At 35.4% G+C, this 144179-nt stretch overlaps 1 protein-coding gene across 7 annotated transcripts; it reads right to left on the bottom strand.

Annotated features, from left to right (window-relative positions):
* Positions 1 to 29883: 29883 nt before the first annotated feature.
* On the bottom strand, positions 29884 to 121846 carry LOC142977849 (uncharacterized). Of its 7 annotated transcripts, none has more exons than XR_012959727.1 (7): positions 121368 to 121845; positions 76017 to 76055; positions 58646 to 58679; positions 33002 to 34407; positions 32427 to 32546; positions 31786 to 31840; positions 29884 to 31654 (listed from the first exon to the last, which is right to left on the bottom strand). XR_012959727.1 is itself a non-coding variant. In XM_076121954.1 (6 exons), the coding sequence occupies exons 4-6, from the start codon at positions 34377 to 34379 to the stop codon at positions 31603 to 31605; spliced, it is 1485 nt and encodes a 494-aa protein (XP_075978069.1). In that variant the 5' UTR covers positions 34380 to 34407; positions 58646 to 58679; positions 76017 to 76055; positions 121368 to 121846; the 3' UTR covers positions 29884 to 31602. The 7 variants fall into 7 exon arrangements, 3 of the variants coding, with proteins under 3 accessions (XP_075978069.1, XP_075978068.1, XP_075978070.1); XR_012959729.1 differs by lacking the exon at positions 121368 to 121845 and adding an exon at positions 84351 to 84367; XR_012959730.1 differs by lacking the exon at positions 121368 to 121845 and adding an exon at positions 84261 to 84281.
* Positions 121847 to 144179: the final 22333 nt, after the last annotated feature.

Here is a 144179-nt window from a genome sequence, read left to right as displayed (position 1 = left end):
TGATCAGTGATAATAAATTTGCAATACTTGGCCTTGTTGAGAATGGTTTTAGATAGCGTGTTTTTAATGCTGATTACTAGGCTTCGTGTACGATTCCCGGTTCGGACAAATTGTTATGGGCCTTCTAATTTATTTAAGGATATTCTCAATATTCGCTTAGTTTCGCATAGCATTCGAATATGTCGTATACATACGTCATACAGGTTGCACTTGCACCTTCGGGTATAGATAACAGGTGTAATTATATAAACAATTCGTGCTTTTATATAAGTTACACAGTAGTCAAAAGTAAAAATATTTGTTCTGTGTTCTATTCAAGGAAAAGCAAAATAACTAAACAAACTTTATTTCTTGCTACATTTATACCACTGTGCAGTTTGTTTATTAATTTAATTATAAAAATGTCAGTCAGTAAATGAATGTACATTATAGAGCATATTTGTGAAGAAGACAGTGGACGGTATTCCGAGTATTTTTGTACCGAGACCACCGTTTTGTAATGAAACAGTAGAATAGTGCTTTAAAAAACTGCCAAGAGTTATTGAAGTTGATTGTAAATAGTTGAAATTATTTTGTTACAAACAAGAATATTTACAGATAAAATTAACTTATATGAATGTTAAATGAACACAATTTTTAAGAAACTTTTGTCTTCATTACGTATTCTCCGAAAATATTTTTTCAGTTTTAATTTTCACATCGTCTTGGGAAGTTAGACATACCTAACATGATTTAAAATTATAGGAAAGCCAATATTTTGAATTTCAATAATAGTAGTTACCTGCCTTCTAATTCCGTTTTTAAAGTTATTATATTTTTAACAAACTTTTATGCATACGGATTTAAGCCGACAAAAAGACGTAAAACTTATTCTCTACGAAATAATATGACTATTAGTTTTTACCGGACGCAATGAAAGTTGTATCAGTAAAATACATTGGTTGTATGAATGTGGAGAGGATCAATCTAGGATTGTAGGACAGATTTGGATATTTCACCATGACACGATGACTTGACGAATTCGATGCGTTGTGCGTTCCGCTATTGATGACATTTCTGTGAAGGCAATAATTCAATTTTAGCGGAATCGGCAGCGTTTGTAATATTTTTAGACTGACTGCGAAAAAGAAAAAGGTTATCAAATCTTCTACCATTTTTTTAGTTTTTCATATCATAATTTTATGTTTTGTTACTTTAAATAGATTTATTAGATTTCTTTTTTAACTATAAGAGCCCTGCCTCATCAGGACGCCATGAAATGTCACCATGCCACACCGTAGCCACGTGAGTTAGGTGACATACATTTCAATATTAATTGCTTGGATACGTAGCCAGCGATGCCGCCATGGCGTCCTAGTGAGGCAGGGCGCTAAATACAATTTCATTTCCCAAAATATAGTATTACCAAAGAAAATATTTTGTATATCCCGAAAATGATTGCCTTTTTTCATGTTTCACGTATAACTTTATTAAAGCTCTATGTATAAAAATATCAACAAACGCAAATAGGTATTTGAAGTAAAAAAGATTTTCATTGTTCAAATAAAAATACAATTTTAATATTGGATGCAGATATTTTTTTGAATTGTGCAGTCAAATTACATTTTGAAATAAAATGGTTTTATTTATAAGTTTATGCAACATGAATACATAATAGTATAGTGGAAAGTAAAATTCGTTTATTTGTTTGTAGGTATTATATACATTATATTAATATAGTTCTTTCATAAATTGTAATATATATTTATTTATTGATAAAGTCCCAAATGATTCAAGTAAGCAGTTGTTTTTTTATATTAATTTTATTAATCAAATATTTTAGTCCTTAAATGAGTACCACTATACATATCCGTTAAGGTTCGTACACAAGTCGCGTCGCTGACATTCGCCCCGCGACTGGATTCGCATGGCGGTAGACGTTTGAAGACAAAAAACATTGAATATCGGACATTTTCGTAACCTTATGTACAAACAACCTAAGACATATACTATCCAGTTTCCTAAACATATATTGCCCTTACAAGCTAAACAAACAGAGTACATAATCACCGACAGTAACTAACAAGTTACGTATGTTTATCAAAATATTTGTTTTCTAAACCTAATCGGTAGTCGGCGGTTACCCATTCAAATCCTATTGAACAATATGAAGGTTCTTTGTGTTAGTTTAGAACAGTTAACTAATAGCCTTAGGTAATGTACTCCGTATTGTTAATAGACAAATCGCCCCGTAGTATAAGTTATTGGCCAATGTGTACTGCGACCACGTACAGAGCAAATTTTCAATATGGCTCCGAGCGCAATTTATACTGCTTCAATGTTTTTGCTGTTTGTTCTAACTAAACTATTTAAGTATATTTCGTGTAGTGCTAGAGCAAGTTAAGTATTGATAATATTTGAAAAATATTGCCACTGTTTTTAATGCCAATTTGCCTGTAATGATTTATAAGTAGTCATGATTTCTAATGATGCTATCTATTATCCATCGCTGAAGGTTGCGTCGCGATTAAGTTGATGAATAACTGTCAATATAATAACTTGCGGTTCGTAAATGTAAAATTTAATTTTACAATAGGCAATAAGTAAATTTTATAATACCTTACTTTTGCAGTACTGATCAAAATTTATGATAAAGTAGCATTAGTGAAATACATTTTTAAATCGAACCAATATTTTCAAAGATAAGTGTACTCCAGTGAACCATAACTTGAGTTTCTTACTTTTCTTGTAGCTAAAGGTTATTCCCAAAATACTTATGCACATTACTGGCTAACCTTTCGAGCAGAGTGGGTGTAATTGAAAAAAAATATACAATTAATTAAGGTTAAACTAGACAGTTGCTATTGTGGAGGCGTTGTAGACTTTTATTAATTTAAGAAAGAAAATTCTGTATTTTTCAGCATCTTCGCATCGCAATGCTTTAGTACCATCAAGTGGCATGGTCTTTCTAGCTACATTTTATTAACCCTAAATTGCGAACAGTAACAGAAACATTTCTATCACAATAAAATTATAATAATATTTTGGTATACTATTTTATGGACTCAAGGCCTAACCCCTCCCTCATTACGGAAGGAGACTCTTGCCCAACAGTGAGACAATAATGGGTTAAAAAAAAACTATTTTATTAGAGACACACACAATTGTTTAGGATTGAAAACATCCAGTAGAGCAGTAGTTAGAGTAGTAGTCTGGGGCCCCGGTGCATAAAAAAAACTAGAGCCTTCTAAACCGAAAATACAAGACACAATAAAAAAAAAGATCGGTTGTTCAGGGACCGGGGACCCACGGAGCTCGGGGGCCCAATTGCGCCACAACACTCAAAACATGACTAAATAGAAACTAAACAAACGCAAACATTTTATCGTCCCCATCACGAGTTTGAACTCAATACCCATATAAATATATGTCCACGACTATACATAATAATATATGTATTGCATTAACATTTAATCCTATTTACTCTGTTAACATTGTGAACAAATCAGTTCGCAATGTGGTCTAAATATAAAATCTAACAATGGTACAAATACGATAGGATTAGTTTAGTCTGATGTGAACGTCTGCGGTCATTTAACATACCCTTTGTTTCAAATTAATTGAATATTGTATTTTAATACAATATAAATATAATTATCAATTCTATCTATCTATCGTATGGTTAGTGTGACCACTAACTACACCTAGTGTCAAAGTTTTTAAAGCCCGAAAGGCTTTTAACATGGCTTAACCACTGCTATCTTAATAGATTACACATCACAGCAGCCGGGACCGACTTTTTACGTGCCCTCCGAAGCACGGAGACGCACAGTTTAAATTCCACTATGCGGTCACCTACCTAAAGAACTTAATGCGCGAAAAGAACTAAGTAAGTTCGTAAAATCCAATATAAATAATTTAATAACGTAAAATAATTTATGTATATAATTTTGTATGTTTTAACTTTATCATATTTACCCATTCAATGTAAAAAAAACTCGTATTTGAATATACTAGATTTTGCGAAAACCTTATTAGATCACAATAATATTTACAACAGTAAGAGTTTAATTCGTACATGCAAGATGATATTCTGTAAATATTTATATATATTATGTTTAATTTAAGCCAAATATTAACTTCAGAGTTATTAAGCTTTATAAATAGAGCGATAGCTCCATTTTATATTTGTTTTTAATAATCTCGCACACATTAATCCTTTGGAGCTTTGTTTAATAAATTTTGTATTTCAGACAATATTATTATACTATTTTTGTACTGAGACATTGTCTGGAAATAATTAATAATTCTTAATGGATCCTAATAGTCACTAGTAGGTACGTAAAATTTTCAATATAATCGAGTTTATGCCGATCAAATGTGAAACACTCGATATGAATAACCACATTCGTTTTTTCGATTACCATTAGAGGCGCTGTGGTCACATACTGGCCTATCATCACTACATAGTATAAAACAAAGTCGCCCATTTTGTCTGTAGTCCCTTCGTATGCATAAAACTTTAAAACTGCGCAACGGATTTTGATGCGGTTTTCACTAATAGAAAGAGTATTTTCTCCGACAGGTTTTTATATATAATTGAAATACATTGAAAGTATATTAGCTGGGTTATAGCGATTTATGTCCAAGAAGTCAGAAAAAAAATCTAATTGAAGATTGCATTTGTGCGTGCGCCGCTTATACCGTTGGATACAAGTAAGAACAATGTATAGCAAAAACATTGGTCTTTATTAGTTCTACAAAAAAGTCCACGATGACATATATCCAGCTTTTTTATTTAAGTCACAAAAACTACTTTTCTGTATTAAAAAAACATTTAATTCGTTGGGTGATGTTTAACTGGTGATATAACCAATAATACATATATCCTTATCAAAATAAGTAAGTTCATCATCACGAGCATTTAATTTAGATTATTTTTGCAGTTTACAGTGTGTTATTTAGACATATAGTTTAGGAGATATCACGATATTAGTATTGCGGCACGGTACGGGCCGGCCGCGGCGGCGGGGGCAGCGTCCCTAATAATAGTTAGATGTATATAACAAAAGTAGGTAAGTACATAAAAAAAAAAACAAAAAATATAAAAAAACGATACATAAAAAATAAATAATATTAAAAAGTAGGTACTACGACTTTGATCTATACATATAAGACAAAAAAAAATCTGTACATTACTTAAATATTTTTTCCAAAAACTGATAGGGGGGGCGATCAAAGAAGAGTCACAGAAACCAAAAAACATTTTAATATTTTAAATGCGGTTAAGGGAAAGAGAAGTTATTGTGAATTGAAAATTAGTATCCAATATGTGTTGGTGCGTTGACTGTATTTGTCGAAGTAGCGGGATACACGCAAACGAAGTTGCGCGGGTCAGCTAGTTGATAATAATTCGCTTTTCATTTCACGGTGAGACAGCTAGTAGCGCAGTTCTTTACAGTTAACTGTCGAGTATCGAGAGTTTGACATTATTATGTAAGTCCGGTAGGAGCGCTAAACAGATATTCGTGTAAAATTTCTTGATAGTTAGCCGGTTGTCGGTATTCGATAGTGGTCGAGAATCGAGCTACTGTAGCGCAATTCTCTACAGTAGGTACTGTCGACTATCGAGAGTTTGATATTTAAAATTTACTGCCAAAAGAGTTCTTTCGGAACTTGGTAGAGGCGCTAAGCAGATATTTGTGTAAAATTTCTCGATAGTTAGCCGGTTGTCGGTAGTTGATAGAAACGTATCGTAGAGAATCGAGCTACAAACGCTCATACAAAGATGTACAATTCCTTGAATTGAATCTGACCTTTGGTTCACCTCTTCATCAAAGACATCACAACTAAATATAAATCGTAACTGTATTTATAATATTTACGACGAGTGTTAATCATGTTGAGTCGCGGGTGGCCACCCGTTCACATGCCGTAATTAATTTGACGTCCATATTGTTTGCCGGCCCATATAAATTATATCATATGTATTTATGTGTTTCGTTGAAATGATCTTTTGTGTTGAAATTTTGTCGGGTTGTGTTTGGTCTGCGGTGATGTCAAAGGGATTTGTTACGTGTTTTTTGTTGTAAGGTTACTATTTGGTAGAATTAATTTTAAATTGTGTTAAAAGAAGTAAAATTAGGATTTGGCTTTGTGCAGACTATTTTTATCAGTGTAGAGTTTGATTAAAATACTGGGAATTTATCCGGCCGATCCGAATGTATAAAAATCTTAAATGCCAGTATTCTGGACTATAAATAAAAACTATAAATATATAACTATAAATCCTCAACTCACTACTTGCTTGATCAACATTTTACCTTTTTTCCTTTAGCCGACAATTATTCAGGGAAAACGAAAAAGAAAATGCATCTTAACGAAAAAGTCTTCGACTCTATAGTTCAAAAAATTATAAAGTTCAATGCCTCTCCTCTTAAACTACCATAAAATATAATAATAATTTTGATGTGTATTGATATTGTTTGTAAGTCAACAATAACAGGTAGCGATATCAAAGGGCATGCACTTGCAGGACAGAGGCGTAACGTCAGTGGGAGCAGTTCGAAGCGTGTGGCCGCCCGCCCAGTCGTGTGGAAGCGCACGCGTCACCAGCCCACACTAAAGGTGAACACACACTCGTACTCAAGCGATATTCATGCACCGACCACCGAGTACCTGCTACTAACTATCAACAAAATAAATATGTCAAAGACTGATCGGCGCCCCTAGTGTGTTGCGCGAGAACTATCTTCTTCAAGAAATAATAGAAAATCAAGCTACTGATGCAGCGACAGTAATGAAGTGAGGGTTTGAAAGTTCTTGATAGAAAGATAGCTGTAATATACCTACAATCTTACATGTCATAAAAATGGCATACTCACAAACTTAATTAGCTTAATTATGTTCCCAAAATCAACCGGATAATCTTGACACTAGGATTTCTTCTACATTGAGGAAAAAAATAGGCAAAATCTGATAGTATTAATTACGAAAAAATCCTAACATATCTGCCACATAAATCATGTGAATTCGCCCGTAGAATACATACACATGGGACTAGGTGGCCTCATCCGCTTATTAATATTCTATCTATAATATTCCGAAGTGGCCATTAAGGGCTGATATGATGGACTCATCATTATAATTTCCGGTACATAATGAAGCGTTAACTTTATCATCACTAATGAGCAATATTTTCTTCAACAAATAATAAAAAATAGGAACATCCATGACCTCTTTAAACAGAAGCATATTAACAATTTCAACACGAATTTTGAAACTGAAAAGTCGGAGATGATATGCATCTAATATGTTACGCGCTTTAGGACAAATTTATCACTTGGCAAAGGGTAAAAAGTAAAAAAAAGGTCGTGGTATGACAGGACAGCTTTAATATATTGCGTAGCTGGTGTATCCGGCCGCCACGTGTGCGGCGCGCGCGCCGATTCCTTCACGGCTTATTACCACGGGAAATTAGTGCTGCAACCGTTAGCCCACCACCCAGTACTGCGACAGAAAATAGAACTGTGATTGATATACCTCATTTATTTCGCTGAAAGCAAATTTTGTTAATTTATACACAGTTGTAAATGGACTACGTTTGCTGTTTTGATGAGCGTGATTATGCTTTGAGTTTCAACGTAGTTTATAATATGTTGGGCTGAATGAATATGAACATTAATTTGTTTTTAGTAGACTAGTTGTGAGTTATTTTAGAAATTATGAGGCGAAACATAGCTAAAGATTAAACCTATGATTACTATTTTTAGACGTATTGTTGTTATACTAGAGCAAAGAGGACAATGAGGTCTAGTTCATTGTACACGAATACGGGTAAAAATGAAATGGGAAAGATAATAATAAAATATACGGCTACTCATTGCTATTATTTTCTTGGAACTCGACAATTCGGCGAAAGCTGCAACGTTGTATCACAATGTAGGTTATACAGTGACTGAGAATCGGGTGTATTGAAACGTTTATTCGAGAGTCGGGAGCACTATTATTCTGTAGAGAAACTTTGAAATCTAGGCGAGTAAGCCTCTACATAAATTCTAATTGTTGTGGCAATAAATAAGCAAATAACCGAAATAGAACGAGCTATATTATTTCACTCGCGTTAATCTTTGTTAAATCAAGATAAATAATACAAATTGCAATTATTACTTATGTTTACATTTACGAAAAGGGTACAAGAGTTAGAAGCCTTTAATGCATTGATCAATACAAAAAAGTAACTTGATTAAAATTCATTCAGTAGCTTGTACGTCGTGCATTTTTAATCCTCTGCTTTTCCAATTTGCTTTTGTATCCCCCTTTAGATAATTACCTATACACTTAGATGAGTATAAGGTGAATGGCAAAAAAACTTGCCCACCGCCGGCGAACGATCGGCGTAATGAAACTTGTTTCCTACTTTGTGTAACTCACTTTAGGGAAACTCAAAAGCAAATTATGTTAGGTTAGAATAGATAGTGATGGATAGTTCGATACTAAGAACAGAGAAAATAGAGTGACGAAGGTGAATGAATACGTGGAAATAAAGTGCTGTTTTGTATAGAGTCCATTTTGTAAATAAAGACAGAGAAGATAGGTACGTAGATTTTTTATTTATTCGCATCGTTAGTGGCGAACCCAGTGTGAAAGTTGGTCAAAATGCCTGAAAGGCCTTTGACATGGTTTGACATCTGTTGTCTTCATTGACAACAACCGGGACCGACTTTTAATGTGCCACTCTAGTAAGGTAACGCTCAGTTCATATACCACTATCGGTCACCCATCTATGGAATGACCGCGCCTAGGGTTGCTTAACCTGCTGTTGACCGGTAAACGCAACTGGCTATGGGTGAATCTAAAAGATACATATTGAGCTCTGATGAAATAATTACATAGGTAATTATAGTCGATAATTTGAGTGGAAATGGTAAACGGTTGAAATAATTCGTGCTGTATTATTTACTGTTCAAATGAATGCGATATTATGAATATAACATATCAGTGAACATTACTTTACAATTTCAATTTTATGCGTATTATTTTATGGACGGATAGGTTGAGAATATAAGGGGTTACCAATTTTTTTATTTACAATAAATGTTTGTTAATGCTGCTGGATGGATTGCACTGGAATAAGTATTTGCCGCGAGCGGTGCCGCAGGGGTCAGCTAGTCGTTACGTATGCTTAGAATTGACATACATAAAACCTTAATATTATTTCTGAAAATATTTTCTATTGTTTCTGTGATCCTAGAGTCAGACAGGCGGCAATGATGGTACATACATCTGGAAATTCTCAGTACAAACGTTTAGTGATGTTTCCAACAAATTGAAGCCTACACGTGTAAAACTCGTGCCTGCTGAAATGAGAATATATTTATACAGTCTGTACCCTCGAGGAAAACAGCCATGATGTTTTGAAATATATATTTTGCGAGAGAAAAAAAGTATAGTGACTAGGTACTGCGGTGGTCGGTAGTCTGTCCGAATATAGATCATGTGGTTTCGGGTTCGATTCCTAGGTCGAGCAAAGTACTATTGGTCTTTTCTAATTTAAATATAATGTTTAGAATAATATACTTTGGTATCGTGCCAGGTAAATGGCTATAGACTCGCCCCTATTATATGGTAAGGCCCAAGGTTCACGAAGTGTTCCGACGACGTCATTGGGTTTGAAGGCTCATTGAAGCGATATTTAGGTATAAAGCCGTGGCGTACGGTGAGAAGTTATCTTCTTCCTACATTCATTAAGTGTACCGAAGAAAGCTGCTGGGATTTTTATAGTGAACTCGCGAACTTTAAAATTCGTCTACCAAATTCTAATTCAACTAATGCTATATTATATACAATTTGAGTCTTATTCTTTTTTTCCCAGAAATGTTATAAAGCTAAAACGTTGCAACTTTTCTAAGTCTAATATAAAACATGTCAAGGCGATATTTTCTTCAGAAGCTTCAAGCAAAAAGACTCAAGTAACAGACACTGGAAAGTATCCAATCGTAAGTTATGTTGGGTGAAACGAGGTCGGGTGGCAGGCTTGTTAATTTCACGTCTAGCTGGGAATGAGGACGCGCGACATACGACCTGCAGGCTAGTATCGCTACGATGTTCTTCAGTCCTTTGAAACATTTGTTAAATGCTACGTGTTATATACTTTATATTCTATTTTTCTTCGTCTTCTGTGCTGATCTTACTAATAGTTTAGCCCAAATTATTTTTATTATGCGTAGTATTGAGTGTACAGACGAGATTTCCGCTGCGAATATTTGACTCTACAGTATCGCATATAATAACACACACTAGGCGACTAGCAGACCCTGGAAGAGTTAACAGGTACGCTGTTCGGATACATGCGACACTTGCCACAATTAATTGTCGCGTTACAATACGTATTTCGTGTTTGAAATAAATATATGTGGCCGTATTTTTCAGCTGACTATATTTGACCCAGGTACCTTATTAAAAGATTAGTTCCTATCAAAATTTACTAAAAGTGCTAATGTTGTCGTTTTCTATTATTGCTGACTTCGACGGTTGTCTCGTCAAATGCTCCATTTGCGGCCGTTTTATGTGGTCTTGGATAAAACGAAACGGATGTAACGCGAGTATCATAATTTTATTTTTTAAACCGTTTATAAAATGCTGGCTGTATTTTTTGGGCTTTCGATATTAGCATATTGATCAGTCTAAATGTCGTTCAAATGCCATGTTTACCATTGTAAAGTTAATTAAGCCATTGTCACACCCACGGCTGTACGGTTATAAAACCTACGCTAAATTGTAATCTAATCAGAATTATGTTGTTCGTGGCTGTCAGTTATTGAAAACCATTTATGTTATTAGATAACGCTGCCCACCAGATTATCTTCGTTGACTAGGTAGATCTAAACGGCTTGAATGTCAAAGGATCTTCATTTTATTGAAGTTAAATCCTTAGCAAACACATCTATAGATAGGTATTCGACAGGTAAACGATAGTTCGAATAGGATTTTCTAGAAAAACGGGGGCTTATCGGAACTTCAACTAATATATGTTCTCTGAACTAATTAAGCTACATAGAAGCCGTATAAATATATTAGTCGTATCCATTAAATTCGGTAGTGGGGTGCCCGGGCCTAAACCTTATCTGACTTGTTGTTCTAAATAACTGTAGCTTTTCTCAGAAATACAAATGTTCCTCTCCTGACCCCTAGGGCTCTGAAGTTTGGAGTCAGAATGGCTGTTACTCAGTCGTTTGTTTGCCGCGGCGGCGGCGGCGGCCTCGTAATACCGGAGCCGCAACACAGATGTTGCACGTTTGCTTCGCAGGAATCCTGCCTTGTAGAGATCTTTGGGAACACGTGAGCGCCGGATCTCATAACACGCCCGCAACAAACTTGTCCACACGATTGTTGCATACGAAAATGATTCGTATGGTGTGCGTACTAGCACACAACAGCGGTATTATAAAAGTTTTCACGACGTACATACATGGAGCAAGTTGTCACGTAGGGCAAGTATCGTTGCGGGATTGTCGCACTTATTGTCAGTGCTGTAGGGCGTTTTGATTAAGGGCTCGTACTTCGCAAAGAGCAGAGTAATATTGGTGTAGGTGTAACAGCCGCCGGCACTATTATGGGGGGTCAATAGCTGTATCCGTCCGCGATCGATGCCGGAAGCCGCTCGCCAGTACCTAGCGGAAGTAGCGATGCCTGTCGGCGGGCGAATTTATTTTTTGACTGACAATGGGGAGCGAACGGTTTGTCGTGTATCAGGCTAAAACAATTTGGAAAGTTGCGCGGCAACACTTTTTCCCCTTTTATTTTGACTTATTAATTAGGGTTAATCCGCTTTCGTGTGACGAGTGTTAATTACAGCTGTGACATCACGCTATTAAAATACACACAGCGTGTTGAATTTCAGGAGTTGTTGACATTGAGTGGCGTGCGATGAACTCTGTTATATTGTGTCCAATGTGAAACTCGTATTTATAACTTCAATTCCAAATATTATCGCTCTTATTAATCAGTATGTAAACCTATATATTACCAAATATTTTTTAATAAATGGCAACATTTACTTAACAGTAATCCATAATAACTAAAAGCTTTTAAAACTTTGGAGTAACAGTCAATATTGGCTGTAAGTTAAATATTTTTTAACGTTAATGAAATAGGTATTACGAACCTATTATAAATCTGAAAGCTAATAACGATAATGGGAAAGAAACATTATTTCTAACATTAATAGAATTTTATTTTTGCTAGTAGGGAATATTAAATAACCAGGTGCAAAAACTTGTGTGTCATGTCACGGCCTGATACTTGAGATAAATACTGAAACGATTTTTGTTTACACTTTGGGTCGCAGTCAATGCCCATGTCCATTTTTATAAAAACAAAATAGACGTCAAGTTAGTTTAAAATAAACTAACTAACTACGATAGAAAAAAATCTCATTAGGCGTGTTTGACTGCCGATACAAAAGATCAGTCATTTCCCAAAGGACCTATAACGCTTACTTAGGTATCTTATCATTGCAACGCAAGGGGCAAAGGGGGGCACAGCATGTTTGTTTTCCAAATCGATTGATCTAATCCAGGGGTTCCCAACCTTTTCTTAGTCCGGGACCACTTTTATATTATTCTTGTTAGCAGGGACCAGTATGTAAGTATATTAACAATAAAGTGCAATAATCATCCTGTAAATTTAAAATTTTAAATTCATTCGCGGACAATATTTTGACTTCCACGGACCACTGATTGGGAACCATTGATCTAATCTATGTGGTCACGTGACGGTGTGGTGTAGTTGGCATCTAGCGAGTGACTGTTAACATTAGAGAGTCACCCCTATTGCTTGAGGCTGTTCTTGAAGCAAGGATAGCCGCCTTTTGGGGGCTTTTGTTTAGACTTTGGTATACCTGCCAGAAGCGTAATTTATTTTCAAATATATTACAGTTTGTTTTCGCATCCAGCCATAAAGTGAATGGATAAAATCTAATCAATTAGATGTTTCAACAGGCGTTAAAACATATGCCACCAAAAACATTCTGTATAAACCTCAAGTCTCGCCGTAAAAAGTTGTGAGATCTACATAATACCAAGTCGATTAATCTATTTCGTCTCTACTTAAAGGACCTTCTGTCTTAAGTTATTACATAAGTTATTATCATGCCAATATTAAAAATATTTAACGTTTAAAACAACTAACCGACCTGGCCATCGCATGATTTGTATGTATTACACTACACAGCACGACGAGTAGTTAATGCTCCTGAAATTTTAATGGCGAATTTGTGTTTTTATGCGATGACCAAGTCGATCTATTTGTTTTAAACGTTAAATATTTTTAATATTGGCATGATAATAACTTATGTAATAACTTAAGACAGAAGGTCCTTTAAGTAGAGACGAAATAGATTAATCGACTTGGTATTATGTAGATCTCACAACTTTTTACGGCGAGACTTGAGGTTTATACAGAATGTTTTTGGTGGCATCTCACTTCTTTTTGTAGAACGAACATAAGTCCAATGCGATGGAAAGACGTTTTTTCTTACAATTCAACATATTTTCCTATGGGAATGTTGTTTAGTTTCATGGGCTAAACACCCTTACCCACCCTATATCCCCTCCCGTTATGCCTCATATAGTATGTACCTATCTACACCTATTATTTATTTAATATTTTCTACAGTAATAATGAAGTAATAATGATTCATTAACTGCAAATGTAACCTTGTAATCTTATACATTTATATGGGATTACAAAGTTATTGTTGCAGTTGGTGTATTTAGAAAACTGGACCGAAATTAGAAAATATTGAATTTTTCCCAAGATTAAGACACTAAACCCTATTTGTATTCTAAATTTTAAGCTTCTAAGTCTGCTAGAAGTACCTTAGACTTTTGATGATCGGTGAGTCAGTGAGTCAGTGAATCAGTGAGTGACAAAATTCAAAATTTTAACAAGTTGTCATTCTTAAACTACTTGATCAAATTGACTGAAATTTTAAATATACCGTGTTTATACAATGACTGATTAGTTGCTGAAAATTCAGGCTTCTTGTTTTATCCACAACGACATTATAGGGGGGTCGAAAATAGCCCGAATTGCTTCGAGAAAAGATGGTACGGCCGTGCCGCTTTTTTTTTGCTCGACTTGCGGGGGCACTTCCGTGCCCCCAGATGTAGGTACGATTGAAGTAAGCGCAACAAAATTGGGCGAAACTAACGACAAAAATTGCAAATCGAAACTTAATTTCGAAATTAATTTGTATACACATAAAAAATCAAAACTTGATGGTCATAATTAGGAATTGAATATCCAAGAAAAAAAATTCTACAGTAGTAATTATTACTTTCAAATTAAACTAGTTGCATTAATATTCTAAATATCAAACTCATAAACAGATTTACGCCAGTTTGTCAGTTCAGAGGTCTATTTACTCACACGTTACTCCATTAGAGGGTATTTTCTTAAAGCCGACTGTGGCCGACTGAACAAACAGTCGTCGTTATGTCGGGACGTCGCACTTGCTAATGGTGAACTCACTACTTGATATCGTATTTATTTGCAAGCTAAGTGCTGAGTGCGGTTTAAATGTAGGCACAGATGTTATTGTTTGTGAAGATTGATCTGTCGTGATGAATATTCTTGCTAAGTGTGGATTTCATAATGTGCTCGTTTTGTTTTCAGTAATTAAGGCCAATGATTTAGTAATTAGTGTGCAAGGATGCTATATGCTCTACTACAGAGTTTGGAGATTAAAACTGTATTACACAAGTAGTGATTACGCTAAACGAGTATTTCTGATTTGACTCAACTATTAAATAAACTATTAAATAGAGCAGTGATAGCCGAGTGGTCTAAGTTCACACCTCCCACGCCAGTGGTAGCAGGTTTGAATCCGAGGCAACACACCAATGACTTTTCGAAGTTATGTGTGTATTAGAAATAATTATCACATGCTCCAACGGTGAAAGAAAACATCGTGAGGAAACCTTGCATGCCTAAAATTTGTTTAATACATTTATTGAGGGCATGCAAAGTCCCCAACCCGCATTTGGCCAGCGTGGTGGACTTAAGGCCTACCCCTCCCTCATTACGGGAGGAGACCCCTGCCCAGCAGTGGGACAGTAATGGATTAAATTTATTATTATTATTTAATATTAAATAAAACTGGCAATACTATAACGTTCGTGGTGTATTCCTTTTTTTATTTTACGTTTCATATAGACGTAGATAAAGTGGGTACTATCCTTTGATATCCTTTGAAGTCTTTTAACTCACTTCTTTGCCGAAATTGTGTGTAAAAATGTAAAAGTGACCAAAAGTTGAGAGTTTTTATGGTCCCCATATTTCGTTATTCACTTCTGTTGCCTCGTAACAATTGGATAAAAAAGTAACTTGAGCAGAAAATGTCCTTACGGCCGGCCCTTCACTTGCAACTTTTCAAACTCGACGACACTCGACGCGAAGTACGTTACACCGCCAGAATATTAAAACCTTTGTAGCTTTTTTCATGCATAGGTATTAAAGACTCTTAAAAACACAGTTCTTTGCCGCTACTCATCAAAACTGGGCGTTCAAAGAAAAGTGACTTAATTTTCTTTGCCTTACAATACCGTACGTGCGCATTCAAAAATCAACCTTCTCAGTTAATACGCAAAGCAGATTTTTGGTATAATACATGTGGAACATAAGTTTTCTGATATATAAGTCGTCTTGGTGCTAAGTGACGGAAAATGAGGTGCGACATTTGGTTGGAGAAGAGTCTGACGATACAGGCCGTCGTTTGACCCAAATTTCGGCACTCGGCGTCCACTTTGGTGTTTTAATTCAAATTCAAATTCAAATTCAAATTCAAAATTATTTATTGCAACAAACATGGTTCAGGGTTCTTATTTATAATACAGTTTCACATATCTGGCCGTCACACGGCATGCAATATTTAATAACATTTTACATGTATTAGGTATATACCTAATTCTATTCGACATAATAATTAATATCTTATTATATATATTATATTAAAATAACAAACTGTAAATTAGGAAAACAAAATTATATTCTTAAAACTATTTAGATAAATATTCTGCTATACTATAGTAACATTTAGTGGTTAAATATTCTCTTAATTTATTCTTAAAAATTTTTATTACACTAATATCTTTGAGATCTTTTGGTAAATTATTATAAATATGAGGTGCCATGCAGAACACACTTTTATGCATTAGGGCTGTCCGCGATGGTCTTATACACAATCGTTCATTGTCACGGCGGCTGCGATCACTGACGTCTGATAATTTCATAAATAAATGTGGATTGGTCTTGACAAACATAGCAACTTCAAATATGTAAAGTGATGGCAAGGTTAATATTTTATATTTTTGAAAATATGGTCTGCATGAATCCGTCGATTTTAATCCAAAAGTAGCCCTTATGCATCTTTTTTGAGATCTGAATATTATCTCTCTGTGGGTTGAGTTTCCCCAGAAGAGTATTCCATACCTAAGAATGGAACCGACAATGCCATGATACGCCGTTAGTCTTGCATCTATATCTAACACCGGACATGTTTTATGTAACATATACGCAGATTTACTTAGTCGCTTACTTAGTTCCTCTAAATGTGGCTTCCAATCTAGTCTTTTATCAATTGTTAAGCCTAAAAATTTGCTAGTATCAACCTGTTCTATTATTTTATTATTGTGTTGAATATTAAGATCACCACATGTATTTATACGCTGATTGAAAAAAGTTAATTTAGTTTTATCTATGTTTATTCTTAAATTATTATTATTTAACCAATTTATTATGGACCTAATTGTAGTATTTATTTCTTGTTGATAATCTTGCCTATTTTTACATTTTATAATGACGGTGCTGTCATCGGCAAATAGTGTCATAGGGTTGTCGGTTACTTCTGGTAAATCATTAATATATAATATAAATAAAAGTGGTCCTAGGACACTGCCCTGAGGCACGCCATACAGTGTCGTTCTAGTTTCCGATTTATAATATTCTTCTTTTTTTGTTTTTATATTTATTCTACTTATTTCTACATACTGTTTGCGGTTTCTTAAATATGATTCGATTAATTGCAAAACGTTACCCCGGATACCATAGGCGTTAAGCTTAGCAATTAAGATATTATGATCCACATAATCGAAAGCCTGCGTCATATCGCAGTATAACGCACATACTGGCACTCTATTATCTACACTTGTTATAACGTCATTTAGAAAATCATATATTGCCATATTAATTGTTTTATTTTTTCGAAAGCCCTTTTGGTCTTTAGATAATATATTACATTTTTCTACGTAGCTATAGATTTGATCATTAATGTACTTTTCGAATATCTTTGAGAATATTGGGATGAGTGCAATAGGTCTATATGACTGCAAAAGTTCTTTATCATTTTTTTTATGAAGTGGTTTAACAATGGCAGTTTTCAGATTCTCCGGATAGATAACGAAGAATTAAGAACCCAATTTTGCACTAGCCTGGTAATGGTATTTAGCAGAACCATTAATCATATAACTCGGTCGTATGTGGATCGTGGGTTTTAAATAAATAATGAGTTCTAAATGACTGCTGGGACCGGGAGCGGTAGCTTGCCGTAATATATTGTTGAATCCTGTGCGAGACGCTGTTTTCTCGAAATGTCCTGTATTTATTGAGCTAGTTTCTTTTAAAGATATTTATGGATGCTGTAGGACGTTTAGGGAATTTAATAAAGACGGACTTTTTCAGCTGTAAAACAAATAACATCTGTTTTGTTACTTCTGAAATGGTGATTGTATGAGATCTAGTACGTTTTTGTTTTTCAGTCGCTATTTTATTAAGTCCGCCTTTGGAATAAATTGACCATAAATAAAACATTAAATTTTAAAGATGAGTATTTTTGTGTAATTAGATACAAAACCTCCAACCCGCACTTGGTGAACTCAGGGACCTAATACTTCCCTGGGAGGAGACCCTTGCTCAGCTGTGAGACAGAAATGCTTGAAAAAAAAACATGCAAATTGTCTCGGAACACTCATAAAAGATAATTTGCTTCGTAATTAATGGGAGAGGTCTTCCAATAATATTAAACAAGAAATAATGAATTAAAACAACATAATAATTAATAATGGTGTCCACCGAATTCCCTGAGTTATTGTAAAAATAAAGGACCTTGTTATTACAATGAAGTAGGTACCCATTCACCCTTATTTTCACTGTAAGCATTCCATATAACATTGGGTCTGTATATTTAATACGAATACTAATATATTCCACATTTGGCCAAATATTTTAGATAAATATTAGTATTGTCTGGAAAACAAGGCTATTATTGAAGACTAGAATAGTTTTTATCTATATTACATACATATGTATAAAGTAAACGTTTTCCATTTTCATGAGTTAACTCTTCTACAAGCAGCGATAGCCGAGTGGTTTTAGTTGGCACCTCCCATGCAAGTGGTTTGAGGTTCGAACCCGAGGCAACACATCAATGACTTTTCGAAGTTGTATGTGTATTAGAAATAATTGTCACTTGCTTTAACCATGAAGGAAAACATAATGGGGAAACCTTGCATGCCTAAAATGTATTTAAGACATTAATTGAGGGTATGCAAAGTCCCCAACCCGCACTTGGCCAGCCTTGGTCGATTCAGACCCCTTGCCCTGCAGTGGGACAGCAATGAGTTAAAAAAAAAACTCTTCTACCGATTTTGATTTAAAATGGGCTTAAGGCCAAACCTTACCCTGTTTCTTCCTAGGAATAGATCTTTGCCCAGCGATGGAACTGCAATGTGTTATATTTTTTACTAGCTGACCCGTGCGGCTCCGCTCGCGTGAATTTCGTACTGTTGCTTATTCGTTTGAGCAAGCGAATTGCGAATTGCGAAGCGCTCGATACACCTACACATAAAAATGCTAACAACTCTTTTGTCATCTAATGGTTATTTACGAAAGGGACCCGAAGGGCACAGAATGTGACACAGGCTCAGGTAGGCCTGATTTCCTCTGGTTACCTTCTTTTCCGCTCTCGTCTGTATCCGTACCAGTTTACAGTGTAAAATATAATACCTTATTATAGACTGACCATTGCTTACCCGTCTGGATTCAGAATATTATTATAGCTACAGACAGACCTATCTGCGCCGGAGCTCTTCACACGCATAATAATGTATACTTGCGATGATACGTCCGAAACCGCGTAACCCGTAATTATTTTTTATATATAATCCGTTGTTTATTTTTTAAAACTTACCACATAGTCTGTTTCATAGCTATCCAATTTATTTCCAAAATGCAACCAATTAATTTGGTTATGTGTTTCGAACAACAACGCCATCTGTTAGTTGCGACGAACAACGACAACAAACGAAATTACTCGATTTGCCATAGATCTAGGATATCCCGACCGCAGCGGACCCACGTAAACCAACATTTTTGAGTAATATATCATACAACATTTATGTTTTAAAATCTTATAAATGTATAGCATGTTTCAAAGGTATTTTTTTTACAATAAAGCCATTAAAATAAATAAATTAGAAAAAACATGCTTTGTTGCGGACTATAACGCCATCTATTGGTTGGTGCGAACAACAGGTATCGATACGGCGGGCGCCGCGTTAACTTTATATGCGAATGTTGTGAAATGGATTGTAAAGCCATCTATGGTCTCTATAGGGAAACGCAGGTTCAAACGATTTTTACGTATTTTTTTCAATTTTCTAAAAATCTTTGAAATTTTATGCTATAAAAAGTATCCTAGAAATTGCTCCACTACTTATTCTATGCATATACCAAATTTCAGTGCATTCTATTCGGTAGTTTTTACGTGATAGCGACACATACAGACGGAGGACAGACAGACAGATAGACAGACAGACAGACAGACAGAAAAGAAAATTATAAATTGCAGATTCGGTATCAGTATCCGTTACTAAACATCCCCCATTGGTTTTTTTTTAAATATATTCAATGTACAGAATTGACCTCTCTACAGATTTATTATAAGTATAGATTTTATCGTAATATTGACCATATTTGATTCCAAGGAACATAAACTTAACAAACAGCATGATGATATAATAATAATTGAACTTACTGGAATATTTAGCCAGTAAAACCCTTTAAACACATTTGTAAAAACAAGTTTAATCATAAAAATGATATCACGATGTATTTCCGTAATTTATCTCAAGCAACATTATATTTGTATGTGACGCGTTATTAATTACGCCTTGCTTCAAGACCATACTTCAATGCCCAGCTCTTCTATACACAGAAAACACGGTCTTATCATATAAAGTATAAAGCTTAGATTTGTTTGTTGATTTACACTGTATAAAGAACGAATATCTTTTAAGAAATCTAGACGGGGAGAATGCCTGAAGGGCGTACTTATACCTAGACACGCGATCGAAAACATTAATGAGACAGCCAGCTGTATTTTTCATTTGTAGAAAAAGACTATAAAATCTATAAAATTCTTACCTATAAAACCTTATACGGAGTTATTGATAGCGCGGTTATCGGATTGACAAAAAACAGAATGTTCAGATTCGATCAAGTCAAATGGCCCGAAATTGCCTCTCGATTTACATTACGGCGCTGAATATGAGTTGATTGCTTAGTGAACGACAAATACATTACTATAAGAATATATTACGTTTTTTTGACGACGACTATTCTCGTAAGTTATTGGTTTCATATATTCCTCGTAAAGTGTGCTTAGCGACAGCTTAATAAAGTCACAGATCACTACGAAAATTCAAGTACAAAAACAAAAAAATATTAAACCTAGGATCAAGAATACCAGTCTAGGAAAAAAGGCATTGCGGTATCGATATTTGAAATGTTAAACTTTCTAACGAGTATGTAAAATACCTGTTTCCTTTCTGCACGGGCCGGCCGGTTAGCCTTTTCCGAATAAAACCTCCACAACTATTTCGGAGCTTACACTTTTTATTGCAAATTGTAGAGTTTGAGTAATACTGGCCGAATTTAAAAGGACACGAGCGATCCCTGGGGCGAGAATGTTCCGTATAAAAATAAACTACCGTTCTATCTAGATACGTTTCCCTCGAAGCAAAAGTTAAAGCTCTAACATACTGCTGTAATATTTGGCTTTCCCGTCCTTGTGTGATCTCGGTGACATTTTCTTTTGTAAGTTTTTATTCGTGCTAATGATATGCTAACGTATGCTATTCTATTATCGAATGCTTCGTCGAAATTGTCGTAGTTAGTGGCACACTGTTATTTGCTTCGTCCATTAGGAGGTGGCCACTAAACGAGTACTGCGCGTCACAATTGCGTCCCAAAGTGAAGCTTTGAAGCAGCCCTGCTGCTTATTGTTTAACAGGTTTTTGTTCTTCAAATTCACGCTCTATAAAAAGTGTAAAGTGTAGTTACTAAGTAAGTTTCACTTAGTCTTCTCCATTATTAAATTAGATTAAACTATTTTAAGGAAAACAATAATAGTAGTCACTGAAGTTTCTCAAACTATAAACTTGAGAGTTATTTCGAGGGCGGCTTATTGTAGGGATACATTGAGTGGCACAGTTTTGTAGAACGTCACGAATACGTTGGAAAAATGTAAAATGTAAGTGTCGCTCCACGTTCCTCGGCAGGCTTCCATCGTGCCTCAGAGCTGGTATTTGATCTGGCACCCGGCCAGCAATATGCCTAGCGACCGAAAAACTATGCATCCAGCTATCGAATTTTTATAACCTAGATAAGTTTCTGTAAATATTTTCGTACCGTCAGCGGGCCGACTTAATCTCAAGTTTGTGACTTGGAATTATTCAGAGGTCTTAACTTTGAAGCTTTTATTATCCAAAGGGTTTACGGGGTACACAACTTTGATCATAATATCTACAAGTCAAATGACCGAGTTTCCTAATCCTCGAGTATTATGTTCGCACATAATATTTTTATGTGAAAAGGATAGAAATTGTAATCAAATAAGTTTGGGCCGATAAAGTTTTGTTGGTTAATCATTTGATAGGAAAATAATCCAAGATCTGAAGTGTGATCAGTTTTTATTTGTTTAAGTTGAACAAGGATCGTTATGTTAGTTGGAACGAAAATAAGAGTTTACTTCTAAAGAAAAAAACATGCTACCATATTATTTCAATCACTTGTTATGACTAGACTGTCCTAGTTTTAATTAGTCTAGCCTCTTGAAATTTATTCCAGGCAAAGATATTCGTGCAAAGTATTTATAAACGCGTCCAAAATAGCAGACAGTAATTATTCATCTCGTGAAAGTTTGTGCCATTCGAAATGTTTTCCGACCCCATGGTTAGCACTTTAACTGGATACTGTAAAATACTCGTATATCAAAGTAATGTGACAGATCGCGTACTTGGAACAATAAGTATGTCCTGCGGCTTGGTAATCTGTAGCAGGTGATACTGATTATACTCGTAACTTGTACCTACACATATTCGCTCATGATACGTTCATATTGCGAGACAGTTTTATATGAATTGCTTCTACTCGTAAGGTCTTGAAGCGATATTACAAACTTCTGTTACTATTACCGCTTATTTGTCATGTTGTCTCATTTACTTATACGATATGACATCGCTACTTCGGGGAAGAAAGGGCGTAAAAGCCACTATTGGCCAAAATGAGTTAATAATGCAACTTTGTTTAGTTTTCGACGCTCTATCGATCTGTATATTTAAAATTTCAATATTCCAAAAAAAATGGCTTTTACCCCCATGATTTTTTTCTCACCAAAACCATTTTTATTAAAAAAAATTGACGTATATGACATTATTTAATTATTTCAAATTAATAAGGGCGTATCACCATAGTGTGAAAGAATATTTGGTCGTAAATACAATATTTATTACGTATAAATTAACTAAAATTGATAAAATAGTATAAAATAATGGTATGTTTGTAATTTATTCTACTAGGTAGGTATTGGTGTATTAAATAAATAAATTTAGTTAAGATGCAAATCAGTTTTTTTCATTCATAAATGAAATCAAATTGACAATAATTAGTAATCTTCTTTTTTTTCTATTTCCTTTTCTGTTTTTTGTTTCGTTTTCTTACTTTTTATTAGATGATAGTAATTATTTATCACAGTTAACTTAAAATTTAAATTAATGAAAATAATCAAAGTTCAATTCAATTAAATCTTTTCTTTTGTTTCACTATTCATGAATCGTGTGCATTTAACTTAACACGTAGGTAACCTAATTCGTTATAATAAATTTTGTAATATAGAACTATGATAAATAAATCAGATAATAATAATTATTATGCTAATATTTTGAGCTTCTATGCACCTTAATTTCGATATTCACCACATTAAATCTTACAAAATTATAATAATAATTGTAGGTTTACTCACGATAATTGTTATAAGTGGTGCAGTCATTACGACATTTTCACTGTCTAAAGATGGTTTATACGACACGATGTTTGTTAGCATTATAGATATTTGTGGATTTACGTCCTATAGTACGTATTTATAGACGGTGTAAAAGCCATTTTTATTAAAATTTTGGGTCGTAAATCCATCCTATCTTCTAAACCATAAGGTCTACTTAAAATTAAGCTTCTTGATATTAAAGAGCACTTAAATGCAAGTAAATATCACCAATTCATTCGAATTTAACTTTATTGGAAAAAAAGTTATTTTCCAAAATTAAAAAAAAAAAACGTTTTTTCGCTCCCCTGTAAAGTTGCTATTTTGGCTTTTACGCCCTTTCTTCCCCGAAGTAGCGACATGAGACAGAACTGTAAAAATTTACAAAATTTATACATAAAATGCAGGCTCACCGTTAGAACCTATGATAGCTGACCCGCGCAGCTCTGCTCACGAATTTTCTTTGCATTTTTTTTCTATTAAAACCTTTTACGTGTCTAAAAGACAATTTCTCAAAAACTATAATTCGAATTGGTTGAGCCGTTCTTGAGGTTTGCGCTAAGCAACATATTTGGTCATTCATTTTTATATATACAATAGTTTGTTAATAACTGTAAAAATTAGGTTTCTTGAATGTATTTTAAACACAGCCTACATTAAAATTTGTGAGTATAATAGGCTTAAGGTTATAAAAACATAAAGTTCTTTTGACCTACATGCTATTATACATTTTCTAAATATAAGTTGTAGATAGCGTCTCGATAATAGAGTCGCAAGTGGTTCGTGATTGCCTCTCCGGTTAGACTTGAAGCTGACCTCGATATACTTAGAACGAAGGCTGGGATTAAGATAAGAACTTAATATAACAATACAAAACATATTATATATTTATACAATTTTAACTGATTCATTGTTTTTTATTATCCTGAAATCCTGGCTGAAATATAGCTAATTTACTGAGGAACTTGGTAGTGAAAGTAGTTATTTTGTTAGGTGCCGAATATTAAATTAAAAAATCATGTTGGGTATAGGTATTAACTGATTATACCATTCGGGTTTTCTACCTCATAAACTAATTTTGGTCACATTATTCCATCATGTGTAATTCTTAAAGGCTGACTCTTACCTACTTACCGAATCAACATTCAATGCTTCTGTATTATTCATCTATTTTCATAATACGCTAAAGAATTCAATCAGTATAATAAAGTATCGTAGTGCCATTGTATGAACGTAAGGCAAATATACACAGTCCATACATACACCCTTACATGACTCTCTGTGGTCGCAATTTGCTTTGCTACGAAGGAACAGACCGTAAACTCATGCGATGTGATAGAACAATTTATTGTTGCTATTTCGGTCTCCAATCTCGACTGTTTATCGCAAGTAATCTACTTTTGCATTAACTTGAAGTAAAAAGAAAAACTTGTAAGCATTATTACAGTTCTTTTAGACAGGTGTTTATTGCTAGAGTGTAGGCCTAGTTTTTCTGGCAATCAAATTGAGCTTGATTTTTTTCTTGGATTATACGAAGATTTTTATGAAATACCATGTATAAATGTGAACTGACTGAAAATAAAAAGTTTGTAGATCAATGCTAGTGGCGTTTATCGTGTCCACCGAACCCCATGGGAAGTAATTATGATTATGTATTAAGCATGTTATTTGTGCACGGCTATGTAAGATATGAAATTGGAGTTTAAGAGGGTAATATGCCCTCGATATCCATTCCAAATATGTGCATTATGTACCAAATAAAAAAGGCTATAATATGTTCCTTTACCACTGATATGCACAATCTAAAATATTTTTTAAAGGCAATGGAAAATAGTAGCGCACAAAAATCTGTCACAAAGAATTGTACAACAAGACTACTGACATAAAAAAATATAGCCTGAAGAATCGTTCGTGTGGGACTCTTATCTCTTGAAGCTTGAATAGAAGTAACTCAACAAAACTTTATTCACTTCTAACTTCTAATACAATAAATACGAAGTTAAATATTTGTATAGAATCTAGTACATATGGATAATATTATAATGCAACGGGTCTTAAACGCGATTGAGAATACTGTTACGAATACTTATTTGTTTACCCGACGTTTCGAACAAATTGTATAGACCATAGTCAACAAATAAGGAATCGTAACCTTTAATTTTCAATCGCATTTAAGACGCATTGCATTATAATAATATTATGTGTACAAGTAGCGAGAGTTTACAAAAAGTTAAAAGTAGATTTTATTATCTATGTGTTTTATCATCAATGATTGATTGATAAGTGTGTATTAACTTCAAGCAAGGGAGCAAATAAATACTTGTACTCTATTTAAACTGTGAGAAATATAAAATAAAAACAGCCACTGTATTTCGGATACTTCACTGAAAGTACAGGAATTAAAATAAATGTCCATGTTAAGCGGTAAAGCAATTCGGACGTAGTAATTTATTGTCGAAATTCAAGCTGTCTGCAGCTGCACTACTGTCCGAGGCTCTTTGTGGCTCAATTAAAATTTCATATGAAAGCTTTTCAACTTAGCTCCTGTTTCCCTCTTGTTCAATCGTTCAAACACCATTTTGTTACTGTTTTTACTGAATATTTTCAGTAATTAGATATAGTTAAGCTGGTATAAGCTTACATTTAATTATTTCTTTACCTTGTTTAACGTAAAATAGAAATTCATGCAGCATTTTAGAGACCTTTGTGCTGTAATTTGTACTATACGAGAATTATTTTTGCACGCTAGAACGTATCAACCGGTTAGACACAAGGATCGCTTATTAAATCTTTCGAAGGCAGTCAGAGTCCAGTCCAGTTAAAAACCATCCCATTTATAATCAAAAGTTGAAATATGTAAAGTGATTTCTAAACGCTGTATTAAAGGAACCATATTAGCACTGACACGGTACAAGTAAAAGATATATCATTTGCAACAAAAAAGTAGAATCTCCATAAACGAATAAATTGCTCGATTTTCCGCGAATTTATTGCAAATGATATTAAAATTGAATACTCGGTTGTAGGTATATAATTTGATTATCCCTTGTTGACTGTATGTTGAACGGTAAATAAACAGTCGGAAGTCCAATTAGATTCCTTTGATGTGCCTAACACAGAATAAAATGGTTCCAAATTCAGTCGTCGTGAACAATTTTCATTAGCTTACATTACGTGACTGCATTATTAAGAGGGAGAATAACATGCCCTGTTGTTCCCTTCTTTGAACTAAAAACTTTTCCATTATGTTCCACAAGATTGTGTATTCATGACCACGAGTTGAAAGTGCGATTTTTTTATTAATTTATGTTTTAAAAATGCGAGGTTTTCACGTCGGAGTTGAATCTAAATTTAGAAAATACCTTTACAGTTTACTGAAATGTTTTACGTTTTCGGATTTTTATTTTCTTCTTTTGTATTTTGTAAAACCAGTAAAGGTTGCTTACTAAACGCGAGTATTTTATATAGACTGTGCGGGACCACTTTTATTTTGACAATAAAAAATAAATGTTGGTATAGAAGTGTTTTGTATATTATATAAGCTTAGTTTTGCTATCTACGGATAGACCTTCTAGAAACAAAGTGACACTAAATAGCTAATGCAACTTATTAAAATAAAGTAAACTTATTCGTAATAAAACCGACCATGAGACACGTGAACTTTACTTGCAAAAATGTCAGAATATTTGAACATATTGTGAACAGTGTGTGTATTTTTTGAGTGTCAGGAGCTCGATACACGTCGAGATAATTCATGCATAGCACGAGGGTACACACGAACACAGTTTTGTGTCGTCAGCAAAACTCTTACGGACAGTGTTTGCGCAGAATGCATAAGGAGTTTTGAAACCAGCAGACGTTCGTATTTTAAATCGATTTAGTTTTTTTTTGTGGTCTGCACCAATATTGGCAAAACAACTTTGGAATCAGTCCAGTGTACGTCTGTGTTCTTGGTTCAGACAAATAAAGTGGTGAATATTTGAAAGACAATCTCTGAGTTTGACGTTATTTTCTAGGTTTATTCTTTTTAACAAAACGAGAAAGATTTCATAAATTTAATATCAGTCAAACAATTTAAAGTTAGTGTTCTGCAATATCATACAAAAATAATTGTCTTTTATACAGCGATAGTCTAGCTACATTCACTCACAAAGCAAAAAAAGTAAGCACCGAACATCCAGCCAGTGATCGTAACAAATTGGAAACTCGCATCAACTCGCAAACATTGTTATTGCTACTTTGATGTTAGTGTTAAAAACTAATTTGGCGGAGGGCGCGGGGCCGAGCTATCGCAAGGCAGATAATGTTTACTTAAGCCCAACTTACACCGCCAGATAGGCACTATCTCGCCGGATTCACGAACAAAAACACGACCAACGCCGTTTATTGTTACAACCCAGTTTGTTATACGTAGTTATTACCCTACTATGAGAAGGACGCTGGACGATGATACTGTCCTTCAATGATCCCTCAAGTGTGAGTGAAAGGTTTGATACAAATTAGAACATTAGAACGAGATAGAAAATCCGTGTAGGAAGAAGACGCTCCTCCTGTATAAGGTTGCGTTATATCTTCGCTATATTAATTTTGTGTTGCGGTTGTTGCGCCTAAGTGGAGCAGTTTAATGTTAATGCTCCATTATATTTAAGGTTATTTAGTACTTGCTCTTTCATGTTTAGGAGATTAGTGAGTGAATAAATGTTAGTAGGCCGCCTACTGAACACTGCCCATTAACATTATGCTATACAAGTATCTATACACTGCACAAACCGGTTCTGTCTACTGTACTACTTTATTTTCGATAAATAACTTAAAACACTTATGTAATTTGTGCACAACCAAACAAAATTCAGATATTCAGTCACTAGATACCACGAATATTTGCGTCGAAACTAGCTACTCTAATTTGTAATTACAGATAATATTATAAATATACCGCAAATTATTCGCAAACTTTTTTTCTACCTACAAATCTATACAACCGCAACGGCATTCAATAAAACAAACAAGAGAAGTGTGCAACATATCCGTGACAGACAATTATTAGTGCTAACAAACGCTACGCACTGCAAATAGATTTCCGTAGATCCATCAAGGCAGACGATATGGAATGTCAATAAATACACTATACCATTCATATCATACAGGTTTTGTTTGTCTCTAATTTATTGAGCCGTCGCATCGCTATTCGTTCGGCGATCATACAAACAACCCAACACACATGTAATGCTACCCATCCATGTGGTATGCTCAAATCCCTGCACGCTATATTGATATTAATTGGACGTCACAGAAACCGCTCGGACGGGAATGAAGAACAAATTAATAAAGCCTGTTCACGATTGTAGGAATTCCCTTTGTGATTTTGGAATACGCGTCTCTAATAAATCCGAATCACGATAGACATGGAGACCATTTTTATGGATAAGCCCTTTTCATATTTTATGAGTCATGTGATTACGTTGAGTATTTTTGTTAGATGTTTAACTTTTTGTATTTCGAAATATGCGGGCATTATTCAGATCAATAAACGTAGGTATACAATCGTTATAATTCAAAGTTAACTCAGCAGATACTCAATTTGGTATCCATAGTTTCTTATAAGTACTTACCTAGAACAATTTGGTTTCAAATTCCAAACCGAGTAGTCTGCGTAGTTTAATCAATTATTTCCAGCAATTTACTATGAACTGTAACAGAATTTATTACCTTTTGTGTTAGAGATAATTAAATTAACAAGAATAACTTAGCCTTTTTTTACAAGTTAAGTATTAGAATATTAGAAATAGCAGAACCATAGTCAATGGATTCTTAATATAACACCGATGAAATTGAAGTCCTTGTCGATTATGACTGGAATATATAATTTACATTCAAGTGCTTTAGGAATTATTTTAGTTATTAACGATCCGTACCTCGTCTATTAATTAATTTTACTAGAAACTTCGGTGACATCGAATTCGTTCAGGTGCCATACTTCAGACTTAAAATAACTTTGAGAATTAATTCACATTTAAAGGTCGGTTCCTATAGCTACTACCGTTGAAAGCTTTTAAATAAACCATCGTTTTATTTTCCAAGCAGCTGTATACTGCTTGTACGAACAAAGAGTATGATGTGTGCTCTGTTTTTTATTTTTATTGGCAATTAAACAATTAACCCGTCGAGAGGCACAAAGGAGTCGAGCCTCCCCACTGTGCGGGGCGAAATTTTATACTCATTGAAGGCGTATTGTGGTGAATGGTGAATTTTAGGGTTTGTTCCCGTGATGAAAGCTCTCGGACTCGTGAATAAGCAATCCCCATAATACATCATAAAAATAAGGAAGTCTCACAACGGGACGCGAGGTACTGAACGTATAGGTAAATTAGGTCGTGTTTGAGAGAGTCGTGACGGCATATGTAATGTACCTACGTGTTTTGCAAATGTTCATGCGCTTCCATACGAAACAAACATGTTGTCTAATGCATCTAAATCGCTACGTTCGAGGAAGGGGCACATGAAAAATAAAAAATATTTACTTTTTGTAATTTATTTAATAAAAATCTCTTTTGACTTGAACACGATCACTAAATTACAGACAATTAAAGAAATATTATTTCATGTAACATTGAGATTATTTTACGTCGTATCAGTCGAGCTTAGAATAATAATAGTTACAAGACAGACTCCTTCACTGACTGATCAAAAGAAAATTTACATTATCACTACATTATGTACACCGTCTATAGAAACTGATGAAAGATAAATAAAACTTAATGACAAAAGCGTTTCAAACGTCGCTTACATTTCCTCTTAAAATTGTAACATTTAAATGTCGGGCAATTTTGGTATAAATTTTCCAAAAGCAAAACACAGGAAGAGATGTTTAACAAACCAATTCGTTTAAAAATGTTCCCATAATACAAAATTACGATAAATTACCGACAACATCTGGCGTGGGGTGAAAGCGGTTGGATTTTATTTATGTTTGTAAATCAGCACGCATAGTCATTCCCGTATGTCAAATCTGTGCCGGTAAAGCCGGTGCTCCATTTGAGAGTGCCTCGAGCCAAGCGAGTGGCTCGAATACAAACGATGCCCTGCCTTCAGTCCACCTCATGTAATGGATCACTGACTTTAAGCCAACGTAATGTTGTTTGAACACTACTTACATGTTATTTATGAATCTGTTACCGCGAGGACACGTGCTGATTTAAGAAGCCGTTTATATTATTATATTAAGTGAGATAAAAACATTGACATTCGTATAAATTGCGGCTATTAAATTTCTTATTACAAGATCACTCAACTGTACGATAAATGCATATAAAATAATATCAAAGCATTACGACTGTGACTGTATACAATTGATATCTATTTACATAAATTATAAACCAAATAGTGCACCATGTTTTTCGCATGTATTTACATAATATACAACTATTTACTAACAATTATTAACAATTATTTTACCGAATGAGAGTAACTTTTATTTTTATAAATAAAAATGTACATTTTCTTTTTGCAAGAAAAATAAATATATTGGACCTTGAATTTTTGTAGCTCGGGTATAACGAAACTTTGTTTAATAGTACATGATGATAGTAATATTATTATTTGTAAAGAAAACGTGAGAGATGTTACATTATAATTTAAGCACCATATTGTGGCCAAAATGTGTAGCAATTTGAGTAAATTCTACTTATTTCAATACATTTATCTAATATTCCAGATATATAAAAGTTCAACGACAAACATCGGATCGGTAGACAAAACTGAAGAACTTCAGCTAACATGGCAGCTTCATTATCATGTACAAAATCTGATTCAACTGTATCAGCCTTTTCATGTACCTATTAACTACTAAAAATTGATAAGTAACAACAACGTAGTCATTACGTTTCTATGAAACGATCGTTATAACAATACAAATAATTAATTTAGGCTTTTCTATCACTTCAACGTATACTGTCCTCGTTTCTCCTACAGTAATAATTCAATGTCTGTTCACTATATTTACACTAGATACACCTGGACAGTTTGTCTTTGAGACTCGCTGAGGTGTCGACAACTTAATGGTATCCATTGTTGGAGTAAAACGGAATGTTTCTTCTTAAAACGTTTCATGTAACACGATAGATCTACGCGACGAAAGTCTCCCTGTCGTATCAAGTCACTAGTTTCGTGTTTATCGTTGTCCTCTCATGTTGAGGAGTCCCTCCGAGGAGTTGGAGGCGGGGATGGAGAGGGGGACGGACCCCTCAGCTCTGTGCTAGGGAATCCAGCGGCACCACCAGTTTTCCGTTGGAGTAGCTGCAACAAAAGAAAACGATCCCGTTATACGAAATGTTGCTAACTGCCTTTTGGTTAATTAATGTTATGACTACTACGTATTTAAGATGAAGTAAAAGAATGAACGAGTTAGTAATAGAAGTATTATTAACCTGTATGGAATAGTAGTCGTTCTGGATTTAGCTCTGCTTGGCCTACACGCGTCATCTGCAACCAAGACATTAAATGTGAGCGGTTTTAAATAGCGAACTCTTCTTTATAACGAACGTTTGTCTTGGAGGATTAAACGGAAACTTTCCGCTTGTTTCATAGTTTATATCGTATCGACGAGGTTTAATTAAGTGGTAGCGCACGCTATTGTCTCGGCTCTTGCGGAACAATACTTATCTTAAGTCGAAGTTAGCAGAAGTAATATCTGCGATACCTTAATGAGGGAACTTTGTATCGACTTTGTTAATCGTTTCTGACCCGGCCGATTCTATCTGTTTTACCTTTATCATTTTAAGTAGTTTTGTTTGTTTAAATTACATTGTTTAGTGTTGTATTGTGCTGTGTATGATTGTGAAATGAAAACAAAAATAAAAAAAAATTGGTCTCATGAATTTTCTCTGTGAGAAACGAATTTTTGTAATGGACGCGCTTTTGCCAATTAAGAGGTAAAAATAAATTAGATTAGTAGTTACTGGTAGAAAGTTAGGTAGTTTAGTTTACTCTCATATTGCAGCTAATTAGAGGCGTCATGGAGTGTACTTTCTGCCAGCAAAGTGACAAATGTGTTGGCGGGGAGCCTTACCATATAGCGGCTAACATCGTTGTGAGAGGCACGCATCGCATTTGACGGGCTCGGCACGCCGCTTGCCCTGAGAGCCCTGCGAGCCGGACTTACGCCGGAAAGTGTACCTAACGAGCAGACCTGCAATGCAAAACGCCGCACCGTTAACAAAACAAACAACTAAACCAAAATGAAAACAACAAACACAGAGCCACGCGCGCGCGTCCATCTGAAAAACGCCTATGGGCGGACGAAAGCGGGCGAAATAAAAAAAAAGAAATGATGCTCTCAGGGTTTTCATGACTTGATACCGCTCGGATTCATTCACGTTTTATGGCAGAATGAAACTTTATACTTTATGCATTTCTGTACTAGATTTATGTTTTATACTAGGCTGTGTATCGTGGAATTTCCTAAGCGATGACGAATGTTTCGAGTATGTGCTTAATGTTTTAAAGTTTAGTTTGAGCTAAATACAGAAGTTATGAAATTGCTATTTGCTAAAATAGTAATAAAAATAGCTAGCTAAAGTAGCTACTCAAGAATCGGCATGCAGAAGACTGAAAAAAATTATGAAGTAGTCTAATAAAACTTACCAGTCAATCCAGCTTTGTTGATACTGTTGGAGCTAGAGAAACCTGAGATCTTCTTCCAGGCTTTCTTATTCCAAAACCCGCTTGCTTTAGCGTCACCACAGCTAGAGCTGCGTGGTGACGGTACGTCTTTGGGGCACCGCAGTCCGCACTCATCGGCACCTAGAATTCTGACGCCTGCCCCACGAGTGCCATACGCAACGGCGGGCAAGTGTGGCACTGATCCCGTCGGTTTACGTCGCAAACTACCTACATAACTCGCCCCGCTACTGCTGCCACTAAACCCACTGTCTAAGTCTGGTGGATTACAACTTGCCGGCGAAAGTAGCTCGTCCGTCGGACCAACTCGTAACAATTCCTCGATATTGTCTCTGTCTTCCGCGCGCTCCGAATCGGGGGATTCACATTCCGGCATGAGCATTGCCTCGACACTAAGATTAAGTTCTCCTAAAATTCGTTTGTGTCTCGATTCCACACGACGAACTTCCTCTTCGACAACACTTCTATCTAAAGAAACTAATGATTGTCGCGGCACATATCGATGTTTTGGGCATGTCCTTGAACCGTCCGTAATTTCTTCGTAAATATTTTCCTCAGTGCCGTACCTCGTCACATAGTTATGGCGAGAAGATCTGTCTCGCGGTATTCCACCTCTTCCTCGCTGACGATTTACTTTTCGTGACGACGAAGGCATCGACAAGTGGTGGTCGTAGTAAGCGTAAGAGTAATCAACTGGCTCAAATCGTTCCATCGTAGCGGCAATGTTACTCCTGTTCCACGTTTGTGGTGGTGGTTCCCTCGATAAATTTACAGCAGCTAGTCTCGCAGGCAGAATTTCATCAAGATCTCTAGCGCAGCGTTCATCGAGCGACTGTGCGCCATCATCATCTTCCCGTCTATGCTTCCTGTGCGGCCGTCGAGATGTTTGTGATCGCCCGTGCGCGCGATCACAGTCTGATCCGTGTCCATGATTATAATCAGGCGTATGACTTCGATTATAATCGATTGGTCGATGTTTACTACAGTCGAGGGTATGGTGATAGTCTGGTGTATGCCTCAGACTGTAGCTAGAATTCCCTTCGTAGTCTGAGCGGTCGTACGATGGGCTGTCGTCTGCATTACTGGTATGGGGATGGCAGTCGGCTGCGATGCCGGACTCCGATGACGGATAATCGTGGACTTCGGCCGTCGTGAGTACCCGATCGTCGGGCCTGGCTGGCTCCGAAGCGGCGTGTCGGTGATGCGGACGGGGCCTTGTCGTTTCCCGACAGCTGGCAAAAGTCCTCTGAAGCGTTGGAGGGTGTGGGTAACGACCACAACGATTGTCGTACACCGCCTCCCCCGGCTCGTCGGGGCTTGGCGGCGCGCTGCGTGATTCCATGGCTCATCCTCTCATTTCCAATTAGTACCTGTAAAAGAAAGAAATATTTTATTATTTCACGGTACATTTGACATAAATATGAAATGTTTTCTTTTTAATAAAAAGTCACGGGCCGCCGCCGGCGGGGCCGAGGGCAATGAATCCGAAATTACATGCTGCGTGATAAGGGTAGGGTAAGTGACGATCAACACAGCAGCCGACGTCGATATATCATCATCAGTCGCCGGGTAATAAATCGGGGACTTTGCGCCGTGTTTACATTTTATATAGCGGATTTTTAGAACCTTTGTTCGCTCGTGGCTTATTATGACGGTGACAGAGTAATTTTCTCTAGAAAGTTACGACTTACAAAGGTAATGTGTATTTTTTGTATTATACAAATGGAAACATATTTAAGTATGTGCTTACGTGAAAAAAATAAATTTAAGTATTGCGATTAAATTCTACCTAATATAAATAATAACAAAAATATCTGCCAGTGATTCCTCAGTAATATTTAATACTTGCACTGACAGCCGTATCTAAAGTTCCAAGATATATCGCAATACAGAAAATATAATAAAAATGCAAAATCAACATTTTTATTGCGTCTCCCTCGTGTTATTGCATGAATTCCAGACCAATTTATTACTATAACGATAAGTGTCCGTGAACTAGTGTGGCAAGGGCGGGCGTCGGGACGCGGGCGCCCTACGACGACGCGCGACGTTGCCATGGTAACACGGCCCCGCGGTTATCGCGTCGCTTCCGGCCGATATTCCTTGCATCTAAATCATCATCAGAGCTGGGAAGCGGCTCGTAAAGCGCCCGTTGACCGTCCGCCGCCGACATAATTTGTTACGCCCGCCATCAGATCGCTCCGGGATTTCTGGTACGCCTCGTAACGTTCTATGACCAAACTTTCGCCCTATCGCAATTTCGGACGAGACAATTTTGTGTCAACCGAAAGACAAAATCTTTTGATACGCGTAGAAACAACATAATCCGATACTGTGTATTTTTCCCTAATCAAATAATTTATCGACCGCTTAATGTATTGATCAATATTGTATAATAAATTCAACTGTCGATTTGGAATAAATTTAGTAACGGTGCGATAAATTTCCATTGCGTTCTCATACGCTGCGTGATAAAAGCACAATTTTTTGTCCCCTCTGCTTTCCCCTCGCGTTGAGCTTAAGAATATATTACGAGTTGCGAGGGTTAAAAAATCATGCGATGTACATAATAGCGTCGTAATTGCAATGAAATTTATTATTATACAAACTGACACTAATTGCTAACATTAATTTAAAGGATTATGATGAGAGCTTAAAGTCGTCATGCTATTGAAATAACTTTATTGTTAAACATAGTTTTAGAAAAGAAAAAACGTTTTCGTCATAAATCCTTTGAAAGGGTCATGGTGACAAGGGATTTAATGGACTCTATACCCTTTTCATTGAATAGAAAAAGCGTATTTAATTGTTCTTCGGTATGAACATTATGAAAAAATAGTGCGAATTGAACTATACTTACCAACAATAGACAATAACCTAAATAATACTTTTCGTGAGAAACTGGAGGAAAGAGTCAAAAATAGAATCATGAATAAGTATTCAGGGCCGGACCTCCCAGACCCGAAGTTGTAAAGCCTAGACGGTGACGACTAGCACATTAATTTTCTATGGCGCCATATTATCGCTGTAAAATCGACGGAATCGACGCTATTTACCTAACATTTTAAACAAATCCTACTAGCTAAATGGGACATTCGACATTAAAATCAAATAAGCACAAGACAGGAACATTACTAACACTACAATTTCGCGGCATTACAGTAATCATCATCCATCATGAGGCGATAAAATAATAAGTGTTTTCATTTTCTATGCACCCCACACTAGCCACCATTATAAATAATAGGTTTTTTGTGCCGCGGACACATGTGGCCGTCGCGATAGTAATTGGTATCCGACAGTTTTTTCACTCTGTACAGTGTCGTGTTACATATTTTAGTGAAATCGTTGATTATTTGATGTTTGGAATGGTATTTGTCACGCATAAGCTTGGGAGATAAGAACGCATGTGGGACTGTAATTTGGTTATTTTATTATCATGACTACGGTATAGTGTAATATTATTATGCTGATTACTTTTTAGTTTCTAATGAACAATTAGGTGTAATTTATCATTCACAGAATATAATTTAATCATTATTTGAAATCCGTATGCCTTGTTGTAATAATCGTCTATGTATAATGTATATGCTTGATACAAAAACCCCTAACTTAAAAGAAGCCCAGAATCTAGTTCTAATAAATATAATTATTGTCGATGAAACCCCTTCGATCTTGAGTGGGTATATCGTTGTACCCTAATGAAATTTAAATTTGATACATCGTAGTGATAAGAAATTCATCACTCTTTATGTAATTCGTAAATGATCAATGTAAAATCGTGTTTTACAAGATTAAAAGCAATTTGAAGACAATGTAGCACTAATGTAGTAAAAGCTCCGAATAGGCTATCTAATGTGACAAGTTGTCTCATCATGAGCAATAAATCAACTCGTTTTATAACTTTCCTATGAAGTGACTGTTTTTATCAACATCATGAGAGTATTAAAGGCTAGCCCTTTTTTAATATTGAAAGATTTTCTAATGTACTTTTCATTTTTGAACCCCCTCGAGATCACGCTACCATCAAATTTGAAAAAACAAATTTCTTAAAAAATCCCCTTTTCCTGCATAATCTTCGTTAATTTATGCAGGATCCTCTCAGTAAGAGTGTTAAAATATCGGCTCCCGTAGTTCTCAAGCCACTTTCCTGTTTCATTATTAATTTAGGTAGAGAGCCTGCTGTTGACTGCTTCATAGACTGTTAAGAATGGATTTCGATTTTTTAGGAAAGTGACGCTGTTTACTACAGTCAGTCGTCAGTCCCTAGTCTTCAGTCGCTAGAAGTCATGGTGTAGTTAAAATTAAGTTTCCACGTCACCCGCTAGGGGCGCTGATGAAGTTTTCAAACAATATTCGTCGACAGTTAGCAGGATAATAGCCGAAAGTGGTAAAAAAATTGTTGATAGTTATAAGTAATATTAAAAAATTGTGTTTCGTCCACAAAATCAAAACATTACCCGAGAGATACATGATTTAGCAAACCTATAGTTTTATCAAATTGTAACTTTAAGAGTTCAGTAATTGTCTGCATTAAAATTATGTTTTCAATACAAATTTTAGGCTTCATAAACACACATATACTTAAGCACCAATCTTAATAGTTACTTACACAATACACATTTTATTTGTATCTAACATGAGACCATACGCATTTGTCCAAGCCACATTATCAAGTACAATCGAGTGTGAAGTACTATGACTCAATAACTGAACCTAATGAAAGCTTGTCACGTTTTAATTTGTCACAAGTAAACTATATGCTATGATTGACCGAGGGCAGTTAGTGCCGCGTACACGGACCGCCATTGTGACGTAATTATTTTGAATTACATGAGTTAATGTTTGATTGAGCGTGAAGTAAGTGGTGGTTGTGAGTTTAGTGGAATGATTTTATCAATTTTGTTGTGAATGGAATAGACTATTATGGGAGAATGGAGCGTTGTGTGTAATGCAAGTTGTAGTACCGAAGTTATTGATTTACTTACTGATAGAGATATTTTCTATATATTCGGGTAAAAAGGCAGATAAGTACTTATAGGTGGATTGACATTCTTGAGAATGAGCCCCCTTACGCACTAGCGGTTAACCGCGGGAGCGGCTAGCCGCGCGGTTGCAACTGCCTGACAAAATTGTTGGCGGTTATGTTGCGGTTCACAGGCGGTTGTATATTAGCCCCCTTACGCACTAGCGGTTAACCGCGGGAGCGGCTAGCCGCGCGGTTACAGTTGCCTGACAAAATTGTTGGCGGTTATGTTGCGGTTCACAGGCGGTTGTATATTAAAGTATAAGCCCCCTTACGCACTAGCGGTTAACCGCGGAAGCGGCTAGCCGCGCGGTTAGCCGCTTTTCCAGTTTAATATGCAACCGCTTATGATTGTACGCACTAAACCGCCACAAAATTTCAACCGCGGCGGTTGAATGGAGTGTCGCGGCCCGCTTCGCGGCTAGCCGCCATCTTGTGTATACGCACTGGCGCATGGCGGTTAGTTTGCGGCGAGCCGCCGGTGAAGTATGCACGTATTTTCAGTTGCGCAGCCATGAACTTCGACACAGAGAAATTCATTGTTGAAATTCAACAACGAGAAGCTATTTGGAATTGTGAAGGAGCAGTTTATAAGAATAGAGATTTAAATTTAAATTTCTCTTCGGGTTAGATACAGTCACGAAATTTAGTATCTTGTCCTTTGATGCTGTCATATAAAACTGTTAGTAGTTCTTCAAATGACGAAACACTCATTCTAACATAGCCGAAAAATTTATCTTGGTGCTTCTTCAGTTCTTGAAAACAAAACGTTGCGTGTTTCTAGTAAAGGATGAATCCAGTATCTTTTTTTATTTTTCTTTCGTTGTTTTCGGGAGTAAATATAAATAACACAAGCTATCTCGACGGCGTCCATTTAGTTTATGAGCCACGCGCCTTCGAGCGGTCCAACCGCTTAACGCGGTTTCATCGCGGCTGACCGCTATGGCGGCTAACCGCGACGAAACCGCGTTAAGCGGTTGGACCGCTCGAGTCTAACCGCCTAGCGGCCAACCGCTAGTGCGTAAGGTCCCTATCCGCGCGGCTAGCCGCTCCCGCGGTTAACCGCTAGTGCGTAAGGGGGCTTAAACTATAACCGCGCGGCTAGCCGCTCCCGCGGTTAACCGCTAGTGCGTAAGGGGGCTGATAGTTTTAAAATTTTCTCGATAGCAGCTCAAAGTTTAGTGTGTTTTGTAAAAAGTTTTTTTTCTTTTTTTTATAATTAGCCATAAGAAGCTTATTAGGATCAAAGCAAGTGGCGTTCTTTGTACCCAATTTACCTCAATGTAAAAAAGTGACATTATGTATGTAATTACCACTGTAAAAACTAAATGATAAGCTATCATTAGCGATTAAACGATGTATGTCAGAGAGGACATATTTTCAAATAACAAATCAGAACATCTTCAGCCTTACAGTACAGATTTGATTATTCAGAATCATTCTTATTACTGTCAATAAGCCCTAATAATCATCACTGCATATAAAAATTTAAAGTTATCGTTATAGTTATCAGTACATTTCTGTTATTGTTATCGTAAGTCGTATATAGCTTTCTTATGTTTTCTTATCGATAAAGCAGATGTCTCGCCCAATTTGATTATGTGCGATTGATAGAACACGTTCTATTTCGTGGGAATATAATACGACTTTTTTATAATGAACACACATACTTTATATTAACTTAGCTCTAGTCTTCAATCTTTGGTTTTTAGAGTTCCATAGCAACAAACGGAACCCTTATAAATTCGTCATGTCTGTCTGTATGTCTGTCCGTTTGTCCGTATATCACAGACACTTTTTAAATATTGAGAAGTCGTTTAAACTAGGTAAACGATATTCACAGGCACTGTCTTAACTACGTGTGACGATGAGCTTCAAATGGCGTTGAACAGTATCTAGATCGTTAAATGTGTTTTGTATGTCCCCCATCCATAGCCTGACCACATTGTCGTTTTACTTATCACGTTACTTACATTGTCGTATGATCACAATAGGTTTTTTCTCTATTTCTATAAACTGTCCCACTGCTGGGCATGAGTCCCCGAACGAGGAAACAAAAGGTTAGCGAGTCTACTAGCCTAGATTTTGTTTTCCAAGGCTGAAAAAACATTGTAATACTTAACTCAAATATGAAAGCTTTTCTTCAAAATATTATCGCAGAAGCGCATAAGTACGTAATTAATTGGATACTATAACAAGCTCAGCAACATGTGGCTAATTAGCATTTTAATTTTAATTCAACCGCGCCGAAGACAATAAGGTCATAAACAATTCTGTGGTAAACCTAAAGTGGAATAACGAAGGTTGTAAAATAATTAGCCTGTTTATTTAACAATGAGATAATCTTTGCTCCATTTTTTTAATAATTGAATTATTTTTTTATAAAAATGTTGCCTGTGGCTTTGGCTTTCGTATAGAAATTGGTTTTCTTTGTTTAAAATTGGCTATTATTTCCTTTGTAAAAGAATTGGTAGTAAAGTATCATATTCTGCGAGAAAATATGAAAAATATAACATTCACTTCTAGCACTTACGAAAAGATTATTTAGTAGATAAAGTGTGTAGTATGAATTAAATAAACATCTGCCTACATTCCTATTGTGAAGCTAACTGATACTTATCTAAAGATGTTTTACAAAGGTCGATTTTTTGCGACATATTTGATGACACACACTATATCACACAAATAACATTAAACAAAAATCCTTTCACTAACAAATCTTAATAAACAACAACAAATTAATATACATAGTAGGGAAATATATAAAATAACTAGCTTTTGAATGCTACTTCGTCCTCGTGAGTAGGTTTCCCGGGGTGAAAAGTAAACTCGTTTTTACGAGACAGTGTAACAAACATACGAGTACCTACTCAAATTTTGGTATCTATACTAATATTATAAAGCTGAAGAGTTTGTTTGTTTGATTGTTCGTTTGTTTGTTTGTTTGTTTGTTTGAACGCGCTAATCTCAGGAACTACCGGTCCGATTTGAAAAATTCTTTCAGTGTTAGATAGCCCATTTATCGAGAAAGGCTATAGGCTATATAACATCACGCTACGGTCATTAGGAGCGGAGTAGCAACGAAAAATGTTACAAAAACGGGGAAAATTTTGACCCATTCTCTTAGCTGACGCAAGCGAAGTTGCGCGGGTCAGCTAGTTTCTAATATAAGTAAGGTTAGCATTCTCAACTAATTTGCGAAAGAACAAACTACTACAAAAGGAATATGATTTTAATATAACAGTTTCAGACTGGAGCGATGTAAACGGACCGCATAATTTCATTTTGTGTGTACTAAGTACACTACACAGTCAACATTTGCGTTGCTCATTTGTTCGCAAGTAACCTATGCTCCGACTTAATAGGCTCTATTATTCATAGTTGTCGGTTACGTCATTATGATATGTAGTGGGATAAATGTTTGGAATTAATGGTGTGATATTGAAATGTGCGACGAAACTATGCAGTTTAGTTCGTACGCAATTTTAACCTCGCGTGGTATGGGCGTGCATAACCGTAAATTAATCAAGTATATAAGTAAAATATAAAAGTAATTTAAACTTACTCCTACTGTCTTACTAATAAACGTAGTGTTTGCTTACACAGTAACACAATAACAGTATTAGTTACACAGTAGTTAAGTCTTTTTCACTTGCATGCAGTTTCAAACGTGAGTGAAAGTAACAAAACACTGTATAGCTAATCAAACCTTATACGATATTTATTAGACAGTAAATTATCAACGTTACTTATAAAGTCGGTAATGACGGAAAAAGTCTCAACCGAATTAAAAATAGTCAGTTACATATAAAGTACTAACAATAAAAACTTGTTGGAAGTGTGAATATGAGTAACACATACGGGTATAAGCGTACAAAGTTGAGCACTTTACAACACACATAAGAAGCACATTACACTGAACGTCGACGTTCACAGATTTGAATCCAAAATGAGCCCTGCCTTTTTCGCGACAATTTTGTTTATTTTATGTCCCTTTCACCGAGTGCCGGAATTCGAGAAATAAATGACAAATAAAATGTTTAGTCAAAAGCTAAAATGAACGAAAGCCGAGATAAGCAAGAATCGGATTCGAATGAGTTCAATAATAAAGTAAATAGCTCTATTGGATTTCTTAAGTATGTCCTTAAAAACTCTTAGTATATAACACTTCCTAAGAATCAAATAAGTGCAGCATTAAATAACCCTAACTAACCATTACTGTTGTGCGTAAAATTCAACCTCGTAGAGTTTAGTTCTCTTCCTTATTTATAGCTATTACCCACCTCTATAAATGAGTAGGTTTCACTTATTCCCCTACTTTATGGAGTTAGCGCGATAGTAACCATATCACGGCGTTAAACTCACTTACAAAATGTAATTAGAGAGACTGGGGCTCAGCCCGAGAAACTATTACTTACAAATGTTATAGAGAAGAGTTAATTCCGGTGCCTATCGGCCGTTTTATGCGACACTCAACGCAGAACGGTTTAAGTGCCCTTTGAGGAGATCTCAACGTTTTATTGCTAAGAAAGTAGTTAATAAAATGTGCGAAAATATCTCTGCAGACGTAACCATTCAGAGTTTATTTGACTACTAATACAACCTTTAAGAGAGTTACAGTACTTCCGCAGATTAAGTCGGTGTATCTTTCTTTGAATATTTTTAGTTTCCATATAATATCTGCATTGGAAAATAATGGCTCTTCCTCAATAAATACTCCACAGTAGTAATTACGCAAACTATATAGGTTTGAATATTTCCAGGAATCGAAGCAATTTTAATTTCCTCTCAGTGATACCTTAGAAATAATTGTGAAGACGGATAGTAAAATGTTTATTGAAATAGCAGGAAAACCAATCTCACAGAATTAATGTGAGTATTGTTCGGTGTTTCCAATCTTCCCGGTTCAATACGAGATAATAATATATACATGTCTGTATTATAATGCCATGTGAATATTACATATTGTACTTTGAATACAAAATATTGACAACTTATTGTACGAGTAACATACACGCAGAACAACTACTGACAAGCTCCACATATCAAGAAACAAACAACAAGATAGAGCAATAAAATACTGGCAACACACGCGGATGTAAATTTACACCGTTGCGCGTTGTAGCGATAGAACAAAATTTGAATTTGAAATCATACACCTCGGGGCGTTCGCTAATCGAGCGCGCAAAAGTTTTAACAGAATTTGATGTCTGGGTGCGTAGTTGATTCCACGAACGGAATACCCGTCGCCAGGTCGCGAAGGGTCGTTAAAATTCAGTAAAGCTAAGAACACATCACAAACGAATAGGCTCACTCCGTCTTAACAATTTTCCCTTAACAGTTTATACACGCTTTACAACCGAAATTAGGGACGTGCTCGACTCGACGCAACCTCAACATGTAAGAAAAGCTATGCTATTTGTTCAACGAAATTGGGTGTGTAATTATTATTTTATTAAACTCTATATTCAAATGTTTGTTTAAGTTGATTTAAGTCGGTGTTTTGTTTGAGATTGATCCCGTAACTTAGATACACAGCGGGATAAACGCCCACGGAAAAAGGTTCTAATTTATATGTTTTAAAGCGTATAGAATTTGAACATGAATGAATATAGAATTCTGTATAATTTTGAATGTGTTTGGGATATAGTATACGTATATTTTATCCTGTTAAATGTATATGAAGGCTTGGAAAGGTTTGATAAGTATAGAACGGGTTAAACGATTCCAACAGAAACGTAAGGGTGCGTGAAAGGGCTATCATTTTAGTATTTTAGTAATATGTGCAAATTGAACCTTTTGCTTGTGATATCTACTACAGCTATTTTATCGAAGAACGCTTAATATTATGAGAAGAGGCGGTTGCATTCGTTAGAATATTTAATCACATAAAGTCAGTTATACGTAGATAAAATGTAAATATTCATACATCGTGGGCAACACAAACATCTTACAGAAAGGGGAGCTAAGAGCAAAGTTTACATGGTACCTAACCGTAGAATATATTAACATTAAAGTAAGCAAATGAGATCTTTGTACTCGGCACGTTGTTTGGCTTCAATGATATCAAAACAGTTGAACGTACTCACAATCCGCAGGGAAATTACTTAAACTTGCGTAATGGAGTTTCGATTTATTTTTATTTTGCTTTGTGGTTTCGATACTGATATCGTTTACCCATACCAATGGAATGGGAATCATGGCAAATAATCAAAAGAAACAAAACCAATCTTAGGTATATAATAATCTAGACTAAAAATTTTCATTATTAAACACATGGACCCTATTGTTACAAATACAGGGAAATCTTTCTTACATATCTAGCAAGGAAGTATTTATTTTCTAATACCTTACTAAGAACTACATGCAAGATTTCAATACAAGGTGTTACCAATCTCCATGATTTTACCTCACAAATAGTTTTTGGAAATAGAACTTTATGTAACGTCACAGATTATGAAATCGTCCATTTATTTTACCGTGGAGATTTTCCTAAGGTGGGACGCAAGGAGGCGACACGTGACTACCTTCAATATTGCCGTACCCGTGGCTCCCAATAACACATTTTTAAGGATTTGTGTCGGGATCATTTTATACGAAAGGGAAAATATTTCCGTTGAACGACGGAATTAAGCTTTACAAAATCTGTCTTTCATCTTTAACATTAAATATGTATTGGGGAAACGTTCACACGATTATCGGGAGCTTTGAATTATTCGATTTTTATTATTTATCTGTCGAAGGAACGATTGTGAGGTCTTTGAAAACGTATTCTATGAACAGGAAAATACTCTCATCGAACTTACGTGTCGTTAGTTCCACGTAATTATAGCCTAAAGCTTTAAGTAAATTAATGTACTTAGGTCATTAATACGAATGAAAATTTGGTAAAACAAGTTCCCCAACGTAATGATTTCCGCGAAAATAATCGACTTGACAATATAAACCAGTGGAATACAATGTAACACATTCTGTTGAAATCGTAACCCGCTTTTTGGAACGATACTCCTGGGAAATGATGAGCTCTCGTCTATTTGTACTCAAAATATGCGAAACACAAACAGACAGAAGCTAATACAATATCAGTATCAGACAATTGAAATAATTACACACATTTATCTAGATTCTTAAGTTATCGAATAAATTAAACTATTTAATTAAAGCTTTTACGTTCCGCTGGCAACTGATGTTGGGAACTTAATTCGAAAACTGTACAATCAGTATTGTTGAAATCTAATTGTCTATTCTTCCAGGGGTATTCACATACTCGGGCTATCGTAAATTACAGCACGGAACCAAATTACTTGCTCGGTATAACCGGATAATAGTCGCTCGCACGTTTTACATTTAACTTGGATGAAATTTCCAGAATATTGACATAAAAGTTTACTTTAATCAGATTATGATTGGTTAAATGTGTAACCGATGAAGTGCCACTAAATTCGAGGGCATTTCTAAGTGAAAATTTGCCGTCAGCTCCAAGGAAACGAGCCGGCGAATTGGCTACCAGCCTATAAAACGTAATGTCACATTCATTTGCAATTCAAGAGTCCTCAGTCTGTATTATGCCTAATAAAATTTACATATTTAAATTAAACTGAGAAATAACAAGATACTGAAACCATAGCGGCGCATAGATTGCAAGCGTTGTATTTTTGTTTTAAATACACATGCATAGTTTCATATCTCACGAGTTTTCACGACGTTATTAATTTTAGTGTTGGAGTAGAAACAGTGTAGTGGCGAAGTATGGAGTGGCACCGAATAAATTAGTTTGCAGACTGAATGTGAAATTGTGGACTAGCTTAAAGCGCTGAGTGATAGCACCTTATGTTATTGTAGCGGCTAAACTACGAGGGATGAAGCTCAGCATTTTACGTGCTGTTTATGTAAACTAGTTGGATTTACAGTTTATGTGTAATGTCACTCTGTCTATATTACTTAATAAATGATAGTGCATTGCGCAATTATTCTAGCATCACTGGAATTATTAGTTAGTCCTTTAGCTACTAATTTTCGGTAAATTTTGTTGTAAGACATTCCACCCAAATAAGTAATTTTAAATGAATAATTGTTATTTTATTTTAAATAAATAAATTTAAGTTAGAATTCACATTTTAATATACGATTTTAGGATACGCAGGAGTTTTATGAGGAAACAATCAGATCTTTTTGCTTTAATTTACCTAAAGCTAACAATCTGGTACAGGTTTTCCAATAACTCATTTGCTGATTATGCAGACATGTAATCGAAAAAATATTTAAAAGAACGCTTTTTCATTACCTTATCATCGCGATACGTAAATCGAGAGCTTTAAAAATGATTCATGCGTCTGATATAACTGGTTGTATTCAATTTGATAGTGTTATCGTCAGATACGCGACTTGTTACGTATTCGGACGACCTTTGGCTTCAATCAGCCGCCTGCAGTGATAATATATCGAATGACTGCAGTTGAGATAACAGTGTTTTGTCATGCACCGTATTTGGAGTTTTTGGTGCAACTGATATCATATGTCGTGTTTATTGATAGGGCTTTTAAAAATATTGACTGTATATTTCTTTTTTATTTTAATGGAGCTTTTAATCATGTTATGTAATATTACGTACAATATCCAACAGTGCTCATAAGTTATACTTGTAAACAAATTTTATTAATGCAATAAATGTAAGTACAGAATCGAGTCTTAAATAACATTTTTGCCGGTATAGGATAGGATGATTTTAGTTCCTTAAATAATAACCTAGTGTATATACACAGATCCGTTGAGCGCGTAACGACTGTCCAGCAATGTTCAGTGAACTTGTTACCTTACACAAAATGCAATATCTTTAAAACAGTTCAATAAGCTCCGCTTTAGGTCCCACGTGTTTGAGTCCGATACCCAATACTGCAGCAATATAAACATGTCCAAACATATAGCACAATCTTTACAAGATACGTTTGAGAAGAATACCATGTAAATGGGGCCACGTTGAAAGATAGCGGCGGACCAAATCGTCTACGCTCACACAAACTGATAAAATATTTTAAAAGATATTAACTTGAAAAATATGGTGACATTTTATTGCTTATAATTTGGACGTAAAGAAAAGAATGTTCAAAATAAAATTTCAACATTATCCAACATTGAGCGGAACGCGGTTATGTAAACACAATAACATTTGTAGAATAAGTTTTACAACAAATTTACATGCAATAAAATGTCGTCCAGGAACTCGATGCTTTTCAAATCTACGATTGTTGAGGTAATGTTGCCAGTAGGCAAATAAAACGGTCATGAAAGAGGGATAGTAAAAGACAGGTAATAATTTTACAGAAGTTTACGATCCAATTACGAAATAGTGTGATGAGGGCCCGACTTTATTGCAGTGTTATCGTCGATGAGCTCGGAGATACCCCCTGTGTGTTTAGCAGATACCGTTAATATTAAGTGCACGCAGCACCTACACCGACTGTAACTAGTTCACAGTCGTAATAACTCTTTACGATCATATTACAGAGATAAGACGAGCAACAAGCTACACTACGCAAATGTAAAGTACTTAAACAACAACTACAAAATATCACCGGGGGACCCACCTAACAATATCACCCACAAAGAACATTCGTGCTACAAAAACTTTCATAAAACTAGTTTCAAGTGAAATCTGATAAGAGAGAATTAATAACCAACACACGGTAGTGGGTTAATTTCTGTTTTATAGCATAATTAAAACTTAAGATATTATTAATTAGTCGATTTTAAGTCAATTAACAACCACATGTTTTATTAGTGACTTAACCGAAATGAGTCAATTTGGACACTTTAAAATTTTATAAGAGTAATAAAGTTTGAACAAAACAAACAATATAAATAAACATGAGCGTTCTAAATTCGAAACGTAATTAGTGTAATGGAGCCGGTGAATCCGGGTTGTATTTTAAAAGCAGTAAAACCGTGGGGGCGGGCCTGTGCGGCGACGCGGTCACCCATCGGTCTGCCGGCCGCCCGCGCCGCACCGCCGGGAGTGGCCGGTGGCCGGTGACACTCACTTTTACACTGCAAGTCACGTGGACTAATGAATCCACTCACCTCAACGTCTGTACCAACCTTTGTACATAATTTAATCAATCTGTTTATTTTGACACTTTACAAATTAAGCGGCGACTCTTCAAAGGCTGATTAAAAGCCACTTGGATGACAAACTTTAAGTATGTTTAAGCACAAGTTCCATGAATGAGTTTATTTTAAAATATATGTACAAAAAGTTAAAAACAAAATTGAAATGTTTTCTGACTACATTATTTCTTTTACAATAGGTACCCGAGGGTCTTTGTAATTTCAATACAATAACGGAAGGGGTAGATTAAATTTTGACTAAAATTCGGACATAAAAAAACTTATCAGCGAAGCAATCCGGCAGGAATGCAAGTCATGAAAACAATCAAATAAATCCCTTAACGGGGTGAATGTTTATGTGTGGAATTTATTACGGGAATGGTGGGTTTGTAATAAAACTGTGATAACGATCGCTGTAAATAATGACCCTTTAGAAATATTAAATGTTTATGAAAATTATGTTTCCGTAATTAGACACACAACATGGACGTTTGGTAGAGTATCACCGGGTTTGGAAGTTTATAATTATCACTACATATTATAAAACAACATGATAAAAAATCTTCGATTACTGGGAATAAGTAGCAATTATCATATTTAGCAGTGTTTGTAATTTATATAATTTTGACTACATATATAAATGAGTCCGAAATCCGAGCAGTAGGTACGAGCTTTAAAAATACAAACCGTACTGGGGCAATGGTTAATTCATTACACAGCAGGCTTGGTCAGCAGAGGCTAATGCTAAAGCGTTACATCCATTAACTGGCTGTAGTCACACTCACAACGCAAGTCACCAAACTAATGAATGCCCAGTTTTTCAGCTACACGTGAATTTGCAATCTCGCTTTTGCATATGGAGTTCATGTAATGGTTTCGTGGAACATTTTACGTTCGGTAGAAAGTACGCTTCATCTAATGACTGTAAGACTAAGGGAGCACGTTCACAATGTACGGCTACTTTCCTAGAATCACAAAATACACGGCTGACTTCACCAGTAACTTTGTTCTTTTTGACTTTGCCGTCATTTGTTATAATGACATTTTAAGTTTAGCATTCTAGGTATTCAGAATATTTACCGTCCTACGTGTGTTCCTCCGTAATTTCATCTACAAAAGCGAATTTATTGTACAGTTTACGAATGTAGCGCAAATTGGTACATTCGTCGAAAATGAAATATTTCGGTTCATTTTGCGTGCGGTGGCGGAAATCATTCATGGGGGCAGGAAGGCCTACCTAAACATTTCATATAAAATACGGAGGATCCCAATTGTATTCAAAGGAATTCCAATAATAAATCGTGAAGGGTTCGTATTTTAAGAAGATCTTCATTCCCATTGACCTTTCATTCTAGCGACTATATCAATCGGCAGCCTTACGACTCGGCCGGAGTGGATATCCAAAGATATGCTTGTATTTATAACTAAGCAGACAGGAGACAGACAAAAGCGCTTCATCTGACAACGCCCGCAGATCTTTACAAATAAAAGTAATTGTATTCTAAACCGAAATTAGTCTTTTCCTATAATTTTCTTATAAGGTTTCATTATATTTGTTGTTATAAAATAGATTTAGATTTGTTATAAATTTTGTTCAGACGTTCATTTGGAATTGGTTAATAAGGATATGGCGTGAGTATGAACATTAGAAATAATTGATAACGGCAAGGTTTTTGTAGGTTGTGTATTAATAATTTAATACCATAACAGTGCTAACAAAAATAATGGTCACGCACACATGTTTAGTGTTATTAGGAGAGCGGCAAAAACAAGCTACTTTATATATTATATTGTTATTATTTCTGGAGAGCACACAACTAATTATGGTAAGCTTATTCAATTAATGCTTTAGTTGCGGTAAGTGCCAATGGCTTTGGGGGAGTCGCCGACGCATCAATCATTTTCTCATCCACTTTATGTCAACTTCAAATTTTGATACTAGGATGATGGATGGCCGTTTTCACATTGTCGCCGAAGTGTACCCTCGGTTATGAAGTAACCGCGCACGTACGAGAAACAACTCGAGACTTAATGAAATTTCGACAATCGCTGCACAGACCATTATCATATAAATCAACGTTTATAACTCGTAGACTTTAGTTTATGATGTAAAAATAAAGAATAACCGAGTGGTCCCCGTCAGCGCTCCCGGCGGTTAAGGCGACGACACAAAACGAACAAATAAGATTTCTTCCACCGCGACTGGAAATACTTAAGACAGAATTGTTTGAGAATTGCGCATTGTTTGTATAAATAAATCAGTGAAAGTTTAACGTTACATTGTTACGCGATGTTTTGGCGGCTATTTGTGCTGGGATTGCTCTTGAAAAGGTCAGACAGAAGGACTGCAGAGGCATCGGTAACCAGACAAACGGTCAATTACTCATGAATAGTGTCCGCGTGTGGCGAGCGTCGGGCGGCGCGCGCACGATCGCACGCGTCGTTCACCGGAAAAATGAACCTCTCATGAAATTTAATGTGGAAATGTCTTGAAACGACGCCAAACCCGCGCCTGAATTATTTATGATCCGCTATTTTAATGGCGTCCCCGTTCGTTCATTATTGTAAGAGTGTTTCTTAATTTTGAATGCGAAATAGGTGTTGCAATTTCTTATTATATTCGACATTAAAATGTATTTATGTGTGAAATAAAACGTTGCCAATGATTTATTGTTTACCTCCAGTTCTTTATTATGGAAATGCATTCATTGTCTAGTACACAGGAAGTGAGCTCGTGTCTGTTTGTTGCGGGAATGTAATATGTAAATATATAAAGTATTTATGGTGATGCTGTTTTGTTTTCGTGACGTAATTTCCAAAGGGAATAAAAAGCGTTCGTCGTGAAATCCAGTGAAAGCCAACTTGCACATTGTATTGCAGCCAGGATTCACTGGATTTGGTTAACTGAGAGCAAAACTTGTATGAAGTCACGCTCGCCGTTAAAAAACTTCACAACAAAAATATGTAGCGAATATTTCTTGTTGCTTTGAGTCAGTTTACTTGTTTTCATTTTAAGTTGAGATGCTTTTACGTAACTGAACGTTTGAGTTAACAAAGCTAGGGTCTTTTAACTTCAAATGCTGGGTTTTGGCGAATGTTCAAGGATATTTGTATCTTGAAGCCTTGTGGTGTTCAAACTTATTTAATAAATTATGAGTTTCACCTCAATTATTTTAAAAAGCTCTCTGAACTTTAATAAAGAGTAATACAGTCATGAGGTTTGATTATTGTCCGTATTAGGATATTACATCTCCAATAAGACTCTTAGGTACAACAGATCAAAATATTCATGAAATAGCGTGGAATATTCTATTCTACTTGCAATTTTATGTTCACGCGCATCAGTGTAAAGAGGACAATGTAGCCTGGTACTTCATAACCGACATGAAGCATGCAGAGTGTGGGCAGGACGCCTGTATTCGCACATTTCGCGTAGGGTAAGCGCACTATTGTCGTTCCCGATCGATCGCAGTAAATCAATCGCCTACGCAACAGGCAGCCTCAGTAACACACCTCGGTATACCATCACATTCTCTATAAACATATCAATACATAACTTATTATTGAAGTGTACCGTACACAGCGACGGCGTACAATGAAATAAATAAACCGGTGTCTGTTACATTTCGCGCAATGTGTGGCCCGAAAAGTTTGCAGCGAAAATTTTGCGTGTCACTTGTTTTATAGTTTCGCTTGCAGCGATGTTATATTGCAGTTCCATTTAATTGTTTACGTGTATTAAATTGCAGACATACTTTCGGGAAATAAGTGAAATTTTAAAGCCACTATGAGCTTTATCTGTATGAGCAGCCGTAGTTTCAACTTTTATTGTTTTGTGCAAGGTTCGAGCTTGGCAACTAGATGACAAACATATTATTATTACACACAACATTACCATACCCCTGTTGTTACTCTCAAAACCGGTTAATATTAAAAGGGCCTCAACATTAGAAGTCCTATCAAAACACCGGCAAAACGTGGCCAAACAAAGTGCAACAACAAAGGTAGCAAACTAAATACTTGATAAATTCAAGTTCGTAGAACGTTGCGATCGTACGCCGCCAGTTGGAGTCGGTGGCACGAAAATGTTATGTAAACAGTAGAATATCTCACCCTGGCCCGGGTCCTACTGAATAAATAACGCGAAAGCAAACTCAAACAAAAGTAAATTTATTCACCAAATACGACGATTAATACACGATCTCACGACAGATTTATATTTGTACCGAATGAGGCACTAATAATATCCACAACGGGTTGAGTGTTCAAACGGCCCACTGCTAAACAAACACAAGCGATGATTAATAACTTGCTTGGTGCCCGTGTGGAAGCTTCTTGTGAATTATTAATTAATATTACTCCGAACTTACGAAGTTTATTTTTAGAATGTAAGTTTTGCCTAGTATTTGGAACTATTTTATTCAATTAATCAATCAAATTACAGAAGTAGTCATTGCTCTCTGTCTACGGCACATAAAAGTATGAGTAATAAGAAAAGATTGCCATTACTTCTGCCCGTTTACCAAACCATCAAACACAAAATCGAGATAGAAAAAAAATTTGCTCAAAAATGTGAAACTAATTAATTGTAATTATAAAAACGAACAATTGTTTACATAACACTATTCCGTAATTCTAAACGTCGTCAATAAGTATCTTAATAAAAAGTAAACAAATAGAAGCAGTGTTGCTGTCATAAAGGGAAAATCAGCTTTGGAGCGGAAATTGAAGTTCCGTGGCTCGGGGCGCGCGGGCGCAGTCCGGAAGCACCGCCATTAAGTCCACTTCCAACGCTTTATACAGTTACAGTAATTATTATTATTTCATTTTATAAACACTGATACTTTCAGCTCTTCACTGCCGCAGGGAGAAAATAGGTTACTAGGAATTCACAGTTAGTTAAAGGAAAATAAAGTTTTTGATGATGTGAGAGAGCAGTCATAAAAATATTGCAATTCACTAGCTATATATCTAAAAGTTACTCATACTCTATAATATAACATGTTTTATGATAATCTGAACATATTATACGAAATAAATACATAAATATAACATCATTCTTAATAAAGGACCCTAACCGATATCCGGCCGCAATAAACGCCGTTCATTCACAGTTTTGACAGTAAAACCACTAAAATAGTAATCAATTTTCATCACAAACCGTTACGTACAAAATATACGACTATTAGTGTAAACAGAACAACAAATAATTTCTCACAGTGAACAGTTTTGGGTGAAGGGATGCTTTGTTATCGTTGGGACTAAGACAAACAAATTTTAAGGATCCACGGTCATGAGACCGACATGTGGTGTTATTTCTATTTAAATTTTGTCGAATAACAAAACACAAAATAAACTTGTGTTGAAAATTAGTAACACGTGTGACTTTCGAATTTTGGAATTTTCGACTAATAGATGCGTAAAAAGTAACGTAATGTTTGCTTTCGAAGGTATTTGGTTATCCGGGATTAAGCTTCCGTTCATTGTCTACTAGATACGATTTCCCGCAAGCTTTTGTTGGCTTAAACAGTCTTTTGTTTGGGATACGATATTTGTTAAACTAATAATGTAAGTTTAAAAAACTTCGCTGGAATGAAATTGAAAAATTATAAAATTAGAATCTATTATTATGTTCTCATAAAAGAAATTCGTAGAATAAAATTTTAATTTTTTTTAATCATGTGAGTAGAGTAAAGGTTGCAATACGATTTTTTTAAAAAAAAACTAATTCTGTTTAATTTTTAAAATGTGTTTCTTGGAATAAAACTCAGTGCATTTGAAACGTATATTAATTGAATTTAATGTAGTCGCTTTATATTACTTTATAGTTAAATATCTAAATAATTGTATTCTCTCTACTGTCTTTGCTTTAAGCATAATAAAGGCATTTATAGGTTTTTCAAAATCAAAATCAAATCATTTATTCATTTAGGTCAAATATTGACACTTATTTCATCATTTAAATCTATGAGGACAGCCAAATTCATTCACGTGGCTTCAAATTATAACTTTAATCATAGTACACAATTACGATAAGCTCATCACATTACCGTTGATATTAGCTAATGCATTGCAACTTGACAAAGGATCAGTGTGGATTGTGATCGAGATTTCTGCCTGTCAGTCGGATTATGGGAGCCGCAGATGTGATGTCTGCTCCGCAGTCAGAACCAGGTCAATGCATCTTATTATATCGTAATAGCTAATAATATTATGGATTTGCTTCAGGAATTTCACTGGTGAATGGTTTGAGGTTAAATAGTTAAACGGTAAAAATGGCTTCTGCTTATCTTGTACAATGTATCATATATCTCACATTTATATTTTGTCTTAGACTATATCATTATGCTTATAATGTACTTTTTAATAATACGCTGTGTTTAGTAGATATTTATTTCCAACTAGACTTATTTTATCGCCTCCAACTCGATACAAAACGTCCCACTCAGAACCAATTTAACGGCAAATTAGAGCTGAAACTATTAAGAATTTAATACAACGACAACTGGAATGTTTGAAGGCACTATAAATCGCAATTGATTCGCCAAATGGCGTCCTCAGCTTAGTCAGGGAGTCCGGGGTGACTTAGGCACAAAGAAAGAGGATTACAGCGTAATCTCGACGGGCGATGCCGAGACACGCGTCTCCGACTCGGGGCCACATTAAACCCACATTAGGCCTCCATCGATTACGACTTGACATTTTGTTACGTGCAGGTTATTTTACGATATCGTGGTCCATTTTTCGTGTACCGCCTTTTGTGGACTTGTTTTGTTTTATCGTGAGATTTTACTAAGCATTTACCACGCAGTTTATCAACCCGCGATATTCACGATTCTCGTTCAAAAATACACCCTATCGTATTCATTAGTCCGCTAAAGGTGGATTGTAGCGTTATCTATTAAAATATCGTACAAAAATAATTTAGAGGCAGGTGTTTCAGTAAGAAAACTTGCAAGGTAATAATGATCGTGGAGATACATTAATTTTTAATTAAAAACGTTTCAACATAATTAACGGTGAAAATCAATAAGAGATAGTAGCAAAGTTAATTCTAATAAAAAAGTTTTGTTCGGCCTTAGAAGCATCAGCTGTGCTAAAATAGGATCATTGAATCACATTATCTATTTAGGAAAAAGGAAAGGTTTTTAGAGCGTAACTAGGCACTTGGGTCTAGGTTTTAAACATTAAAAATACAGGCTACCATACTAAATAAATATATGAGAAGGACCTTGTTCCCTAAATAAACCAAAACGTATTTTAGAATATTATCTGTCCGATCTCCTTAATTCGATTATAACAATAGTTATTTTGCGTTAGAACCGAGATAATTCGATATTCTCTGAAACCCTAGCCCGTAGACATCAAATTTGTTGTGGCTTAAATAATAGAATTCAGACATTCCCAGATGAAATTCAGCATTTTATTTGATAGAATTATTAAAAGAATAATAGAATAAAGCTTCAATTGTAATCAAGTGAAGCGAGTATATTTTTGATGGCAGTTATTGTAGTATATTATTGTAGATTATTTTGCTGAAGTATCATTAGTTTTATTTCCATTATTTTATTTCTTAGATCTTTGAATCTTTTATGATTTATTGAAGTCCATAAAATTTGGGAAAGTTGCGTTGTTTTTAAATAACAGCTATTGTTGAATAGCATTACTTATATTAGAACATTTTTAAACATAACCGATCTTTATCCAACAGGAATAAAAATTTCCATTTTTAGGAAACAAACGATATCGGCGCTGTATCATTTACTGAATAATTTTTAATTTTATTTTAATCTCCTTATCTCCTGCCACAGGCTATTTTAATAATACATTTATGAAATTTATATTTAACAGAAGGCTAACCACAAATGAGTAAAAAACTTTACAGTCAAGGAAGGCTCATTCTGTTCTGTCATCTGTCTCATTATAGTATCCACTATTCACAACTCAAAATAGAAGAGATATTTATATAACAACTAGCTGACCCGCGCAACTTCGCTTGCGTCACTTAAGATAATCATAATTTTCCCCGTTTTTGTAACATTTTTCACTGTTACTCTGCTCCTATTGGTCGTAGCGTGATGATATATAGCCTATAGCCTTCCTCGATAAATGGACTATCTAACACTGAAATAATTTTTCAAATCGGACCAGTAGTTCCCGAGATTAGCGCGTTCAAACAAACAAACAAACAAATAAACTCTTCAGCTTTATAATATTAGAATAGATTAGTATAGATACAGCGAGTTTATTAAACGTTTGCATTTCACCGTCATGGTAAATCTATTTCTGATAGAATATAGTTCAATTCATAAATAAACTAGCTGAAATATCAATACTCTCGAATATCATGGACCGTTTGATAATGATATTGGGTTGATTGCCGAAATTTGATATTTCGATATACGAAAATGCTTTAGCTTTTATATTATTGTTTTTGATCTATTACAATTTTAACCCATATGTACCCTGATTTTTTATCACCGATTTTTGTTAAATGCCTTAATTTTTACATAAGTAAATGAGTGCATATATTTGGCCGTTATCAGCAGAAATGGCATTAAGTTAGAGCAATTCTTATTACAGAATTTATAGTAAGTATAACTATTTCAAGTATTACTCCTACGACATGTTCACGATTTTTTGAGCAAAGTTTCAGAACCAACGCTAATTTTCTTTTCAGCACCAATAGATATTATTTTATTTTATGGAAGGAAAATTGCGTCAGACAGTGCAAGAATGAATAAATATCCATCTTCATCGTTCATAATATTAAATGTACTTTATGTACTGTACAGAGCTTAAAGATTCACAATCAGCCATTCACACAGACGTCGTAATTGTACCTATGATTTCCGCAATTACGAGTCTGGACCAATTATTCGTGAAACACAAAACATTTTCCATGCAAGGATTAATCTCACAGCACGTTGTTTATTTTGATGATGTATAAGCTACCGTGTAATCCGTGCTGCCAATCAATACCATAATACAGTAGCAATTTACGGCTCGTTTAGCTATTAGAATAGTTTGATTCTGATCATATTTTCTATTGCTGTACTTTTTGGCCGAAGAACTAATTATCAGTGGTATGTAAAGGAAAACTTTGAAGAGATTTACCATGCTATTTTTTTTTATGAGATACAGTTTCCAACCTGCAGTTGATCAGAGCTTTCTATGGCTTTATGCAGGCTCATGAGTCGAGTTCAAGTCCATAGCCTAAAACATTCTCTCTCTTTAAGTGGGTATAAAATATGGACAGTGATCAAACTAATAAGCTATCGCTTTCGGAAACTCATTGTGCAATAAAGCACGGAAGTGCGTAAATTGTGCAATATACGTTGTATACGTCACAGGGCCTAAACAGATTCGGGGCGCACTTCACGGGCATCGGCTACGTTCTCAACACAAAGCAATGAAAGCGGCTTAGTTGAGAGAAAGGGGATTAGAGCATAATCTGCAGTGGAGCGGTTGACATACGCCCGGGGCGCCGCTCCATGCCTCCCTGCGTCCACGGTAAATACGGCTACAGACTTGCACTCAATAACAGTTATCGAAATACACACGCTCGCTCACTATTGTGACGTTTGATTTTTTGGATTATTTCGCTTTTATTTTCATAATTGTTTGTGCATTTTTCGAGTCTGTCAAGGTTTACGTTTGAAAGACGGGCATTTAAGCTTGTCAAAAGATTTCTCATGCGACTTATGTTATTAGATATGTATTCGATTTCATAGGATGGCATCGCAGTCAATAGTTTGTTATTGATATAATAAATAGATTCAACAGATGCAATTTCGTTTTAAATTGTATATCGAATTTGCAGTCATTGATTCGTTAAACTACAATATCGTACTTTCACGATATTACCGCGGATATCGTAAAATACGTGCGTATCACCGATAAATCGCTAGTACTTCATAAATTATTGAAATTGATAGCAGTATTTCACAATGAAATGATTTAATAAGGACAGGACTAGCATTATTCATACAGTTTTCGAATAAATCAAACTTCTACAGTAGTAACTTCGCATCAATATCTATTCTCCGTTCTCGAATGGTTATTTTTATCCGTTATTTTTATGGTTTTCATTATGTTCCAGTTCAAAATGATTTATGAAGTTGAACACTTTTATTTTGATAAAAACTCTCTTCTTTCAGTTTTAATAAAATATTCCAAACTTTCTGGAATTACGCGTAAGGACCATTATAACTTTTATGTTTTCCAAAACTTATTTATAACATGTCAATGAGGGTTTTCGCTTTACCTGCTATGATACTGGCTGTTTTAAGGTTCGCTTTTATACGTGTATTTACTTTTTCGTAGCGAGGTCCGCTTTTGACCCTTAAAATACAAAAGTTTGTGTACTGTAGGACTTATAAATAGCACACTATGTATATGATGAAAAACGAGCGTACAGAAATCCTAAATTACGTTGTATTTTATGAAAGCCGTGAATAGAAAATTAAATACAATACCTTATGACATGTTTAAACTGCACTGTGTCTAATTCTGAAACAAAGAAAACAAATCGTTAAAACTCGAAGACAATTTGTTGAAAAGACAATAGATGTTTCAACACTCAATTTGTATCGATAACACCACATGTCATTCTATTTTAGCTTGAGTTCTCAATAAAAACAATGTTTATCCGCTCTACTCCTTAAGAACACACAATAAAACTGTAATAAAAGTGACGATGTCAATATGACGAGGAAGGCATACGTCAACCGATTAAAGTTCAGTCACTGCGTGAGAGCACAGCTAACAGTGAGTGTGGTCAATTGGCCGATAATAGACACCCACACCCACATGCGGGATTATTGACTTACAATAAACGTCACATATTTCTTAATAAGCAAATACCTCACGCGGTTGACAACTGACGATGTCGTTTCCGAGTCAATATAACCTTTGAGACAACACTATTCAAGACAGCTTTACAACAGAGTAAGAAAGGACAGCATCGATAGTATTTTATAAACAGCTATTGTTACTTTATTTGACGAAATTGTATATGGAGGATACTTTAATAATCTATGTTTGGGGTTTATATTGAAGGTTTAAAGCCAATTTTAGACATGCAGTCGACCTAATGTTTTATCATATTCTAACTAATTAGAAAATAGCCCTGTAGGCAAAGTGCGCAGGTGACGGAGGTAAATTCGTACTTTTTTTTATTTAGAACGACATTCGCCCGCTGACGTACGGTTGCCGGTCTGCTATTATACTACTTCATAATGTTGCTCTTCACTACATTGTTGATCTTTAAAACCTGTAAATACAGCAAATGCATTCACACGGGCAGCTATAATCTAGCAAGTGCTGTGTGCGTGTTGTAGCGAGATCGCACGTGTCTTTAGAGCTAAAGTAGTCGACCGTCCGATAACACTGATGAATGCGAGTGTCGTGTAAACCATGAAGTTAACTGTACCACGATTCTCTACCACTATCGACTTCTGACAACCGGCTAGCTATCGAAAAATTTCGACAATCCGATCAGCGCCTCTGACGGGCGTCGTAGAAATTATTTTGACAATACATTTTAAATGTCAATTTCTCGATATTCGATGGATTCAATTGTTCAGAATCGCGCTACTGACTGTACACACTGTGACAAAGCCAGCTATCACATTACTGTTGTCTTTTCCATAATTATACATAGGCGGCAATAAATTATGGTTTTCATAAAGGTATTTAGTGTTTATTTATGTGTAGTTTGATAACCTGCCACACGGCGTGTAATTACGACTTCGTGTTGCGGCATAATGATAGTTGTCTGACGATTATTTATTAACGTTTAACTGTTTCTATGAACTCTGTGTTTGTATTTATTAAGGTTTAATATTCTCTCTGTTCGTTCCAAATTTGATGGGCGTTTCAAGTGACTAGCTGTCATATTGATTAAGTCGAAATAAGTCGCGTGAATATAAAATGTTGGGCACTTTTTTCTTAGAAAATATATTATTTGGTTCATTTATTTCTATGTTAAATTAGGTAATGAATGAGCGAAATCTAATTTTAACAAGCTAGTAGCAGTGAATTGTAGTCGGAGGACGGAGGGTAAGTAAATGAAAGTTACTTATAATCAAATTTATTATAGTTTAAATATACTTGGATGATTCTATTTAATTTCGAATTCGGCAATTTTAGTATCTACCCGAGCAAAGTAATCTGCCTTTGTAGTTTTCCCGTTATTCCCATTGAGAACTAAGCCTATTTGTTTATGAGTAGCAAGTCTTCAATCATCGCTAAATTCCAGATCGGGATCGGTTGTTTCATTACATTATTCATCTGCTGTGAGTCCAGACGACACTCCATTAGCATTTTAAATTAAGTAATGAATTTACTAGGCGGACGACCTGTGGAGGCGGCCTAAATGTAAAATCGTATCAACAAAATTAAACACGAATTCCAGTCTATTGTAGCCCCTTTATTTAGATAAAAGAATGACATTTTGACGTAGTGCGTTTTAAACTTCAGCTTCTTGTATTTTTCTTAAAATAAATTACTGAACTTTCTAGTGAATATATCATATTTTGAATCTAAAAATAGAAAATTGTCGCTTATTTATTCACGTGTAACATACAACACATTTAACATACATATTTGATGGAAGCAATCACAGAATTTCAATACAAACGTTAGCGTAAAAATCGTTGTACGCACACGCCTACATTCGTATATGAATAAAAAATACGTGATATACATCTATAATAAATAAGTGTTTGTTCGGCCTAATTCAGTGTAAAAAAGCGGCGTCACCTGACTTACAGCATTATAATTACGCTGGCGGTACATAGATAAAGCTTTTTTAATTTTGTCGGGCTGAGTTCCAAGCGAAGGTTAATCCCCGCCCACGCCGAGCACGAGACTCTAATCGTTCATTTGGATTACGATTATGTAGCGGAATATGCATGAGGACGTTATCGGGCCATTGATTTTAAATGGGATAAGCCGTAGAAAATACTTAGACCGGTCTCAACGATCATCAATTACAAATAAGCCGGTGTGAATCATATTTATAATTCAACAAGTGACGCCGTTCTTGGACACCTGCTAGGTTGCTTTACAATATTCTTTTTCGTAATACCTTTTACATTGTGCTTCCATCGTCGGGAACGATCGCGTGGATAATAGCTTATTCATTTGCAATATCGGATGATTACAATCTGCATATTTATTACGAACCAGTCCATTATGTAATAACAATTCATTAGCCGTATTCATTAGAATTTATAATGTCATATTATTTAGGATTAATCTATATCAAGACTGTGAGACAGATTTACAGCCGATATTTACCATATTTATAACTTCCGTCTCAACTGCTTCTAATCACAAATGAGATATACAAAGTCTGTTTAGTGTCGAATAGCCTCTATATTTCTCACAGATACAATGACTGGCAAGACTTGAGGCTCCGAACTGTTTATTTTTTGTCCACATTTTAGGCCTAAAGCCTCCCGGAACAGCGACGGTTACTAAACGACTATAATGCCGTGTTCCTCGTTAAAAGGTCGACGTAATTAGCGTATATAAATTCCTTTTTACGTAGCATCATACATTCGTGTTACTCTTAAAGACAGTCACGTGTACGTATTTTGAATTGCAAGTGCGCAAACGGGGTGAACTCACCCCGTTCATCCCTTTCAATGTCTTATCTTTCAAGTGAATTACAAATTGAGCAACGTAATACAAATTTATATAAGTGAATGAATGGTAATTTGACTTGAATAAAAATATCTCAGGGGAGCTTTTTTGGTTTTAAATTTTATTTTGAGATCTTATTTCGAAGTTAATCTATTGTGATAGTGGTTTGTATTTTTGGACCGGTCTGGTTTGCCACAGCTGTTACAAATATTGTAAGACCTAATTTTTTTTTACATCTCAAAATGTTTAAAAACCTTTTTTTAACATTTTAATCGTTATACATAATTATAAAAAAGCGGCTAGTAATTTTAAAGATTTTAAAAATATGTTGCTACATTAAATGTGATTTTTTTAAAACAATATTTCAGTCACCTTCCGGGCGAGGGGAGATTAGGCCTTGACTACACCATGCTGGCCTTAGGCGAGTTTAGGACATTAATACAATACAATTGGTTGATCCATAAATGTATAAAACCAACGTTTGCCATGCTAGGTTTCAATACGATGTAAATTATTATTTAAATATTTTAATAAACATAGTGTTTATGTACCTGTCCTAATAAACAGTGATGTACCTAATTACCTCAATGAACAACTCCTAACTTTGCTTATAATTAAAGACATTTCCAATAAAACTTTGTGGTTTTGTTTATGTTTCAACATTGAATTCGGAAGATAGAGTGTCACTTCAGATAAAGGAGTAAGAAAACCGTCTAAAGAGATTAATCGTTAAAGTTAATCTTTGAACAAGTGATCTTGTTGCAATTAATATAAAATACTTGGTATAAACCTATCGAGAGGTTGTAAATTACTGATTGAATATTCCAAGCTAAATATAGGGTTTGTATTGATCGTTATTGAATGAATAAATTAGGGCTTTTTACCCTTTTGCATGGCAATTTATAGCTGGACTGTATGATGAATTTAATCTTCATATCGCTAAGCCTGTTTTCTATGATGGAAGAGGTTTCTTTAATACATATACATTTCACCGGGTGTTTTGTTCTATGAACAACAAAAAAGGCAAAACCAAATACTTAGTTAGAATGGAATTTGGCACCTTAATATAAATAATACCAAACTACGTAACGTATAAACTAAAAAAACAAACAATACGGTAATCAACAGCAAATAAACACACGAACTGCTATTATTGAATCATTTCACGTTGTATTACCGCGTTTACACCTAAAAGTTTGCATATAAACTATCAACAAAGTAAACAACAGCAAACCGCAAAATAATTTGGGTTCAACCCACAAACGGTTGTCGCTTACTGCAAACGTAAAATCCCTTCATTTGGATTGAATAATCGTAAGGTTCATTTATCTTAACAGGCCGATGTCACAAACAGGACGAAGTACAAAAGCTTGGCTACATGTGAACCGCAAGGGCGCTGACAATGGAAGGAGTGGTTCACAATAAGAGGTCTAAAATTTCATCATGTCTTCAGTAAAGTAATGAATTGACTCCATTATTTAGCTTGTCAAGCTGCATACGACGGATGTGGATCCGAAGATACCATCTGTATTTCTGAGCGATGATAAGCCTCAAATAGAATGTATTATGTGAAAATATGAGTATTGAGATTGAGATCTGCAGTGTAGATGTTCCGGTCGAGTTAATTTAGCTGCAGTCAAAATAAGGAATATTAAAATCGCAAAGTTTTCGTACAGCAGTGGTAGAATTCAAAGAATTATGTTGATTTTACATAAGACTGATCAATGTGTGTATTTTATTGTTAATTAATTAGTTTTAGCTTAAATATTCAGTAGCGCCATTCTCTATAGTCGGTACTGTAGAGTATCAAAATGTTGACATTTAAAATGAACTACAAAAATAATTCCTATGACGTCCTTTAGAAGCTAGCCGGTTGTCAATAGTCGATAGTGGTAGAGAATCGAGCTACTAAGCCATGACTTTATATTTGACAAAACATTACTATTTACAACTTTCATCTTCAGCAATACATTTTTGCTTTGACTAGTTTATTCCGCCCACATCGCAAAGCTACTAATTACGATTACTAGGCAAGACTGTAACAGTCCCCTCCGTGTGTAACCGTAGCATTAGTCGCAGTATGACGTAATTACATCACTAAGAGCCGTGTTCGTCGGCCGCACCTGTGATTACCGCCTTTTTCCATAATTAATGGTGTGTTTTAACCTCGCTTATCTTATCAACTTAATATGTGAGATATCGTAAGGCCTGTTTTACCACTTAAAGATATCTCCAAGATAAAGTCCAATAATTTGAGTAAAACCTTATTTGGATAGCTATCTTTGACGGGAAGTACAAATTGAATGTTATTCATTTGGGCCCCGCGAATATCCTTTTTTATTTATTGATGTGAAACAATCAGTATTTAAATAAACGTTCAAATTAAGTCCTAATGGGTTAAAGCATTTTTGAAGTCGTGTTGATTAACTCGATTAATCTGAAGTTTTATAGAGTTTGTAACAGCGTACAATAATAGCAGATAGGAGTTCCTACCGCGATATCCGCACAATAGACTTTCTGAGAACATTGTGTGGGTTGATAAGCGCGCGGAAACCAAACAAGTATCCCATTTAAAGTTCTTTCTTAGAGATAGAGTGTAAATTCTAAAAATTACTGTGATAATCCAGTGGGGATCTCGGCACAGTCGGCACTTGCAGACCGGTGCACGATACATCAGATGTGCGTGACAACGCGTACTAATGTCACCAGCTTTATTTCAATTATTGCCCAAAGTAAGGTACGAATGAAATACCCTTACGTGACCGAAGCCGACCGTTTCCTGACTTATTTGCCAAAGTAGAACAAGGTGACTAATGTTCTCACATCGATGTGTAAACGGTTCTTGAACTCGAGATAACATTTCTAATTATATGCTACAGATTTATGACTTGGACAGTTTATTGTTTCTATCATATTTCCTGTTCTGATAAATTTAATTACTATTACTTTGTTAATTAGATCGCGATCTACGCATATTAGAAAACTTCAGAGGCTATCTTATTTTAAATTGACTATTCGGATGCTGATAGAGTCGCCTCGTGAATTAATTATTTTCAAATCTGTTTGTGATGTTACAAGAATATACAGTTACGCTGTTTATCTTACATCTTATAATAATGATTACAAATTATTACTAAGCCACTTTCTGATTCCAAATCAATTGCCGTGCCATAAAAATGTAAATACGAACTTACGTGACTTACATACATGTTACGTACAAATTAAAAGACCAAGAGTTTAGCTTCTCACCGCGTTTGAATAAACCAAATGGTGTTAACATTGGCTCTTTTAAATGAAATGACTGCAATAACTTATCGAATAACAGGCACGTAGTACATAGGTGTGGCTAATGCATTTCGTTAGTTAATCTCACAATAATAAAATACGCGACATAATGGCGTAAAGAGCCGTGGTGGGGCGACATCGTAATTTACTTCGAAATGTACAGCCCACCGTAATCTTGGATATATTGCGTGACACGAAAGGAAATGTCACTCGTTTTATTTTCAATTATTTCCGTCCACGTTACACCGAATATATGTAAATCGTCTCATACATCTTCGACGGTGGTATATTGACTCTATATTTTTCGCGCTTTAGCGTCAACGAAAATATTTTTACGGTTTTAACCGCGGAAATGGCAGAGGCATGTGTTAAGCAGTTACAAAATAAACCTGTCACCGCTGCTACGATGCTGACAGTTTTGTCATGCAAATTATGGACGGGCTATTAAAATGTTTACAGCGAGAGCGTAAGTGACAGTCATAAGAACACTTAAGTATGACTTGCTATTTCGCAAAGAGAAAAAAATAATTTTGAACTAATTAATTTAAACCTTTCTTACAAAATTACTTAAAACCTTTTTTTATGTTTCCAACATAAATGATTATTGGACTATGAATTACTGCTACTTGTTGAAACTCAAGTATAAAAAAACTATTGTTACTGGTTGGTAAGAAATTGATCCGGCTACAATTCAATTTTGTTTATTACCTTTTTTGTTTGGTTGTCTTTATAAAAAATCTATCTAGTCCAATTGTAATTGATAGTTGGGAGTTAATTGAATATAAAAAATATCGTTCCAATGCCATTCAGTTTATGAATAGTTACCGTTCCGTATGTTCATATTTCTTTTTACTGTTCAGAGTTATTAATTGGACCCGAACTTTATTGGTCGCCGACTTAGGTGTAGTTTTTTATAATAGTTCATTAATGCGAAAAAAATAATTGGAGATCTTAATAAATATTCATTTGGACAAAAATGTGACACTGGAAATAACATTTAGAACCGGTGTGGGCCTTAATTTGATTCCAATACTGTTGCGATTTGTCAACCGGGCTATCAAAGTCGACTAAAAATCAACTAGGTATTTATAAATGATTCATGAGTGAGTGAGTGGCTTTATCTGTACGTTTGTACATAGTAAGTGAAAGAGCTGAGTGTGTACCGATAAATCGTGACCTCATTTTACATTCCCCCACGAGAACGATTCAGTGCGAGCCAATAATAAAGTATGAGCCACTCATCCACCATCGACGGTCCTTCAAGCTTTGAGCAGCTTTGCAATGACGAAACAAAATGAAAAGCGAATTATTATTTCTCGCATCCGAGTGTATTTACTCGCCCCAGGTAAGGCTCGGCCCTTTGTCGCGCAAAAACACAAATGAATTATAAAAATCGCCTTTGTTTATGTACCTTTGAATCTGCACACAGTTTCTGAATATGTTAGTATGAATAATAACGCGGTCTTTGCTCCATTTTGTAGGCAGAAAAACTTATACCGGCGGTAAAAGAAGCCGGTATGAGGACACAAGTAGTGACAATATATGTATGTATGAGGAAACTTCGACGAGAATATTTGACATATTGCTGCGTAGTGACGGTTGACGATCCTATGTAAATACGCGCCCTGTGAATATTCCGAATATTTGGAATTCTGTCCATATTTTCTTTATAAGCTTTTTTTTAATATTCACGCCTTCAGTATTCATTTCATTCCATATACCCGCAGTTTTTTTTAAATTGCCGAGTGGATAATGATGTTATTTTCACAAAAGTTTTCTTTTTAGAAAATTCTGTATCGGTTTTCAAAGAAAAAGAGTGTGTGCCGACACAATTTGTCTCCAGCTCACGTACTGTACAATTCGGGGAATGTTAGAGATACGTAATGCGTTGGTTTCATGCATATTTCTATATTGACATGCGCACATCGCTCTTCCTCAGTATAAATAGAACGAAATAAATTTGGGGAAAAATTGTTGATGGATAGATCTTTTATATTTCAGTTATAAGTATACTTGGTCCCCTTCTTATTAAGACATACAAGACGAACGAGCCCCTAACATTCTCGTGAGCACGATTCATTGTAAAAAAATGATGCTGTAATTTAAAATGAAATCTCAGACAGTAATTGTTTAAAATTGCGTCTATGAGTTTGTTTATTTAAGAAATTTCTTTGTGATGTTATGAAATAAATTATAATTTACAACCCCTCGCGTCAGGGGTTGCCGAGACGCGCCCAAATCAGACAAGAAGGGTCAACTGTGTAGGGGAAAATCCTGTGTACAGCAAAAACTCGAGGTGAGCCCACTATCAGCTTATGAAAAAGCCTACTACAGCACTTTTTGTTCACTTTGATGTAAGGAAATACAATTTTATACGTACATTCGAAGAATTCTGTCAATTTAGATGATATTCTTTACGTGTCCTTTAAATAGAACCTTTGTGATATCCATTTTATTTTGCGAAGTAGTTTGCTTGAATAGACGAAATAAAAGTTTAGGAGTTTTATTTGTAAAGATAAAGTAAGTTGATGTAACTTTACAAAGTGGTTTTTATTTTCTTTTGTCAATAATGAGCTTTATTTGAACTGTTTGGAATAAAATATCTTTCATATCGGTAAAATTTATGAAATATATTCATAAGACGTTTCTGTGTTCTTAACTTAGTGGTAGCCGAGATGGGTCGATAACGAACCTAATGAACACTCAGCTAATACTCCATTTTTAACATTAGTAGTAATTAAGGGTTCTCGAGCACATTTGACGGTAGTTAGAACCGATGGTGATCGCGATACGGACAAAACGCTTCCTGACCACGACTCAGTGCACACTGTAATTATGATCTAGTGTGTACTGGCCTTAGATTGAAAGCAGATTACGTATGATTAACAACCGCTGTTGGTTTATGAAACACAATACAGTTGTTATTTGTTCGCGATCTTGCTCCACCGTGATATGTCAACGGCATGTTCATGAATGAATGAATAATGCTCTTAATTTGATGGGATTGCTAACACGCTGGGTACTGTGACGAAATAAAGAAATGTTGACGACGCTTCAAATAATGCGCAATCATTATTAGCTCTTTAAATAGCTCTTTATATATCGTAATATGAATAAGACGTTTGTAAGTTGCAGTTTAAATGTAATTTCCTTGGTCGGTTTAATCTATTCTGTATAACTACCAATTAGCTTTTCAAGTAAAATATTGACATGTTTTCATACATTAACTATCACTTTTTACATTTTATATATAAGATAGGTTATCCGACATTTATCTAAAGACTGTGAAAGGTCCTTAGTGTTACTTTTAGCCAACATTCGTGATGTAGGATGTCTTTCATTGCTTCAGAAAATGCTGGGTTTAAGTTCACAGACGGAACCTAAATCTGTTGTACCAAAATAATGCTTAATTTTGTTGTCTGATTATTTCATCTATTCATAGTTAGTTTGTTTGTAAAGCTCACCGCAGTATGAGATAAAAGGGAGCAGCTAATTTATAAAGACTCCTTGTTATCCTAAACCTAGATGTTTACGCCTAATAAATTAAGCGTAGTTTTTATAAAGATTTATTTATTTTCCTACAACATTTTCTACAAGTTTAACCTATTTAATGAGGTAACTAAGTAATATTTAGTGTGATTAGTTCTCTTAGGAATGTCTGAAGTTTTAAACAAAGCTTAAATAATTCTTAATAAATAGGCATATTAAAAACTAAGTAAAATGAAGCGAAGAAATATTTCTTAAGGTTTTTATTTATGAACCTAATTAGGTTTAGAAAAATGTCTTAGAATTAATGTTTAAAAGCTTTTATCTTAAAGCCTTTTAATTTTTTGTTTTTATTATGAAATCTAACAATTTTCTCCTTATGACTACTTTAACATGGGAATTGTGTTAAAATAAAGCCAAGACTATTTTTTAAAAGTTGACTCTCGTAAATTATTTGCGCTTAAACAATATTTACGATTCGAACAAGACATGTTAATATACAGCCACATTAAAACGGCTTATTATGTTCTTCGCACATTATTATTTTTTATGTTACCAGTAAGGTCAATCATTGTCTAATGTCACAAAAGCGTGTCACCATTTTACTATCACTAACCCAGAGGCGAGAAGTAACTTTAAAGTTGTTCTTATTAAAAAACACATAAATAACATCGTTTTACATTCGGACATAAAAATGTTTCCCAGAAATAATAAATTCCTAATAAAGATAATCTGTTAAGATAAAGAAATAAGTAAGAAATACCTACAAGTTCTATTTAAATATACGCATTTGGATGTAATTTATCGTCGTATCGCGAATGACCTTCGAGACTTTGGGCATAACCCGGACGATTTGTATACGACAGAGAATGAGGAGAATTTATTTGCGTCTCGTGTCGTGCTAGTGAATCAGGATTATGGCAAATGGTTGAAAACGTGAAAGTCGCTGACTTCTCAGACGTCTTCCGGCTGAACGTATTCGTTTAGGCACGGGTATTAGGGGTGATGATTAATGAACCATTCCCCAAAGGTGGCTTGCCCCTTCCTACATATAAATAAGCGACAGTTAAAACCATAAGTTATTATAACGGTAGATGTTAATTTTTGTTGTTGAAACTTTTACAACATAATGTTGTCTTCAACTCCGGTTTTCTAGGATCTCTATCAATATTCAGTTTTGTTGTTCCAGAGTTTATAATAGTTTGCTTTGAGTTAAAACATGTTAATGTATTAACTATGTTGAAATAGTTTAAGCTAGGCATAAATATAGATGGTATTTCGTTTATATTTAGGCAATCCAAACTTTATAGATTACATTTGTTATCAGTTATTCAGAGACTCCCAAATATAACTGTGGCTAATATTTATTTCAAATAAGTACATATATAACCCACGAAACTATTTATTTATTGCTAAAATACTTAAATAGAATACGAAATCTTAAGCGTCCATACATCGCGTGCATTGAAAACATAAGCATTTGTTACCGAAAGCTTTCCTCACTGGCTGTCGCCGGATAAATTGAAATCCATTCATCATGCAATACATGAGGAGCTCACTATCATATTTTCATACGTCAACGTTTACTTACTTTATACAATATTCCATAATAGTATCTATTTATTCTACACTCGTAACACATTAATCTCTAACGAAAATAAAGGCTTAAAATACCGACAACTTTATCTGTCATTTCGGACGTATACTAAGCGATAAACCCACGTTTAACTTAATCTATATTACACACATTCCGAATATACAGAAACACAAAAATAATTTGTCACAAAAATGGTTTCAAATAAAAAATCACGGTAGTGACACAGAGTGGCAAAATAAAAATAAATCAGTTGACAAAAGCTACGAGTAAATATGTAAATTCGTTTGAAATATGAAAGACTATTACGATAAGTCTTTGAACACCAATTATGTAAATACAGGTCAATCTAAAAATATCTATAGGTTAATTTAGAGCCAGCTACAAAATTGTTAACGACAGCAATTTGTTTTTAGTCAGGAATTTCTTCCTTTCACAAACACATTATGATTGTTTCAGCAGTGAAATAAAACCTCTAAATACAAGCTCTTTTTTATTTGATACAAAAACGTAACAAAACGTTTCAAAATGTAGTAAGATAACATCGCAGTACAAACAGTGAGCGTGGCAAAATGTGCAATATCTCAAACAAAATGCCGTACTTCACGTTCTCAACGAAATGAAACCTTACTGAATGTCTGCTGAAATTAAGCTTAAACATTTTCTCTTTGAGAAAAATATAAAACATACCTCGGCTCTCTTTTAATGTTGCGTCTTTAGTGATTTAAGGGATAAGGGCGGCTGCTCCACCCACTATATTTCAAATACAATTACTTCTAAAGCAATAAAACTAATAAAGAGTGACAATCAACGTATTGGGATCAAATATCAACGTCTTGTTTAATTGGATGAAAGTGTTTTATGGAATTGTAGTTTCACAATAAGGAGTCGTTATACCAGTGAGTTCGTTAATGGACCATTAAACAGTCCTATAAATTAAAGTTAATCATGACTAATTGAAGTGACATAGGGGACCGAATACACATCTAGACCCGACTAGCCGAACGTCCGGGTGGTCTCGTAAACAGCATCGAGCTTTTATATTATAAGATAATACGCGACTAAAAGGTTAACCACATAAAAATTAAGATAGTGCTGGTATTCCTGATGGAAAACTAAATAAAACCGTCATTAATACTATCTGCTATAAAACTACATTCGTGCCGACGACAGAGAGCATTATGATAAAGGAAATATTTCAGTGTTTCTAAAATTATATTCCGTACTTTGTTCCACTTAAGAATGAAATCGAGAGAAATAGAATCACCAATCGAGTGAATTGGACTAAAGGATCTCCGTTTTACTAAAACCCTTCATTAAACTTATCTGAGTCGGATCTAAGCCCGAATCCGTGTAACATAATCGATTTCGGAACGAGAAGCCGCGAAGGACAAAGTGCGGTCACAAATTTACATATAAATTCGGGATTATTTTAATTTAAAACGCATTTGGAAAGTTTATTAGCATATATATGAGGGTCCATTACCGTTTCTTTGTCGCAGTCGGCTAATATAGCAGTTCAGTGAATCTGTACATTATGAACCGCGAGTACCGCGCGGTCGGCACTGGGGCCGGCGCACGCCGCACACCAATACATTCTGCTGAACAAGCACTGCACCGAGCAATGTGTGTAGCCACTTAATAAAATTAAGCAATTTGTCAATGCGCTGCGCCTTTATTTGTTAAGGGTGGAGACGTCGTTAACTTGGGCTCATTAAACAGATTTTCATCGTGAAATTGAATTACTTAATGCATTAATACTGGCCGTATATCACGTTTAATAAGACATAGGGGACTAATTCGTACTGCCATTTGTTCGTCGAATAAAACACCCAATAAACTTTTAATTCCAACTTGCACTACTTTTTCCTCGTCGTTCAGGAAAGTATGAGTACAAATTAAGTCGTTTCTATAAAAATTCTAGCCGGATAATCGGAATAATCGGCCTTCAAAGATGTTTATATCGGCTAATGGCTTAACCTATGTTTTGTTTGAAATCTACTACAGTGTTTCAATTAAGAGATCAATGATGTGCTATTTTATGTAAAATATTTCACTGATATAATTCTTGACATCAAACGCAACGAAAATAACGGACGAGGCGACATTAATTTCAGAAGCTTAATTCTGTAGTGGTGTTAAATCAGTGATGCGCCAAAAGACGCTTGTGATCCGGCCTCCGAGACGCGTCTTGTGGGTACTTATTTGTTCTTGTTGCACTAATAGCTCGTAAATATTTCAGCGTACCGGGAGGACACACATGCGCCTCCAGACAAATGGACGCGTATAAAATATATCTGCTCCGTCACTTTTAACATTCCCATTCGTTAGTCCGTTACGTTTCCGACGACTGAAATAACAATATAAGCCCATTACAACGAGCCCCGGTTTTAAAAGTTTAAATTTTGAACGGAAACGCTCGTGCCATCCATCACTTTTGGCCAGCACTTGACAAATGACAGCTGTTTAAGCATACTTAACAGGCGTTTAAACAATATGAAGTAATGAACTCTTCAAATGTAATACGAGACTGGTAAGTTACTGTTTACTGAATCTTTGTTCGCGTACCTGTGTTGTTCATTGCCTCGTTAACGGTATGCTTGAAACGGGTGCTGCAACCATCTTAGCATTCGAATATTTCAAATTCTTGCGTATAAGAAAAGCATCGATTTATATTATTCGTTTTGAATTATTCAAAATACTGCAAAGTATACTATATTTTGCGTCGTCAACTTACAAGCAAAACCCGAAAATACATAATTCTTTACGTGTGAAATAAGGCGCATGTCTGACTAATTGGACGTATCGTATTCCTAATGATGTACACTTCAATCTGAAGATCACACTCCTAATTGAACTGTATTTAGAATGAGACATTCGGAATGTTTTATTCTAAATACAGAGCGCGTGGCACGAGGATGTCACAAAAATAATTTTAACAAATAATAAGTGTGAGAATCTGTTGAACACGTTGTCGCAGGAGACAAGGTGGGCGGGACGTCACTCGTTCTTCATTCCTGACTACGCCCCGAGTGGGGTTTCGCGCCTAACAGATTTTATAGAGCTCCGGATTAAGTCGCGTGACACACCCGCCTCACGCTACTTGACGATCTCACACTGGAAAATAGGATGAACAATGTCATGCGCCAAGTAATAAGGCTAACACCGACTTTCAAACGCGTGATATTCTCTCATAAATGTCGCTAATAGATTCGAAACAAACTATAAATAGAAAAGTTGCGTAGGTACTCAGCCGCTGAGTCGGTATAGTCGGTGGCATCACGTCTCGTCGCGTCTTCTATGAGAAAAGTTGGCGTGCAGGACGGGGGATTTATTTGTCAACTTTGCGCTGATAAAACTTTGTTTGACATTTGATTGTGAGGTCATGCCCCGCTCCGGCTTCCTCACAGATAAGTTTCGAGAGCCGCCCTTTTAGCTCCAGATTAATTTCTCGGTAATATTGACGTTCGCGAACTTAGTTTTATCATTTTTGTGTAACTCGTTCTTCTTGTTTTAACTAAGTTTTGAACGAATGTTAAACTTTTGTTTTCAGTTCGAAAGTTTCGCCTGAAATTTCGCCAACAACAAACCTTTCACCGTAAACGGTTGCAAGTTTTTCTGATAAAATAAATACACTCGCCTGAGTTCGCCGAGCAAAAGTTACCTTAAAGGTTATTTAACTTAATTAAATGGATTTAAATGCAAGACTGAATGACAAAGATTAAGTGAGCTGAAAAGCAATTTAGATAAACTATTGGCAACAATTTGATTCTAAAAACAAAGAAGCACTTAGGTATATTTAAACTTTTTCCATCAAGAAAGTTTGGACAACGAAACTTCGTAGACGAGAACTTGATTCGGCAATCAAGATTAATTTGTTCTGGCAATGTAACAAAATAATACCAGGCATTAACACGGACCACCCCAAAGTTCAAAACAATATTTCACAGTCAGTTAACGATCTATTTGGGTACCTGTGGGATGTTGTATGCGTTCCACTGAAGAGTTGGTCGTCGTCGGTGGGAGTTCACCTCAAAGGAATGCCATAAAAGTTCGGAAGTTGACAAATCTTCCAGCGTTATTTCTGTACTAATTAGGGGCGGGGGCGTGGGCGACGTCACCCGGAGTCACCCGACGTGACAAACGAACATTGAGACACGTACGAGCACTCTCAACGATAAATACATTTGTTGATCACCCCCGGTCATCGGAGATCACTAAAAAGTTTAGTTAGTTAAACGCACGCATTCATCCGCATCGTCACTGAAATGATAATGCCGACACACGTTGAGGGAATTAACTAAGATAATTATCTCTTAAATTTTGTGAACGGCGCTTACGTGTCGTTATGAATATGAAAATTTATAAATGGTATCTATTTCAATGACAAAATTAATACTTAGATATTACTTAGGTCACTATTTATATTTTGAGCCTTGACGAATCTGATCGTTTTAGACCCTATTTGGCGTTTTCATCGTAAAGTTTGATCTTTTTGACTACTACATTCCTAAGAAAGTTTTGAAATCTGCGCTGAAAATATTTTCAATATCGTCGATCGAAAATTGTAAGTGTGCGGGAAAATGGCATTAGGATGTTAACATTTTCGTGCAAATATTTTTTACGTCTTTCGACGTGACTTATAGAAACAGTCGTCTCTATATCGACTTATTTATTATTTTGGTGATAAAGTCTGATCCTTTGAACATTTAAAACGCCAATAAATAGAGTTCTATCATGATTATTTTTCCATCACCAATGAAATTCCTGAAGGTCGTCCAAGGTCACCAGTTGTCTCCGGAAAAATTGATGCTGTGCGAAAATTAATTATGCATTTTAGTTTCCTGTTACTAGAAAAGAATGACACAATCCTAAACATTATTTCCACTCTTAGATATAAAATATTAGGTAACAACATTTCCGATTAGAAGATTTTTTCTAAATGAACCAATTTTTTTTTTACAACAATTCGATAAGGTCCTCGCGTCGATTAGTGCAAACAAATGCTTGAAAATTCCATCGTTTGGCTTTAAAATACGTGTATCAAATTGTGATAAAACAGGGATCTAGGATATAATGCGCATGAGCCCAAAAATAAACACCAGCCCACTTTATGGAAGCTTTAAGATGAACCAAATCCAGAAAAAAATATTCGCGCTTGAAGCACTTCGGAACAAATGGTCCCTTGATTTTTTATAAAAGCTTTTCTACGGTGAAAAGTGCCTTTAGAAAAATGCAGAATGGTTAATTTTTATTGATTTACAACCAGAAATTTACCTCAAGATTGGTTTAAAATATGGAAAGATCACAAAATCCTACAGGTCGAGCTCAATAAAAACAATGCCGGCCCAAACGCATCTCGCTAAACAGCCGGCTATTATGTGCACGAAAAAAAACGAATTAATGAGTTTCTCGTAATGCCGTTACAGTTTGGCATCAAATGACTTTATTTAGATCCAAAACGTCAAAAATAAATACCGTAAACATTGATTTTTCATCGCCTCAAGAAACAGGTTATGCTTTTAAACACCCTGTTTTTGAGGGGTCTTCGGGAAAGAAAAAAAAATATTAAAAAAATATTTCGATCGGATAAAAATCTATCTAGATCATGCATAAGTATACCCGAGAACACGATAAAGTAGTTTTCACTCACACGTTTACCGTTTTTCATAGTAAGGCTCAAAATATAAGTAGTGGCCCACGTATAAACCACTGTCCATTACCATATTCTTGACATGTTTAAGAAGTTTCTTACACGATTAGTGTGTATTTAACTACTCAGAAATGTTATCAGGTGGGTTATTCGATTTAAATGTTTGATTAATTCTTACCTCGTGTAATAAGAGACGAAGTATCTGACGATTAATGATCTGAAACAAAATAAATAAATATTTAATTAACTTGCATAATATAATACATACAGTTCGATAAACTCGTCGTTGACAGTCTCAACTTATCATTTACATTATTGAAAGCTTTGTACAAATTCTACCGCTATATTGACTGACACCGGCCCATTGCCTGAAGTCTAAATAAACCGATTTCAACGCTATTATTATTCATAATTGTTAATTATGTATCAACATAAATTCGATTCGAACTATAAATGATTCATTAATTAAGATATACATACACACATGCACGAACACAGGCGGACTCGTGTCAGCCGGTGTCAACGAGTCGACTGCATTTAAAATTTATATTTACGAAAAACGTTTCGATTTTCAATTCATTTAAATCAAGTTACATTCATTAACACATTCGGCCATGCCCCTTGACGGTTTCATTTCAGTTTCAGTCATTACTGATATGGTATAATTAACTGAAATAATTAATTTGAGTTCATAGAGTACCAATGTTAGCGTGTGTTCAATTAATTTGGGGTAAAAGTTGTGGTCCTTGGTAACTATTATTGATTTTGTGTTACGTGTCTACAAGTCATCAATTCTTCATTCATATTCGATTCAGTATACTAATATGCGAAATGTATCCACGAGGTAAACAACTTGTCAAGGACAGTAGTGCATTATTTATTAAGAAAGTGTACAAGACACGCAACTCAACCAAAACATCTCACACTCGTTGGACGGAAACGCTACAGGATTACGGAGAAGCGTAATTTATTTCAAACGCGTACATTTAAGGGTTAATCCTAATAACACATTCCACTGTTGTACACGAAATGTATACATATTTGCTACGGTTTTTAACCATCTTCCTGCCGGTAGCTGGTGTCGGTTTTTTACAAGCGAGCGGCCGATAACCGGTTGATCCTCCGTCTCTCTCGTTTCCCACACTGTTTTTATCTGATCTGTTAAAATTGGAGCCTTATTTTGACTCACCCTAAGTTTAATAGTCTGAACAGTTCTTTAGTTTTGTATAAAGAACCTTATTTTGCATTCAATGTAAAGTTTTCTTTATAAAATATGTTTCAACGTTTTTACAAAATTTATTGCTAGCAGGGTTACATGCAAAATTAACTAGGTTGCATGAGAATGAGTTGTACGTACTTTTATTACCTTTACTCGCAGGTATTTAAAGCATAAATTTATTTTTGTTATATCACGTAGGTATATATTTCTCTGGGGGTTTGATAAAGGAACATTAGAATGTAAATACATTTACATTTTGCGACTCTTAAGTTAAAAATCAACTGTTTGAAAAAGACAGACTTTCTGTAAATTTCAGTAGCCATTTTTTTACAAAAAAAAAGAGTGTATGTTAGTATACAAATATTCTGAAAACTTCACACCATGAAGCACTAAGTATATCTAACAAAAAAAATGACTTGCTATACAAAAACTGAAACCACCAGCCACAAACAAGCCAGAATAAAATAAAAGATAATAGCACGAATAAAAGTATTTTAACAAATGATAATAAATCATGCTTTTCCGTACAGATTAAGGCCTATCGATACACTTTGATACCGAGGAGCGAGGGTAACAAAGGGTAATTTTAGTTCATTACGCGAATTATCGTTGTACAAGCCCACGTTCCTTCCGCTTGTATTTCACTATTAGTAATTACGGTAACAAGCTTATTAGATTGGTTATTAGTGGGAATAAACTTTATTAAAGGTATGTATTTATTTTACTTTAATTGTTATGATTTTAAGAGATTGCTAGTTCTTTATTAGACTTAAAACTTATACAGTAATTAAAATGGTAGCGGACCTTCTAGTTTTTATAACATTATTAAAGGATCACACATCATCAATAAGTTAATACCTACATTAGGTATTACTAAAAAATGCATTTCAAAACATGGGAATGAAATTCATCAAATATGTTTAACGAGCATTAAGTAATGAATGTACAAAATATAGATTCTAAAATATTACGTGTATTATATTGTGTAAGTATATTTTCGTAGTAAAAACATTATACAGTAAGCAAACTTTCTTATACTGTCACACGACGACAAACTAAGAACATCTACAACAATTCATGTCAAACTGCTACGACAAATTTAGGCTTCAGCAAAACAAAATTAAACCTAAGTTTACCTACTGTAGTACATTCACACTGTATTTATTAAGCTTCGTTAGTACACAACTGAACAAATTACTTGAGCAAAGTAATTATAGGATGTTATTAAACGTAATCGAAGCTCTACGAAGACCTTTAAGTAAAGATATTGAACTAAAATCAAGGGATCTCTTGTTAGAAACGAGAAACTTGAATAATATTTGTATTCGTAGCTAATCCTCAAAGACGCTGTGTACAAAATACGTACAAGTGGCGAATAATTTGGTTTATTTCATTAACCTAATAAGGATTTCAGAAGCTTAGTTAATTTACTTACAGGTTATTATGAAGACAGCTGACTAGTATAATATTTCTTCATTAAATACTAGTAGAAATGTTGTGATTAAACTTATTGAAGATGTTATTTTTGAACATAACGCCAGTTATACCCGAAAGTGTATGGAATATAAAGCTGTGGTTTGTTTACTACGAGTATGTCTAATGCTAAAGTTGTGCTTATTGCGATATCGGTGTTTAAAATAAGACTGGGCTCCTATCGAGAATGTTTTTACAGATATAGAGACTCAGCACAAGTATTTTACCTGACATGGGTATCAAACCCGAAACACTCATAATTCGAAGACATCGTCTCTGTTATTAGGTTTGTATAATAGCGAAATGGCTTTTAAAAGCTTCAATGTTATTTAAATATATTTTTAATAATATATCACAATGGCGCCTAGGTCAACCACGTAAGGGATAGCGTGACGAAATTGAATCCTTTTGCGGCGTAAGGGCCTTTGATATACGTCAGAGCAATGACATACGTATTATTTGTATCAAAAAGGATATCATCAGTTTGAAATTTATCAATTCGTCTGAATAATACTTTACTCACATTATATCTACGGTCTTTATTGTGGTCTACTATTGTTGCTATATAATAAACTAGGATCTACCCGCAAAGATTTCCCTGGGTAAAAAATCTTATGTGTTAATTCGGACTATAAATTAACTGTGTACCGAATTTCATCAAAATTCGTTTCATAGTTTTGATGTGTTTGAGTAACAAACATAAATCCAAAATTTATATTTCACATGTGTATTATTAGTAGTCATAAATATAATGTATTTTCATTTATTACTAAAATCCTAGCACTGTTAGGCACAGGTCTTTTCCCCAAAAAAAGAAAGATCCGGCTGTAAATCCACTCAGGTCTCGAAGGGCGGATATTGCTTATAATATTATCATGATTCATTTATTCTATTGATTTTACAAAAATAGTTCCTCCATTATAAGTAAAATGAACACAGTAGTTTATATTCTAAAGAGAGCAAAGTTTTTTAAGAGATGAAAAATACCTTACTAATTTAGGACTTGCCTATAAATCTTTCGCCTACAGACAACGTGATTGTAATAGCAAACATCCAGGATGAATGGCTGACTGAAATACGAAATTTTTGCTAAAATCTTTAGGCTTCAAATCAAAATAGTGAAACATTTAGGTCTAATACTGGCATTTCTGTATATAACTTAATAGTTTTTATTTATTTACATATAAAGACCACTTCAGCATTAACTTGTGTAGCAGGAACTTTTATAAACATACAAACAACGAACACAGTAAATCGGACCAGAATTAATTAGTGATAATCAGATCACACAATTTTTTTATCCAAGTTTCATGTGGGAATCGAACCTACGACCTTTGCAAAGTAGCAGCTCCGTATTAACCAACATAGCCGCTACACCACAAGCACGTCAACGTCTTTAAAAACAATTCAGAAAAATTACAATAATTATTGTTGTGAGATAAATAACAAAAAACAATGATAATACTCATAATTGGTTCCAATAAATCGTCGTAATTCGAGGTCGTAAAACATAATACCGTGGAACTAATCAAGGAGTGGTACAACAGGACTTTTGTCTTAAAATTTTATTATCTAAAAAGCTATTAGGATATCGTCTTTTTATCGCAGTATATTTGTTAACGTTTGAACAAAGGTAGGGTTGTTTAGAACAATCAGTATGATAGTATCTCTATTAATCTGTGTTTTCTTTAAATAAAACCTCTTCGTATTAGGGTTCACCCACATCTATTTAAAAAATAAACTAGTATCGACATTCATTCATCTTTGACATGACCATTTTATTTACACAGCAGGTACCAATACATTTTCCGAACGAAACTTGGGAAAAACAAAAATAAAAATAGCTTTCCACAATACATTTCACATTTTACAAATGAGTTCGTAACATTCATATGCATTATTAACAAAACAAAAATGAATTTCGCTGGACGCTAAGCGGTTTACACTTACCGAAATCCTCATTCTACGAAACAACATGCAACGTAAGCTTTTTGCCCCGATTTTGCATCTAATCTCTACAGCAAACGGTTCTCATAATACCGACTTAGGGGCAAAAAGGCTTATATCTACAATCCCTACACAAGAGGCGGTCTCGGCGATGCCTAATTAACTGAGTGTATACCGTATATTCTGTGTCTGAGTAGGAATTACCGAGTGTATGCTCAGTAGGAATTAGCTGGTCAATTAGAATCACATTACGTAGAACAATTTACCGCTAACCGGTCGTGGGGCGCCCGATGCGCTCGGAATAACAAAATGGCCGGTCAACTCTTACGCACAACATTTAGAATGTGATAGAATTGACGCGGCTTTTATTTTTTGAAGACGAAAATATTGTTGACTGATTTTTCCGTTGTTACGAAAAGAAAAATGTAAATTATAAAGTGTAACATGAGAAGACAGTATAGTTTTAATTGCTAGAAAATGTACAAAATATTTTAAATCATAATTAACATTCTTTTAATTTCTGTTTAGTATGTTTCGTAACAATTTAATATAGCAGCAAAATACAGTCACTAAAGCGGAGATAAAAGTAAAGGGTTTTAAGCGCTTCATTGTAAAAAATGCTTTGTCGCTTTATAATGTGTTGTTCTGGCTTACATCCCCAGCTGTAGGGGATAATTAGCCACTGTTCAAAATCTGCAGCCTTTGTAAAGTAAGCTAAGTATTTAAAGATTGCATTTAACGCATTATTAGTGGTCGGGAGTCTAGCCTTCAGGCATTATTACTGTAACTGGTTTAAACCAGTCTCTTGCGGCTTACGTGAAGGATAAACAGCTGGTACTCTTTGTGGTTCTGTTTCATTAAAGTCGTTAAATAATATTTTTATTTTATTTGTGGTAATTAGCATTAATATATTATGGAAAAAAGTAGTGCCTACAAACATATGTGTGAAGAACTCGTCTCGCAATATTCTTGCTTGGTGATGTGAATTAAATAAGTTGAATTGTCTTCAGGTGTTCTGAGTTACATTAAGCTTTGCCATTACACTTTCTTTGTTTATTGCTTTACTTTTGAAGAATAAAGTAGGAAGAACAGTAATAATTCCTTAAATTAAATTTTCTTGTTTGCCATATGGTAAAAGTAAGAAACGCGATGAGATTAACCGTGACCGCGAAAATTTAATACGGCAAAATTTTGCTCATAAATAAATTTTCGGTCGGTTCTGTTATGAGCCAGTGACGTTTTATGAGATCAAGAAGGGTTTTTGTTTAAATTTTGTAAATTATTTGGAAAACTTGTTCAAAACTTAACTATAAAAATAGAATATAAAGTGAAAAATAAATAGTCTATAAATACTATGGATAATCGTATACTTGTAAGGTGACACTTTATTATTTTGTAAATAACCATTTCAAGACATTGTCGGAGAGGGTCAAAATCGTAACCACCACCGTCTGTGTCTGTTTACATTAATTATCAAAGTCCACAAAAAAAACAGTCAAATCAAAAATACATCTAAACTTCGCAAAAAAACACACACCTAAAAACACGTCGTAACTTGTTATCAGATTGCTAACTCTATGGCGCAATCAGTGGAACTTATTGGTGAACATCGCAACCCGAAAATCGTGATCGGACCACCCACAGTCTCTGTGAGAAGGCAAATGAAATAAAACAACGATAAATAACAGTGCCCTCGCATAATTGATCACAAATTAAAACTCGCGGCGCGTTCGAAATGTTAAACGCCGACGTCGCCGAAAGCGAAATTAGTATCTGCATATACACGACCCACTCACACACGTAACAGCAGGGCTGTCTCGAGAGGATCACTTCAATTATTCAACTGCTTTGCTTATTTAATCGGTTCACGTGATTTTGTTAACGAATGTATCATTTTCGCTAATTGTTTGTTGAAGCAGCTTATTTTACACGAATTAGGAAAACCAACATGTAATTTGGTATGCAGCTTGAGAAATTTTCTGTAAATAACGTACGTTTAACTTCATGTAAGTACAGATTTTGAAATAATAATGTTATAGTATTTTCGGATAAGCGGAGTGTGCAATGTGTGTATAATATTTACTATACCAAGTTAGCATTAGCAACTGCATGGAGTGTTATATCATAAACACGTTAACACATTTAGTTAAAGGCACTAACATTGAATGCTTGTACAAAACATATAAGTAGCACCAACATAGAATGAATGTCAACAATAATTTCGTAAAGTATCATTGTACGCGAGCTTAGTAATCTAGTGTCGGTTATAGGCAACACTTGGCACACGATGTGTTTATTATACTCATGAATATTTACATAGCGCAAACAGTGAGGCTTGCTAACCCTACCGGTCCACACACTCGCATGTTTACGACGTCAAACAATGGGCCGTATTCAGGACAATATGTCAGTAAAAATAAATGGATTTTGTTAAGACATTCACAGTATTTTATTATATAGGCCGCTTATTGTTTCCAGATGTAAAATAGTTATTAAACTATAAAACAGACGTAAACAAAACATTCCTTGTAAATGACGTTATTATTTTGTGACTAGAATATCTGACAGATGTCACTTTATTTCATGGCGGTTGCCTTTTAGGGTTGATGAACAAGAAGACAGATTTGTGTATCGTGATAGAGGAACCTGCCACTGTCGTCAGAGAATTCTAAGTCAGTAAGGCTTTGTGTCTACTCCTTTGGAGATTAGCTTCGGGAAATTAATGAGCGTGACAGATTTCGGTGAAACGCTTAAATACCTAAGGGAATATGATTGTGCCGTGCATCATAGGAAAACCGCACGTCATATAATTTGCGGTGAAAACGTTTGCAAATTGAATGGCTGCAAAATTATTCCGTATAGGAAATTTAAATACCTTTACTGGAAATCAATTTATATCGACTGAATTCTACGAAGTTTTTATTCTTGGAGAGCGTCATTCAATTTTATCAACGAGGTTCCACGAAGGTTTGTCATTAAATAATAATAAATCTGTTGCGGAACAGATTCAGTGCGATAACATCGGCATCGCTACAAACTAAAGTAGCTACTATCATACATTTTCCTGCAGACAACATTTACGAGGGGTATGTGTTTCAAATGCGCTAAATTAAAAGTGACCCAGGTCACTTTGAGTTTGTCACTTTTAATTAAATCCGTGACTAGCTACATACTCCGAAACCTGGGATTGGATACCGACAGAATGAATCCCGGGAAAAATGAACAAATGCCTGAATTAAATAAAGGTTTCACAGAATTGTAATCAAATTCGTAGTTGTAAAGATACTAATTTATCATTCTGGCAAGCTCAAAAAAGGATTCTTCTTTTACGGTTTAAATAGCAAACTCGTCCAATACGTACCCGAATAGCAACATGTTTTAATTTCGATAGTAAATTAAAAAAAAATAGCGCTGTCTATCTTACTAGAAATTTTGTAATAGATGTGCGATGTGATTTTTCTATAGGTACCTATATTATTAATTTGTATTCAAATATAAATTGAAGTGTCTTTGTAACCAGTATACTGAACTAAATACCTGTACAATGTTTTCAAGTCACTTTGTTGTAAAACACATTAAATTCCCAGCACCACACATTTGTTTCTCACTCAATTACATCAAGCCTACTGTCAATAGTAAATCGATATAAGGAAGCGATCACATGTGCATTCAATCAATCACAACGGTGGACCGCACTGAATGCCCGTAGTCCAATGTCGAGGGTTTATCTACATTAAAATTCATTGAAAACTTGTCTAATATGGCGGTACGTGACAGTATTACCGGTACGTTAGCCTCCGTTCTCAGTCTGAATATCAAATTTTACATCGATTTAAGTCCATATAAGATGTTATAAATATGTAATGGCCCAACCTCGCGACACGACGCGACACGGCCTCGACGGACACTGCACGTTGATGTGTTTATTTTGCGCTCCCACTGCAAATTTGCGTGGCCCTACTGTTAATCATTTCGTTGGATACCTACTACTAATGCATACCGCGTTTAACCACAGCTCACAGTGACTAACACTACAACCAGGATTCTGTTTTGCATGTAACTATGTCGATGCTGACTTCACTTATCATGTTCCCACAGAACACTAATGATTCATATAGATACTCCTCGTTGATTTATACGTTACGGAAAGGTCACAATTCTTCATAATTCACATACATACATATTTATGTTCCGGTGTGTCCTATATAAATAAAATATTAGAACTAATATTTGCTTTCGGCAAGTCATAAGACGAAGGGAGATGTTGTGAAATCGAGCCCAACCGTGACGCGTTGTAAAAATAACTAGAGCCGTAAGAGCCGGACGTATCTTATCTGTACGTAATAATATGTAGTTTTATTTTAGTTTTGTCCTTGTTGCGGCCACCGAGAGCATCATTCGCGTGCCTATCTCGACTACAAATCAGTACCTCTGTGGAACTACCAGATAAAAAAATCAAAGTGGAAAAGCAGTCTTAATCCAGGGTATTATGATTGCTTTTTGTTCAGATCTGATAACAAAGGTGCAGTGGTGAAGTGCCTCATTCTATGCAGTCCGCCAAGGTTTATCGAGCTGTGGCAATCTGCGAACACTATTTTGTTATTTTTGCAGAAGTAATGTAGATGAGGGAAGAAATATTACAGGCTTTGCCATTAAGGGGATATTTATGAGTTGAGCAATGTTTTCCTCGGTGGTGTTGAAATTATTAATGGCGCATTCCACTGCTGATATAAAAACAGTAACGTGAGGCTACTTACAGTTCTGGTTTCCTTATAATGAATGTCCAAGTATGAGTGGGAGTGATAAGGATCTAGGCGTATAAAAATAATGCGTGCAGTTATGGTTAGTGCTACTTATCTGATCTTAAAATGTGGACATTTTATGGAAGTAAGCAATTCATAAAGGAAAGCTAAGCCATCTAAGCTTATTTTGCGAGAACTATGTAATATATAAATGTCAATACTAATGTCAATATATTCAAAACTTACATGGTAATAAACTGAACCAAAGTAATTACCACATTCGATAATAACAACAAGTTGAGGGCGATCAAACTGGAGCTTTTTCCGCCGTAACTAAAGCCTAATATTAATCCATAAAATACGTCGTCTATTCTTTCAAAGTATGCGCTAACTCCGAAGCATAAATTATAAATATCTTTCACATAGAAGTGGTGGCATAAAAGTTTTATCGCAGTTTCGCTAGAAATACCGCAATTATTTGCTCGGTATTAAAGCGGTGCCCGATAAATAAAACACCATAAATGTTGTCGCTAAAAATTGCCATTTTCCTTACTGAAATGTTACTTATTTTCCTTTTAACGTGGCGACAATTTGCACGAGTTTTGTGAATTATGCCACACCTATGTTTTGCTGGAGAGTACAGTAATATTACTGTTATATTGTACAAACCTTAAGTGACCTTTGTAGGGGACGTTTATATGATTAGGTAATTTGTTAGGACTAGTACACGATATGGACAAGAAATATGTGTCGCTCAGACTAGGACTGTTTAACGTTTTACCCCCCATTTTTAAGGTACGTTTAGCGGTAGTTTATCTATTCAATCGTGTTTAAACTCATATAAAAAACGCTATTGAATAAATAAACTACTGCTAAACGTACTCAGAAACCAGGGGTTAGTAATGTGAGGTAAACTGAAGGTCTTATTTCCTAAACGATGAATAGAGTTTAATTGAATCTTCGCATCATAAAATTTGCCGTGCATTTTGCTGGATAGTATAAGAAAAATATATGCATGATTGATTTTTTTGCTTGTTTAAAACAAAAATGATCTATGTCAACCCAGCTATTCTAACTAACAAGCAGCTTAATGTATACGTATAGTTAACTAATATCATGTAATACTTCCAAACCATGAACGTAATTTGCAACCATGGCTACTAACATATTACTAGGAAATATGAGATATTCGCATAGATCAAATATTGATTGCATCCAGACATTAGATACATTCAATAAGCGAATATCAAACCGCACTGGGATTAATCAAAACACGGTATAATTTAATAACAAATATATATTAACTAGCTGACCCGCGCAACTTCGCTTGCGTCACATTAGAGAGAAAGAGTGATTTTTTCCCCCGTTTTTGTAATATTTTTACCTACTGGTATTTTGCTCTTATTGATTGTAGCGTTAAGATATGTAGCCTATAGCCTTCCTCAATAAATGGGCTATCTAACACTGAAAGAATTTTTCAAATCGGACCCGTAGTTCCTGAGATTAGCGCGTTCAAACAAACAAACAAACTCTTCAGCTTTATAATATTAGTATACATTTGTTATATAATTTAGTTTCGTATCATGACCTCATCAGTGAAAGCATTATTGGCACATCGGTCTAGTGCATTGAATAAACTAATTAAACTAAAATGTAACAAACGATTACTAATTCTGTTTGCGTTTTGCTTAATGCGAAAACCGCAAAACTTGTTTTGATGACGCTTTTGTGTTTTAACATCAAAGTAAATATTGACATGTATTGTTTTGTAGTTATCTATATGAATATCAACCGCAATTAATACAACACAATTTTTTATGCAATATTACGTATTTAGTTAAAATTCCTTTTGATTTTTTTTTATAATAAACTTGTTCATACCGCAAAAATTACAATACAACGCCAATATTTATTTAGAAATCCTGAAAACTTGAAAATTTCAGCAAAGTGATCTTACAAATTGCTGCATAAAACTCAGTGCGTTTTAATATTACTGCTCTACATTTAAATTAGAACGTTCGAGATGGTCCATCTGTATACTGACAGTACTTTAAGTGAATTACGAACATTAAGACCGCCGAGATATCGACACTACACTCGTTATATAAAACATCTGCTTTAAATAGGTGATTAGGTTACTTCCTGGCCGAAACTACTTAATGGCGTCTTTGTCTGGACTTAAGCGTAGCTGTTTTAAAGCTAGCAAGATTAGAGGAAAGTTAAAATATTAGGTCGGGGAAAAAGTCTTTTCGCATTATAGTATGTATGAACTTGTAACAAAATATTTTCTCTACACAAAAAGTTCGATATTTGGGTACCTCACGAGCTCACTGAAAGAAATCTAATGAACCCTGTACTCATTTGTGATTCTTGGAGCCAAAGAGATTTTATTACAAGTTCATACATACTATTATTATAATGCGAAAAGACTTCTTCCCCGACCTAATAAAATGGCAACGGACTATTACGATACTCTTGCTGCTAACCAGGTGTGCAAATCAATCACAATAGCCCAAAAAGGCAGTGTAACAAAAACTAATGTTTTTTTTTGTGTGTATTTAGCGTTGGTAAGACCACCCTCATAGTTACTGCTTCATAGACTTATATTTTTAGAACTCCCCATAAATTAATCGCGAAATTCAATTACAGGAAGCGTTTGGCTTTCGTGTCTTCTACGAAAATCCACACAGCCGCCTATTAAAATGTGAAATAGCTCGTATTCACTTACATCGAAGTCACTCATACACCGCTCTATTCTATATTGAAGCATTTAGGTCACTCAATTCCCTGTATTCAGCTTTTAACTCGGTATATTGGGCAGTGCTGCACAGCTTATAAATGATTCCTGCACCCGCTCTAAGCGCAATGTACATAAATCCTATATTTTCATGATTTACAGCGTATATTGTTACGTGCATTGTTGTTGGCTCAGAAAATACAGCTTCTATCTTAAGGGATTAGTGGAAACCAATTAGTTTTCTTATATAAAATACACATAAATAGTAATCTCGGCGAGATAAGAGTCTAATAACGGAGCGAAATCCGAACGTTAGATGATTATAAATTCAAAGTTTTCTTAATAACAGCTATTAGTGGCCGGTATACCATATTTGCAATATGTTATATGTGATTATGTTTCACGTAAAAAATCACTAATCGAGGACATTATAGTTGGTTATAATTTTATTTCCATAACAAGCGCCGTGATGTTTTTTCCATCAACCTTGTAGGGGATCGTCTTCGGATGTTCTCACATCACCTTTTCATTACAAGAGCCTTTGTTCGGTGAACAGAGTATTAGTTTTTGTCTCGGGCTTCAACAAAAACGTTAACGGGCTCAAAGAGTCGGCACACCGCAACACACAACCGTCAGACGTCGGTTAGTAACGTAACGAGCGGTATCAAAACATGTACACAATTGTATAAACAAATCAACATTAACCTCTCGACCTCAAATCTCAGAGATCTCCACTTGAGATTACTTCTTCACTCTTGCCGGAGGGCACTCACTGATTTATTTTATTATGTTAATAGAATCAAATTTAAAATTAATTCAGGAGATGAAAAAATGACTGGCGCGCTTGTAATGATTAAATACGCTTCACTTCCTGTTCTCTTTTTTCCACGTTGGTAAAAAAGAACGTTCGAAACTTTTATTCAGGGTCGAACAGCGAGTGATTTTAACGAGCTTTTATTCGCCGACTTTTTTATTCCGAGTTAGAGAGGTATTTTTATGAAACTAATGAATGTCAAAGAGAACTTAATTTACTCTCGCACGAGATCGACGCTTTTTTTTAGCTCACTGATATCAAATCAAAAATAGGTTTCCCTTTTAGTACGTGCGTAGTATTTGTTACGAAGGATCTTGGGTCTATACATAGTTATTGGATATTATTGCGCTGGTCAATCTTATTACATAATAATGGGTATTTAACATTATCTGTATGAAGCAGCACACGTCACGAAACACTTTCCGATAAGCCCATTTGAAACTTGATCGTAAGTCAATTATAATCGCATTATGTGGCGTCTGTGGAAATCGTGCGTTAAATTTAATTACAAAACGTTGCTTCCTAAAGAAAATGGTCGGTGCGAGGAGGCAGCGGCGCGGACAAGGGAATTATTCGAGGCATCATAAGTCGTAATACGCGTGGGCATATTTAGTCACGGGCTGGCTACGTCCTACAGTAACTATAGATGCTTAATAAACGTGCTTATGGCGTGTTCACGTCGAAACTATTCCTCTCGTACAACCGGTTCCGATGCACCGAGGGGCCTCTACGACACAAACGCTTAGTGCGGACATGCCTTTATTTCTGTTGGGAATCGATGGCGGTGTTATTGACTGTCGAACATCGCTGGTGACTTGATTTTTTACTTGAACACGTCCGAGCGGTGTAAAATTCGATTTAAGAGACACTTGTCATAAACAGTTCTCACCGTGGGATTATGGCACTTCTTTTTTTTAAAGAGTAAAAGTTTCCTTTGTAAACTCTGTCAAGACTTTTTATGCTGGATGCTCATAAATAACTATTAAAATCAAAACGCTTAATACATACGAGGGACCGGTCGAGCAGTTATTATTCTACGGTATGATTTAGAACGCACACGTAATAGGCGCACATCCATCATCGTCTATTTGTATCAGAATACCCATTTAATACTGTCGTGTTCCCGACCCATATAGACGCGAATGGTAGATATTGTAACCACTTAAAGCCGGCGGCAACCTGTACTTTTATGCAATTAAAATTTATTAATTTCAGTCGAAAGGCTTTATTTTTAGTGTTCGTTAATGCGACGCAGCCGGGCGGGCCGCTCCGCTGCACCGAGCGATCACAGTTTTTATTTTACGACGTGTTATTGGAAAATAACATTTATGAATATTGGGTTTACACGTTTAATTGTATTTAACTGGAAACGTGCCGAAGTTTTTTCAACCGGATGAAATCAGCGAGACGTTGAGTTGAGTTAAAAACTTGGAGTGTCGATATCGAACGAGGTCCTAAGTGACAAAAAACAGTTGTTCTTATCTGAAAGTTTTCTCATACTCGGATAATATAAAAAGCGAACAGTTACGAAGTTAAAAGTGCTTTTTGTTATACGAAAACACTCATAATAAGCCGGCAGATTGACAAGCGTCCGCCTAAAATGGCCGGGGCTGGTTCACGTGACGGGCTGGAGTGAAGAGCGCTGCCATCCGTTGACTGTTTTTTACCCGATGTTTTTTGAAGCACAGGTGAAGCGGCAACCCACACTTAGGCGGCGTTAACCTGTAATCTAAATTCATTTCTCGATCCGACCCACCAGCGCCATATCTCTGTTTTTATTATAGGCCTTAAGCCCATTTGCGGGTTTTTTTACTCTAAACAAATTATCTATTATTGTGGAGAGTGGTCGATCTTATTATCGGACGACAAACGAGTCCCTTTCGAGGGAGCGCTACGCGGTCGTACACAAAATATTGAAGTTTACACTTGAATTTTCAACAATAACGAGAATCGACAAGGTCGTAAAGCATCGTCTGAATCGATTTGTGTTCATTGAATCGAGTAATTGCAATGTTTCGTAGAGGACTTTAAATTTATTTTATGCTACCACCGTAGCGTCATTGTCATCGTTAAAAGATATCAAAGGTTTGTTAAATATGTATTAGTCACTGGACTATGTCGCACCGAAAACGATACCGATATATGAATTATTTAAAAAAGTACGAAGCTATAAAATATTCATTTATCGACAGTCTCTCGGGTACGGGGTAGATAGAGTAATGTTTATTTTGGGTAGACGAAAAAATACCCAATAATAAATTGAGGATATACGAAATATATTCAACTAGGTTACTTGGGCCATTATCGATAATGACAAAAAGGATTGTAGGTAACAATTTAGCTTTTTGCGTCTCTAAAAAGCCTTTGTATGCTGATTCGTCGTGTAATGAGACAAAATTGTAGCAGACGTCCCTAGACGATGTCAACGTCGTTCTGAATGTACAATCGAGCCACGTAATTTGAAGAATGTAGCGACATTCATTATGTCCCATTACACAAAGATGTGAGGGCGTGAAGTTTATTACAAAAAAAACTCCCAATGACGTCTGTTCGTCATTCGAGAATCGTTTTACAGCCATAATAAAAAGAATTACAACTATTAACTTGATGTGGATGATGATCCATGACCACGACACTTGGGAACCTGTGATGCTTTTTAAAATGGCTTTTGTGTGACCACAATGCTAAATTAGTAAAGCGCGGCTCGATAGTGTTACACGGATCCCGAACTTTTAATAGAGGATAAAACTCAGTAGCGCAATTCTCTACATTTTGTACTGTCGAGTATCGAGAATTTGACATTTTTAAAATATACGGCCAAAATAGTTTTTACGGAGAGGGTAGAGGCGCTAAACAGATTTTCGTGTAAAATTTCTCCATAGCTAGCCGGTTGTCGGTAGTCCATAGTAGTAGAGACTTGATCTACAGTATATTATATAACACAACTAAAGATAAATTTTACCGATTTACTAAATTTCGAGGGTGCTGACAGTCCGTAATGAACTAATGATGGTCTTTCAAGTTCGCGTGACAATAAAATTGTTGTTGCGTGATTTGTCCAATTTTAGTGTGCGTTGCATTCCGGTCATCAATTTTGTCACGAGGTCTTGGGACCACAGGTCAGATGGACTATACGATAGTGGGAAATAATAAATGGATTTTTAAACTGTGATGCTTCTTGTTCTGTACCTCGATTCTCTATTACTATCGACTACCGACAACCGGCTTGTCATCGAGAAATTTTGTATGAAAATCTAATTAGCGCCTCTGACGGGCGTCGTAGGAATTATTTTGGCAGTACATTCTAATGTCAAACTTTGGATACTCGACAGTACTGTCTGTACAGAATAGCGCTACTGAACTACAGCTTGAATAACGATCTAATATTATGTTAAGTTGATACTCACTGATTGTGTAAAAAATTGTAAAAATCAGCCTTTTTTGACTTGGACCTAAACTTTATTTGTAACTAGCGGCTTAACCTTTAAAGTTGTTTTATTCAAAACTAGCAAAATATTCTATAAATTAAGCCTTCCTCGAAAATTACTCTATCTATAGGTGAAAATCCGTAAAGTAAATTTAGAGTTTATCGCTGCAAGAGGACTTTATAATGACTAATAATTAATTGTTCAATGAAGATATAAATATAAAAACATAAATAATCATTATGAATGTCGATGAATCATAAAGCTAATCGATAAAATAATTTAATACGTCATAATATTTTGACAGGCAAGGCTTTGTTTGTTTTCCTCATACAAACCGCAAATATTCAGACCTCTAATTCGAAGTTCCAGATACCTACAAACCTCTAAGTGGTCCATATCAATTAGTCGGACATCGTGCCTCACGCGATGAGATCACCCACGAATCATTTAACTATAATTACACACATATTTTGTTCCTAAACAGTATAGCATTTGACATGACAAGGACATACGTAGTTACACGTACGACTTTTTCGTTCGGAACATTAGAGGGTAAAAAGTATGAGGGTATTATTAAGCTTTAATCTTGTTTTTATTTTATGGGAACTTTAGTACGCACTAGAACTTTGTGGGAATAATTGTTTTTTTGTCAGCTTAAAAGTTTATTCGACTGTCTTCAACTCTTCAATTAGAACCATCGAGTGCCGAGAGTTTGACATTCAAAATGTACTGCAAAAATAGTTTCTACGAGGTCCGCTAGAGGCACTGATGCGATTTTCATATGTTTTTTTCGGTAGCTAGTCGGTTGTCGATACTCAATATTAGTAGAGAATTGGGCTACTGGTTCACAGACTACAGGTTTTAGAACTTTATTATTCCGGTAAGGCCCAATTTTAGTGTGTTATCCTTCACCCTTCTATGGAGGTAGACCCTTGCCCGGCAGTAGGACTGTCATGCGTTACAAAACAAACTTGGCAAAGATAAAATCAAGTCTGCCTTTTGCCTATTAATTATCGGCTTATTATAGGATATTAAGTTTATTATTTTTAATAATAAAGTAAATCTTTCGACGGTAATCCGATTTAAAATGTATTAAAATACTTTACCTAGAAAGCAGTCGGGAATGAACTGCTTTATTATATTTTACACAGAAATAAGTAAAAAACTTAATTCAGTATTATCAAGTTTATTCTATCTTCGCTTCAGAACTGAGAAAACATAATTTCCTTTTAATATTATTTTCCCGTGTATTTGGTATTAAGGAAACATTCGATAAAGTAATGTATTAAGCCTGTAGGCTTTTTATATTCCCCCGGGAGATACGAGAGGATATTTTATAAGATCTCTAGAAAAATGTGGCCGAAGGTGTCATTTCTATGAGAAAAATATATTTTTGTTTGACGTAGGCTTGGAACGCACGTAGGATGGATATCTATTAATATTATTTTAATCTTTTATTGTTTAATATTAATGAAACTGCTATCCGAGAATAGCTTGAACGAATTATGGCTGAATTTAATGAATCCATGATTAGGCAATGCTGAAAGTTCTTGAATAAACGTTTTGTTTCTTGAAAATATCTTATCTACCACTGTAATATAAAATGTTGGTCCACATTGACCGTTGAAAACAAGACCAAAATATTCAAAAACGTGAAATTAAACTATAAATCTTCATATTGAAATCTTAACGATTATTACGCTTAGAATAAACAAACATTTCATCTATATAACTGTTTATTTGCCCAAAACAAATCATTTTGTACGCTTAAAGCCACGTGCAACAAATTATACACATAAATTACAGCCAGAGAATTTAGCAAACAATTTATAAATATTAACGATTCTGTAATCAACAAAGTTATGATTATAAATCAGACAGTTAATTGTTTTAACACAATATTGCCGGTTGTAAAATTAAAACGTTATTAACGGACCCTTAATAAAAATAAAGCGCCGGTTAAACTGGACTCAAAGTTACTCAGCGAAAAAAGTCTCTCAATAAAATTCTCTCTCGTTTTTTATTATGACTGTACATGGTTAAGACATGAGCTCAATAACCGTTAATGTAAGGCTATAAGAAATGTTAATCAAATACTAAATGTTGATCGAAATAGCCTACAAGTAATTACTGGCCTACAACGTTTTTGTGTTCACAATAAATGACGGTTTGAATGGAAAACACGGCTAGTACAGCGATAAAACAAACGAATGCGCAGGCGACGATGTCAAGTGCGCAATCTAGAAACACAAACTGTCAGGCTGGCAAGTGATTGGCCGGTGGCAGCTACAATATTTCCGTCGCCCACGCAACTCTGTACCCAACTTTCTAACGTAGGTAATCGCTAATTTGAGATGTTAAACAAAGCGGCGTATAACAAAGAGTTCGCTCGACCAATCACCGTCAACAATCAGCGTTGGGCGTGGCCAATCTCAAGCTTTAATCTTTACACGCCGTTAACAAAGCCACGCTCGTACAATTCGCAAAGGAATGGAAAATAATTAACGCATTGAGCACAAGACCCGAGCTCTTTTTATAAAGACCCCTCATATCATATTAATGAAAAGAAATGTGAATTACTTACCCACCGATGGTTATAACAACAATCTATGTAATCTGGAGTTCGTAAAACTCGCTCAACAAAAATTCGCAACGAACGCAACTATATAGAGGGATTGAAAAACTACGATAAACCCAACAAACCCTGATAACGGCTTAAAAAACGATCGAGTACGCTTTCTGGGAATATGCATACGTTTTTATGGATATTAAATCACTCGCGCTTAATCCATAGTTGGAAGCCTGACGTGGCATTTTTAAACCTGGTTTTATTTTTATATTCTAAAACATGTTAGCATAGGCAGATAGTCTAAGCGAGACATTAGCCTCTTATACCTTATATTTCATTCCTTCTTAGAGAGCATTTTAAAGCTTTTACGACATTCTTCAATTTCGCTTGGTTGATCATAAAAGCCTGTATAAATATATTACAAGCTTTAAAGGTAGATAATTTCAGAAAAGGAGGAGAGTTGTTGCAAAGCATTAGCGTGCAAATAGTGGGATGAGTCATCTGTTTATTACAACAGATAATGGCTACTTGCCCTCATAATTACCCCTCCCATGCACTTTAAATTAATTTCAAAGAGCAGTGAACCGCCGGACAAGCGGCTATTAACTTTTGATATTCCTCGCTGATACAATAATAAGCACGTTGAGTATCGCACGACGCCCACAGCACACGATACTACATTCTCTATCTTTTACCTTTTAAGTGTTACTTTCTTCCTCAAATACGACGTTTATCCGTTCTATTTAAATTTTAATTATATAATTTAAGTAAACAAACTCTATAAAATTTGAATAGTTAAAACGATGCAATTCAAAACTCGTTCCGTCGTACGCTTTGAATTCAAATAAATAGTCTCAACGATAAATTGTAATGATAGTAAACCATTAGAGTCAAACCTACCGTAATGATTGGAACACTCGGACTACTAAACTACAGGTGGTATTTAATTTTGTGCTCCATCTGCCCTAGACGAGCCTCGGGTGAATATAATGTAATCATATTATTCTAATGCGTTTGAAACGAACATATTTTCCCTCGAAGAATTCGACAAAAATCTAAATTCTTTAGTAATTCAGCTTTTATTGAGTGAATATGAAGATTGTTTGATATAAACGCTGGTATAAAATAGTCGTTTTGTTACTTCATCATGTTTTTAAAACGGCTTATGAGATGCGTGAGATGTTTGAAAATGTGACGAATTTATTGGTTGCTTTAACACTTCGATATTTTACTTGCGACATAAATAAAAATGTGTTCTACATCGTGTTTGCACTGGTCTCGTAATTAAAGTCTACTTCAAACCAAATACGAGTCCCCTCTTTCTTATTCCATCAAAGGCAAGGGCCAGTTTTATGATCAACCTGTAATTACAATCGTCTGCTAACTATAATCTTGTTTCACAAACTGCTATAAATCAATCGTTCTCCATAATCTTGGCTTGATATTGATTTCTGATCGTTGTAGTTTTATAAGACAGGTGCTTGTATCGTCTTCTGAGCGCCATTAGAACTATTACGCACTTTAGACAGTCGCCGAACAATAGTTTTTCAACGAAAGAAAAAGGTTGGAATCAAGTTCTTTGAGCTCAATATGTGAGTAATATGTAAGCAGACATCTTTAACATTTAATTAATTGTTGAGTACATATCTCGTCAGTTAACAGCGACTAGTCGGACAATTCCATATGTTGCTACCGTATATGTGGCGCAAGTACAGTTTAAATAAATTGGAATCTATATGTAGCCATTTTCTTTCAGCAAAATTAAACTACAGGTAAAATAGACTAATATGAAATAACTAATTATTTTAGATTCCAGATTTAATAATTAAATACTCGATGACAAAAAATACTTTAACAAACCAGACACCTGACTACTAAGTTTGTTTATTGGCATCGAAACCGTATAAAAATTTACAGTTGCCGACTATTTTGCCAGCTGGTCGAGAGTGCGTAATAACTCTTCCACCTACAATGAAGTACTGGCTATTTTTACCTAAGACCACACTGAGTTTGAGCGAGAACAATATATTCTGTATGAAACCCAAGCCTTGCAAAATAATAAACGTCTTGTAGCAATTGTTTTAAAGTTTATTGCTATACCATATTGTCGGGTTAAAAGAATTAATAGGGTACATGAATAGTCGTTTAAATACATATTATTATACGATCATAAAACAATTTATCGTTTACAGAAGACTACATTATTCTTTGAAAAAATATTTTTTGACTCTTCGAAGAGCTATTTTATGAACTCCGAAACCAACGCTCTAGGATTAATTTTCCAGGTCAAATGAAACTATGAAAATAATAGCAAGAGATCCTTGGTGATCCCAGAATTTGAATAATTCATGCCATAGGCGACAACTGTATTGTATCTATCTTATGTATAAAAACAATTAACTTAAATTTGAGTACAATTTATTATAAACATAAAATAATCATAAAATGTTAAATATAATCGCTATTATTTATTTACTAGCTTTAAAATGGTTCATTTAAATCGTCTCAATAAACGTGAATAGTTAGCACATTACGGTGCAATTGCGCTTTGTACTTGAATCATTACTCGAATTAATACCACCTTTCAAGATCAGTAAATCAAATAAATTATTATTTCTCCACATTTGCATTTAAACTAAAGGTTTTAACATCCTTAGGTACATATAAGCAAAATTATAGGCGTTTACGACTCAACTGATGAATCATACATACTTACATGCATACATAAAATCATGCCTTCTTCCTAAAGGGGTAGGCAGAGAAAAAAGAAATGATAACTTATGAATCATTTTAAAATATATACTTAGCACTGCCATTAGATTTATTTATTATTTAGAAAAAATACAGGTCATAATTTCCTTAAAATATCTACTCGAGTAAAAGGTATATTCTCGTTGTCCACCCCATGCTTGTCCACCCCGGGTGGACAGTGACACAAATCTTTTAAAAAGTTCTCGGTGTCCACCCCTGGGGGACAGTGAGAATTAATTTTAAATTATTCCCGCTGGCCACCCCGGGTGGACAAAGACACAAGTTCCATATTACTACTCTCGATGTTCACCGCAGGTGGACAAAGCCACTGCTTAAATAAACATTCTCAATGTCCACGCTTGCTGGAATTGGGTGTAAATAATTATAACAAAATTAATTAAGTAGGTACATAGTTTAATCATATTATCAACATCTCTAGGGTAAATAGAAGTAGGTACACTATCTATGGTGTGTTTTCCCATATAATGTTGATTGACCCTAAGTTGCGGCACTTATTAAACCAAGGTATAAGTTATAACAATAAACGTAAAAAAATATATTTTAAGTTATCATTTTATTCAGGACATGCGAATAGGACTTGTCAATGGGGACTTCAATATTGATTTATTTCTAGAAAGGATGAGGATGTAAAGATTTTTCTGTGACTTTGATTAATACCTATTGTGATAATTATTTGTGTAGATTGCAAAAGTAAAAGATGTTGATAATATGATTAAACTATATACCTACTTAATTAATTTTGTTATAATTATTTACACCCATATCCAGCAAGCGTGGACATTGAGAATGTTTATTTAAGCAGTGGCTTTGTCCACCTGCGGTGAACATCGAGAGTAGTAATATGAAACTCGTGTCTTTGTCCACCCGGGGTGGCCAGCGGGAATAATTTAAAATTAATTCTCACTGTCCCCCAGGGGTGGACACCGAGAATTTTTTAAAAGATTTGTGTCACTGTCCACCCGGGGTGGACAAGCAGGGGGTGGACAACGGGAATATACCGAGTAAAATAGAGGGTGAAAGCTAGTATTACATAAATTCTAGATTTGGACCTGAGATTAACCTTTTGGGTGATAATTAAGGGGCAGGCTTTAGCTTTGAGTACCTTTGTGACGTCATCAAGCTTATTCCGAATAACTAGAGCCCTATAAAGTAAAGGTAGAGCTAGTTAACATAGCGAAGACATTAAGGCCTGAATTATTTAGATAGGTCTGTATGTTCCCAACATTTGATTAGTTTTCCCCAAGTGTTCCAATTCGTTTTTCTACATATACATAGGTGTATGTACTGTAGTTTCCACGTGTAATATAGATAACTATATACCTATATTATGTGTAGAATGACTTAACTTTTTTATTTTCGATATATGTAACAACATACGTTATTCGGTTATCATAAACTGACAGTTTTTCAAAGACACCTCGAAGTGTAATTTCCTTCTTTAGTTCAGCAAATAAAGACTATAAGAAATATACCTATTAGATATATTCAAGTAAATCCGTGAGAAAATCGGTTCAGCGGTTTAGCCGTGAGAGCGTAACGGACGGACATTTTTTTGCATTTACCAGTATAAATTTATTTGCAAGATTTACATTAATTAAAAAGAAAATTTTACTGACTACTTGGAGTACGTGGTTGAGCTGAATCAAAATAAATGATCGCCAGTAATTCAAGAAAGTCGTAATTGATCTACTTACGTCCAAACAAAAAAAAGGGAACAACGACAACAATAACAGTAGCATCGTATGATATAACGTTGTAGGTAGAATTACACAAGTAACTTTAGTAGGTAACCGTCGGTAGCCGTAACTGATCTATCATAGCCTCATGAGAATCGTGACTGATGCAACAACATTGAGATTTCCACTTCATAATAGCCATATAAACAACAGTTCTTGTGCTTAAAAGGCTATACTGCGTTATCAGATTGATTGATCGTATAATCGTTGTATGCATCTTTTGCAACCGATTATCTTTGACGATAGATGGGAATTCAAATAGGTAAGCATAAATTCCTTACCAGATTTCTATGTGACTATACTCGTAAATTGAAAAAAAATATATAATTTCCCCAATGCTATTACTAAAGTAGTCTTGCTTTTATAAGTGTTATGTAGATACCTACTAGCTTTAAAAAACGTAGTTTTATCACATCGTATTTATATTTCTTAACCACTGTATATTAATGGTTATACAGTTAAGCACACATAATAAGTTAATTCATTGTACTACTTAGATTTATAAGCACTTTATTCATAGGTAAACGGCAATTGCTTCTTTTTCCAACATTATTATTCTGACATGCTCCGTACTTCCAAAAATAAATTAACAAAGCGTGAGAAGCATGACATTCAATACGCGGTAAGTTAATATTCTGCGTATAAAACGACAATAAACTTTTATTTTATTTGTGGTTACCTTCTGGCCGATTGAATGCTCTCTGATACTCCCGCGCTGACACTCAATGGATTTTAATGGGACGGCCGTGCATTAAATTATTATAAGTTACATACCACTATAATAGTCCCCGTGCGAGCGTAGGAGGTGACACTCGTAAAAAAGGAATTAATTTAATATAGAATGGGCTTAAGCTTTTCTTCCCATAAATCCCGTCGTGACAAAATATTTAATGACGCTATTTATTGAGATATCAGCGATTCTTGCCGCATAATCCGTGAGAGTGAGAATGTACCTTATAATATATGAGTAGTGATCGAAGTACCACATGAATATTTATCAGGCATATTTACGTTGCGTCGACTCGTGATTGATAGCACAAAAGTGAAATATTATTAAGCGCGCGGTTCGTTAAACAGAAAACAAATGTGTACCAAATAGACCGCAACCGAATTACACGGGCATCAGACTTCCTACGAGTGTGGCCCAGAGGATCATTAATAAAAATTTCGTTAAGGCAACAAGTTCCGTTGTGAGTTGTGACTAAGCATTACGCGCCTGAATAGCCGAAAGAGGAGTAGACGCGTTGTAAACACACCTCGGACGTGAATACCTACTTAAATAGACTCCACTTCCCATTTTACCTTTAACAGGGTATTGTCAGAATGTTAACGCATCATTGTCATGTCACAGTTTTAAAAAAGGTTTTTTGATAGTCGGTAACCGTATGTTAATATCGTAGGGCGGTTCCGGCTGACGAAACACATGTCGCTCGTTCGACTATTGTTGAAAAACTCGAAACCGACGGGCTACATGGATAGTTTAGTGATAACATCAACAAAAAAGTAGCTTTAACATACATACGTTTAACAATCGATTCTATGATTAAAAACGAATTTATTCCGCTATTCATAGGCATTCTTTGTTTAGAAAAATCCAATCTAAACTTTAATTACTTGCTCGTTCCTCTACAAAGAACTATTTTCGGCAAGTAGTAAAGCGTTTCTTCCGAAAAACGTTTCGAAATTGCCACAAACAAAAACAAATTTTCTTTATGAGATAAAGATATTTAAATTAGAGCGTTTTGGGAGCTTTCCGCAAAACAAGGACGTATTAAATTCCTAAAATAGTAACTTGGAGTTACGAAGATATTCGTGGCGTAAAGTTTGCAGCAAAATTAATTATAAACGAAAGCAGTCTGCTGTGCTTAGCTGGCTTTAGCAAAAGACATTTTGATATACACCGTGGAAAAACTTTCTCGTCGGACGAGCGTTGTCTCCTAAAATAAAACAAGCGACGATCGCAGCTGTAGATGCCTCCTCTTCTCCAAAATAATCGTTCTTTTATATGAAGACAAGCGGGTTAATACAATAGAACAATTCTTTTAAACAAGTGGCGTTCAATTGAGTTTTTAGAAATTCGTGCAATTGTAGAAGCTGAACAAAATCCAAACTCCTGATACAAATGTTGTTCAACAACAGAAATAAAAATCAAAGGACATCCAAATCGGTTTTTATTAAAACACAGCGCCGAGTTTCGCATGCAGGACAGACACCGTTTCCAGTCACCGCATTTCTGTGGTATAAAGTTGTTCGGGCTTTGAAAAAGCAAGACCAAATTCCTGCCGCAGAGAGAAGTTAGATCACGCTTGCACTCAGCTACTACTTTTAACTAAATTGAAGTTGCGGGCAAAGAGTGCACCCTGATGCACGTGACGCATCACTCCGTCTGTCCGTTTGTACTTTTACGTGAGTGGATTGCAGTGGACTTCTTTATTCAATGGCGCGGATGCATTTTGGAGGACGCTCGTCGTGTCGCGGTTGATCGGAATGACAAGTATTTGCGGTTGGGCATCACGCCATCTCAACTCACCGTTTGATGGTTCTTTATTGGCACGGAATCCATTCCATCGATAGCTTGTGGGTTTCAAAGAATTTTTAAAACTTAAACACGTACGTTTCATTTGTGCTGCGAAGAAATTCTTGACCTAAATATAGTTGAAAGCTGTAAAAGAAATGTTTCCTTTATCTTTTCGCCCCTAGCACTGTGTGCGCGTTGCACGACGCTTTCTGTAGCGATCTAAGCGATCATAACTTTTATCCGTCGGTTATAGCCATCTCCCATAAAATACAACCTCTTAACGACTAATAAAACATACTTAGGCCGCGTAGTCTTTAAGCAAACTAATCTTTTGCCTGAAGCGCTACTGATAGAGCAGATTTACTGCCTTTACGTTCCTTCCTTGTGGTTATTTCCAACTAGTGGGAAATTGGCAGAACAATAATAAAGAATTTCTATTTGGACGCTTGTTAGTAAAATAATATATGTGTTAAAGAATCAGATACATAATATATTTATGTCGCCCGTGTGTTAATGTGGACAAATGCCTTTCATTACAGAGCAAATTAATGTAATTAAGGAAGTTTCCTTATGTTTGTATTAATGAAGCTTTTAGATTAGGATTAACTTTTGATGACGCGAACTTTGACGGACGTTTTAATGAGAAACAGATTGTAACACATCTTGAATTATAAGTTAGTGATTTGTAACCTAATACGTTTCTACCAAAAACGCCCAGTAACAGAATACAGCAATACTCGCAAACAATTCGTTTACTTAGTTAGTGTTTTCTTCATGAGAGACACTGGATACAAAGTATAAAAAGTTGTCTGAAGTTAACCTAAACAAGGCCGTATGTCGAACAGAATTAGAATGAACCGTAGCTGTGGCTTGTAGACCCACACTAGTTTTCAAACGCAGAAGCCTTCATCACACATGAGAGGAAAATTGTACCAAATCTAATTCGTGTTCTACAAGTTTCAGGAATATAAAAATACATTTTCACGTACTCTGATGAAAGGAAAGAAATATTTATTATGTATGAGGCGCAAAAAATGATCAAATTTCCAAAAGTTGTACAAGAAAAGTTCGTTAGGATGAATAGTATTCCCTCGACGGTGGAGTAATGAAATGTCACAATCCAGAATATACAAGCACGCTTGTAGAATATATTACAGAGTAAAATATACCTGTCCCTGTAGTCCAGACGATTTAGTTTCGGTGGCTGACCGCGCTATGCTGATTTTGATTCCCAACTCAATTTGTTCAATTATATTATGAAATAAGGTTGTTTTTCTAGCAAGATACTAGAGTTTGCATGTAGCATGATATTGAATGAGATATAAATACGATCTACAGATGTGACGCCACGTAGCGCGTGGTATTTTTCCTAAATGCGTACGCTTGAGAGGTCACCAAGTGACACCACTATCCACTTATACAACTATTATAGTTATCTATGAGGGTATTGTGCACTTTATACTAAAATGGCCGCCTCAGAATTAGGCGCTTCCGCTTGCTTGTTGTGAGGTGTTCAAAACAACATTAAGTGAACAACAAATGGAAGAATGGGGTTCGGAAGTACGGGCTGATATGTAATTATTATCATTGCTTCAGAAAGCTATGGCTTGTTGAATGCGAAATATTGTATCTAAGAATACCGTTAGGTACACGATATCAATTTATGAGGCACCTGATCGATTATTGGTTGTCGAATGATAAAAATATAAGAAGTTTTAAAGCGAGCATTGATCAATAAAGTTCTCATTACCTACATATTCTAGTTTCAGCTTTGAATGTTCCCAAAAATAGAGGCCGTACATATTATTTAGCTTCACAATTTCCACGACCGGATAACTACATTTTGTGGAACCTTTCAACAACAATCGTCAATTTCAGTCACAAAATTTTAGAGCAAAAATTCAAAATGTCCTAAAATATCCTTGGAACGGAGTAAACTAAATTTCACATACATATTTCTGTTCGCCGGTGACAGGAGACGGGCGAGGCGTGTTGCGACCAGCTAATTGACAGCCACACGGAGCCGAACAATACACGGCGACTATTTTAGATAGCTACTAATAGATCGATGCTTTAATGTGGAGCTTTTCTGACTGGCACCTGACAGAGCCAGCTATGTATGTAAAATGCATTGTTCTATTCAAGTGACATTAATTTTGTAATACTGGTTTGTGAATTTGTGCTTTGACTTGCTCAGCATGTTTTGCGCATTTCGCTTAACGGTATTTGTATTCTTGCAGTCTCGTTTAAAGCTGCTATTGTACTTATAGTTTATCGATGAAAGGTTTACGTGCCAAAGCGATAAGGTCCAGTCTAATGCCAATTACAAAGCACAGCTGTAGGACCAAGGTTACTAATGAGAATTTAACATTATCGGCCAACATTTAATTTGCCTTTTTCTGACCCGACACTTTTAAAAGCGTGGGTTTAGAGTTCATTACTGTTAGGTTCGACCGACCAATATTTATACCTAAGTAATTAGACACATTATAATGGACCGTTAACCGAAATAGCTTTTTTAAATACTAAAGAGAAATAAAAATAATCTTTTGGCAATTAAGTTAACGCAAAACGTTTTGGCGATGTTTATTTTCCTCTTTTAACAGACCACTCGCACAAAAGTAAAAAATTGGAAAATAAGTTCAATGTCCACTAAATTGCTGAGTAAAATGTTTGGTAAGAAGGGTATAATGATATGTTTTCGTAATTTATTATTCTAATTTGTTTTATTTAGTTAGAATGACTAATCCTAGGAGTAAGAGGGGCTTGTGGCAACAGGCGGCAAATGTGCGACGTTGGCCAAGCCCATGAGACTGCGAAATTAGTGGAGCCGTGTTACACCACCCCCTGTATGTACCTCCCCAACACCCTGTATGTGAAGCTCTCTCACAAGTGGCGAGCTGCAAGATGCCGCATGAATTGGACGTATATACGGCGTATTTAAACCTGCAATTAAATATTCAGGGCGCCGGGTAATTGTGACAAGCGAGTTTAAAACTGACTTTCTGATATGTTTCACGTGCTAGTGATGAATGCGAGTATCTTTATGTTTAATTGTATGGTGAGAGATTTTATCGTTTTTTTTACCACCTTATATTGAAACAGAAAATGAAAAAAAATATGCGGAGTCGCGCCATCTACAACAAAGTGTTTAATAAACAAACGCGTATCCAGAATTATTCCCCGAATATGTACACACAATAGCGTGAGCAAACTCTAAAACAATTACCTTTGTTGGCACTGCCAATAACAATAACATTTATCAAATTACTCGGGCGAGCGACTCGAAGGCGATACGAGGGAGAACGGGAACGGAACAAAATTGACAAAGCAAGCAGAAGCCTTTCAAGGCTAGCTCGCGTGTTGCGACGTGTTTGCATCCGTAATTTGTTTGTTGGCGGCAGCACACGGCCGACTACATTAATGGATCTGTGTTCGGCACGCGACCAGAGCCTCTACTCCACTGCGGCCAGACATGCCACTCACCGCACCAGGTTTATCTTCAACGTCTTACTGCAAAAGAACAAAGACCGCTTTGTCGTATAACGCCCTGTCATGTTACTACATTATGTCGTCTTATTTTGGTTCGGCTCGTCTGCTCCCTTTGTTTGATACTTGATAGGACGGGAATTATTCTTTTTGTGGTGACGACTGACGGGTTAACTTTTAGAATATAATATCGTCTCAAATATAGTTGACGGAGTACGAATACGAGAACATATTGCTGGTAGCGTGTCTAAAGCGTATAACTTGAAACAAAAGAGAATATAACAAACCTTTTTAGTCATAAACACCAAAGAAAGTGTTTTAATTATTCAGGATGCAACCCCACCTCATTGTAAATGCTCTATTTAACGTGGAATTTCGTTCTTTATTATTCTAAAAAAGGTAATAGGGGAAGGGCTTTTAAAACCCAAACAGGCAAAACACGGTTATTATGAAGCGAGTGTCTAACTAACCCTATTGTAGAGCCGGAGCACGTCCTGCTTATTTGTATTTTAAGTCCGTTGCATCAAAATTGCACAGTCCATTCCAATGTTTTGAAAGGGTTACTTTATTAGCAAAGTAAATTTGTTATCACTAACACAGCAATTAAATAATAAAACTATTGTTATTACTGCTAGATTTATATTCATTTTCAAAAATAAGTGGTGCTCAATAACTCTTTAAAGGTTTTTTATCACCAAGCTACATTGTTCATAAACATGTATGTGAGTCTAAGTAATAGCGTGTACTAGCCAAGTCTCAGCCAGAAGCTATTCTTGGCATGATTGCTTTAACACTATGCTCAGAGTAGCAGAACTCCCCAAGAGTGTAGACGGAACATATGAAACTAGGGTTGAAGTCAAACTGCAAGTTGGACTGCGGTCTGTATCGATTCCACCGCTACACTTGTTTGAATAATAGTTAAATATAATGAATGTTTTATTCAGACTCATGCAAATTCTAATTATACAGTCTGCAGACTTCAAACTCCGTTATTATTACTATTCCTCTACAATTATCCTGACAGTGCAGCAATTTCTTCGCTCAAAATGTTGGTGATTTTCATTTATGCTTTACTTCTACTGTGATTTTTTAAGTAGACGTTTTATGAAAATAATTATAGGTGTACTCGACTCCATTTGAGGAGGTAATGCTCTGGTAATAGCTTGCTAAGGTGTTGTGGTTATTACAGTGTAGATTATTTTACGCTATGTGACGTCAAAATAATGGTACACCTATTACATGCCCACGCAAGACGTGATAGTTCAGGCCCTATATCACGATGCAGAGTACTCAAAAAAGGATCTCTACATTTTTTTCCACTCGTCTAACTGACATATTTATGCGAGTCCCTTGATATTTTAGGTCAACCAGCATGGCAGTTTAAAGCCTAACATTTCAGTCTTTTATGAAGTCTGTGCCCAACAGTAGGATCGGACACCATAGGCCGTGATAAGTACGATCAGAAGCGGGTCAATACCGGGTTATTGATTTATCGGCTATATTATTAGAAAGGTACGAGCGTACTTCAAGTAAATCCACGCGTGATACTATGTTACATGTAATAATATGCAATCAGTGTCGTTCAAGTTCTACTAACCTAGCACATTTACATAATTATCAGATGTAAAGTTCCGACCAATTGTCATTCAGCTAGTTACTTTTAATACCCACAACACAAGCACGGCAGGAAAGCCATATCCGAAGTGTTATCGTTCAATAATTGTCGCTATGGCTTCGGGAAGCGAGACTATAACCCTGCCGAGTTAAAAATAACCCTCTAACACGGCAAAGTGCATTGGAACATAGTGCACACAGTTTGAGAGTGTTATCTTACACGCTAACCGGTACGTGCGGCGTCGGGCCAATTAAACGGACTTGCTGTGCTGATCGCAAAGAAAATAAGTAGCTGTCACGTGGTGCGCTGTAAAATGCCGTAAATAGAAAATGTTTGCTTTAAGCTCTCAAACGTTTTAGCGGATTGTTGGTAAATGGTTATTGAACGTATTGTGTGAAATATATGAGAAAGGTATGACTTTAGACTCTACATTTTCAACCTGTCTTCCACCAGTATACTACAATATCACAAGACACAATATAAACGAAACTTTAATAAATTTTGAACTGTAATCATCACACGTATAAATGTAAATACTTAATGAAAAATCAAAACATACAAAGCAACTTTCTTCAAAAACAGAATACAGTAGTCGCAAAATTCCTTAAATAGCATTATCTTTGTAACTTGTTACTGCCAAATAAACCGCAAAAGATATAGTACATTTATTTGGTGGCATTATCGAGTCGTACAAACAAACCCGCAGCCGTGGCGCGGCATAAGTCCGTTGTCGTGTCCTGCCCCTCACTATAAATCTATCAAGTCAACTTTAACACTCGTTGTTGCGTTTCCGCTCACCAGACATCATGCACTCCAATGCTATTATCATTTTAAAAGGAATTTACGTATTTCAAGTTAAATTTGGTTAAAGTAACAAAGAGTTTATGCACTGTTTTTTTTTTAAATTAAAGCATTTGGAACACTTTTGTTTTTAAATTGGTTCGAAAACAACTTTTTTTTATTTATTTTTTTGAAAGCAAAGGGCATTTGAATAAAAAATGGAATGTTCCTTCTTCAAATCAAATAATTGTGTTGTCAATCAGACTAAGAAAAGTTTATTTTTTATTTTACTTTTAATAAATTGTCCTCAATCGTTATTTTTATTAAATTCTGTGTTTATTTTTTATTTTATTGACAGTTAACTAAGTTGCTTGGTAAATAGTAATTGTAATAAACTTTTATAATAATGTGTTCTCAATTAAAGCGATATTAAAACATTACTGCATACTAAACATTTTATTGCACCTTTACGTGAAGCAGATGGAGGCTTTATTGAAATTTTAACATACGTACTTAAGTACCTGTGTGTAAATACTTAAATATTGTCAAGATTTAATTATCTTAAATGTGTTACTAACTAGACAATTTCATAAACTTTAATGTGTTAGAAAACTTAATTGTAGAAACTACAGAAAATATTTACTTGTTAAAGTTGCCTATTTTTAAGTTTTATGCGTTATTAAAGTTGACGTTTTTTTCTAAATAGCATACTTACTTTCGTGTCACGCTCCTTAATAGATTATTCTAATAGCGAGGCTAATTTGTAAAATATTAGATAAAGACATTTTTCTTACAGTTACCATACAACTCTAGGATCAAATCTCTAAAGGTACAAACAGACATTTAACAGAATCAGATTCAAACACCCTCATTACCAACACAGATTACCGAACATGCAAAACGTATTCGTACCTCAAAGTTCGGCCGCAACATTAGATATGTTAAAGACAAGTTTGTCAAGCGTCGACTATAGTCCCACAACTTAGTAGAAAACCTTGGAATGCACAATTTATCCAGAGTAAAATTAAGATTTCGATATATTTCTAAAAAAAAGTTGCCGTAGTAAACAGTAGCTTGATTCTCTTCTACTATTAACTACCGACAACCCGCTAGCTACCGAAAAAAATTGTATGACAATCGGTACAGCGCCTCTGGCGGGCGTCGCAGAAACTATTTTGGCAGTACATTTTAAATGTCAAAGTCTCGATACTCGATGGTTAGAATTGTAGAGAATCGTGCTACGAGACCTTGCATATAAGGCACTTTTCTAAGTTGTTGGACTGTAGTGGACGCGGGCTTTACGTGGCTCCACTCATTATTTATTCAAGGAGAAACCTCAGTACATTGTGGTCCGCGGTCCCGGTGCCTTAAGTGGGGAAACTTCACACTATGATTTAATAAACGCGGGTACATCGAACTAGCCTCATATCTCAGATGTTAATGATCTAAATTAAATTACCTGTGACGTCTTTGAATAAATTATAAGTCGGTTGAAAGCCGCCGTATGAGTGGTTTTTGATCGTCATATCGTGATCAATCTGAATTTTACTTCTTGATTGAAGCTTAAGTATAAAATTACGTGAATACAATTATTTCGCTAGTAGACCGTTTGCTTCATTTATATCTAGTAAATTAAATAATAATACTTTATGAATAAATAAGCAAAGCTTTTTTGCGACAAGAAATAAAAACCTTTATAATAAAATTGACAAACGTGGGAAGATAAAAAGAACAGAGACATTTCATACAAAGTAAATATAGAAATGTTAAATAATTCTACTTTGTTTGCTGTGCTTTTTTCTTTCATCAAGGTGTTTTGTAGGTCAAAATTTTATTTAATTCCCACCTCCCGGTATATAACATAGATAGATATTATTCGGGAAAATTCTTTCCCTCGAAAAAGATAGACAGTCAAATAAAGCACTTTCTATATTTTAGTTTGACTGTAATTAAACACACTCCTGAAAGATTTAACTTGAAATCATTTAAATAATAAACGATTTTATATTGGTTAGAACACGATATTTAGAACCTTGAACTAACAAGGACTTACTATACAGTTACTAAAAGCAAAACGTGTGATTATAATTGAGTCTGCCTATAAACGGAAATATTTTCAAAGGTTAGGGTTGACACTTGCTTATTAAAATAATTACTTCAAATGGACATTGTCGCTAGGGGCCGTGGTAATTTATTTTTAACTACCGGACCGACCCGACTGTGTTCGGGAATAGTCAATCTGTCGTTGGTTACATTCTAGTGGGAATTTTGATCCCATCGATCCCATACAAACCTTGGCCGACAGTTAGAAATAAAAAAATAATTATCCACTTAGTTGTTCAAAAGTTATGCGCGTACATATGTAGATTTTGGTGATTTCTTTTTTGTTTTTGTAATATATAAAATTCTCGCGTCACAGTTTTCGTTGCCAACCTCCTCCGAAACGGCTTGACCGATTTTGATGAAATTTTTTGTGCTTATCCGGTATCTATGAGAATCGGCCAACATTTATATTTCGTACCCTTAAGTGATTTTGTGACAATTTTTTTTATTCATATGGCAAAACAACGTTTGCCGTATTTATATAGATTTCCATTTATCAAAAGGCGTTTGTTACCATAAAGTACATGCGACCTCTTGCGTCAATACGGAGGAAATAGTAGCGAACGTGCTCTACGAGCCGCGGAATAATCTTGATATGAAAGCTGTGCTAATACGCTTATGGATTTAAAGAGAACTACAGTCTGTTAGAACGTTTTAGTCACACGAGAGAAACTACTGAAGAGAATTAAAGCTACTACCGGGATTTTAGAACCTTCAATGAACAATTTTACCTATGATAATAGTAGCAGTAGTAAGTTATACTAATAGCAATTACTTATGGTTAATTAACAATCTTAAGAACTACGTGACCGTCTTTTCGGCAGACGCCTACTTGAGTCAATTATAAGATAATTAATAAAACAATTTAACGGAAAATTTTATGGTTGTAAGTATTTTCAATAACCTCAAGATTATAACGCCCGCTCTATTTTTATAATTCAGAAGAATCGAGCTGAAAGTCTAGACAGCATCCTACGCCTTAAATTTATAACCTGTGAGACTAGCAATGTTCTGTTGTGTCAAACAAACAATGATTTATAACATTGTCTAACAAAACTTCGAGCGTTTGTCTAACGTCAAAAGTAAACATATGAAACTTCCCAACATAATATATGTAGATTACTTAAGTAGTAGGCACTTACGTAAAAAAGTACCATATACACTTAACAAAGGGTACACGTCAAAGGCAAAAGTTACATTTAGTTCGTCCTTCACAACTTGCCACTTTTATTATAGGTATTCTACGCCCTACACTTTTTCACAAAACTTCAGTTCATAAAGTATTGTTGAGAGTGCGATAAATTCCGCCGAATGTGTGCAATCGCTTTTTTTCTTACGTTTTATTTGGTTGTATGGCTGACATTTATTTATTGTTAAACTAGCTGACCCGCGCAACTTCGCTTGCGTCACATAAGAGAGAATGGGTCAGATATGGTCCTATTTATCGTAGCGTGATGATACAAAATATGCTTTTTTTTTCACGAAAAATATTCTCAAAATTATTTATATCTCTTAATATATGTAACGAAGTTGCGCTAAGGCATATCCGTCATTTAAACAGTTGCCATGACAACGGAATTTCGTTAATTCAATGTCATGTCATTATAATATTGATTATTCGGGACTTCGTTCGCCACATGAATTTTCCCGGGAAATGCGTCATTTTCCCGGGATAAAAAGTAGCCTATGTCCTTTCTCGAGTATCAAAATATCTCCATACCAAATTTCATGCAAATCGGTTCAGTAGTTTAGGCGTGATTGAGTAGCAGACAGACAGACAGACAGACAGACAGACAGACAGAGTTACTTTCGCATTTATAATATTAGTATGGAAGTATGGATAGCCGCGTTAAATCACGAGATGATACTTCATAAGTTTTATGGACTAGATAAATATTTATTTTATTACGATTGAGTATCTTTTATATAACTATAAAATATATTAAGTACCTTTCATAGTAACTTAACGAAAATGCAGTTTGATTAATTGTTAACATCTACAAGCTGTGTTTCTTAAAGGGTGAATACATTTCTTACAACCTCTGTTTAAGAACAATCCTTTAATTAGAAGAGAGACGTAAAAGTGATCACAAGAATAGTTACTAAAAAGACAAAATGACACAAAATCAATAGTTAACTCATAGAAAGCCACATTAACCAATATTTTATTAACTTAAGCTGCTTTCTACCCCAGAAAATATTTAAAGATCACCGGTAAGCCGCGGACAGAAGCTATAAAACTCCATAAGATTGAGTCGGAAACAAGCCGACTTGACTCTTCACATACACATTAATATAACGATAGAATATTCAACATTATTTAAGACAACTCCATTACAACATGTTATTTATTTACGAGTCTGTATCACATATTTTCAAATATGACGTTTTTATACAAAAAACATAACATAGTGGCAATACTTTTGATAAATGATAGGAATAAATGTTAGCCAGAATATTTACGCTACCAATAAAAATAATCGTAAAATTCGTCGCAACTGTTAAACGTTAAAGCTTATGCATAAGTCAGCTTTAAAAATGTTAATCTATGGAATCTTATCTTTTAAAACGAGATTAAGAATTTACATATTAAGAACGTTCCCTACATTAAAAACTACTTACAGTTGAAACTAAAATCCCTCTTTAGAGTGGTTGTGGAAATATTTGCATAACATCTGTATTACAAACTACACTTTGTCTTCACAAATTTTGTACTAAATATACACAGAGTCAGTGCAGAGTGGGTGGGAGAGCTGGTCCATTCGCAAAGTTATAAAGTCTCGATTTTGAGATGAAAAATACTTTATTTCTTATTAGCTAGTTTGAGGTCGTGACTTTTTTGTGTGGGTTACTTTGAATTATATCTCAACTTGCAGTCTTTGTAATGCGCCCCGGGATCTAACTTCACAAAGTAAGAGACAGTGGTGTTTTTATTTACTATAACAAATTAAAAAGAGTCGTAAATATTAGTGTATTTCTTGCTATGTTTGAATAGTTTACAATGTAGAAGTGTTGTTGTACAAAACATTTGACAGATATTGCTACTTACGGAATAGCTAACACAAGTACGTAAGATGAAGCGCGTTGTGAGGCAATATGAAATAGTTCGCAGGTCTCCGACTATTCGTCTGATGTGTAATATTCACGGAAACTCAACTTACCAACAATACAGAAACTTGTTTCAGAGATCATATATTTTGTTACGTAATTTTGTACAAATAAATCTTCGTGTAGTAGAATTTGTATTACCTTAAAGTTTATTAAAAAGATTGCACAGCTACGGTCATGACCGCGTAGATCGATTACATTCTGCTGCAGTAGCTATTTTATTTAGCCACGAGTTTCTTGGGTCAACGATTCTTATTTATCCTTTGATGTGCCGGTCAGCATTTCTCATTTATCCGTGCATTCAGCTCTTGTAAAAAGTACTCGGTACAGAGCCGGGTGTTTCGAAACTGCAAGCATTCACGACATCACGAGTCGACCATTTGTGGTGTTACATTCGACGCAAAAAACATAACATTCACATGTCACTGTGTAAATAATATATGGTTTTGTACAGTGTAAAAGTTTTCGCTCACCCCTAAATATTCCATTATAGTTGAAGTATAAATGGGACATAAATTCGAGGAGCTAAGTTGTGACGATTACTCAGCGGGACACAAAGCGACATTGTACTGGTTAAGGGCTGCCATCAATATGCATTTCTCAGGATTTGGCCCAGTTTTTTAGGCGCCGAGGGACAGCCAAATTGGTTTGCTTAAGGTTTTGGAGCAAATTTTGCTCGAAAACAAGTCCTCAATTTATTCAAACTTAGACTTGCCTAGGTATAAGGCTAGGACCACAAATGTAGACTACAGAAATTATTACTCTTATAAATTTTAGTGACACAATTAATAATATAATCTGAAATTTAAAAAAATTGTTAATTCCGGACAACCTTATAAAAAGTCCAAACTACATAAAGTAATGGCCGCTCTCATTAAAATAAATATGGTGTGACACCATGCAGGCATGATTACATTGTACCATTGTAGAGTAATGCACAGAGAAAACATTCCTCCTTGGCTGTGAACCAAGTTTTTAAGTAAGTATGTTATGATTTATACAACCTAATTTAACATTTTTTTTCACCATATTTTTTATTCGTAATGACAAACTCTTATATTACCAAAAATGTTGGCAAAGAAAATAATGCTTCTTGTATTAGGCTAATAAATCAGTATAATTGGTTTATATACCGTATATACTTAAATACACTTCCTTATAAGACCAACTATTACTCCATTCCATCTAAATGTAGAACCATAAAATAAATCCATACGATTATTTTGTCCGAGGCGTGACAAACAATAGTTTTTTAGTTTCTTTCACGGACTAAATACTCCATTGTGGTGCAAGCTGGGACACTAAATCTCCACAGTTAAATACGGCAATTATTCAGGGAAGGCACAAAGTTTCATTGTGCGTGGCTCGGCGTGCTCTCTCACTCCATAGTAATATGCTCAGTAAATTTGGATTTTCATGCCTTGTCATCCGACATAAGTGTTTTAATGCGGCCCGTATTATACATATTTAATAGCATGTGACATTGATGAGATGACGTCGTGCCTCCATCATTTAAGCTATTCAGAGCATTCCCGAACCTTACGTGAATTCTATGACTTATAAAATAAGTTCCACTTCAATAAAATCTCTGATAAAAAAGACATAATAGACCACAAATTGTAAAGTACTCGCTGATAGAATTGGACCCTCTCGCATCGATTTAAGATAAGGCCCCGTAACCAGAGAAACGTCTTCTCTACGAAACTGCCAATATTAAACTCACGATAATTCACAGAAAAAAAAATTGAGCACACAGATCTGGGAGATGTTTATCGCATTAATATAATACGGCATTAAGATTACAATGGGTCGGCTCAAGAGAGGTCCAATATAAGGAGCTCAGAGGCTCCGCGTGCTTTGTTGTGAAAATAACTTTATGCCTCAGAAAGCGGGGGACAGTATAAAGCATGCACGGCTTTCAATAAAGCCAATGGTCCTTCTTAGATGTTATATTCTCTTGTTCATATCCTTTGTGCAATAATGCAATGTTGTTGTACCCTTATGATAATATTACTTCGCTTAAAAGGTTTAATAGCGACTGAGTTTGGATTATTTATGTTGTTTGCTACAATGACATATTATGCGTAGTGACGGCGTATTACTTAAGCAATGACCGAAAACGGTAACACGCAAACAGCACTCGACTACGCAAAAGGTAGGAAGGGGACCGAGACTGGCACAGGCAACAAGATTGCTATCAAACAGCCCGCCCTCCTTATACCAGCAGACAATCGCGGCTCCGCAATTACAAACAAGTTATTTACAGCCAGACCATACGGAGATATTTTAAGCTTATTTCCATCTAATCTATTGATTCACGCACGCGGCACAACTCGCTTTTAATGTTCTTATTTAGCTCAATCGGTATTCCGACTCACTACGAATAAGGCAGGGCCGCATTAATCATTGCTTTAAGTATTCGGCCGACTACTCTTTAATTCCCTTGATAACGGTAAAACTTCAAAATTGCGCCCCTTATTTACTTCATAAGCTCGTGCGAGTGAAATCGTAAGCACGATCGGCATGAAAAGATCGAATTTATTAGTTCATAAGTCATGAGGGTTAAGTAATAATCGTCGACAATGGGCAATAAAGAGTTTATAGGCAGTAAAGTTCGATTCGCTCGCACGTCGGAGCTCCGGAGTCAACTGCACGAAATTCAGAGTTATAGCCACGTAACTTAGAGCCAGTCACTGTACACACCCTTGACTCCATAATCGATTTCCAGTGTAAACAATTTAATTACTCTCTGGTATGTCTTCCATCAAACGATTTTCGTATTACTTAGGAACTTTTGATTATACCATTAACACGTACATTTTACGACTTGATTGAGTTTGAATCAATAATCTTTGTCAAGAATGTAATAAAGTACCTTCTAGTATTACTATTTACGATGTTTTTTGTTAAATAACAAAATAATTATTTACGTGACGCCATAAACGTTTTACGTCGATTTTTATGTTAAACATAAAGTATTGAAGTGAATGTTATCTCATTTTAAATATAAATTACCGAATGGTTTGAGTATGGGACCGTTGTGATGCAACCCGTTTAGAATTATATGAAACGAGTCGTTGAACGATTTGGTTAACGAGAATATTACTTACAGTGCAGTCAATGCGCGTCATTTAATCGTTAAAATTATTTAATGACAGCACTCTATCGAGTATCATTCGATATTAAGAGGTATCAGCACTGTCTCTGTTATTTATAACCGAATGTCACCAGCCAGGAATGTTCTATAGCTGGAAATGAAAGATAAATTGTTATTTTTAGAAGCGCTTTCTTTTGTTTGCGGTCTATGTTGCGTCACAAAAATAATCGTTATATAAGTAATGTTACTTTGCCTTTTAAATAATTAAGCATTTTCTTTGAGAATATTTTAGTAAACAGTATTTACTAGAATACTTTTCTATTACCCCTGTTCTAACTTTCCCTTACGCAAGTAACCTTTTTATATCGTCATAAAACAAAAACCAGACAATTACCGGTTATGAAATTCCTGGTGTGTACCAAATTGTTTAAAGTAATTTGTGTAAACAAAGTGCGGGATCGTTAAACAATGGTACGGAGGTAAAGCACACAGCCCTTGGGTATAGCATTACAAGGAATATAATCTTACCGCGGCTGGCAGCGAATGTTTAAAATAAACAGAGTTGCTCCGCGACCGCCTCCTATCATAACATTATTGTTTTGATTGTTCGTCCAGCGCTGGACGAGGGGCACCATAACCACTTGCCTCACCGACCAAACCTCAAACATCAACCTAACAACTTGATTTGAAATTTAAAAATAGATAGAGCAAAGTTATTTTTACATCATCACAGTCGTGTTTATATTACATACATTAATTACAATTCGTTGTAACGGTGAATATCGTATTTGAACAAATGAATTCACACACAAATGAAGGCATACTTAATCATGTTTGTTCTTTGCTAGCACAGTTATGATATGCATAATATTAGAGTATAATCAAAAGATCACACCTAACTTCGCTCAGTCATGCAGTGCGAAAGAACAACATTGCCTTATTAGACAAGTTCAATATTTTCTTTACAATGCCAACTCACTTTGAAGATCATAATTGGGAGCTACAAAAGCGTTCCACCGAAAATCAATCTTAAGAATATCTTTTATCGTTTTTCTTTTGTAAGTTCTTTGTGACCTAACTAGAGAGAAAGAAAAAGTTTTGTCCTTTTTCGATCGCATGAGGACGATTTATGACCTCTGCAACGACCTTAACATCACCTCTCCAGAGGTTAAGTGTTGTATGCGTAATAGTTTCTCACATTGGTATGTTTTGATTGGTCCGACCACCTCGGCTCGCGTGTATTTGATCGACGGCGGCGCGGGCGACAATGGAATGTATTACAAGTACGCTGTCACAGCCGGTTTAAGCTCTTACAATGATTAGCCGAAATCCAGTCACGGACTGTTATTGATGAGAATCAATTCAGATGAGCCTGATATATTACCGGACACATTTACCCACAGCCAGCGTTCCTTCACATATGTATGTATTGTCAATAGCCTCTAAATATGTCATGTTGTAGAGCAAACAAAACAGTTCTCAGTATCAATGATTTATACATACGTAGAACGAATAATGCATTATTCTGTTTTGATTTTCAAGCGGATGCGTGTTTCGACTCATTCATTTTCATTAGTTCCCATTATGTAATCAAAATACTAAATCCATCGAACGCGTTCAGGAAACAAACCGTATAAAGAACAATCAACCGCAATAAAGGGGTTGCCAACCGAAGACCTTCAGAAGTCCTATCAAAACCAAAGGATTTTTTACCCGTATTTGTCGAAGAATAGGAAAGAAAACAACATTCTTATTCCTACCAAATGTTGCGAAAGATCATTGTGAAATTTCACTGCTATAAACTGATACTTTACACAGGCGTAATAAGATGTAAAATCCCTCACCGGATTGCGCATATTTCACTTTGTTGGGATCGTAAAGATTCGCTTACCTGCTTGTTTGTTGTGAGTAGGAAAGGGGCCATCGGGTGAACCTTTTTTTATCATTCAATTTTATGTGTGGGAATTTTAATGTGCAGTCGGAACGGCACGTTCTGCCGCTCACAGCTGGTCCGCAGTTGTAGGAGATTCTTCGCAAAACACGTGTCACCGGTAATAAAATGTCGAGTAACGCCCGTTTTAAATGCCGGAATAAGGCACATATTTTTAAGTAACGTTAATGAAATGAATATTTTGTTCGGTTCATGGAGGTTATTTATTGTTTCACAGTAAAGCCGCAGCTGCATGTTTTCAATTACTACCGGATGATTGATGTAGTAGTATACTATCTTTCCTCACTCAAACAAGTTTATCGCCGCCATCGATAGCGGGCCTAGCATTAATACGATGGTGTGCACGCAGACGGCACCGACGTGCGACGCGCCAACAAAACGCAACGTCATCGATCTCACACAGACGCGGCTCCTCAGCTGGACCCTTGGAATTACTTCAATCATTTAAAATAAACACGCCATTCTCGAGATGTGTCGAGAAGGTAGCTATTGGTCCCATCACACCGCCATAAAACCCACTTTGATTTATGATACACTTCGCGATCCTTTGCCTTCTGCATCTGCCGATGTTTTGATTTTTTGAATTGAATATTAATTAGGTATATGGTTTCCAATATTCTACAGCTCAAGAAAGCGTTTCGTCTGTACTGTGCGTAGCGATAATACATATTAGGCAAGATATGATTCTCCTGCGACATCATTAAGCTAATACTTGGTAATTAAGGCTAATAGAATTAAGATTTAAGTTATAATTTACATTTAATCAGTTAACGTACAATAAATTACAATTATGTGTGCTACACCCCATAAAGTGAATGTTACATTAAATTTGTTTTCGTAATCAACTATTATGAAGTTAGTAATGTTAGTAACAGCTGGAACTCTAGCAAGAAGTCGGCCGAGCACCGGCCGAGCACCGGGCGGGCACCGGGCGGCTCGCCGCGGGACGCCTCGACAATGCCAACCAAATTAAAAGGAACCGTAAACGTTTCCACTTGAGCCTTGCTAAAATTTATTGCTCCGAGTTTTTTCTCTTGTTTCACTTGCTAATGAGATTCGAATGCTGCAGCTGTATTATTCGAGATGTCGGGCGAAGATTAAAAAAATCTCGCTGAGAGTTCCTATTTACGGTATTGCAGGAGAAAAGACGTTTACCGCAAATTAAAGCCCTTCTTTTTACTCTTTGTTTACGTAAACTGATTTTGTTTCTTACTGAATAGACAGCGAGCCGACATAAAATATTCTCTGAGAACGCATATTGAAATTTGCGAGAGTAGACGCGAGTAGATTGTAGAGCGTCTTATTGCAAGCGATAGGTATGATGAGGAACGAGAATCTTGATTTGAAATTCTATCTCGATGTTATAAAGTTGGTATTGAATCGGAGGCACTACAACGCGGGTGGTCCTTAGGCTATGTCGGCTGAGGCGAAGCAGGAATGCAAATTTCACCAGTGTTTCTGGTCGGCATGTTCTTGAACTCTGTTGCGACTAAATGAAGCCTGCTAACCGCTAGCCGGACTAGGAAATTACTAATTAAGACTCTTATTATGAGATTCTAAATTATACGGTACAAACTATTGTGGTGGAGCACGTAGTTATTAACTAGCAAATCGCCGATGGAAAAAACGATAAGGTAAGTCGTGTAGTGAGTTTTGTTACGAATGCACGACACGACATTGGGGGAGTTATCGGTGCGATCGATGTTAAAAAGAAAATGGTGTGGAACGAATGATGCAATACGAATTAAGTGCGGCAAACTAGATCGATGGAATAAAGAGGCGCTCTTTTGACGGGCTGACGGAGCCAAGTACGGACAAAGGGACAATAGTAAAAGAGCAGAGTACCGAAGCGTGGCGATCCAGTGCCTGCTTCCGGCAACGTGGGAACGCCTTTTTATTGCTATCGATAATTCCTACTCTGATATTCGATATTCATAATCCGTCGCACCCCTTCACACAAATCGGATCCAATTTATTTTAAAAAGAACTAACCGCGATTAAAAAGAGATTTTATGTTTGCCTAATAGAAAATTACATAAAATAATACATAACAATTCGCAAGCTACAACATACACTTATCTCAAAGTACTAAGAATAAACAATAATTTATTGAGAACAATAAATACATAACATTGTTTTGATTGATCTGACATATTTAATTAAATATGGTCATTACAGATAGCATTATTGTGAACCGTATTGAGGGAATAGTCGACATAGCAGACATCAATTTCAATATTGAGAAATTCCTGTCCGATCTATACGTTGTCGACGTTGGAGTTTAGGTGTCTGTCTATACAAAATCTAAAAGCGAGTCGAATCTGCCTCCGCCCATCGATACATTCCTAAACAATAGTTCATCAAATGGTATCGGTTCACTCTACACGTCATTTCACGGCTCGTCCACAACACTATTTAGCACTTCCATTTTCTTGACGAGAATCGCTTTTACAATCACTCGTTTTACTACTTCACTATAAACCTTTAGCACAGACGTCCTCTATAAGTACCGATGCCATCAAATAGATTTTATATCGATTACGGCCAAGCAGGCACTAATCGACGACGATTTCATTCTTTATGTCCACTTTATCAGCAGTCGCATTTGCAAGTATTTGAAGCTTTTATAGAAGGCATGCCTTTTGTCGTATATTACTTCTAATACATTTCCTTAAGCTCACAATAGTAAAATAAAATGTATCGTTTGTTTTTCTGCGCCATCGATTGCATTCTCGATAAGTGTGTGATACAAAACTAACAAGTGAGGGCGGCTCTTGCCAAATACTACCCTCGCGTCGGAAGCTCCTCACAGTTACGGAAAGCATGATTTATCGGCGAAACTTACGCCATTACTCATCTCACCATTCGTTACTCCAATAAAAAGAACGTCTTCCGATAATTTATTGGGAGGAATATGGATTTTTTATTACACGCGTCTATTTTAGAGTGCACTCTGTCGTACTGCTATTACTTCATAAATAAAAGATTTGATTTACTGTATCCTCATAATGCCATTAAAACTTTTTGAAACTGATAGTCTCTCCCGTGTTATGACTGTCTTATCCTTTATGGTATCCTTATATAGACTGTATAAAGTTTTATTGAAGTGGGCATTCAAGTTCGGCTATTGAAGCCGGTTCTGCTCCGAGAGACAGCTGATACAGAAAACAGGTGAAAACATTTTATCACTAATAAGAGTTCAAATAATATATGGAGGCCGTAAAGCAATAAAAACACGGATATTTGTACAAAATAAAATTATGCATGCGACAGATGTAACACTCAATGTAACCAAATTGTTGCCATCAAAGCGACACTCTATCGAAATAAATAAATGTGAGAATCTGAAACTCAAACATAAAAAAATAAACCAGTGTGTAAAGCAGCAATAATAGAAATAAACACTAATAGAAACTTTACAAACACCGTACCTGTGAGGTTGCGATCATATGTTGTTGTAGCGTTGAACTTGAATTAGACGAAACACACAATAGTAGTAAACTTGTAAAAGTTTCAACTTTACTTAATTACTACTAAATACGAAACCTGACGAGTATTAAATACTAGATACACATGAAACACGACTTATAATTACAGTTTAGTTCACTTTGCAAAGACGTAACACTGATAATAAAAATTAAACTTGTCAAAAACTTACACCTCACAGTAAAGTATGTAAACTGCACTTAAAAAGCTGAGTTCTAAAAAAGTTAGAGAGTAAGCACTGAGTAAAAGTAGCGGAAGCTCATCAAATGTCCAAATAACACTGCACAATAACGATGTGTCGCACAAGGTGTAATCACTGGCGGAGCGGTCGCGTGGTAGCGCACGGCGCGAGTCGACAGCGGCGGCGTTCGTTCGCGTCGGCCGCGCGAGCCTCTCTGCCTGCATCAGAGAAACCCTACGGGCGCGGGGCCGCCGCCGATAGACGAAAATGGCTTCACAAGTTAATTTTTTTCTCTTTCCTCCTTTAATATTCCGCATATGCCGTGCGCGGCCGGCGGTGCGAGCGCATGCGTCCCAACCCCGCCAGGGCATGTAGGGGTTGTAATGTAACGCGATGCACCCGCACTTTACATAACTTATTGGGCCGTTTATTGAAGCCACTGTTTAATACCCTTTCCATGTCGGCTTTGTGCGTAGCTTCCTCCACGTTCACGTACCGACCGAGAGAATATTAATCCTTGTTCAAAATACTTTAATCTAAACGGAACTGTTCATCAATCTCAATGTAACGTTAGTGTTGCACGTGAACTTCGCTCCAACAGCCGGCGAGGAAAGTAAATTGTAGTTTGTTTTAATCACCGCTTACCTCTCACACGTAGCCCCACTAAACTTTAAAATTGTTTTAATACGAGTTGCTGTTGTCTATTAGCGAGAAGGATTACACGAAACTTGCATTCCAGGGACTCGTTTCTGGCGTTGAAAAAGTTTTGGAATTTGAATGTTTCTGGGGTAAATTTTCTTCCAATGCATATTTTCATAATTTTCTAAGAATTTTTTGAATGTTCTTTGTTTCCTAGCCAGTTTTGAGGCTTAAGATCTTCCATGAAAAATGTACGGAACAAGTGAAAAAGAAAGAAAAAGAACTTGTTTTAAGCAACAAACATACTACCTACTTACAAATATGATTCCTACGGAGGCAGTATATAAGTTATTAATAGCTTAGCTCTTGGACCCTATTAGCGACAGCTAAGACAGTCTTCAGTGCAAAACCCAATTCACACCTTGTTATATATATTTTTGAAATCTGAAATAACAGCAAATATACATTTATAACCTATAATACCTTTACAGCAACAAAAATACTAACCCAAACATTCTACATTCGGGTTATTTTGCTCATCAACCTAGCCTTTCTGACCCAAACTAAAACAAAAATGAGTCATTACTCACATTAAAATTAAACAGAAAGTTTTAAAGACACGTCACATTCATCCGACCCACATTACACTACTCCCAAACGGTCCTCGCCAAAGTAAAATAGCGCAACTTTGTTTTTCGACGAGCAAACATCCGATTGTTCGAAGTTTTTGCATTTCGTCCACGTTCGCTGCACATATGTATAACATAGTTTCGTTTCGATATGTTGCTGGTAAAGCTTTTGAAATGGCAAGCCCTAAGATTTTTCCGTAAAACCTAACTATTTGCTGATTTTTACATTTTTGGTCCGAGACTCTACAGTTTGGTGTCTCAAAGATAAAGATACTTACATATAAAGTGATTGCATAACTGCTAGTATTTATATTATATTTATTTAATGTTCATAAGATAAATGGTCTTGAATCAACAGATTTTGCATTTTTTTTTGCATGTCACTTTTAATTTTCTTTTTTTTAAATAGGGTTGACTGCCCACTAAATTGTATAAAGCATTTAATAAGTGGTCAGTTACACTTAAGTAGGTATTGACATTAATTTGTAGCTAAACCAAATATTTTTTTCAAATTCAGCCCTGAAAGGTCATACGTTACGTATCAAGCCGTTATTTTCTACGACCGCGTTAAAGTTTAGGGCTTACGGCTCACATAGTTGGGTTCACAAGTTCAATTCTAGCCTTGTCTATCGAATATGTGCATGATTGGTATAATAAAAAATATCATGAAATAATTTTAAGGTCGTCGCTAAAACAATTTCACTCCTTTTACTCTTATAAAAATAAAGTAAATAACGTAACTTTATTTTAACTTTATTTTCCCTACTGCCGAGATTCACTGAAATATTATTTTATCATTTTTATTTGATGATTTTTGACTTTTGATACAAACGTTGGACGTTAGTTATCTTGACATTACACTAATTACATTGTATCATTCCTTTCTCAATATCTTCCCAATAGTAATTTCATCAAACATGATCTAGGAAACTTACCAATACCTCAATTATCATTCTCGCAGTAGCACAGCACACACTAGACAGGTATTGAAGGCTGTATAGTCCGTTGACAGTGGCCGAAATACGCCGGTGGAATTAGCATAGAGTTCCCATGTGAGCCGTCAATCGTCCGCGCACGTTTCACCAGTACTACGCTCCGGTCTTTTATGTCATCAGAGCTAAGCTGAAACGATGTGCGAAAATAGTTTGCAAAACTAAAACTGTAGACTGTTAAATCATTAAACCTTATTTCGGTGAAAGCTGTTTTTGTTTGATTTAATAGTAACTACTGTTGTTTTGTTGCGGCTGTGTCTATGTCGCTCGGGTGTTATATTATGTCTGAAACAGTAGCGATATTCTGCAAAGTTGGTACTGTCAAGTATCGAAAGTTTGACATTTAGAATGTATTGCCAAAATAGTTACTACGACGCCCATCAGAGGCGCTGATCAGATTTTCATTAAAAAAAATTTGATGACAATCCGGTAGAAAATCAAGGTACAGATTACAGATTTAAGGTTTAGGACTGCTTTGACACAGAGTACATGAAATATTTTGAAACTCAAATGTTACCATTTTGTAGAAATGATTTGTTTGTTTAGGAGTATCGGTCGTCAAATTAAACCGCTTTAAAATATCAGTTTACAATACTTAGAAATATGATCCGGACTAACAGGTGTCCTTAATTTGACTATTTGTAAAGCTCTTTTTTGTAGAGATTAGTTAAGTTTGAGTATTGCGTATATTCAAAAACTACCCGAACTGATTTAAATGCTACAATAAAATCAAAATATATTTAATTATGAAACAACGATCGGTAAATACGGACTCTGTAAATATTAAATGACTTCTCAATAAAAAAACACATTAAATGCTAGACTTACACTTTTTCTGAGAACAATATTTGACAATCATTATGTTTTCTTTTATGAACATCCAATGTTTTATTTCAAACAAAAAATGTCTTAGAGACGGAATGAAAAACTCTACGAAATGAATCCGGGTATGTAAGAAATCTGAGGGAAGGGAGAGCAGATGTAATGAGAGATATATTGACTGTGCATCGATACTTGTGAGTTTTTATGACGAACAGTATATTTTGGGTATATTTGTAACCTATAACAAACTTTAAATCCGATACATTATTGCTATATGCTGTTTCACACCACACCAACACATGTCATAACGCTATAAAAAATATTAAATATCATTTTCTTAGTCGATTTTGGAGTCTAAATTTACGTTATTTTATTGATATTACTGTTTTTGTGAATGGTTAAATATCTAATGAAAGGTTTTACAATTATAATTCGACTGCTTATATACTAATTAACCTGTGTTAATGAAGCATAACGTAATTTCCATCGTTTAATATGTTATTTTCTTAATAAAAATTAAACAACGTCTCTATGTCGCGGTCGGTTGTGTATCTGACTGCTGACCACGAGGTCCCGGTCCCGGATTCGATTCCCAGATTTGAGAAAGTGCTATTGATATTTTTCTCGTTTATATTGGATTATTTGCAACAGAAGTCCGGAATTTGGTAACGCTCCCGGTTTAGGCTCGCCTACTTTCACGTGGGACTGACATTGTTATTTCATACATCTCTGGCTACACCTTCGGGTATAATAGGCGTGAAATTATGTAATTATGTATGTTTTTAAACACGATTTTATATTTCCTGAAATGACTTGCAACAAATAAACAATCATAGCTTACCTGTTTGTAACTTTAAAGTTTAATGTACAAAAATGTTTCAACTTTCAACAGAAACCCACGGATTCGGTTATTTCTACACAGTTGAAGTTATAGTGAGTTTTCCTCTTAAAAGTTTAAATGCTATGTGAAACGAGGTTGTCTCAGGGACTAAAGAGCTTTCGCCGCCGCCAAACGACACGCTGCGGTGTCTTTCTATACCAACAATTTAGCTATAACCATACACATTTAGGATAAATACTTTGAAACAATAGAATAAGAAAAATCTGAGCGTTTAATACGTTAACCAGCAGTCTTATATGATAAGATGTATGGAAGGGTATAAAGCAATAGAATTTAGTACGAGTGGTAGCAAGTTTTGTGTTCACAAAAATCCAATTAGAGTAAGAATTAAATTGTTATATGAGTATTAAATTAAATTATTCATCAGCAATAAAAAAAAACTATGTCGTCATAGTTTTTACACATAACGTCTTCTAAGCTTAACCCCTTCGTACAGAAAGAGAATAATTTCATAAAACTAACGATTTCACGAAAACTTTTATCACAGCAACTATCACGATACAAATTAATAATCATAAAACAGAGTCAAACTTCGGCAATACGAATATAATCAGCCACTACATATAAAACCACTATTGCTAATTAACCAATGATCATTTATCTTTGCCAAAATTACACGCAATTAAATAGGACCATTCATGGCGAGACAAAAGAATTTAAGCAATACAAATTAACTGTGAAAAGGGCGAACGCTGACCCAATTTGGCTTTAAATGAGAAAGAATAAAACACATAATTTGTTTGAAAGTTTGGTATAATCACGGAAGGCGGCATTGTATTGTCGAGGTGCTAAAATGTAGCTTCGATATGCATTCACAACGACGAAAGCCTGATTGTAGTATTGCGTGTGTCGACTTGATAACTAAGCTAAAAGCGCAATCCGTTCGTAAAATATGGATATTCCGTTCCCCAACGATATTTCTTTTCTAATTTATCTTGGTAAAAAATGAGCCAACACAATTTATGGCTTATTAACGTTATGTATCACTTTTTTATTCAATTGTCGGTTTGGTTCAGAATACTTAAGCGAATTACACTTGGGTGTGGATTATTTTTGTGAAGTGTTAGAACTTTTTAGGCTATAAAAGGTAATATTTCAAGTGTGTTAGTAATATATTAATTTAATTTGTTTCGATTATTATTTATTGTTTATATAGATTTAGATATACTGGTGTATAACAAATTTATTAAAATTATATATTAGATACATACTCTTTAAAAGAAAATGACATAGCATTCTGAACTAAATAGTAATTTGAAGCATTTAATGCACTGTCCATTAAGCAATGGATGAAATATGGTCATCCATTCGAAAGATCACTTACAGTTTAAGCTTGAAACTAAGTTTATAAGGTAAGATATCCTATTAATTTTATGAATACTAAAGTTAGTGAGGATAGGTATTACGTCTGTTTACATGTATGATTGATACTCTTTCATTACATGACATTGATTAAAAATACTAAATTATTTTTACCCCAGGAAATCTTTTCACTCGAACAAAGTCGCGGGCACAACTTTGTGTATTATAAAGGTGTGTCCAAGCTATTCCGTCTTAAATATTTCCAAGTAGTCAACATAGGCATGCCTGCACGTTGCCGTAGGTACAACCACCGTTAACAGCTGACTAAGCGCCCAGACACATTCATAACCAGTGTTTTTCATTTCCATATTCTATCGTCTTATTAATCTTCGTACTTGTTATGCGTACTGAGTTCTACTGTTAACCGTGAGTGCGATAAACGTGTTAACTATAAAGTATTGTTTAGAAAGCACGTATGCAATATTTTAACACTATTTATGCAAACATCGAAGCAAATAAGGTTTTTTACGATTAAATATAAATGAGTATAGTGATTATATTTAAAACGTGCACCAAATTATAAGAGTGTAGCGCTTTTTACACATTTTATGAATGTGAGAAAAAAGAGGATGTTATGACATTTGCCGGTCGAATTAGAGAAAAAAATATATAGGTATGAAATGCCTTGTGAGTATCATGGTAGAAATAATAATTCATAATAGGGATTGTGAACTGTAATTAAAAATTGTTTTTCTCAATATACAAAACATTAAATTCGGTCATTAAAACGAGATGATGATACTTCAAATAATTTAGACATTAACCTCGCCATAATTTTCTTATAAATCTTTAAAACGAAAGTTTAATATTACGTATCTATTAAGGGCATAAATAAAACCAATCAAAATGTTAAAGTATCAGATTTTATGGCTTTTATTTTATCGTCTAATTCAACTGGCAGATATCAATGGTGAATGAATACATTGACTGGAAGAGATTATGATAAGTAGATTAGTATAAAGACTTATCGCCTTACACTGAATATCTGTAGCGCGATTCTTTATCACTGCTATCCACAACCGGCTATCGAGATATTTTGTATGAAAATCCAATCAGCGCCTCTAGCGGGCGCCATGGGAACAATTTTTGCAGTACATTTTAAATGTCAAACTGCTGATACTCAATAGTACCGACTCTTGAGGATACTAGTTACCACATGGAGCTTTTTAATAGAAAATGGTATCTTAGATTCTTTTTGCGGGAATGTACATATATTGATCATGTGTCAGATATCAATGTGTGTGTTTAATTAGAACTGCGGTAAAAAGTATTTTCTGAGTTTTATTACTGTAGCTCTAAGTCATTTTTAGTTACCATTGCAGCATTGCTCTATTCCATTGGCATAAATATTTTTGCAGGGAAATATCAAAACTAAAACTGCTAATTAAAAACATTTTGCACTGAAATAAATTTTGTATTCCGAACGAATCGCGAACACAAAACGTAGTAAGATTTGAAGCTCTATATACGAAAATCTAGTTCTAAAAGTATGGAAATTTACGATATCAGCAACTGGAAATCGTCAAGCTTAACAAGTGGTATATAATTCTATACTTTTGTTGTCACTTTATTTATCACCTAGGCTATCCGAGACTTGGAGCTTAACAATAAATTGTGAAACTAGCCCTTAAAATGCTTGAATTTCGTAGCAATATAAAAAAAAATAGGAATTTCGTTTAACTAGACTAACCTAAAGCCGTCTCCAGACTTGTATAAGTACTAAAACGGGAATAAAATACTAAGGACTGGATCTAACAGCTCATTAGTTCGCACCAAGGAGCCTCGGTACAAAAATAAACGCGAAACTATTTACATAATTGAATATACATTTGAATAGTGCAATTTTCTCGTAGGCCAGATTGTAGTTAAAGTGTCCGACATGGCTTCAAACGTTTAATGTATGCATCTGTAGATAGCAACGGGAATTTCTATTTGTAGACTATCGTATAGTATGAAACAAGTGTGAAAGAGTTGTTGAGGCTGTTTTGTAATGTAGGGAGTAGGCATTTTTATTAGTTTATAGGTTTTTTTAAGTATTTGAATATTGCCTTTGACCTTTGACACAAGGCATAAGTAAGCATACAGATAGTAATGTGATGATCATAGTATCGACAGTCGCCAGTGTCCCATTTTTCGTCGACCGTAAAAAAAATTGTCGCAACTATCCCATCAAAATTTCTCTTTAAGATCTTTTATAACAAAATGCCGCACATTTGAAAAAAGTTGCAGAATATAAAAAATGTCCACCAAATCAATAAGTCAAAAACAAATTGAAGTTAACTCCACTTTATGTAACTAGGTACAACAATATTATATTTATTTTCATATCGCCCCCGCGCCCTGTTCACAGGTAAGTAGTCGCCGTGGTCGTTGCCTCTAATAGACTGTCAAGAGAACGTTTCTTTAGTTTACAATTATAATTCTAGCCGCGTTTACATCCTGTTATAATAATGGGAAATGGCTTATATTATACACCTTTGAGAACATTACTGAGAACTTAAATACATATTTTACTTGCTAGTTTTATACTTATGGGCATTTTGAACTGCATATTAACTAAATGTAGAGTTATAGAAGACTTAATATGTGCCTTTTTATGACGGTTAGGTAAATGTGGTAAATGAAGTAATGTAACAGTGGCGCGATTTTCTACTACAATCAACTATCAACCGGCAAAATATCGATAAATTTCGTATTAAAACGCTCCTCGCGGATGCCGTAGGAAAATTTTTAAATGTCAGAATTTAAATACTCCATAGCCATCCCGATTGTTGCACAATTTATTGCCAATGTTGTAGAACAGGCGCACATATATGAGTAACCAAATAATCAATTAGTAAATGGGCAATTTAGGGTCAGCGCAGACCAAGAGGAGCGCAGCGGAGAGGATTTTTTTAACGCACTTGAAAATCAACATTAAATTAATTAAAATAAAGTGCATAATTGCTTGAACCTGACAAAAAATGCTCGCGCGTCCTCGAGGATGCGCGGGTATCCCCGCGCATACTCGAGGACGCGCGAGCATCGTACGAAAAATTTCAATGTTGTTACTGAGTTTAAAGAGAGAGAACGTCATTTTTATTCTTCTTCAGTCAAAAGAGCAATTATAATCATAGCCCAGTCTACCATCGTTGACGAATTTTCACGAAAACTGGCCTGTTTAATGAAGAATGGTAACCTAGAAAGTTTTCCTCGCGCAGGCTCGAGCAGTCGCGAGCATGCTCGAGCATCCGCGAGCCGTAAAGAAAATGCTCGAGACCGCGCGAGGATTATTCCGGTCTGTCTGCGCTGGGCCTTAAAGACACAGAATTTGAGGTTACAAATTTTAACGGCTAGTACCACTAGATGGCGCTCTACCGTCACGCAGTTTTATAGCTCATTCGATTACTGACGCTTTAGGGAATATACTATTGGAAATCTGATTAAAATCGTTCAGACAAGGAATTAAATTTCTATTAAAATTTTATGCTTATCCTTTAATCTGATAAGTACATTTCTTTGGGTATTTCAAATAGCTATTTAGTACTTTAAAATAATCCTAGCACCAAGCAATAGTACGCCCACAACGATACGCTAAAAGATAATATAAGTTGGGAGATAAAAGATCTTAACTTTTAAAGACGTTTTGATTGCAATATAATATATTATATTTTCATACAAAACCGTTTTATAGTGAGGTGCCGTGGAAGCTTAAAAATGTCTCTATTAGAATAATTGCACATGTGTTCACTAAATGTCTATTTGTATTTAAATAATCCCAGTTGATGTTCTCTTTCTGTTCCATTTGAATAATTAATTCGTTAATCTGTACCTCCCATAAAAGGGGATTGGAAGTAACACTGTCAGTCATACTTGACATGCAAACCAAGTTGGGACCCCTTTGTGCATTATAAACTGTTTATAAAACATGCCTATGTTCATTAATGTTTACAAGTATTTTTGTCAAATTTTATAGTGTAAAGCGTACGACGCTGAAAGAAAATGATAACAAGTACTTACCCCCGATTTATGAGGTACATTTAGCGGTAAAATATCTATCAAATCGCGTTTAAACTCATATAACAATATCGCTCTTGAATAGATAAACTACCGCTAAATGTACTCAGAAACCGGGGGTAAGTATATTGCAGTTATTAAGATGCTACATCAGCGAATAAAACTGGTACTTTTATCTGTCGCAAATGTGGTCGCGGTTGCCACTCCCTCATAGGCCTTTTCAGCCACGAACAAAAGTGCACGAATTCTACCTGACGCCACCTTAATCATCTGCAATAGATGTATTCAGGCCAATGATGATGAAGATGCTACATAAACTTTTCTATCAAATTCTATTTTGATAAGTAGAATTATGCAAATGAACATCTTGATTTATGTTTTTAATTTGGAACAAATAAGAATATGATGTCTGGGTCTAGTTTGATAGAGTATCTGATCAATTAACTGTTACCAGTACCATACCTAGAAATGCACTATGTTACATTTCAGTAAATTATCTGACAAACACAGCATTAAAGCAAGGTTAAGGTTTTAAATAACATAACAACAATGTAACAAAATTGCAATTTCGCTATCACGATTCAGAGACTCAAAACATTTAAACCGCAAAGAATCAAAACACACGAACCCAAATCGCTTTGAAACACGAAACATTAGCTTCCAATTACGAGCTTTTTGTTTATCAGTAGGTGTAAATGGCGTCAACATCGTGACATAAAGCGAGGAGCAATGACGAACTGCCTTGTTGATATTCATGGCGGAGGCTCCGCGGACTCGTGCCACTCAGGCCGGGCCGAGTCAGCTAAATTACTTTATTACCACTCTGTATAGGTAAATAGCTACAATACAAGGTATTTCGGTGTTATATGAACACGTTTTCGTAAGCTTTTCTGGCTGGAAATAAGGTAGGTATTTCCTGTAGTGGAAGAAAAGTTTATTTTATTTTAAAATCTTAGTTCACTACATGAAGTTTTTTCTTCAGTATGTAAATATATGACTGGTTAATTCAAGCTAAGTTTGGCAACTGACAGGCAATTTCCATTGCATTATATTTAAGTAAGTACAAGTACGCTTTTTTATAGAAGAAAATTTAGCATCAATGACAATTTGAATTGGATGGAACTGTTTCGTATTTCTTTCAACTAGACTAGAATAAAGTGAATGACTAAATATATAGAGCAAACCCAACCCACTTCACTCTATCATAGAGCCCGTACAATATACTCAAATATCCAAACCCTAAGTGATATATGACCAACTATATTGACGCGACCCAAAAACGTTGGAGATAAGCATATCGCCCCCGTGCCTATCGTGAAAAGTATCAAAAAACTTTGTCATACATACCTGCCAGTGATATAAGCCGTTTGAAGGAGCCTACGTTTAGATACTCGTAGATAAATGACAGCATATTATTTTTTTTTATCTGCGAGGGATGCGTGACATAGGGGATGAACATGAGCCCCTCGAGTGGAGGGCTCGTAAGTGAAACTTTGCTTATTAGTCGGTAATAGTCATGCGCGATATTCCTATTAATCAGAGTAGGTTTTTATTAACAGGGTGCCGCTAATTGCATAGTTACGTAAACCAATATCGAAACAAGTTAATTGTTTGCTTCGGTGGAAAATAGCTGGTTTAAAAATATATATTTTGATGTCTGTATAGGAAAAAGGCGTTATTTTATGCATATATGTATCTAAAAATAAAAACCTGTTCTTTTATGTATTGGAATTTTTGGCCTAAGTCCTATAATTATGTACCTATTGATTAATTCATAAAGACCAATTTTTCGTGATCGTCCTATTATCACTTATACTTCAGCTAATCTTATTAACGCTCAACCTCCGGGAGGGAATCTGGTAACACAAAATTGTTTAATAATCTAACTTATAATAATAAAATATTTCTAACAGAAAACTGACTTGGTAACACAAAGTATCTGTGAAACAATATTGTCACGATGTACAAAGTGTATAAATGTAAATGAAAGAACATGTCGCAACAATAAAAGACGTAAAATGGACGAATCATGTAAGCAAATGGAATCATAAGAATGTGTAATGAAAACCATAAGTTGGGAGCGATGGACAAAGAAATACTCTTATGAATTCATTTATGCTGCTCCCTCACATACAAAATTATGGACTTCAATGTATTTTATGCATTTAAACTCTTCACGACTTACAAAGAATATCATATAACTTTTACATTCTTTCCAATGTAAATCATAAACAATATCATGTTTGTACGATAACTTACTAATAACTGCCATTTGATACAATAATTTGTTTTTATTACAAGAATTATTGGGAAAATACTTCCACTATATTTATTGGTATTGTGCTCACAACAAAGTTATAGTGAATTGCGCCTATTGCGTGATCTATCGGAATGATTTGTCAAAACATTCCTAGACTGATATTATTTACAAGCTGAAAGTCACATTCCTCACAGTACAGTCACTAATCAAATATTATTTTCGTCAAACTCGTAGTAGAGAAGAAACATAAACAAGACATTAAGGACGCCACTAAATGAAATTGCAAATAAAGGGAAACGTCAAGTTGTAGAAAGTTTAGTGCTTTCCTCACAGTTTTAATAAACAAACAAAGAAATAAGGAAAGTTTTGGCGGGCACGAGTACTTATTGTTTTGCTTGTCCTCGATAACCGAAAATTAGAATAGCTCGAGGCAAAACAAATTTGTGAAAACAGTGTGACGGCCATTCAACATGTTCCTACGAATAGGACGGATGGATCTAAATTTAAATTCCTTTGTTGACTGGAGAAAATAAAACGAACGTCAACTAATAAATCTGAACTAATTGGCATTAACCCAAAACACATTTTGTAGCGATGTTTATTGTGGTGATATAGTTATTAAGTAATTACGTAAAGGGGTCGTCATAGGGAATGCAATCCCGACTCGAGATCGTCAACTCGAGATCCCTCGCGATCAGAAATATCAATCCCGCGGGATCCCGAGATTTTCGGGATCCCGTCTAGTTAGTAAAAATAATACAATTCAATTAATATGTGTGTGATAGTGTGGTGAATGCAATAAATTATTATTTGAAAGAAAATAAAAGCCTTTATTTTTTAATATTACTAACAACGTAACATAATTAACAGGTGTAATAACATGAACATAATCAAAAAAGTAGCTGTAGCTCCAGGAGATCAAAATAAAAAGTAATCACATGGCATTTTTAAAGTAGCCTCTTAAAATACAAAGTGTATCAATAGTATGATCTTCTAATCGGCATCTTAAGTCTATTGCAATGTAGCCAGCTGCTGAAAATGCCGTCTCCGATAATCCCGAACGGGATCTCGTCATATTATGCTTCGGGATTGATCCCGAAAAAATACACGGGATCTCGCGAGATCGGGATCCCGCGAGATCGGGATTGCATTCACTAGGTCGTCAGCTATTGTGACACAAATCTTTACGACATCGTAACGGTTGTGAAACAATACGTATAATTTTGATATTACTGTGACTATTGTCACCTACTTACAGAAAAAATTGCGAAGATAAAAACAAAATTGTTCCACGAAGCCTCTATTGTATAGTCATTGGTCGTACACAGAAGGCTTATATTCGAAGCTAAACGCCTAAACCATTTCGATTTGTTGCATTCATTGAGAATCATGAGCGGGCGTGATTGCCTGTTCGCGTGAGCTGCCTGATAGTTTTGTGGTCGGTAAAATAAAAACCACGGCGGTTATCTACTTGTGTACAAAATGAACGATCGCCACCATTAATAATACGGCGATATGATGCTTACAATATTAAATAATGGTATTCGTGAACGGCTCGTCTATTCTTTTCAACTGATTATTGTTTGTGATGTATGAGAGTTCGTTACGGCGTTTGACAATGAGATGCGACAAAAGCTATGAGATAGTGCCGCTGATTTAAAAAGAAATCTATCTTGAGTTATGTTCAGTCGTAATATTAATATGTGGATTTCACTTGTGGTGACTCTAGTATTGATTAATAGTTATTAACGAGGGATTCAGCAACCACAATATGTCTGCGAAAATCAAATCTATTTAAATGCAGCATGAGTAATATTTGATACAGGTAATAATTAATGTTTCTACTACGATAATTATAAGAGCTCATGTGAATGATATTTCAATGGATTAGAAAACAAAATAGATACCTAACGTTTATTCAATATGTATTCCATTTGAATAACTAATATTTCGCAGAGGATCGTAATCCGACTGTTTTAGTACATCGCTTCGATGTAAATCGTTACTTTAAGCAAAGTATAGCTCTACTAATTCGCCTTTACGTAAAAAATGTAACTTACAATTCGTTGTAACTTGTTCTATTTAATGTTGTGCTTTAACTGTCTCACGGAATGCTATCATTAAAGTCTGCGCAGCTTAAATTGTACAAAATATCTCTCGACAATTTGCCTAAATTTAACCAATTACTGACATTATATTTGCCAAGTTACGAAATGGTTTTACAAACGTCCAATAAATTACTATGTGGCTGCTTAGATTGTTATCATTTACGTACTCACGATTTTCTTATAATCACGTGATTTTTACAAAATTGTAGCGCAAAAGTACTCGACACTGCCAAAAGCTTTCAACGTGCTAGCACAGGTTCTAACTTCAGTGAAAATGTGAAAACATATCGCATTCACATCGCGTGTGGACGGCAATAAACCGCACACAGAAAAATGTCACGCCTTCTTACTAAAAGTTGTGTGCAAAATAAAAGTAAAACTTTGACAGAACAAAAGTTGCACACACCTAAAATCAGTAGCACGCCAACCATCCGACACAAAACATGGTTTTACTAGAATAAATGCAGAATCGTAAGTAGGTATTAATCTGAAAAGCCAGCCGATCAGATAAGTTGGAGCTTCGTACGGTCGACTCGTACCTACGAGGAGGCATTGTCACAGTTGGCTGAGAGTCCGGCGCGCTTGCCAAATATGTCGCAACAGATAGCGTGCCGTCGCGTAGCGCCGCCGCCGCCGCCCGCGCTCTACCAGAGATTTACTACTGAAATTCTGTCACACTCCCTTCCCGATGCGACGCGCCCCATGCACGCTCTATACAAACTCAGACCTCTATACAACAGTTTACTAACTTTGCTGATTTATTTTTAAAATTTAAAAGAACTTAACAACAAGTATGTCGGTCGGTATCGGTTTTCGTAGCTTTTGTAATACATTTTCCGTTAGAAGAATTTCGACATATTTGGAACGTAAACACATTAGAATCAATATTATATCAACCGTAGCTAGTTAAAAGTTATTCTGGAATGTTTAAATGGTGTTAAAACACGAAAATGTGCAAGGACGCGATTATGAATCACGGGAACGACTGATATGCACACGCAAAGTTGGTGTGTGGCTTTAAATTCGGAAAAGTTTTTTAATTTGTTGGGTGGTATGGGCGCGGGCGGGCGTCACGCGAGCACACCGCGCCGAGCGCAGAGCTGCGAGCGCAGAGCAGCGCACTCCGCGTGCGGCGGAGGTGACGGTATCATAACATTTTCCGCTCAACTCGTGGCGCGGCACGGTCGAGCGAGCACAAAAGGCGAGCGCAAGCGCCGATTCAACTATTCCACAAGTCTGCATTCCCTCGGTAAATTCACGCGTCGCCTCATTATTTCGCTTCGAGTCCGCTTCCTTCTAAATAAATGTTATTAAAATGCAAAAGTAATATTTTTAAAACGTCAAGTGTAAACGTTTCGTTGGACTAGGTGCTTGAGCGCGTGCAATTAAGATTTGCACGTGTGCTTCGTTTTGTGGAATGTGTTTTGCGCTTTCAAATGGTTTTTTAATCTTACGACTTTCAGGAAGAATTTAATAACTTTGAGTTATACACGCGTGTGAAAACTTACATGGATTTAACCGAATATCATAAATTCTACCGTAGAAATTTTAAAGAACCCAACAATTTTATCGCTGTGGTTTGCGAAAGTTTCTGTGATATCAACGACTGCGTGATCGCCTTGTGAGCTAGTTTGTGACATTAATGTTCAATGTTATAAAAATAGAATTCGTAGAAAAACTAGCATTGTGAGTAAAGGGTTTTCAGAATTTCCAGAACGGTGAAACAAGTTACTTTATTTGTTTAATGAATTAAAATATTCTCAGGTAGAACGGAACTGGAGGTAACGATATGACTTTTCCTGTACCTAGTATTAAATTAAAACCTATTCGTATGCGGACCGACGTTAAACAGGCTAAGTTTGTAGATTCGCCACTGTTATGAAACTCCTAAAAAGAGCCTGATTGAGACCGAAACTTTCTAGAATAGTAATTAGTTTTTCTTCGTCTGAAAACTCTGAGATTTTCATAACTTTGATAAACTTTATTGGATTCGGTAGCTCCTATTACACTTGTAGAGATTTACACGGCTTAACTTTGTCTAACATAAACTACGAGTATTATTTGCGAACTAAGAATTTGCTTCTATAGTTGTTTTATGAACCGAAGTACTTTAAGGTTAGATCGGAGATACGAATAAAAGTCGATAAAACTCGAAAACTTTTCGAATAAAGATCTTCGCTTCGGCACAGATGACCTAATTTTTCAATGTAGTAAAGTTTCCATGAAGCGACCATGAGACTCCATATAAAACGATTGTAAGCATTTTGTTAGAGAGTTTTCATCTTTATGTGTATTTAGTTAAAAGACATTTAATGTAAGACATTTTAGTAAAGTTAATTCTTTGCATTTTTATAATCACTGTGAAATCTTAGCTTATGTGGAATGCCTGACATAAAAGGAGAAAAGTTTATCCATTGAAACGGGGGATATTAGCAGTGGAACATATTTACATATACATGTAATAAAATTTTAACAAAATCCTTCCTTATTTACTTTCAAGAAAATACATTTCAATTCAGCTATTAATACACGTACAAACATATACGTGTTCGATCGAGCGATCTCAAAAAACGTTACATGTCTCGGGGCGTCCATTTGGAACAAAAACCTAGGCGGTGCTTCCGTTCGCCGACAAAAGGAAATTCAATAAGAACGAATTTCCTCTGATTTACTACCACTATTTCCTCGTTAAGACTCGGCCCTCGAGGTGTGTGCTCGAGATTTCATTCTAAAGACAATTCAGTTACTATAACTAATAGAAAAATACCTTTAGTGCGTTATATTTGTGGTCACGTGACCCTGTTTTGAAGAAACTTTGCCGCTGTTGAACGTACGTGTTGCAACTCTTGCTGGTTAGACGTTAGAGGTTCTTAATTCGATTGAATGTTACTCTTTGTAGAGTTTGTTGGTTACGTGTATTGTATCTTTGTTGCACTAAAACATGTTGGCTTTTTATTGGTTCACCTGATTTGGTTCATTTCCCAGCTTCAACAGTGCATTAACTATTTAGTAACTGCCTCTGTGGCGCGGTCGGTAGTATATGCGGCTGCCGTGCGAGAGGTCTCGGGTTCGAATCCTGGGTCGGGCCAAAAAGTCTTTTCTGAGATTTTCTGTTAAGAATTTCTTAGAGATTGCCCGGAGTTGGGAAGTTGAGGTCGAAGACCTCCGTGCCTCGGAGAGCACGTAAAGCCGTCGGTCCTGCGCCTGACCTCTCACTGGTCGTGTCGGTTATACGTCCCACTACACTATGAGAGTGATGGAATAGAGAGTGTACCTGTGTATTGTGCACACACTTGGACACTATAAACAAAGTCCTGCACAGATGGCCAGTTTCAATGAAACTGACCGCCGTAGCTGTATATCGGCTAGGAGGACATTATTATTATTATTATTAACTATTTAGTCCTTGGTAAAGTAAGTCTTCGTGTGAACTTTTTCTATTATACTCCAACAACTTAGTGCAGAGCCTTAAACGCGCGGCTTTGCGGCTTGCGACGGTGAACATAATTTAAAATTTAGTACATCAGTGACCTACAGATTTGTACAGTTAATAGAGCCCTGATTGATACTTTGACTTTGCTTTGAAAATATACGGGGTCGTTAATTATAATTTCGATAAATCCTGCGTGCTGAGGCATACTCTCTACTATTTGTTGTCGTACTACAGTTTGCAGTAATTGGTCATATCTTTATATTTTAAATAAAACTAGCTAAACAAGACTATCACAAACAAACCAAAATATTACCTAAGCAAGTACTCAATGTTTTCAAATAGCCGAAAGCATTAAGTTTGAACCAACAGGAGCGAACTTGTGTGAAACGTACAGCCTTATTTTATTGTAGGCAGTTGACCCGAAAGAAAAGAGTTTCTTAATGTTATTAATTTCATTTAATGGTAATGTATGGGGGCCTTCTGAGGTATGGCTTAGTTTAATGAATACTTACTTATAGAAGAGGGTTAGAAATGTACCATTAGAAAGATTTTTTTTTTAGATTTACATTAATATTTAATTATACAATTAAGAACCTAATTGTCATTAAGCTATTTTAAATTGTCATAAAATATTTAATGAAACGCAAAATTTAATTTTTTATAGTAAAAGTGCTTCTGTTTGTTGCATAAACAGAACAATTATTACATTAAAATCAATGTCTCAAATAAGTTTGATATAATATTCAGAATTATTTACGACTTTGCACAGTACATAATTATTTTTATAAATCAAAGCACTTGAGATAATCGCAATTTAAATTAACTTCAGAAAATGCAATATGATTGTCTTCATTCATTCATTCATTCATTCATTATTCTTTATTCAGATTTTAAAATGTAAGCAATGGGAGTCATTATTTATAGTATAAAATACTCATTATCGATTAATTATTGGGTCCTGGATTCATTATCGACTAGTCATTACTACTTGTTTCCTACGTTGTGTACAAAGCGCAACTCAATCAAAGCGCTTACTCGATTAATCCGTCTTTTACTCGACTATGCTGCATGAAAGATGTCACGAAGTCGGTTTAATCGACTAATCGATTGCTGGCACATCCATATTAAACATTCATGCGCCCTCGTTCATTGATCATAGGAACTGAATTAATTTTACTATTCTTTGTAGCAGATCCATATTTTAGTGCTAGAAATGTATTTTTTTAGGATTCTACTAATGGTCGGACTTATTCTAAAACTATTTTAAAGAATGAAAGAATGACGAATTTGTGAATCTTGCTTTGCCATGAACGATATCGTGATATACCTATCTATAATATTCGTTTTATTCCTACAAGCCTTTTATTCATACCTTTTATATTTTAGGTTTAGTACTTTATAGAATCAACAATGTCGCAGTCCAGCGTATGGGCTTCTCCCAAAATAAACTAAGCTCATAATCGGCTTGAAAAATTATCTACGTAGATAGACACCGGTGTACGTTCCGAAGATAATCCCTCACCGCCTTACCAACACCCACGATACAAAAACGGCAAGAGAATATTGCATACAGGAAAGAATAAAGTAATGTTGGTATTTATTTGTATCCAAAAATGCTTAAACAAATGCACGCTTCACTGTTTAATGAGCCGAAATATTTTAACAAAATGACGATATATCTTATTAAGACAAATCACAATGCTCTAAAAACATTGTAAAAATGTACGCAAGCGGAAACTTCACTGAGACCAAATAATGGCGGATAAGAACGTATGTGACGTAATTTATGTCTAAAATTTTCTCGTAAAAACTTCGCTCGCCGCGTGTTTTCCGTTACATCGAGTTTTTCGAGTAGCCCGCTCTCTCTGTCGTCATGAGTATCATTAAGCCGCGATTTTAAAACGATCGCCCTTATTTTTTGTTTTGTTTACTAGGATACTCCATATTTTGTTCCTTAAACACGCTCCTGGGAAATCCTTTGATGGCCTGAGTGCTTTAGTACTTGAAAACCTTTGAGTTGTTTCGTTTGTGTGATACGTAACAAAACATTGAATTTTTGACGACGAGTTTTGAAGTTAGAACTGAGGTAGTTACGGATTGTAAGTCGCATAAGTGGCACTTATGTTGATGAGACAAAGCAATTGTACGGAACGCTACAATGTTACTTATTTAACTGAAGTTGATTAATGTTTATTTAAGTAGTAAAGCCGCTATAATTCTGAACTCCGTAATGATCACTGTGATTGCAGAGCTTGCAGTAGAGTAACGATACTGAACAGAGCTATCATCCTATCAAGGTATCTGCATTCTGCATACAAAATAGTTTTTTGATAACATATAATTTTCTTACGCGACCAGTGTTGTTGACCTGGATTACAAAAACTTACGCAAATAAATCGATGCAGATTTTTCCAAGACATTTTTCTAATAATGTTCTCTTGCAGGATAGATTATCAAACAATTCAGGGTTCGTGAGGGAGACGGGCGAGCGGCACGCGATCCTCTTGGCACGCTGCTAGGCCACGACTCGAACACCACTTAGATTTACATGGCAAATGTTGTAACATTGTAAACATCGCAGTGGCGGCGTCGACACGCCAACTGAAACGTACCAAGTAATGCCGCTATTAGATTAAAATGCAGCCAGCTTGTTTGGCGCTTTGAGGAAACTAACTTCCAGATTTGGCTTGACTGTGATTGACTTTATTTAACTAGTTAAGAAGAACTCTAAACTAAAAGTCGTTAAGTCAATAATCTTAAAGTTGGTTTAATTAATCAATATCATTACAACCAAATAAGAGAAAAACACAATTACATACCTCGAACATCTGGATGGAATATAAAGCCTCGACCACCTAATAATGTAATGGCTACATTAAACCTGTTAAATAAAATAATTATCAGTCCAAAATCATTACCAGATTTTACGCAGTGCAAAAGTAATTGTGTCGGCTTGCGGGCAGACCCTAATCTGGACTCATAAATAGTTGGTGCGGGCGCAGGTCCCTCCGTAAACCGCAAGCCACAGCTTTAATCGCCAAGCTGTACAGTGAACACTCTGTATGTGTATCAAACACTTTAAATAATATATCTGTTAGGGGTGCCATCAATATGTGCCGCAAATCCGTCCAGAATGCAGAACTCGGGCAGAAGACTTATTTGAAAGCTGCAGTTGGCTCTAAGCCAGGGTGGAGGTAAAAAGAAGATCGGTGTTGTCTGATGCACTGTGATGCTTTACTAATGTTCCCGTTATTTCTTCAGATCTTTGTTTTGCAAAGTATATATATTTTTTACTAAATAAAAATCAGTTCCTGAATATAATTATATAAGCGCATTGTAAAGTCATTGGCAGGTGAAAACATTTCAATATACCTAGTATCATAAAAATACGGGGAATTCGATCATTCTTCTGATTTTCGTGCCATTGTTATTGCAATATCACTACCTACCACAAATGTGAAACGAGTAAAATTCTCAGAACGCTATTGAAACAGAAATTCGAAAATACACAAAAGATACGAGAATATTTAAAGAATAATATTTTTAAAACGGATGAAGGAAAAATGTATCCCAGACTTACAATTTATGTCAAAAGCGTGTTTCGTAGTATGAATAGTGGTAAAAGTTTTCCACTAAACCTTAAAACCAGCTCTTGTCGAATAGACAACTATCCTCTCTTCTATTCCTTCGCTGATCCCTCACAGAAATGCATTACGGAGCTTTTAAAATTTATTACATCGTGAATAAAAATTGCTATCCGAGTCTGAATCCCAATGACTCAACACTTGTAAATTCTAAAGGAATTTATATCTAGGGTTACTGAAAGTGTTCTCACAAATGATGAACTGTTTGTGACTACTATTACTTGCGAAGCATTGATGTTTCTACTGGAGCTCTAACTTGAATTATATGGTAGTAAGTAACGTATGTCTAGACTTGTCAGCCATTGTACCAGTGCCTATAGTTTGGCAGACACGTTCCAACTGTATGTCAAGCAGGTGATATATTACAGGCAATCCCTTCTATGTGACAACGTTAAGTTCACTACGCAGAACAAATATTCGGAGATCGAAACGCGCACAGATAAGTCCTTTTCTTTATACAAAACAATAAAAAAGGCAAATAAAGTTAACGGTGTGTGCGGAGTCTGTATAAGTATAGCATGGGTGGTTAAATCACGACGGCTTAGCTTTGAGATTTCCCTCTTTTCTTTCAACTGTCCCTTAGGACTCGAGATAAACAATGTACAGAAATCCTTCGCAAAGCCTAAAGCGGTATCTGATGACTTATACCGTCGTTTTACTTTTATACAACAAAAAATGACCGAATTTTATATGTAAAGTACAAAAATAAAGGTGCCTTAAAATGGAATAAATGCGAGGGCGAAATCTGCGAAGACACCATAATGCGTGTGCAATTTGGGTTAAAATTTTGACAGTCACGTCTCTAACGAGACCCAAAAAGCGAAGACGACAGATTTCGTGAGTAGGTAATGTGACAAATGTGAAATGGAGTCACAGACGAATCCCTCTGGAACGGGAATACCCGATAAAAAACCTCCATTGTCCTGCCCTCCTTATGATTGATGCAGTTTTCGCGTGTCGCCGACACCGCTCGTTCCCGAACTCTCGGCACGTTTGTCTGACAACATAACACCGACGAGTGTGTGCACTGCACAATCACTACACAGTTTCCGTACATTCCGACACATATCACATTTACGACGAAACACAAATACCGGGGAAGCTTTTGATCCCAATTCAATTATACACGGTTTACATCTACGAATTTTGTCATATTTTATAACGTCATGTATTTGTTTTCTTGCAGCCTCATTCGGTTCCACGATATGGAAATGGGAATACGAACAATGCTTACCTATAGATTTTTATTGCTAACGTACCTATATTCCAGGATTCGATGGTAATTCCCTTCAATCCGAATAAAGATGGTTGTAGCAGTGATCGAGCCGAGGGTTGGTTACAGAACGTAAGCCGCTCTCAACAATTGCTGCTTTTGAACTCATTAAGAGAGGATTAACTTTGACTTTGAGCGATGGCATCTATTTGAGAGCGACGACGATCAGATACGACAGGGTGCTAATCAATTCCTATTCGTTCAGTTTCGTTTAACACCATATAATTAATAATGACCCAACATAATACCGAGTTCCCCTCCGATGACATCTGCAAAAACATCTTTGTGTAGCGAGCGGATGTTAGAGCATTTTATTTTATTTAAACATTCGTATTTTAAGTTTCCAAGAAACAAAAGAGCACGAGTCAAACATGGCGACACCCCCGTCGTACGCACCGACTTGCGTCTCGGTAGCAATCTCAAGATAAACAAATAGGGAGAGAAACTGTATTCGAAGGGATACCCCTGTATGCTTGCAACTTAAAAAGCGGCTACAAAGTCGTATCTTCGAAGTTAG

The sequence above is a fragment of the Anticarsia gemmatalis genome, chromosome 13 (genome assembly GCF_050436995.1).
Source record: "Anticarsia gemmatalis isolate Benzon Research Colony breed Stoneville strain chromosome 13, ilAntGemm2 primary, whole genome shotgun sequence".
Lineage (NCBI taxonomy): Eukaryota > Metazoa > Arthropoda > Insecta > Lepidoptera > Erebidae > Anticarsia > Anticarsia gemmatalis.
The sequence above is the reverse complement of the archived record's forward strand: the minus strand, read 5'-3'. Positions and strand labels throughout refer to the sequence as shown.

Bases quoted from the DNA above. Each gene is read 5' to 3' on its own strand.
- LOC142977849 (XM_076121953.1), bottom strand. From the start codon at position 34,379: ATGGAATCACGCAGCGCGCCGCCAAGCCCCGACGAGCCGGGGGAGGCG. The intron at 32,547-33,001 runs GTAAGTTTTATT...TTTGCATTGCAG, and splicing joins CAACAAAGCTGGATTGACTG to GTCTGCTCGTTAGGTACACT.